Source organism: Ceratotherium simum, chromosome 11 (assembly GCF_057802395.1).
Source record: "Ceratotherium simum simum isolate JZ-2026a chromosome 11, ASM5780239v1, whole genome shotgun sequence".
Classification (NCBI taxonomy): domain Eukaryota; kingdom Metazoa; phylum Chordata; class Mammalia; order Perissodactyla; family Rhinocerotidae; genus Ceratotherium; species Ceratotherium simum.
Window position 1 is genome coordinate 43,828,665 of NC_141910.1, and position 144,179 is coordinate 43,972,843.

General features: G+C 38.6%; 2 protein-coding genes across 7 annotated transcripts; one reads left to right on the top strand and one right to left on the bottom strand.

Annotated features, from left to right (window-relative positions):
* Positions 1–10,655: 10,655 nt before the first annotated feature.
* ATL2 (atlastin GTPase 2) lies at positions 10,656–77,618 on the top strand. Of its 6 annotated transcripts, none has more exons than XM_004418129.3 (13): positions 10,656–10,788; positions 40,979–41,223; positions 59,594–59,728; positions 59,999–60,103; positions 64,568–64,618; positions 64,921–64,977; positions 66,473–66,565; positions 69,080–69,218; positions 70,018–70,145; positions 71,497–71,553; positions 72,498–72,569; positions 73,233–73,664; positions 75,792–77,618. In XM_004418129.3, the coding sequence occupies exons 1-13, from the start codon at positions 10,671–10,673 to the stop codon at positions 75,909–75,911; spliced, it is 1,752 nt and encodes a 583-aa protein (XP_004418186.1). In that variant the 5' UTR covers positions 10,656–10,670; the 3' UTR covers positions 75,912–77,618. The 6 variants fall into 6 exon arrangements, with proteins under 6 accessions (XP_004418186.1, XP_004418187.1, XP_087293002.1 ...); XM_004418130.3 differs by lacking the exon at positions 75,792–77,618 and adding an exon at positions 75,303–75,778; XM_087436877.1 differs by lacking the exons at positions 10,656–10,788; positions 75,792–77,618 and adding exons at positions 11,188–11,332; positions 75,303–75,778.
* Positions 77,619–116,448: 38,830 nt separating this feature from the next.
* On the bottom strand, positions 116,449–117,776 carry LOC101404591 (DNA fragmentation factor subunit alpha-like). Its single transcript, XM_014781052.2, has one exon. The coding sequence runs from the start codon at positions 117,766–117,768 to the stop codon at positions 116,797–116,799; it is 972 nt and encodes a 323-aa protein (XP_014636538.1). The 5' UTR covers positions 117,769–117,776; the 3' UTR covers positions 116,449–116,796.
* Positions 117,777–144,179: the final 26,403 nt, after the last annotated feature.

A 144,179-nucleotide genomic window follows, 5' to 3' on the forward strand; every position in this document is an offset into this window, starting at 1 on the left:
AACTTTACCAAAGAGTGATAACCACTATCCTGAATTCAGTGTTTATTACTGCTATCTGTTTACACGTTTATTCCATATATATGTTTACACGTTGGTATTACACTATGTGCATGTGTTCTGGTTATCTATTGCTGTATAACAAATTACTCCAAAACATAATGTCTTAAAACAACAATCATTTCATTATGTCTTATGATGTCTCACCTTTTTGGAGGGTGATCAGGACAAGCTTGAAAGATAAATATTTGCCAGGCAGATCAGGTGGCAGTGGCATTACCTGCTGATATCTCAGCTTGAGCAAAGAATTGTTATGGGAAATAGATAGAAGGAACTCACATTGTGAGCATTTATACTTGAAGACAGACTCCAAGAATATTGAGGGAGGGGAGAAATGCTGTGGGGCTAGGTGGAAGTGTTTGAGATGAGGTGCAGAGTAAACCATCAAGATATAATAATGGGGCCCGCCCCGTGGCTTAGCGGTTAAGTGCGCGCGCTCCACTGCTGGCGGCCCGGGTCCGGATCCCTAGAAGGATGTGCAGCTATGACATACAACTATCTACTGGGGCTTTGGGGGAAATAAATAAATAAATAAATAAATAAATAAATAAATAAATAAATAAATAAATAAATAAATAAAATTATTAAAAAGATATAATAATGAAACTACTCTAGTGGCTGTGAATCCAAGGATTAAATAGGTTACAAGGACAATTAATTCTAAGGGCATTGTCAAGGTGGAGTGTTTTGCCTGCCAACTAGCCTGCCAGTTTTTGAGAGTTTAGAGTTAAGCTTGGGTGTGAGATAGAAAGAAAGATTTGGCTGCTCTCCAGCTAGAATAAAATAGTTGATTGTAATAAGGCCAATGTAGATATTGTCTTTAATCTTAAAAGAAGCTAAGATATGCAGTTCCTTCTGTGAAGCACAGATTTCCCACCGACTTCAAAGGCATTCCTGAGGTCAGGGGAGTGATGGGGAGGACTTTAGGTGTGTCTGGATAAGCTGTCTGGGGTGGATGTCATTCATTGCCCTGTTCTCAAAGCAGTTGAAAGCACATGGCAGTATTAGCTTCAAGCTACAACCACATTTTCTGTATCCTGGTGGCTACAGTCGCTCCCTCATCATTATTTTTGAAAAAGTGTTACAGAATATGATATAGTTCCTAAAGTGTTCCCGCCAGTGTCCTTTTGTATGCTGATCTTAATTAAAAAACCAGTTTCTATCTAGTTTTCAAAATGTACTCAAGCAAGTCCAGTTTACAGATCTGGATTTCTGTTGCTCTCTCTAAAACTATTTTAGTGACTACAAGATACCTGTGAATTCCATAGAAGTTGATGGTTCAAGTAGATGCTCCCGTTGAATCTAGGAGAGTGCTTGTCATGCTGCTCCTAGGGGTCCTTGTCCTGGACTTTGAGTGGTGTTTACCTCCACTCCAGCTATCTGAAACAGTCTCCTGGACATCCAGAAGCTGTTTCTAGCTACTTCGCGGTCTGTATAAATGGTGCTTATGATTATACAGTTTTCAGTGACTAGTCTCAAGACCAGCATGTTATCTGGAGATACAGGGTGAAGAACATAGACTCTGGAGGCAGACAGAACTGCATTTAAATCTCAGCTCCTCAATTCACTAGTCATGTGGCCTTAAACAAATTATGTAACCTTTCAAAGCCCCAGTTTCTTTTTCTGTGAAAGGCTGATGATGCCAATAATCCTTGCCTCATAGAGGTATTTTTTAGATTAAATGAAATTATGAATAGGTATTATTATTATTAATTGTGCTCCTGCTCTTCAATCTCTTCTTAGACTTGACTGGAGCAATAATCATGATGGCTATCACTTATTGCCATGTGCCATCCACTGGTTTAAATACACTGTCTACATTATCTGTAATCATCATGACAAAAATGCTGGGAAGAGACCTTTACTTTACAGCAGGGTAACCTGAGGGTCAGAGAGGTTAGTTAACTTTCTCAAGGTCAAAACCAAGTGGCAGAGCTGGGGTCTGAACTCCAAAGTTGGCATTCCTTTTACTAAGCGACACTAATGCTCACGTATCCCATTTCAAGTCATTACCTCTGAGGATGAATATGGGTTGGAATGGTCATTATTTCCCTTTTGCATTCACAAGGGACAGCTGACCCTTGCTCTAGAGAAAAATGGACACAATATTAAGAAGCAAGCCCAGGGGGAAACCCATCTGTCCACAGTGTTCCTCATGGAGCAACTGCCTTTCAAGATGCCCACAGTTCTCAATATGAGACAAACGTGGTTGTGTCAGAGGGCCATGCACCTATGTCCAGGCTCCTACAAATATTAGCCTCAAGGAACCCTTGCTGTTCTTGATTTGATCTTCTTTAGAGGATATAACCCAATGACCCTAGCTTAACAGCTTTGGATATAAATAAAATTTCCCTGCCAATCAATAACCCAGAGTCCCTATTCTTGTCTACATCTATTCCGGCAGGAACTTTGGCTTCCCTGGAAAAATTTCCTCTCTGGCCCCTTCCTCAAAACGTTTAATTCCAGAGAAAGCCTCACATGTGGCAAATCAGTTTGTTAGCCATAAACACCATGCAACTTCTGGGATTAATCAGTGGCCACCACCCCTGAGGTCAATGAGAGGAGCCTGCAGAGTCTACCAAGAGATTCCAGTGACTGGGTCAAGCTCACTAGTGCTCCCAACGCTGCCAGACCCTGGGGCCAATTCTCCAGCCTTGTTCTTCTTTTTGTCAACTGGACCCCAAAGCAAATCTGCCTGTGCCCAAAACTCCACGTAGTCTTAGGGAAATGGCTCATTCATCTTTTGTCAACCATTCTTGCAACAGAAAGCACACATCTTCACATGAAGAATCAACATTTTGCAAACTTGGTGTAGCTTAAATTATATTTCTAGCAAATGCATCACTGAAAAGATAAGGGCTACAGAGATGCAGTTCCCCCTAACACAGACAAACTTTTTCACTCTAAGAGAGCAATTTATCTCATTTTAGCCACAGCAATATCCAATGTCTTTTTTATTGTGGTCACTACTTTATATATGTTTACTTGTTCCCTATCCTAACCCTGCTCCATCCATCTTAATTCCCCAAAACCAAGGGAACAGTTTCCACTAATGGATATCCAAATCCCTACCTCTTATGGGGAGGAACATTCCTTCTATCTTACACCATTTCCATGAAGGTTAAAAAGATTGTACGGTCAGTTCCAGTCAGTTCTCATACTCTTGGTACCCTGTGCTTTCCTTCCATAGCAGACTCAGAAAGAATGTCTCCCTGAGATAAGACGGTGGAAGATTTTCTTTAGGGATCACTGCCTTTTCTTTTCTTTTCAGTAAGGGTTTGACTCATCTTGATTCAGGTGTAGTAACCACAGATTGGGGAGGGAGGGAGGAAGCGTGGGGGCCAAGATGCTCAGAACACCAAAAAGAGAAAAAGTATATTGGAGGAAAGGAGAGGAAAACACATGGGGCAGTAGACTAGATTGACAGATAGAACTGGATTCCTTAAAATTGAAGGCAGAGTGAGGGAAACCATAAGGCTCTATTACCTACAACACGTTTTGAATCTTCCGAAAGAATGCCTGCACTAAACAGCGGAGGGTGAAATGACTTCTCAGGTGAACTTTACAGGTCTGTAAGGACTTAGGTAGCTTTTTTTGTTGACTATATCAACTTTAATTTAGCAAATGGTCTATGCCGTCCTGTTTGTAAACTGTTTATTTTTATGTGCCTTGGCAATTTTTTAGTGAATGACAGTGTATAAATCTTTGTGGAATAATCCTTTTAAAGCTTTTTTCTTTTTTTGTCGTCGTCTTCTTTGTTAAATGCTATATTCTTCAGGCCAATAATAAAACAGGAAATGTCCAGACAAAGTGAGCTTTCCAAACTGTATGTCACAAAGACATAAGGAAGATGTAATTAACAAGTTGATAAAGAGCCTGCCGTTAATATGAAGGAGTGGGGAAGGGTAATTGTTCCTGGGATTGTGGTGGTGGTTCAGGTTCCAGAACTAGAACCTTAGTTACCCAAAAAATATTGCCAAGAACACAGAAATGGTTATTCTCTTAGGTTTCTGCGACAACTGGAACAAACTCCTGATCCTGTTTAAATATATTCAGATTGAGTCTGTGGCTTTTCTGTAAATCAGCTTAATTCTTCCTTTCTGACTTTGCAGGGAAATCAAGCGATTTCCAGAGCTCCTGCAAGGAGAAAGGAAAAGGGAGGGAGTAATTATTAGAACGAGTAGGGGAAATGGGGAGGCAAGTTCTCCAATTCTCCTGTGGTAGAGAGAACTAAAGCATAGTGATGACATTTTCACAACCAAACATCTGAATGCATGATTTTATACACCATGGGAGATGTGTATGAAATCAGAATCACCTGGAAAATTTAGACTGTATGGTTGGAGAATATGCTGAGAGTTTTCCTTCTAACTTGTGCTAATATTTTCTAAGATTTCTTCCAGGAAGGAAGTCATAGATATTAGAATATGTAACTTAAATCCTTCCTCCTGAAATCTAGGCCTCTTTTATCACAGAAATTTGTTAAAAGTCCAAATGAATCACTTGCAAAAAGTAATTTTTAAAAATAATATAGGCAATGTAGCAGCAGTATAGAAAATTTGTAAAATAAAGAATAAATATAACCCCATATCATCCTACCACCTTCCTTTGACATATCTCCTTCCAGTTTTTTCCATGTCTGTGCATGTTTTTACATGGTTGTACTCTACTTTTTTCCTAATTGACATAATAAAAATTTTTTTCTATTGCTGACTGGTTATTTTTAATAACTGCATAGTAACACATGGAGTGGAAGTTTTGATTGCTCTTTGATCCAATCAAAGAGATATGAGGTTTTGTCCTTCAAAAAAACATTTGTTTTTAAAATTAAAAACAAACAAACAAACCCTCATTTTGGAAATAATTTCAAACTTACAACAAAGTTTCAAGAATAAGAATAAAACATGGACCACCTGTAGACTCTTTCTCCAGATTCACTACTGTTCACATTTTGCCCCATTTGCTTATCATTTGCGTTCTCTCTCTCTCTCTCCCCCTTCTTCTTCTTTCTCTATATAATATTTTCTAAACCATTTGAGAGGAAGTTGCGTACTTCCTGGTCCTTTACCCTAAAATACTCCAGTATGTATTTTATATAAATAAGAATATGCTCTTACATAACCATAGTACAATTATCAACTTCAGTTAATACTGATGAGCTACTTTTCTCTACCATCCATATTCCAATTTTCTCAATTGACTCAACAGTGTCCTTTATGGCATTTTCCCCTCCAGGACAGGATCCAGTCTAGGATCAGATATTGCAGTTAGTTGTCACGTCTCTTTAGCCTCCTTTAATCTAGAACATTTCCACAACCTTTCTTTGTCTTTTACAACATTGATGTTTTTGAAGACTATGTCTCCCGTTTTTTTATTAGAATATTTCTTGTTTTAGGTTTGTCTTATGTTCCCTCATGGTTACGTTGATTCCAGACTTAAATACTACATGAGTGATGTTGTGTCCTTCTCAGGGCATCACATCTAGAGGCACATGATATCCATCTGCTTACTCATTGGTGATATTAATTTTAATCACCTAGTTAAGGTGTTGTCTGATTTCTACATGGTATGGTTTCTATTTTTCCCTTGTAATTAGTAAGCAAATGTGGGGAGAAACTTTGAGACGCAAATATTCTGCTCTTCATCAAATATCCCCCCCTAGATTTAGCATCCATTGATGATTCTTGTTCTAATCAATATCTGTTATCATGGTTCCAAATTGATGAGTTTCCAACTCTAGTACTGCCTCCACATTTACCCTCAGCATTCTACTGTAAACAAGAGTCCTCCCTTCTGCCTATATCTATCTATCCATCTATCTATCTATCTATCTATCTATCTATCTAATCTATCATCTGTATATTTATCTATCTAATTTATCATTGGTATAGACTCATAGATTATTTTTCCACGAAGATCTATAATTTATTATTATTCTTAATTGTTTTGGCGCTCAAATTGTTCCAGATTTGGCCAGCGGGGGTCCCTCAAGCTGACTTCTGTATCTTTGTGAACTGCTTCATCATATTGAGTACCTCTTTAATTTCTGCCACAAAAATGATAATCATGGCCCACCCTGTGCCCACCCTGCCCCAGCTCTGGAACCAGCCATTTCTCCAAGGTCTCTGGCTTTCCTTCAGTAGGGAATGGTATTAGAGACCAAGACTGGGCACTAGGTATGATTATTGCTACCTGGCTGTCTTTGCTTATAGGCCTTTTCTTTGGACAGAGCTAGGAAATATATGCAAGCATATACTCATCTATACATCTGTACATATGCATACACACATACATGCACATTTACACTTGCGTACACACACATATACACACACATATTTTAGAAATCTTCTGTCCATATCAATCCCTCCAATTTAATCCATCCCATAGGGTTTGTCTTGCCTTCCCCCTTTCCTTATTTGTATGTTCCTTCTTCACCATTGAGAACTCTGGCTCTCAACAATATCAAGACATTTACTCATTTGTTCAACTCTATAATACATATAAAATAGACTCAGAATTGCTTTGCTCATATCTTTACTAAAACAAGCCTACTAAAAAGAGTTAGGCTTTGTTTGCTGTTCTCCTTCCACCCTAACCAAGACTGAGAAATATTTATAATCCCATGCTATGTTTGTAAATTACTTGGATTAGTTGGCTCTCTTTTGTTCCTTCTTCAGTGTGGTTATTTTATTCATTTAAACACTGTTATGATTATTTATTTGGTTTTCTTTCAGTTTTGGTACCCGCTTCCCATCCTTGTTGATTTAATTTTATTGTTTGATCGTGTAGACCAAAAGTCAACACTATACAAAAAGGTATACTCAGAAAAGTGTCACTGCATCCTGTATTCCTTCTACCTTCTTCCCCCAACTCCCACTCCTTGAAGAGCGCTAGATTTATTGTTTTCTGTTTAACCTTTCTGAGTTTCTTTTTGGACAGATAAGTAGGTATATGCATGTTTTCTTATTTTTCCCTCTCACACAAAAGGTAGCATACTACATATGCTCAGTTCATAGACATCTTCCTCCTCTTTTTTAACAGCTACAAAATGCTCCATCATGAGTACTTATCATAGTTTAACTGATCACCTATCCTTGGATATTTAGATAGTTTCCAATATTTTGCAACTAAAATAATACTGCAGTGAATAACCTTGTGAAAATGTATTTTTTTGATATTATTGGAGTTGTATCTTCAGGGTTAATGCCCAGAAGTGAGATTGACAGGTTGAAGTGTAAATGTGAATGAAGTTTGTTGGATATTTCCAAAATTCCTCTCCATAGGGGTTATATCATTTTGCATTCTCGGTAAGATTGCAATGTATGAGAGTACTTGTTTTCCCCCACATCCTTGCCAACAGAGTGTAATCGTAAGCTTTTGAAGTTTTGCCAACCTGATGGGTGAGAAATGGTGTCTCAGTGTTGCTTTAATTTACAGTTCTCTTATTATGAGTGAAACTGAACATTTTTTCATATATTTAACGTCTATATTTATGTGAATTTTCTGTGGATGAATTTTGCCTATTTATTAGTAAGATTTAAAAATTTTTTAAAGTTGTTTATTTGGCAGAAATAGCTTTTAATACAATTTGTGCCAACTAAAGGCACAATTCCAAAGTACTGCTGTAGATAACCTATAGATTCTGCCCTCCAGGAATTCACAGTATCTAAACTGAACACTATCACAGTGGCTATGAGCATATGGACCCAGACTGTCTGCCTTCAAATGCCAGTACTGCCACTGAGGCAAGTTTTTAACCTCTTGGTGCCTTAGTTTCTCCATCTGTAAGATGAGAATAGCAAGAGCATTTACCTCTTAGGATTGTTGTAAGGATTAAATGACTTAATATATGTAAAGCACTTTGAATAGTGCCTGAAACATGAAACAATCCATAAATGGCTATTTTACAGTCAAGAAAATGCTCTCAGTACATTATTTGATTTGATCCTACAAGAATCCTGTTGTATAGTTAGTTATAAAAAATGAGGACCTGGAAGTCTGGAAACATTAGGTTAATCAGTGGTAGCATAAGAACTGCAACCCATTCATTCATGTGTGTGTGAGGAAGATCAGCCCTGAGCTAACATCCATGCCAATCCTCCTCTTTATTTTTTGCTCAGGAAGACCGGCCCTGAGCTAACGTCTATTGCCAATCCTCCTCCCTTTTTTCCCTTTTTCTCCCCAAAGCCCCAGTGGATAGTTGTATGTCATAGTTGCATATCCTTCTAGCTGCTGTATGTGGGATGCGGCCTCAGCATGGCCACACAAGTGGTGCGTTGGTGCGCACCCGGGATCTGAACCCGGGCCGCCAGTAGTGGAGCGCGCGCACTTAACCGATAAGCCACGGGCTGGCCCCTCATTCATGTATTTATTCACTCATTTATTCTACAGATGTTTTTTGAGGCCCTGTTCTGCACTAGCACTGGTGCAGGTGCTTGAGATATACCCTGAAGAAGACAGATCTTTGTTTCCTGTTGTGGAGGAGTCTGTGTGGGGTGTGGAAAGAGACAAAAACCAAGGAAACCAATTTTGTCTGCCTTGTCCATTACTTGTCTGTTCAGCACACACGACAGTGTCAAAATTCATTTGTTTAATGAAAGAATGAAGGAATAAATGATACAGTAGTGAAAAATGAGGCTCGATACATAGGTAAGGCCCAAATTGTGAAAGGCCTTGCCAATCATTCTGAAGAGTTGGGACTTTATCCTGAGCAGAGAAATTACATGAACAGATTTGCATCTAAGAAAACTCAAGCCAGAGGCTGTGTGGAGGACCCATAAGAGAAGGGCGAAGAGCAGGGAGGTTGTTACAGTAAGTCTAGTGGGAGTTGATGGGGCCTGAATCAAAAGAGAGGCTGAGGGGACGGACAGGAGGTGAGCTGGAGAGAGATTTATAAGTCAGAATTAAGTCCACACTGGACTTGGCTGTGTGTAGAGGGAAGGGGAGGGACAAGTCTGCAGTAACACTGAGGTTTCACTGTGTTAAGAAATTGAAGACGGATAGCTGACTGGGGAAAATACAGGAAAGGCCTTTTACACATATGGATTTGAGGTGACCGTGGGACCATGCTCAATCTCTTGACTGTACTTGCGTTGCTTCTCTACACTCCTTGGAGTCAGGAGCTGTGGACTTGTCCAGGGCACTATAGTAGTAGCCTATGAGATAAACAGTGTCTAATAGTGGAAAGGATACCAGTTAGGAAGGCAATTGGCCAGCAGTGCTGCCTTAACTTTCTGGGGGTCCCTGCTCGGTACACTCAGTGCTAAATTAACTACTAATTCTAACTGGAAGTTTACTCTTTGACAGCCAAAATACTTATCTTTGCATCTTTTCTCATACCCAAGATACCTTGCATAAAGCAGACTGTGGGCAATATTAAACAGATGAGGCATAGGGAGATTAGGAAAGGAAATTCATCATCAAGCAAGGCTTATGGCTTCTGGTTTAGGCTGCCCAGGGGCACTGAACCAGGATGCAGGGAGTTAGGAAGTCCAGGAGTAGCTCCAAATCCCTTTCGATAAAGACAGAAAACAGATGAATAAACAAACAGCCCAACACAACCCCCTCTAGAATGGCACCCTGAAAGCTTCGATGACACCAGTGCTTTTCTAGAGATCATGCAGGATGAAAGGCTTGAATTTTAGACTCGTGACAAGACCTGGAAAAGACAGCGATTTGGACACCTGGAAACCTGTCTTTACTAGAGAAAAGGAATTTCTAATACAGGCTGGTGATATGGTAAAGCTCGAAAAGAACAGGGATCATATTTCACTGAAGACTCCACGGGCTGATATTTACTTTAAAAAGTGACCTGAACTTTCTACGAGATGTCACCGAATCCCCCCAAGAAGGTTCATGACTATTAGGAAAGTTCATTTTCCGATTAGAGTGCTTTTTGGCTCGCCCCTGCAAGGTGCTAAGAGCAGGAGGTCAAGGGTGTGCATAGTTAAGAAGATAGGCGGAGGGTCTCATAAGTAGATGGGAGCTATTGCAAACAAACCATAGGATAGTCTCCGGAGGGGAAGCAACATTAGGGACTTGCGCGAGGAAAGACGGAGAGGGAAAGCAGGGCACAAGCAATAGCTTGGGAGGTGGGTAGGGAGGGAGGAGGAGAATAACTGTGGAGGAGGAGGTGGGGTTAAAGAGGCGAGAAGGAAGGAGTGCGAAAGCAACCTCACGTGCAGGGCACAAGTCAACGATTACGGAGAAGAGCTGTCAAGAGAACTGGATTATAGAATTGGGAAGGAAGGACTTGGTTCTCTGGAGCTCCCTTATGCGTTTACGCAGATCAGCCCAGCGCTAAGGGGGTGTGGTACTTAGCTCAGGGCGGCGGGGGTGTCAGACGGTAGCGGTGGGGGCGCCGCCCAATTCCTCCCAGAAGTGGAAGGCCAGAACAACCCAGCGGCAGGCAGGCAGGCAGGCAGGCAGGCAGGCAGGGCGGAGGCGGAGCGAGGGCGCCAATGGGCGGGACGGAGGAAGGCGCCGGGAGGACGAGGAGGCGCCGGCCGGGAGGCGGCGCTAGGACCCACCGGCGCCCCGCCGGCTCCCGGGAGGTTGATAAAGCGGCGGCGGCGTTTGACGTCAGTGGGGAGTTAATTTTAAATCGGTACAAGATGGCGGAGGGGGACGAGGCAGCGCCGAGGCAGCAGCCGCGCCAGGGGTTGCGGCGCCGGCGGCGGACCAGCGACCCAAGCACCGGGGTTAACCACGTCTCGTCCACGACCTTCCTAGGTACGGGCCGGCGGGGCGGAGGCCGCAGGGCCCGGGAGGGGACAGGGCGCGGGCCGCTCGGGCTGGCGGGCACCGGCCGCAGGCGGCGGGGTCGTCGTCCGCGGCTGGCTCTGCTCTCCTCCCGCCGCCGCGACTGGCCGCCGGGCCTAGCCCCCGCCGCGCCCCGTGCTCCCGCGGCGCGCGGCCTGAAAGGGCGGTGCTGAGGCCGCGGCTCCCGCAGCTGTCGGGTGAACAGGCGGCGCGCGCCTCTGCGCCCGGCCCGGCCCCCTGCCCGCTCGCCCGCCGCGTGGCTGCCGCCGCGTCCGCCCCGACCTGAGGGGGCGGCCTTGAGCAGGGGCCGCAGACCCGGGGCGCGGGGAGGTCGGCAGCGGCGCGGCTCGGTCCCGGAGAACTCCGGACGCGGCAGGGCGACCTGTCACCAGGCGGGCCCTCGCTGTCCTCTGTGCCCCGCGCGGAAAAGGAGAAAGGGGTAGCCTGCGCGTGATGGGCCCCGCGGAGGAGGAGGACGCGGAGCGCGCGGGCGGAGCGGACACCTCGCTGCCAGGTCGGAAAGCTCTCCAGACACCCTTCCAGGAGGGAGCCGCAGTCCGCAGGTCGGGGCTGTGCACGGGGGCTCGCGTGGCGGGGCCCCTCTGCCTTCTAACCCATGCGCACGGGTTGCGCGTGGCTGGGTTGCAAGTCCAGGTTTAGTTGTCAAACTGAGGAGCCGTTTACTAGCCACTCAGACGATAGTAAGGCCCGATCAGCCTGCAAGAGTCTGTGGTGTGAAGTCACCTGACCCTTCGCTCCCCGGTTTTGCTGAATGTAGGCTCCTACTGTACTTGTACAAGAAGCACTCCTGCCCCCTCGAAGACGCGTTTGCGTTGGCAGTGGAGTGTTGTGTGTTCCTTTCACTCATGACACCCCTATTTTTAGGAGTTTAGCATTTGATCTTGCACTGTCGTGTGAATTGAACGCATGAAATCTTGATTGAAAATTTTGATGGTACTTAAAGGCGTAAAGTTTTTCAAAGGCTTACGAATTGTGAAAGCTTACAGTTAGGTAAGTACAGCCATCGCATAGATAACAGTTTACACTAAATACAAATTTGTGTTTTTCAGATTTCTCTCTTTCCACAATCTGATAAAGGTTTTGTGAGATGAAATGTAAAACATTTTGATAAAATATTAGTCATGAAGACTCACTTGAATAGAAAAGTTTATGCGAAATATACTTTATCTTTCATGGTAGCCCTTGGACATGTTGAACATATGTCAGAGGTGATGACAAACTGTAGAGTTTTGCTAAGGGAAGAAGAACAGCAAATAAAGTTTATTTTATTATTGCCTGCCAACCAAAGCACTTGACAGACCTGTTTACATAGAAAAACATATTACCAGAGAAGAGACGTTTTGCCTTAGGCAGACCTCTTCTGGTTGGAATTCTCAAGCAGTTAGTTGTTTTGGAATGCTGATGGATCCATTAATTTAGCTCTTTTGGGCTCTAGGGGTGTGTGCTTATTTATTTATTTATACATATATATGAATATATTTTAAGGTAATCGTTTTAGATTGTGTTTTATGTACTTGCCTTATTAGGAGAAGCATGACTTTATGACTTAGTCATGGTTATGAACATGATTTTTATGCTGTGGTACATTGAGAAGATATGCTGTTCTTAAAATTTGATAAATAGAGCTCACCACTTATTAAGTGCTCTATCTGCTGCTCACAGGTTTTTGTCTTTTTGTTTTTTCCTGAAGTTAGCCCTTCACTTGATAGCCATTTCCTATCTAATGCCTAAAACAGCCCCTCTCCCTGCTAATTTGCTCTGAGTCTCTCATTACTACATTAAAAACCAAACAAACTTAAGATATATGTTTAAAGTAAGAACAAACAGGCTGTGAGTTAGGAGGCACTCATCTGTTTTTGGTTGTGTAGAAACTAGCCTCCCTCTCCTTTCTGGATAAGTCAAGTTGAAGAGCTGAGTTGGGGTGTCAGGTGCCACTCTTAGTCTTAGGAACATGCGTTGTGTCACGTTGAAGAGAAATGCTTACTCTTTTTAGGAATGTAGGATCTTTATAAAGCACTTTTGCACTCTTATATTTTAATGGCTTTGTAGGATGATAAGAATCTGGGGATGTGATTAAATCTATTTAGTAAAGTATTTTCAGATCCTTTGAAATTCTTTGGGGAAGAAGGAGCTGCCTTACAGTAAAGAAGTATTTATTTTAGGGAAAATAAACGATGAGTTATAATGAGATTCTGGCCTTAAATCAAGTGCACGTATTTTGGGATTCATTTTTAGTTTGCTACTGTTTTTTAACTTTACGATAAAGTTTTTGCATAGTCACAAGTGAAAGTAACTTTCTTGAAATTGTTAGACCTTTTCCAAAATTGTGCTTTTTCCATCCGTCTGATTCTAAGCAGCTGCTAAGAGTGCCTGGAAGACTGTCACTAGTTTGATGTTGGAATTCAAGACGTATTTTTAAAATTGTGAGACTTAGTAGCAAGATGCATTTTACAAAATTGTTAATGCTCAATTGGAAGACCTATTTGACACACGCAATTGTAAGCTTCAATTGCAAAGCCGTTTGGCAGGCTCTCAAAGTTAAGAGCCAGAAGTGTAAGGGATGGGAATTGAAGTTCAACTTTTTTGTAATGGTGATTTACACCTTTACCGAAGGAGGTTTTCTTCGGAGTGGGTGCAGGGAAACAGCTTTCTTTTTTTTTCTTTTTTAAAAGTAGAATGGCATTCTGATTGTGTAGCCATTTTGGGGTTTCAGAGTCCAGGTATGTTATTTATTTTCTTGGGCATTATTTAACTTAAGAAAGATAGACGTGAATGTAGAATAACTGAACTTGATCCTCTGGTGAATTCATTACTCACGTTAGTTTCTTTCTGTCTCTTACTCTCCCTCACCACCCATAATACAGAAGAATGGTTGAGGGTTTCCTCTGTAGCTTTAAAAATGGATAGCCAGAAAAAACACCAACTTGAAAATATGATGGCAATAGGGTAATCCTTGACACTTTATAAAGCACTTTAAACATCTTGCTTTGATTTTATTTCTTAAAACCTTCCTGTGAGGGAATTAAGTTATTCCCCTTGGAGGGAGTGATTGTGACTTGTCTAGAGTTACAGAAACTACAGAGAGGCACTCTTACTGCTCATCACCAGACTTGGAGGAGGAGGAGGGTAGGGGCTTTTCTTCATTGAAAATTGTCACATGTAATTAGAGATGACTGGGTAAAACTTTGTTGAATGAATGAAGTCTGAAATCATACTAATGAAAAGATGGGCCAGTTAGAAAGTAAAGGTAGGGCAAGTCACTATGTGGAGTGGGAAATTTTAAAGTAGTAAGGGAGGAGGTAGATATAGTAGAAAGAAGTAGGAGAATTGATGAAGTAGAACAATTTTGCTTGTTATGGACATTGAGAAGCACAAAGTGTTCATAAGTTCAAAGCCAAGATAACTATTTTACAGATGATTTTTCACATTATTGGTAAACATATCTCTTTGTGTTTGGTTGTATATATATTTGCTAAACTTGGGTCGATTTTTATAAAAATGTGTGTGTTTGTGTCGCCACCCTCACTACCTACTCTGGGGCAAACAGCTATAAGGTAGTTGGTTTTATGGACAGATGATACCTATTAGAAACAACTGTTAAGCCGTGAAAGACTAATTTATGCATCCTCTGTTTTCCCGAGGAGATAGTAGGCACTTATCACTGACTGGGTTTAGTCTTCTGGCCAGTACAAGAGAATCTAGGGGATTCCTTTGCTAAGTACTAGCTTAATAAAAATTATTCATACAACTTATATTTCTATGATTGGCATCAAAATAACCAGTAACTCTAATAACTTATTGGTGAAATATATAACTGATGAAAGATGCTTATCTAGGCTCTCTAGTATATTTCATTATTTTTATTGTGGGGGCAATGTTTCTTTTATCTTAGAGAAGCAAGGTAGTATAGTGGAAAAAGAACGAAGAATCAAAAGCTAGGTGACTTCGCTTAAACTCTCTGAGCCTGAAGCCCCTCACATACGGTAGTGATAATAATCCCATAACAGGGCTGTTGTGGGAAACATGATAGGGTACAAACGTTTTGTAGATTGTAAAGCTGTCTGTGTGTAAGACACTGGAATATACATGTAAGAATATGCCAGTTTGATTACCTGTATTATTATATATATGTAATAGTATATATATATATATATGTATAATAGCAATCTGAAAGTCTCTTCTAATTTTTTTTTCCTGTAATGTGGACACATGTTTAGTTTGGGCAAGGGTGGTGGGTAAATTTTTAACTTTATCTGTAAAATGCTGGTAATGTGTTCGTGATTTAAGTTATTGTGAGTATTAAATGTGATAAAAGTCCTTAACTCAGTTGCAAATATTCTATTGATGGTGGTTATTACTATAATGTGTGGTTCTTTAAGATGAGACTGAACTAAAAATTAATTATGTAGCCACCCTCACTACCTACTCTGGGGCAAACAGCTTTGTTCAGTTTTTATAGGCTAAAAATACACCTTCATGCTTCTCAGGTATCTTCATTTTAATAAACTTGCATTTTAGAGAATCACTTAATCATGTGGCAGAATCATCTTTTGAAATTGTTTGTTTCAATTACAGGATTCAATATGAATTAATTTCTTAGTTAAGGTCATGGCAGTTTATAAGTAGAGTGCATTGGCTTTTCAAACAGTGAATGGGCAAAATCTCACTTGGGTCTGTTATGCGCAAGAATGCCTAAAAAAATGACTGACTGGAAACCACACTAATTGTGAATCCCATAAAAAGCTTTTTTCCTCCTTCATATAATCATTTTAGTAGAGCATGGGTAGTGATTAGAACATATTTTAACTAAAAATTTACTTTTGAGTTCTATAAACTTCCTTTGACCTTCAGAATGGATTTAGAGTGGAGGGTTGGATTTTTAATATTAGCTATGTAATAACATTTTTTCCTGCCTGGTGGTTAATATCTACCCTAGGTCTTTTTGTTTTTTGATTGTTAAATAGATAATAATCTATGAAGGCACTTGAGAAGCTTTAAAGCCTTCTGTAAAGAAACTCTTTAAAGGAGGTGAAATTGGCACACTAAATGAGCTGCTCTTTTCATATTGAATAAATGGGTTTATGAGCTATTAAAAGCTGGATTAAGTTCACTTTTATCAGAATACGGGGGGAGTTGATTTTTGAATGATAAGTTGGAGAGATTTTGAGAAGAAAATCGTCCTTGTTCTTAGATTTTTTTGAAGGCAGTTATTAATCAGATCTTCAGAAATCACTCTTGTTCTCATCAGCACTTTAATTTTTAAAAAAGTATGACAATATGAACTGGCTATATGGAGTTTTTATGGAGTTTTTGTTTCGAGTTGAGAGGCTTTTTACTGCAGGAAAATGGCAGTACACTTGGATATTGTTTATCAAAAATTTCGAAAGTAGGCTAGAAGTTCTCAGGATGGTTGAGCAATGTAGCTGATGCAAAATGATTTACAAATGGATATTAAGATAGAAATTTACTGCCTTTAAGTTACGGCTAAACTTGTGATGGAACAGGGCTTGAGATCACAGCTCTTAACCTAATACTTGGTCATAAAAGTTTTAATTTTTTTAAATTTCAAAAGCAATAAATCTTTGTAGACACTTTGGAAAAGACAAATGAAAAAGAAGAAAGTAAAAATCATACCAATAGCGATAACCACTGCCCACATGTTAATATACATCTTTTAGTAGATATCCTTTTTTTAAACGCATAATCCCTAAATTGGGATCTTACTGTAATTTTATAATTTCCTTTTTAATTTCATATTGTATTTCCCTATGTGATTAAATAATCTCTACGACATGATTTTTTTAAATACCATTGTAGTACTATTTAATTAACCCTCCTTTTGGATATGGGGTTATCTCTTTTGTGAATAATGCTGGCTAAATATCTTTTTAGATAAATTGTGACCTTCAGGATAAGATCTTAAAAGTAGATTTTTGGGTCAAATGGCCTGTACAGTTTCAAGATTGAAGACTGACGCCAGCAAATCTCTTGAAAAAGATTGTACTCATTTATTCTGTTTCCGTTAGGGTTAGGTTTGTGCTAGTTTGCAAATACCTTTGTTCACAAATAGGTGTTGTTATTTAAAAATAAATGCCAACACATAGGTAAAAATGGGGATCTTACTGTTTCATTTGCATTTCTTTGATTATAGTTGATGTTGAAATTTTGATGTGGTAACCGAACGTAAGTTGTTTTTATTAATGCATTTTTGTATTTGACCATCTCTCAGTATTTCTTATTGTTTTGTAAAAGCCATTTGGCATACAAGAAATTTTTTCACGTTTGCTTTTTCTTTTTTTTAGAGTAGTGTCTTTTAAAAAAACATTTAAAATGGTTCCCATGTGAGTGTTTTTCTTAAATAAATTGGCAACTTTTCAACTTAGTGCTAGTCTCTTCTGAATCTTTAGGTACACTACTGGAGTATTTTTTTTTTTTTTTAACTGTTCTCAGTTCTTCGTGAGACATTGATTATTCCTCTCTCTCTTTAATGCCATAGTATGAGCATCTCCTTCAGTGCACTGAAGCGCCAGGCTTAGGAGCTGGGTTCACATCACCACCACCAACAAGCTTCAGCTTCCTTAACTAAAAAAACCCTACTTTAGAAGTTTAAGATTAAAAGATAATGTCTTAAAAGCACTTGGCGTGTACTGAGTGTACAAAGAAAGTTATCATTTTCTTCAGGGTAAAGGAGAGCTTGAAGGGGCTGGGATTAGTTTTTTGGGACTAAAGAGGTGGGGTGGGGTAGGCAGAGAGAGGACCATACTTAGACAAAGAACTAGCTTTTTTCCCTTGATGTTATCCATTGTCATATCGAGCACCTACTTTATAAAAGGGCTTTTCAGTTGCTTGTAATGAATACTTACATAGAAAAGTGTAGAACAGATCCCTGTTCTAAGCTTTCATGTAGTGGGAGATGAGATAGACCCTATGCGTATTTGTGAGTAAAATTTATCATTAAGTTTATAATTTGAGAAGTAGAAATTACTGTGTACTGTTGTTGAGGAAGACTTCATGGAGGAGGGTGGGCTTTGTCAGGCCTTGAAGAATGGGTGGCTCTTAGAGAGCAGAGTGTAGGATATACCTCTTGTTTGAAGATAGAAAGATAGGCAGTATGTTGGTGAGCTTTTTACAAAGTAGTTTAAGCACTTGTCCTTGCTTTCTAAGAATTTTTCTAAAAGGGATGCTTAAAAAGCATTTAAAAGCAATTAGATAGAGGCAACTGAAAGGTCAAATGGTGTTAGAGCGTGTTTAATAAAAAAAGGAATACGGGCTGTTTTTCTTTAGCCAAGTAGAGCAAAGAATTGAGGGGCCGGCCCCGTGGCTTAGCGGTTAAGTGCGCACGCTCCACTGCTGGCGGCCCGGGTTCGGATCCCGGGCGTGCACCTATGCACCGCTTCTCTGGCCACGCTGAGGCCGCGTCCCACGTACAGCAACTAGAAGGATGTGCAACTGTGACATACAACTAATCTACTGGGGCTTTGGGGGAAAAATAAATAAATAAATAAAATTATAAAAAAAAAAAGAATTGATTTAAATAACTGAGTAATAACTGGAAAAACCACATGAATAGCCCCAAATGGGACTTAAAAACTATGGAGATGTGTCGCCCCCCACCCCCCGACCTTTTTTGAGCAGATGTATTTATCTAGCACAAGGAATCCTGATGTACTCTAAAATTGCCAAACTAGAGAAAGGACGAAAGGAGAGTATAGTGAGAACCTCCGACTTATTACCCTTTTGTTTTTTCAAATTAGTCACATTTTATCTAGCTGGAAGGATGTTTGTTTGTCTGGTTTTGGCACTATACCCTTCTTTTTACAGCTGGTCTCTTAGTAGGAATTTTGCCTGTATTGAGCCAAGTTTGGGATTTCAGTGTATACTTTCTCTTTTTTTAAACTGCTGCTATAACAAGCCAGATGAGGTAGAGAGTTGTGGCAAAATGGAACTTAGTGTCTTATTGCCAGAGTCTTGGCAGATTCCTATTTGAGATTTATCATGAAAACCCTATTCTAAATTTAAGCTTGAGTCCTTGTGTGTATTTTTTTTTTAACAATTCCTTTGCCAACTGGTTTTCCCAAATTCCAATAGCTCTTTGATAGGTTTAATATCTTTTAACTTTATACAGAGTTAATTTTTGGGCCAAAAAAGGAATGATTAAACTGTTTGCCTGAGTTAAGGAAACCTACTCTAGTTTTGATGAATTCCTGATCCCTATATTACAAAATCTTGGAGTCATGTACCAAAAATACCTTCAGACATTGAAATTTAGCGTATTGTTGCTTTATAAAGGCTTATAAGAAAAGAGAATATCCTTTATAAGAAATATGGGATAATTTAGTGTTATCTGTTGCCTAATCCAAAGAAAGGTGTTGAAGAACTAGCTAGCTATTGTGTGCATCTGCTTTTCATTTTTCCTGTCACCTCCTGACTTTAGGCTTCTCATTTTAGCCTCTTCCAGTTGCCTTATATCTGATTTCTCTGTTTTTAGGCTCTCATTACACTTTTTTTTTTTTTTTTAAAGATTTTTTTATTTATTCATTTTTTCCCCCCAAAGCCCCAGTAGATAGTTGCATGTCATAGATTCACATCCTTCTAGTTGCTGTACGTGGGACTCGGCCTCGGGTTGGACGGAGAAGTGGTGCCTCGGGGCGCGCCCGGGATCCGAACCCGGGCCGCCAGCATCAGAGCGCGCGCACTTAACCGCCAAGCCACGGAGCCGGCCACTCTCATTACACTTCTTACTCATCACTTTCAGTTTATCTCTGCAACACAGCTTTGATCCTGTCACCCCTTTGCTTCAAAATTTTCCATGGCTCTCCTCAGGGTATGCCCAGCATTCTTAGCCTAAACTTTTAAAGGTAAAACCTTGATGTGATTTTCAGGGCTTGGAGAGATGCAGCCTTCTCCAGATAGCTTCATTAATCCAATATAGTTTAATAATCCAATACAACACTTTCTTTATACTGTCCTTTTTTAAAATTGATGTTTTAATAGTTTATAACATTGTGAAATTTTCAGTTGTACATTTTTGTTTGTCCATCACCATGTATATGTCTCCCTTTCACCCCTTGTGCCCACCTCCCACCCCCATTGCCCCTGGTAACCACAATACAGTTTTCTCTGTCCGTGTGTTGGTTTATATTCCACATATGAGTGAGATCATACAGTGTTTGTCTTTCTCTTTCTGGCTTACTTCACTTAACATAATACCCTCCAGGCCCATCCATTTTGTTGCAAATGGGACGATTTTGTCTTTTTTTTATGGCTGAGTAGTATTCCATTGTATATATATACCACATCTTCTTGATCCAGTCGTCAGTCGAGGGACACTTAGGTTGCTTCCACTTCTTGGCTATAGTGAATAACGCTGCTATGAACATAGGGGTGCATAAGCCTCTTTGGATTGTTGATTTCAGGTTCATTGGATAGATTCCCAGTAGTGGGATAGCTGGATCATAGGGGATCTCTATTTTTAATTCTTTGAGGAATCTCCATACCGTTTTCCATAGAGGCTGCACCAGTTTGCATTCCCACCAGCTGTGTATGAGGGTTCCTGTTTCTCCACATCCTCTCCAACATTTGTTTTTTGTCTTGGTGATTATAGCCATTCTAACAGGCGTGAGGTGATATCTTAGTGTTGTTTTGATTTGCATTTCCCTGATGATTAGTGATGTTGAACATCTTTTCATGTGCCTATTGGCCATCTGTCTTTATACTGTCTTTTTATACTTTGTGTTAGAACCTTGAGAGTAAGGACTATTATTAGCAAATTGTACTTCTCTAGTATCTAGCATAGTATCTTGCTCTCTAATTACTAGCTTGAAGTAGGTAAGGTGGGGGACCTTCCTCAGTTATTCATGACACATTGTGTAGGTGTCATGAGCATTGTTGGAGTCAATGAATATGAAACAATAAGATGCACATTTATTTACATATAAATATATATGCATATCTTACCAAAGATGGACAAATATAATTTTATTGCATCTTATATTTTAAAAGTCTGTAACTTAAAACTTGCCCTTCTAGAAAGCTTATGAAGAAAAAAAAATTGTTTCCCAAATATTGGGGGACTGTGTAAATGATTTGCTGATTGTATAAATGATTAAATTTTGACAAGGAAATTTTTAGAAAAAGTAAAGGGAAAAATAGCTGTATGCCAAGATTTGTTATAAAGATGAGAAACCTGTCTCCTTTTTTAAAACAATTTGTATTTTTGGTAACTTTTTTTCAGCCTTCCAGAAGTCTTAAGCACATAAGAATTCAGCTCTGAGTTTATTCAACAAACATGCTCATTTGGCATAGTTGGAAGATGATGGGTTTGACAGTTACAAAGACCTAGGTGTGCATCCTGATTTGATTACTTTTGAAATGTATGTCCTTGCAAATTGCTTAATCTGAGCCTCCATGTCCTCCTTTATACAAAGAAGGAAGCTCACAGCTACCCCACAAAGTGATTTTTGAGGATTAGAGATGTTATATAGTTACTAGCACAGAGTAGGCATTCTGAATAAGTGTTTTTCCCTCTTCTGTAGTAAAAGGTACAACACCTAAAATTATTTCATACAGTAAATTATTTCGAGGAATAAGTTACCAATAATGTTTTCACCTTGTCTTCCAGATATCCACTACTTTCAATTCTCTGCTCAAATGTCTCATTAAAGAAGCCCTGCCTGACCATTCTTTTATAAAATAGTAACCCCTGCCTCGATTTCCCTTAAGCTGCTTTATTTTTCTCTATAGTGCTTAACTTAACACCTGCTGACTTCATGTATTTGTTTTCTATCCCCTCGCTTTTAGGATGTAATAAACTCCTAAAGGCGGGATTTTTCTGTTGTTTGTTTTGTTCGCTGCTGAATCTGCAGTTCTTAGAACCATGTTGTAGGCGTTCAGTGAATATTTATTGAAGGAATAAAGGCTTATGCACTGTCACTTCTAGTCCTTTCACGCCCTGCATCAGAATTACCTTGGTGGTGGTTAGTGGGATGCTTGTTACAAATGTAGATTCCTGGACCCCATACCCGATCAGCTGAATCATCTCTGGGAGTGAAGTCTAAGAATCTGTATTCCAAACAAGCCACTCAAGTGCTTCTTAAGCTTGAGTGGGCACTCACTGTTTTATGGTGTGGCTGTGGCTAATTAAATATTGACAATTTAACTCAATTGTAGACCCATGTATAATTAAATTACAGATGGATTGACCATTCTGTAGCGAAGAGTTTTTTTTCTGTTGATCTGTCAAGGAAGAGTTATGTGTATCTGTAATTTTGATTATTTTGGTTACTCTAGTTTTTGTCCAAAAATCTAGTTTAATGCAGAACTTTTAGGATCTAGAAATCTCAAATACTAGATATTTATCAATCTACCTCTCTCTCAAACAAAATCAAACCCTTTAAACCCACACATAATCTGTACTTGCTATTTTTTACTCATAAGAATAGATGAGCTGATATCAGGGATTTAAGTGATAAGCATCACTCAAATATATGGACTGATTTGAGTCTCCTTTCTATGGGTATACCACTGGGGAACAATGATTGATCTTTATAAGAATTATCCCATAACATTGAAAGGCAGTTTGGTATAGAGGATACAGCATGGGCTTAATATAAAGACCTAGATAGAAATCTTGATGCATATACTACTTTTTACCTGTAGAAGCGTGAAGAATTTTTTTTTTTTTTAAACTTCTTTAAATGTTCACATTTCCTCTCTTGGAAATGGGGATAATTGCTAAGTCACTGGTTTGTTGAAAGGATTCCTATCACAGTGCCTGGCATAAAGTCATAGAGTCATTCAATAAATATAAGTTCCTTTCCTTGTGGAAGTAACTTATGAAGCAACTTAAAATGCTTCCTTAAAAACAATTATAACATACTTACAACTTAGAAAAATGACAAAAATATAATAGATGCCCAAGTGCCCATTTAATAGCTCTGATACATAATATTTGCCATATTTGTTTTGAATCTTTTTTGTTTTTGTTTTTGGTGAGGAAGATTGACCCTGAGCTCACATCTGTTGCTAGTCTTCCTCTTTTTGCTGAGGAAGATTGGCCTGGAGCTAACATCTCTGCCCATCTTCCTCTATTTTGTATGTGGGATGCCGCCACAGCATGGCTTGAAGATTGGTGCGTAGAGCCGTGCCCAGGATCTGAACCTGCAAACCCTGGGCTGTTGATGCTGAGTGTGTGAAATTCTGTCTACACACCACCAGGCGGGCCCCTGAATCCTTTTTTTTAAGAGAGAGAAAATGTTACTGTCGAGTTGAAGGGGTCTCCCAACATCTTTCTCTTCTCCTCTTCCTCCCTCCATAGATATACACTTGTCTTGGAGTTGCTGTACATGTTTCCTGGTTTTTTAATCATCCTATAGCATATATATGTATTTTTTTCATAAACAGTATATAGTATTGTGCTGTATTTAAAAGTTTTTAGTAAGTGGCTCAAACTATGTATTTGTGGCTTGATTTGTTTTTTTTAATTTGACATTTGTTTTGAGGTTTGTCCATGTGTACACATTTATATCTTATTCATTAATTTCAATTCTCAGACTGTTTCATGGTTTATTTATCCATGGATATTTAGTTTGTTCCAAATTTTTTTTTGCAGTTATAAATAATACCTCAGTGAACAAGGAACCTTGTCTCTCTTCCTGTGTATATATGTAAGAATTCCTCTAGCATATAAACAAATTACGTTAAAATTAAATTTAAAAAGTTTCAGTATTTTGTACTCTAATTTTTTAAAATTTGGACCACAGACCAAAAGTATATCCCCTCCTCCCCCCAAAAAAAGTACTTAAGAGCAGATGCAAGAACCTTGGATGACTTAGGTGAGATTTTCTGCAAGACTTCCATTTGGAAGAAAATAGAGAAGAACCTTACTGAGGACTCTAAGTTGCAGAACCTAAGTAGAATTTTTCTGAATTTCTATCTTGTTGCTTAGAGTCCCCTGAGACATTATTTGTTCTTTTTTTTTTTTTTAAAGATTTTATTTATTTATTTATTTATTTTTTCCCCCAAAGCCCCAGCAGATAGTTGCACGTCACAGCTGCACATCCTTCCAGTTGCTGTATGTGGGACGCGGCCTCAGCATGGCCAGAGAAGTGGTGCATCGGTGCACGCCCGGGATCCGAACCTGGGCCGCCAGCAGCGGAGCGCGTGCACCTAACCGCTAAGCCACCGGGCCGGCCCCATTATTTGTTCTAGCATCTCTTAACTAGCCAACAAATTTGTTTTCATAAACTGCAACCTTATTTAAAATATCTAATTTAAATTAACTTCAATTGAAATTTTTTTTTTTTCTTATCTCAAAGTACACTTACAATCAAGTGTATGTTTTAAGGACTGGTTAATATTTGATGATAAGCTTTGGGAAAAATACTTTGAGTTTGTACGTATGTAATCTGTTTTACATTTTTCTTCATTTATTTAGATAAATGCATAAGAGCATTTCTATGCCTCTGTATTCTTTAAATAGGAACAGCAAAAATTCTGTGACATCAGTGCCTGTTACTATGGAAAGAGTAGATTTCAAGTGGAAAATAATATGTGAATCTTACAGGAAAACAACTGCCTGATTTGATAGTAATAAAGGAAGGAGATGAAGTACATTTTACACTCTTTAAAAGCATTTTTAAAGCTTGGTGATTTAGGATGGTCTTGTTGGCCAAAGGGGCAAAGCTAATGGGGGGAAGTATCTGATATCTGATATTGTTAATAGGTCCTCTACTGGTGTCTTTAAAGTTTTTTTTTTTGCAGTTTGCATTATAGTTCCAGTTTTATATGAGAGAAGTTTAATTTTATAAGTTCTTAATAACATTGTTTTATGGGAACAAATAGTTAAAACCTTTTCTTTTAGTATCTGATTGGCTAATAGCTCCTTCTCTCCTTCAAAAAAATATTTTATTGAAGTCCAAGTTTGTGTCTTTGTCAGTGTTTTTTTTTTTTTTTCCCTTTTTCTCCCCAAAGCCCCAGTAGATTGTTGTATGTCATAGTTGCACATCCTTCTAGTTGCTGTATGTGGGACGCCGCCACAGCATGGCCTGGCAAGCAGTGCGTCGGGGTGTGCCTCGGATCCGAACCCAGGCCTCTAGTAGCGGAGCGCGTGCACTTAACTGCTAGGTCACGGGGCCGGCCCCCTTTGTCAGTGTTCTTATTCTGGGCTCCGTCTTGTCTGGGGCCAGGAAAGGGAAGCACAGCATTGCTATAAAGCTCGCCCAGGTGACTGATGATGACTCCGGACCAATAATTTTCAACCCTAGCTATGTATGATGTCAACGTATTAAAACATTTTCTATGTTTATATTTTTAAAATAGGGATGTCTATGTACACTTTTATACTTTTATAAAGTATAAAAATATATACTTTATAAAGTATAAATTTTCTCTTGATACAGAATCCTCAGTAGCTGGGCTGGACTGGTTAGCTGTATCCGAGTATTAGCAGTCTCCCGGGAAGAATGGAGGATTATGGTTTAGCTTGAAAACTTTTTTCCTTCTGTGAAAACTTTAACATCAAGAGAAACTACATGAAATAAAATAAAATGAATAATATCTACATACTAAACACCTGTAAAATCGCATGATCCTTGGTACTCCATTATGTTCTGAGGGCCAAAGTGTTGATGTCACAATTGAAGTTAGTTAGAAATGTGCAGTTTCAGGCTCCACCCCAGGTTTACTGAGTCAGAATATGCATTTTAACAAGATCCCCAGGTGATTCATATGCATATTAAAAGTTGAGAAGCATTTCTGTAGAGGATATAACACTAAATTAGTAAGAGGACCTGGCCCAGTTCTCCCTACAAACAGTGGTCTAGTCACGTGTTTTTCTTATCTTTAAAATGAGTGAATTTGGGCCGGCTCTGTGGCTTAGCGGTTAAGTGCGTGCGCTCTGATGCTGGCGGCCTGGGTTCGGATCCTGGGAGCGCCCGGAGGCACCACTTCTCTGTCCAACGCGAGGCCGAGTCCCGCGTACAGCAACTAGAAGGATGTGAACCTATGACATACAACTATCTACTGGGGCTTTGGGGCGAAAAAGCTGAATAAATAAAATCTTTGAAAAAAAAAAAAAATAAAATGAGTGAATTTGACTGCATAATCTCTGAAGCCCCTGTGAGTGATATGTTAGATTTAATTGTAAGTATTGAGGCTAACTTTTAAGCATATGTACTAGAACTTGAATGTCCTCATATGTCTTGACATATGTGTTCATGGGAACGTATGTGTATTCAATTGATGCTTAAAACACTTGTAGGAGTAAAAAAATGTCTTTCTTCCCCAATATAAAAAGCTGTCTTTTGAGTTCTATAAGAAAATAAGTTTTAGTAACTTCATAATACCTTTTTATTTTTTAAGCAAAATATCTTGGCATGATGAGGTATGGATTCATAGGAATTCATTCACAAAGGAGTAAATTTGTCACCATTGGAGAGACTCAAAGTTATGTTTTTCAGGTCCTGAATTCAGGTCAAGAGAAAATATTTTAAATTAAATTTGAGCAGTGTCAGAATTGATGGACAGCCCCAGTTTTTCAGCACATTGGACTATAACCTTCATGGACAATTACCCTTAAAGGGGACAATACTAATTTTCTTTTTATTTTGGAGAATGATTAACAAATTGGTTGTATTGCTTTATCATCTCATTTAATAAATGCAAGTGCTAAGGGGAATGGGCTGGATTTGATTTTTTCAAATCTGCCTTACTGAAATAATTTACATAAAATTCACTGATTTTTGGGTAGTTTGATGAGTTTTGACAACTGAATGGTTTTGTAACCACCACTACCACAATCATGATACAGAACATTTCTGTCATCTCAGTAAGTTCCTGTGTACCCCTTTGTAGTTGTCTTAGCTTGGGCTGCTGTAACAGATTACCACAGACTGGGGGGCTTGAGCAACAGGCATTTATTTGCCTGTTATGGAGACTGGGAAGTCCAAGGTAAAGATGCCAGCAGATTTGATGTCTGGTGAGAGCTGTCTTGCTGGTTTGTGGATGGCTGTCTTCTTGCTATATCCTCACATGGTGGAGAGAGAGTGTTTTTCACAAGTCTCTTACTAATCCCATACTTGAGAGCTCCACCCTCATGACCTAGTTATCCTCCAAAGGCCCCACCTCCAAATACCATCACACTGGGGATTAGGGCTTCAACACACAAATTTGGGGGACACATTCAGTCCATAGCAGTAGTTAATTTTCTTCCTTTATCTTCAGCTCCTGGCAACCACTGATCTGCTTTGTGTTACTGTAGTTTTGCTTTTTCTAGAATTTCATATAAATGGAATCATGCAGTTTAATATCTTGTGTGTGGTGTCTTTCACTTAAGATAATGCTTTTTAGATGTATCTGTGTTGTGTATTTCAGCAATTCATTTCTTTTCATTGCCAAGTAGTAGTCCATTGTATGGATTTAACACAATTTATTCATTCTCCAGTAAATGGGCATTTGGGTTGTTTCCAGCTTATAGCTGTTATGAATAAGCTATGAGCATTCTTATTCAAGTCTTTCTTTGTCATATGTTTTAATTTCTCTTTTAACTACCTCGGAGTGTGATTGCTGGTTATATGGTAAGTGTATGTTTAACTTTATACAGATGGGTATTGCCAAGAAGTTTTTCAAAGTGGTTTTATCGTTTTACACTCTCACCGGAAATATGTGTGAGTGCCAGTTGCTCCCTACCAGTTCTTTTGTCAGTCTTGTAAATTTTAGCTCTTCTGGTGAGTGTGTAGTGGTATCTCATTGTGGTATTAATTTATGTTTCCCTAACGTCTAATGGTGTTGAGTACATTTTCATATGCTTATTGACCATTCATATATCTTCTTTGAAGTGTTTGTTAAAATCTTTTGCCCATTTTAAAATGGAACTGTTCTTATTGACTTGTAAGAGTTCTTTATATATTCTGAATACTGGATTTTGATTAAGGATGTTTATGTCTGTTCATGAGGGATATTGGTAGTTTTGTTTTCTGGTTTTGGTATTTTGTCTGATTTTGGTATTAGGATAATAATACTGGCTTCATAAAATTAACTGGGAAATGTTGCCTTCTTTTTTTTTCTGTAAGAGTCTTAGAATTGGTATAATTTTGTCCTTAAATGTTTGGTAGAATTAACCAGCAAAGCTCTCTGCGCCTATAGTTTTCTTTGTAGAGTGTTTAGTGGGTTTGATTTTAAACCTGATTCTATTGAGTTTTCCCTACTAAAAAGTGAGTACCTTCTTTTAGTTAGCCAACTGATAATGGGTTTCTTAGGGTAGGGTTCTTGCTTCCAGATCTTAGGAGGCAAGAATTGATGTGTGTTTAGAACTGTATTTCTTCAGAAGTGGGTTGAGGAGAATAGTGGGGTAGGCACAGAATTTTGCAATCACTTGCCATTGTTTTGTATATTTTGAAACATTTTTTTTGGTTCTTCCCTGGAGCCCTTCTGCCCCTCTGAAGCACTAAAATGCTGTGGAAGTAGAAGAAAGGTTGAGAAGCAGTGTTCTAGAATATTTGGGAGACTTTCTCTTGCTTCTAATAGCACTAGCCCGTATCTCTATCTTTCGTACTTAGATCTGTTTCGTCTCCTAATAACACCTTTATTAGCCTCACTACTTTAAAAAAACTTTCTATTATAGACATTTTCAAATATGTACAAAAATGAAGAGAACAACATAAGAAACCCAAGTATACACATCTAGATTCAACGATTATCAGAATTAATGGCCACTTGGTTTTATGTATTCTCCCTTAGCCAGCCTCCCCACCAGATTATTTTGAAGCAAATAAGCATATTGTATGAATGTTTGTGTCTTTAAGAGATTAAAGATTTTTAAAAACATAGCTATGGTACTATTATCACACTAGAAAAATAATTCCTTGATATCAAATATCCAGAGTTCATATTTCTCTGATTATGTCAAATTTTTTATAGTTGATTTGCTTAAACAAGGCCCACACACTGCATTTGGTTGATATGCCTCTTAAGTCTGTTTTCTGTAGGTTCCCCCTTTTTCTCCTTTGCTTTTGCAATTTATTTGTCCAAGTTTGTCCAGTGGAATTTCTCATTTTCTGGAGTTTTCTGACTCCCGTCTCTGGTGGTGTTGAACGTGCCTCCTATATTTCTTTCCCCAAAGTTACACCTAGAGGCTTGATCAGATTCATGTTTTAAAAAATTTCTCCCCAGAAGTACGTCATTGATGGTGTCGTGTGTTTCATGATGCATCACATCAGGGGCCACAAAATATCTGATCATCTCTTTGTAATGTTAAGATTGATTCACGGGGTTAGGGGTTGATCTATCCATTGTAATCTACCCCATCAGCTTTTCACTCATTAGTTTTGGTAGTTGACTGTGCATTGCTGCCTTTTTGAAGTCCCCATTTCTAGGGAGTGAAGACTATGTGGATTCTATTTATGCAGCACCATAGACCTTACTGCTTAATTGGTTCCTGGGTAAATAATCCTAAATCAGATCATTAGTTCCTGTAAGTGTGTGTTATTCCTAATTGGGATTCTGTTTTAGGAAATGTATTTTCATTCTATATCATACTTGATCTTAACCTGGTAGAATTTGCTTTTAGCAAGCATAAGAGGTCTACATTATTCCAAAGACCTTATAATTATATCCAAAGTTATCATCATTTGGTCTGTGTTTTCCCTGTTGATGCTCTAAAACCTTGAATAGCAAATGCTAGAGGAGAAGCGTTTTTCTTCAATGATTCCTTGCTTTTCCACTTTGAAAGTGCTTTGTTGCAGAACTGCTTTGAGTGAGATTCTAACAATTGGGTCAAGTTTGCTTGAAACTATGCATCGCTCTTTTTTTCTTGGCTTTACTAATGCATTCATTTTCCGAAAAATTCTGTTTTGTTGATAGTGATCTCAAATGGTAATTCCTTCTTAACTTCCAGGTAACATTACTAGAAAATTCTTCTGTGCATCTGTAATAGCACTTAATTCTTCCCACTGAATTTCAGTGCCAATCAGTTCTCTTCCTAAACCTCTCAAACTATCTTTTGAGCTAAAAACTTATTCCTTTGATAGCTCACCTATCCAAAATTTTTAAACATTTTGAAGACCGTAGATAGTGCCTCTAAGAAAGTGGTTTCTTTGGTTCAGAGTTTTTTGGATTTGCTGATGTATACATTCTGTCAAGTTTTTCCACCTCAATCAGCCTGTCACAGTTAACGAAAATTAACTGGTAATTGTACTGACCTAGAGATCTATGATTTCTTCAGTTATATTTCTTTGTCCTTCATAACTGTGCTTTGTTGAAGATGATAGTTTGAACCTGGAAGATAACTTGTACTCTTTTATTCCTCACTTCTGTAGATTTAAGATGCCATGCTTTATTTCTAGACTGACGATGTTTTTTACTTTTTAAAAATTTGACATTTGGTGATTTACTTGTTTTTTTTTTTGAGATGGTAGTTAAAGCAAAAAAGTTCAGAGGTGGATTTGAGATTTGTTCTCCTGTTTTCCTCACTTTGCTGCCTTGTGATTAAACCCTATCTCTGCTGCAAAACCCCCCCCCCCCAAAAAAACAAGTTCAAAATTTGAAGAAAAGTTACAAAAAGTAGAGAGTAGAGTACATATTTGTGCTCAATACAAACTCTAGATTTTTAGCTGGATTATTAACCTCAACTGATTAGCCAGTGATCCTTAGTTTTGAGTTGGTTATAGTGTTTATAGTTATAAATTCGATTTTTGATCCTTATTGTGGGAATCTTAACTGTAGTAAAGGTCACGAAAACAGGGTAGGGTTGTTGAAAGTAAAGCCATTTCAATCTGAGGCTTTGCCTCTTGGTGCTTATAGAGAGGTGGCAGTAGGCCTTACCAGTTTTGCTGTCTGTAATCTGTATTTATAGCCAGTTCCAGCTTTTTACCCCCATTCAATTGAGAGAACCACATTGTTCTTATGGGAAAAACACAGTTTGCTTCATAATGTTAGATTGCAAGTTGCATTCTTCACCAAGGGTTCTGTAAGAAGTAAATGATAGAGATACAGTATTATATAAGCAAATATATAGCAACTATAAACCTTTTTAATTTTCAGCATTAAATTATGTAGTGTATACAAGGTTCTCCAGAGTACTCTTAAATATGCAAGCAGCACATAAATTTTTTCTTTTAAACATGGTTTTTTTTTTTTGAGGAAGATTGGCCATGTGCTACCATCTGTTGCCAGTCTTCCTCTTTTTTTTTTTTTTTCCTTCCCAAAGCCCCAGTACATAGTTGTGTATCATAGTTGTAGAGTTGTAGCTCTTCTGTATGGGACGCCACCTCAGCATGGCTTGATGAGTGGTGAGTGGGTCCGTGCCTAGGATCCGAACTAGCGAACCCCAGGTCCCTGAAGCGGAACGTTTAAACTTAACCACTATGCCACTGGGCCGGCCCAAATTTTTTTGAATTTAAAAAACTATCTGCAAAATACTGTTTAAGCATTTAATAATTTGCTACTGTAGAATTAAAAAGACTTCTGGGTTGTAATTTACACTGTTTTGTTTTCTTAAAGCTGTCTAGATTATTAATAGACGTTTCATACAAGAGAAAACAAATATACATAGAAAAATGGTCAGCCTCAGTCAAGGATATGCATATTAAAGCAATGTGGATAGTGTGACTAAAGAACTGAATGTAAAATTTTATTTTAGTTAATTTATATTTGAAAAACTGAAGTAGTTTTGTCAGTATGGATGTAAATATGAGTGGAGAATGACCTTTTTGTATTTGATTCAGTTATTGGAAAATTTGAGGTATGTTTGGAACAGCTTGTAAATGTGAATCTGCTTTTTCAGTTGTAAATTTTATGAAATCTAAGTGATCATGTATTTTTGATAAACAGTGTCTGAAGTGAAATGTACTGTAAGTATAAAATAGCGGATTTCAAAGACTGTGAAAGGAAAATGTAAATATCTTAATTTTTAAACATTGATTATGCGTCGAAATGACAATATGTTGGATATATTGAGTTAATAAAATAATATTAAATTTATTTCTTTTTACTTTTTAATGTGAGTATAGGAAAAATTACACATGTGGCTCATGTATCTTGTGGATAGGGATACAGGGACAGGGCAGAATCTATTCTATATTTTTATTGGTAATTTTTTGTCTCATTATTATATCAATTAGAGAGGGTTGTTAAAATCTCCAAGTATGATTATGCATTTGTCTGTTTTTCTCTTTAGTTCTCTGAATATTTGCTTCATGTATTTTTAATCTCCTATTGAGAATTGTTGTATTTTTCTGATGATTACCCATTTTTTTATCTGGTAATACTTCTAGTCTTGATGTCTGCTTTGATATTCATATAGCTGCATCAGCTTTGCTATGATTATTTGCATGCTATATCTTTTTTCCTACCTTTTACTTTCTTTTTTTTTGGTGAAGAAGGTTGGCTCTGAGCTAACACCTGTTGCCAGTCTTCCTCTTTCTGCTTGAGGAAGAGTGACTCTGAGCTAACATCTGTGCCCATTTTCCTCTATTTTGTATGTGGGTCGCTGCCACAGCACGGCTTGATGAGTGGTATTGGTCCGTGCCTGGGATCCAAACCCGTGAACCCCAGGCCACCGAAGTGGAGCACACCAAACTTAACAACTGTGTCACCAGGCTGGCCTCCCCTACATTTTACTTTCACCCTGTTTTTGTATTAAAAGGGCAGCTACTATATATACTTTCTACTCTATACTATATACTATAGTTTTTGCTTTTATTATCCAGTCTGACAACCTCTGTCTTTTTACTAGAGTGTTTAGTGTATTTATATTTAATGTAATTATTGATTTAGTTGGGTTTAAGTTTACCATCTTGCTCTTTGTTTTCCATTTGTTCCTTTTGTCTTCTTGTTTTTTCTTTTGGGTTAATTGAATATTTTTTAGTATTTTATTTTGGTTCCTTATTGGCTTTTTTAGCTATACTTCTTAATTTTCTTAGTCATTGCTCAGGGGTTAACAATATATATGTCTAATGTATCAAAGTCCATTTAGAACCACTGTTTTACTGCTTTCCACTTCAAAATCACAATAACCTTAGAGTATAATTTCATTTACTTGTCCCCACAACGTTTGTCTGTTTTTTACTCTTTTACTTCTACATGTATTATAAACCCCATATTACAATTTATGATTTTTGTTCTAAATAATCAATTATCTTTTAAGGAAATTACTTGGGGGAAACAACTAGTCTTTCATTTTTGTATCCACTTATTTACTACTTTGGATTCAGATCTATAGGAAGGAATGAGAGGCTTTCCAACTGGTGTTATTTCTTTTCAGCCTGAAGAACATCGTTTAGTATCTCATGTAGTGTACATCTGCTGGTGACAAATTCTCTTAGCTTTTGCTCACTGTCTTTATTTTGCTTTTATTTTTGAATGATAGTTTCACTGAATATAGAAGTCTGAGTTGACATTCTTTTTTTCTTTAAGCACTCTAAAAGTATCATTTCATTATCCTCTGGTTTCCATTGCTTCTGATAAGAAGGAGTCATTTGCATTATCCCCCCCACTCCCCCCCCCGCTTCTTTAAAGATTTTCCCTTCATCTTTGATTTTTAGCAGTCTGACTGATGTGATTTTCTTTGTATTTATCCCTGGTTGAGGTTTTGGGCTTCTTGGATCTGTTAGTCTCTGTCATCAAATTTGCTGACATTTTGACTGTTATATCTTCAAATATTTTTTCAACTCCGTGCTCACCTTGTTCTCCTTCTGAGACTCTTAACTACATATTGGATGTTGCTCCACAGGTCCCTGAGTCTCTGTTAGTTTTTCTTCATTCTTTTTTCTCTTTGTTCTTCTGATTAGAGAATTTTGGTCTGTCTTCAGGTTCAATGACCCTTTGTTCTGCTATGTCCAGTCTGTTGTTCAGTCCATCCAATGAATATTTCATTTTAGTTATTGTACTTTTCAGTTCTAGAATTTTCATTTGTTTTTTAGTAGTCTATTTCTTGGCAGAGACTCCCTATCTATTTACTTATTAAGACCTTATTTTTAAGTCCTTGAACATATTTACAGTATCTTCTTAAGAGCTTTTATCTGCTAAGTTGAACATTTGGGCCATTGCAGGATTGATTTCTGTTAACTGCTTTGTTTCTTGACTCTCGGCCACAGTTTCCTCTTTCTTTGCGTGTCTAATAATTTCTTTTTTTCTTTTTTTTGTGAGGAAGATCAGCCCTGAGCTAACATCCATGCTAATTCTCCTCTTTTTGCTGAGGAAGACTGGCTCTGAGCTAACATCTATTGCCAATCCTCCTCCTTTTTTCTCCAAAGCCCCAGTAGATAGTTGTATGTCATAGTTGTACATCCTTCTAGTTGCTGTATGTGGGATGCTACCTCAGCATGGCCGGATAAGCGGTGCGTCAGTGCACGCCCAGGCCGCCAGTAGCGGAGCGCGTGCGCTTAACCTCTAAGCCACTGGCCGGCCCTAATAATTTCTGATCATATACTTTATATTGTATGTTTTGCATTGTAGAGATTCTGTATTCTGTTATCTAGTTTTTCTTCTGGCGAGAAGTTCAATTCCTAGTTGATCTTGACCTTTTGTAGGCTTGGCTTTATACTTTTTTAGTGTGGATCTCTGAAAAGCTTAGAGGAAACCCTCCTAACTTGGTGGGACTAAATATCCAAACTGTCTCCCTTGTAGATCTTTTCAGGTTTTAGTATTAGGCTTTGTTTGGGTGGGTCTTCAGTAGGTCTTACTCTAGAATGTGATCCTTAATTCTAAGATGTGGCCTTTGTGGTGTCTTAGTTTGATGCCCGAGGTATTCATAAGATCTCTGTACCATGGCTGGGCCAGAATGCTAAAGTGTCCCGGTAATGTTTACTTCTTTTGTGTTTCTGTCCCTCATTCAACCCTGTAGTAGCTGTTTTCTGGTAAGCCTGTATAGTGTTGTGTTCCCTTGCACCTGTGTCGCTTTTGGCCGAGGACTTCTGGGCTCCACCTCTGCACAGCTCCTTTTTCTCTGTGTCCTGCCTCACAGATTCCATCTGCTTTAGCAGTCTTGAACTCAGATCTTTGCTTGTGCTTTTGTTCTCCACACTGTGTTTAGGAAATCGTTCCTAGGCGGAGAGTGGGGGTGGGTGGGAGGTCGAGGGGGATGAACATGGGACTCACCTCGTGAGTTTTCTTCTCTCAAGGATTACTCTCTTCTGCCTGTTGTCCAGTGCTTGAAAAAAGATGCCTCATATATTTTGTCTAGTTTTATACTTTGTGGCGGAGGGCCAGTCTGGTACCAGATACTCTAATGACTGGAAGAGGAAGTCCCATATGTTCTTTTGTTTTTGTTTTTCCTAAGTGTACCTATGTTTTAAAAAACAAAGCAAAAAAGTATTGGGAATGATATGTACTACTTTGTGATCTGCCTTTTTCCCACATATAAGAAAACTGACATATTTTAGTATCCTTAATTTCTTAAATGTGTGTGTGTGTTGTTAAGCTGCCTAATATGTCAACATGTGGTTAAAATGACTATTAGGCTACTTTCCAGTTTTGAGACACTCAACATTAATTTTTTTTTTTTTGAGGAAGATCGGCCCTGAGCTAACATCTGCCAATCTTCCTCTTTTTTTTTTTCTGCTGAGGAAGACTGGCCATGGGCTAACATCCATGCCCATCTTCCTCCACTTTATATGGGACGCCGCCACAGCATGGCTTGCCAAGCAGTGCGTTGGTGCACGCCCGGGATCCGAACCTGCAAACCCCGGGCTGCCGCAGTGGAACGCGCGCACTTCACCGCTTGCGCCACCGGGCTGGCCCCTCAACATTAATTTTTACTACCACAAATAACACTAGTAAACAAACTTGTACGTCTTTGTTTATTTTCTTATAATAAATTCCTAGAAATAGATTTACCATGGTATAACCTCTTTAAGGCTTTTAGAAGTATGTGCTAGAACAAACTTTTGAATACTTAGATACTGTTTTCATTTGGTTATAGAATATGAATATTGAGGTTCAAGTACCAGACTCCAAAACATTATGTTGCTCTTGTAGAATAGCTAATTTTTGTAAATAGACTGAGTGGACTGAATCCAGGCTACTTTCCATAAAAATTTATTTTAAGTTTTTATTTGGAATATGATTAATAAAATTACTTGAATTGCTTTGGAAAAGTGAATTACTGTTATACTTGGTTCTCTTTCTACAAGTTTAGTTTGGGCTTGATGTAATCTAATGTTAGTAACATTTTATTGTAATGCAGATTTGTAGCACCTATTTATTGTCTTAGTTTATAATTAAGCTTGAGATTTGCAGGTGGATCTAGGTCAGTCCTGAAGTGTAAATTTTGCTGTTGGATTACATGCTGAATGTATGAATTAGGCAGATTAAGATAAAGTATGATTACACAGCAGTCAAAAAGACAGGTCTTTTTAAATTTTTAGTAGACTTTTATTTTTTAGAGCAGTTTTAGGTTCACAGCAAAATTGAGCAGAAAGTACAGTCATTCCTCCATATCCAAGGGGAATTGATTCCAGGACCCCCAAGGATACTGAAACCCGCAGATGCTCAAGTCTGTTATATAAAATGGCGTAGTATTTGCATATAACCTAGGCACATCCTCTCATATACTTTAAATCATCTCTAGATTACTTATAATACCTAATACAATATAAATGCTATGTAAATAGTTGTAATACTGTATTATTTAGGGAATAATGACCAGAAAAAGAAGCCTGTACATGTTCTGTACAGATTAGCCATCATAAGCCTTTCGATTGCCAGTTGATATGGAGGGCCAGCTGTACAGAGTTCCCATATAACCCCTATCCCCACACACCTATAGCCTCCCCCCCAGTCAACATTCCACACCAGTGTGGCACATTTGTTACAATCCATGAACATTCATTGACGCATCATCACCCAAAATTCGTAGTTTACATTAGGGTGTACTTTGGGGGGTTGTATATTCTATGAGTTTTGACAAATGCATAATGACGTATATCTACCATTATAGTATCATAGGGAGTAGTTTCACTAAATATCCTTAAATATCATTTGTACTCCACCTAGTCATCTCTCTTTTGGTCCTTAACCCCTGGCAACTACTGATCTTTTTTACTAAGACAGGTGTCTTTTTGTAGGCCTTGTGGCAAATACCTTAAGTATACTTAGTGTTAAGGTATGGAGAAATATTTGAGGAACAGTTGATCATCTGTAGTTGTCTTTCAGCTTTGACCTTGAAAGGTCCATTTGGAGGCTGGAGTGGGGGAGAACTAACTTGGAACAGTGAATGAGAAAAATCTTTTGGGAGAGCTGAAATCTACTTTCCCAGTAATTTCTTGGCATTGAAGAATGGAAATAAAATCACTATTCTCTACGTAGGGTTTAACTTCAGTTTAAAATCTTAGGGTAATGCTAAATTTAAAAAGACCTCCAATTGTAGGTAGTTGCTGAATGTTAAATTTGCAGGTATTCTAATGAAATTTACATATAAATCTCTTTTATTCAATTGAATATACCAGTATTTGGTGAATGAAGTACTTTTTCTGTAGTTAGTCCAAATTTGGTAGAGAAATCATGATAGGGAGAATAAACTTAGGTGAATCCTGTCGTTGTGCTCCATTATACCTTTGAAACATATTTGCTACACTTTGCTTTAGAAGTCTGTAGACTAGTAATGGTGATAAATATATAGACACAGGCTGCTTGTATATCTGAGGTGCAATCTTTATCCATGCTAATAAGAGAAAACTGGCCACATGGTAGCTATGGTCAACTAATCGAGGTAGAATTTCAAGTTAATAAAGATTTCCTGCTAAGTCGTTTGTTTGTTTTTGTTATTCACCAACTAATGCTTTCTTTACGACAAGAAACAAGACTGTTTGTTGGTTATAACAAAATCAGCGGTGTCCAAATTTGGTCATTGTGATATTTTACCACTTATTAATTTTGAGTTCTTTCTAATTAAAGTGTATTACTTGGTGGGGCTTCATACTTTTAATTGTAATTTTGTGATAAATATACTACTCTTGAGTTGCTAGAAATATTTCCCCAAACTAATAATGTGATTGTCAAATTTGCTCATAAAATAGGTAGGGGCAGGTGTAAAACTCCTGAGTAAAATGTGTAAATTTCATTCATTCAAAAAATATTTATTAAGCACCTGCTAGGTGCCAAGCACTGTTCTAGGTGCTGGGAGATAGAGTGGTCAACAGGATGATTGAGATCCTTATTTTTGTGGTGGATACATTCTGTGGAGGGGGAGATATAGGGTACTCATGCAAACAAATGAAAAGAGGTTATTTTAGATACTGAAAAGGGCTATGGGAAAAAAACCTGTTTTGTTAAAGTGAGTGGTCAAGGAAGTGAGTGGTCAAGGAAGGCCACAATGAGGAGATAACATTTGAGCTGAGACCTAGATGATGGAGAAATAAACCATGTGAATTTCTAGGGACAGCACAGGGGAGAACACAGGACAAAGATTCTAAGGTGGGAAACAGGTTTGGCCTGTTCAGGAAACAGCAAGAGGGCCAGATTGCAGGAGCCAGATCACACAGGAATGCAGAGGCCCTGGTAAGGAATTTAGAGTTTTCTTTTTTTTTCCCTCTATGTTTTTGGTTACAGTGGGAAACTGATTGAGGGTTTTAAGCAGAGGATTGGCAATGTAGGAGGGGAGACATATAATAAATACTTACATAAATATTCAAATGGTGAGTGGATTAAGATTAGGGGAGTATAGGAGGACTAAATTTGGTTAGGAGCCTCAGGGAAGATATACCAGAGGAAATGACGTTTAAACTGAGACTTAAGGAATAAGTATGAATTGATTAGGGGAACTGATTAGGGGAACAATATGGGAAAGAATAGTCCGGGCAGAGGAATACCGTGAGTCAAATATGAGTCTAAAAAGAGTTTAATAGCGTAAGAATCTAAAGAAGGCTAGCTTGTCTGTTTTAGTTTACAGAGAGAAGAGGAGCACCAAATGGAACAGGAGAGATTTGATTTGTAAAGCATTGTGTGGGATTTTATTTGTTAATCCTCTGTAACAATGGTTTTTAGAAGGAGAGTAACTTAATCACATTTACACTACATTACTTAGTTGCTACTCTGTGGAGGTTGGATTGAATTGGAGGAGGGGGCAAGAAGGGGGAGACCCGTTAGGTGCCACTCTAAGTGGGATAAGATGGTGGTGATGGGAACAGGGATGGTATCAATCGAGATTTTGAATGAAGACAGATTTAAAAACTTGGTTATTGATTAGATTTAGGGGTAAGGAAAAGGAGAGATGAATCGAGGATAGCCCCCAGATTCGTGCCTGAACAAATGGGTGGATAGTGATGTCATTACACAGCTACACTGGTTGATTGAACTTCACCGTAGAGTTTTAACATTTCAAGATGTAAGTAAAAGATTCTCCTGTGGGATTGAGTTTTTGAAAATTACTGTTACCTTAATAACAAGCACCTATAGTGCTTACTATGTACCATGCGTGTTTCAGCTCATTTAATCTTGGTGACGACTCTGAGGTAGGTACTGTTATTATCCACATGTTACAGATGAGAAAACAGGCACAGAGAAGTTGTGACACACATCTAGGCAGTTTTGCTCGTAGTTCGTGGTCTTAACTACTGATTAAGCTTGGAAGCTTTTAATCACACAATTTGCATACTGTTTTGTCATTTATCTGCACTCATCTAAGGATACATTAAATTGGAATTTAATGTGTTGTACCTTTCCTGGCAAGTTTACTTTTTGTGCGTTCAGATAGCATATCTGGCTGTATCTGTATACTATTGAAGTAGGCAGTGATAATATCTTCTTTAATTAAATATTGATTGCTTTTACTTTCCAAGATTCTCCTTTGATGTTGTTCGCTCTTTGTACTGTATTGTCACTGTTTGCTGCACATTTTGAAATAGTGTTGTTGATTTTGCTGTGTACAGTTAAAGATGCCTTGTGATGTGGAGGTAAAGGCTCTAATAGTCTTTGCAAATCAAATAAGCTAGATGTTTCTCTCTGTAAAGACATTAAAATCCATTAATATAGGTGTATGATCTTTGCTCTGAGAATAGTGGTTATGTGGATAAGGTATGGTTGTAGTGTTGGCTGGTCATATGCTGCTCCTCAGTGGACTGGCTGTCTCCTGGGAAAGGAGGGACTGTCATTGCATTGAATACAGTAGATACTGTATTTCTCCTTAGATTGGAAACTGACACTTAGTACACAGGCTCAAGGGCTGAGTTTCCTAAAAATGTTGATGTGGGAGAGGATAAGGTCCCCAGGAGTAACTTGTTGCTACATGATCAAGCTAAACAAGGTACATAGCATCTGAAACTAGCTATTATGTGTTTTGTTTTTTTTTTTAAGAACAGAAACCTAAACTTTAGAAATCTGTCTCTGCTGTTACATGTTCTATGGGTATTTCTTCATCACTGTGAAGTAAGCTGCTTCTGCAAAGGTTGCCTTCTTTTGGTGTGCTGGGTGACCAAAGGAAGAGTTTATAAAACTGTTTTTAAGAGCTATGTAATTTTCAAGTGTTGGCTGTGGTTGGTGAACATGAGCCCCAGAGGCAGATGAAACTCTAGGATATAACTCTGCACCTCACTGACGGTTCTTCTTGTGTCTTACACTAAAACATTAATTCTGTGTTTTGCTTTAATAAGGGAGGCTTGTACTGTTAGGTTACTCTTAGTAAATTGTTAGCTTTATCATAAATGTCATTTTTGGAAACCTCTTACGATCTTAGCCCTTTAAGTTTCGGAATGAAAAATAATGTTTATAATTCATATATATGTTTTAATCTTTGTAACTTGGAGTAATGTCCAAGGTTATACCTACAGGGAAAATTGAAATTTGAATTATTAGGTGAAATGGATTCCCCTCCCCCAAGTCTAGTTTCTGTGTGCATATGTAGCAAAAGTTGTTTATAAAATAATGCAGTGTTCAAGAACAGGTACTGCTTCTCTTATGACTTAATTGAGATAGAGGCCATACTTAGTATTGCTGCTTCTCTGTATATGTAGTGAGAAATGTTACCAGTATTCTTGGTCCTATTATAGAGGGAGTGAGAAATCCAATATGTACCTGAACATCACTTTTTGTAACGCTTTTCAAATGATGTATAATGAGGGGAAGTTATTTGAAATTTTGCTTTAGTTGTGACCCTTTAGGAAAAGTTCGTAATGTAGGAATTAACCTGTTTTTCTTTTTTTAATTTTAGGTGAGAATTATGAAGATGATGACCTAGTAAACTCTGATGAGGTTATGAAGAAACCATGTCCAGTACAGATTGTTCTTGCTCATGAAGATGACCATAACTTTGAGCTTGATGAAGAAGCTTTGGAGCAGATATTGCTACAGGAGCACATACGAGATCTTAACATAGTAGTGGTATCCGTGGCAGGAGCTTTTCGTAAAGGGAAATCATTTCTACTGGACTTCATGCTTAGATATATGTATAACAAGGTGAATAGTGTCTTTTAAATTGAACCCAGTTAAAAACAAAAACTATCAATCAATCAACCTTGTTTAGAAATAAAGCAGTAAGAGCTGTATCTTTAATTTTACAAAAATACAGTTCTTGATAAGACTTCTCAGTTAAGATGGTAATGTAAGTTAGTTTGAGCTCTTGATTCTTCTTCATCTCCATAATTCCTTTTTGTGTATAGTGCATATTGATGCATGTGATTTAGCATCTATGTTCCAGGCATTGTAGCTCTAACCCAGCGTGTCTGAGTATGCTCTCAAGTCTCTGAAGTATTGTTCATCTCTCTCGTTGCTCTTTTCTACACCTTTCCCTTCTTGATCACCTTTACAACGATGGGTGAAGTAGGCTTAAGAGACTTTTGTGAAAGTACACCTGTGCTCCTCAAATAAGTCACCTTCAGTGACTATTACTTTTTGAGGTCAAGTGCAGTTCCTTAGAGTGGCTTCCATGGCCTTCCATGATCTCTGAGCCTCATCTCTTGCCTCTGTATGTCAGGTATACTATAGTTTTTGCAGTTCCTCAAGTGTGTCGTGTTATTTCTCACATGTTGCTGTACCTTGGCTAATCTTTTTATAGGAGGCCTTCCCTGATTTCTAAGACTATGTTTTATCCTCCTCCCAGCTCTCGTGGCACAGGTCATATGTTTCATTGATACTATTTTAGTTACTTATTTTTCCTGGCTAGTTTAACCTGTGTCAGGAGTGGGCCTTATCTTGATTACCATATCTCCCAAGCCTAGCACAATAACTGGCCCATAGTAAGCACTTATTTTCTATTTTGACTGATGAATCTCCCTCTCTCTACACATTTTCACTTTTTGATGGTACTAGACAATTGTTATTTCCCTCTTCCTCCCTGACTTTGACTTTCTCCTCTGAAAAAAAGCAAAAAAAAATTTCACTTGAATCAGAATGTTTTTCTAACAGTTGAAAATTCTGCTGAGGGAATGGGAGTTTGATAGGGACCAAGAAGAAGGATTGGAAATTTGGAGTGGAGCACTTAGGGGCAAGGGCTTTACCAGGGGGCTTTTGACATTCAGAAGCCACGTGAAGACGCTAGAAGTAACACTTTTATAGAATTACGTAATTGTCTAAACACCAGTCAGGGTGCTTACCTTTACGAGTCCTATATAAATCTGTAACTGGGTGTGCATCTTGGCATAAATAATAAGGTAAACATTCCCAGTTGATTTTTCTAGGAGGCTTTTCAGTAAATTCTTTTCATAGGGATCTCTTCAGGCATGTTCAAGTATGCCTGAGTATCAAGAATGCAGTTCATGTTAAAGAAGAATGCAGTTCATGTTAAAGAACAGTATTTTACAGGGTACTACAGAGAAAGATACAGTATTTTAAAGTTTTTCCATTTAGACTTGATTATTTCCCAGAGTTTTACATCTGAAATAGAGAAATGTATAAGTAGTGACATATTCTTGTAAGAAAAGACTGTGCATTTAAAGATGATAAAAGAATTCCTGTATTTTGAGATTCTAACTCCTTCGATTAGCTTGTGTATATTGTATCTATGTGTGTCTGAGCTGTTCACTGCAAATGTATTTGATTCCAAGTAGGTCATAGACAGTAGAATGTTAGAAGGGAAAGGAAGCTTAGATCACTTGTCTAGCAGTGACAGAAAAGTTTCACCTCAGGTGCCATTTCTGATTCCATCTCTGATCAATTAGTAGTGGCTGTTCAGAGGGGGAGGAGCAGCCCACACATGTCATGTATTTGCAATCTCTGAACTAATAGAATTCCCTCTTTCCTGGTGGAGACACTGAAGCCACAGAAAGGTTGTAAGGCCTGAGTGAGTACACAGCTAGTTATTGGCTTCTAAGCTGAAATGTCTTTTTTAATATTCATCCGTAAGGTTTTCATGTAGAATTCCTGATATAAATAATCTTATTCTGTTAATTGCCAATTGCATTAAACAGTGTCTAATTTTAGGGATAACATACCTCTGCTTACACTGATTTAGTGGTGGGTCATGCTTTTTCTAGGAGATGAAAGTAAAGGAGACATAACAATGGGATAGTTTTGGATTTATTTCATCAACCTATATGCCTGCAAAGGCGAGATGCTAGCTGAAGAAGGTAGGAGATGAGCAGTGGCTTATACTGACTTTGTATATCTTCTGTATTGACCTGAGTCAGTTTATGTAAGGGTGTTGTTCACTAAAGGAGCTAAAGGTAAATATTTTACTTTATGATTTAGAAATAGATGAATGTTATCATTTTGAGTAGTTAGTAAAGGAATCATAACACAAGGCTGAATGTAAGCTCTTTTATATTGGATAAAAACAAAAACTTCGATAGCTAAGTTCTTAAAACTAAGAATATTCTGAGGTTTTTACCAAACTTTCTAAATTATAAGGGAAGTTTTGCCTTTTAGGTCTCATTTTCATGTGAAGTAAATAGCTTCTTGTACAGTTTGTTTTTTGAGCTACTACTTGTATTATGAAAAGAAGCTGTTTTTACTTGAAATATAGGACGAAAGAAATTAGTCTTTTGTAAACTTGAGATGTGAACTAAAAGTTTTTCTAGAATAAATTTCCTCATGTCAGAGCTAGTCAATTATTATAGTTAAGCTTTTACCATGAAGTATAAAATATGAGAGTATCATATAATTGCTGATTTATTGAATTCATAATGCAGGAAACATTTTGAACTTATAAGGATATCACGTATAACATTCACTGTGAATGCCATATATGAGGAATACCACAGAAATTTAAATATTGTTGATGTACCTAATAATTTGTAAGTAGAATATTTATTATAAAAGTCATTCTCAAAGTTACGAAATGAAATAATTTTAAAAATTTACATGGAACTATTAGGTCTATTACGTCAGTGTTTTTAAAGAAATCACCATATTATTTCATGTGTAAACGTAGGGAGTTACACAAGAGGAGATTAAAATCTGTAATGAGAGACAGATTTGGTGGTGGTGGTGGTGGGAGGGAGGTTGACTTTTTGAAATATATGTGTATACTCCTGAGTATTCTATGCCTTTCCCTTTCAAATGCTGATTTGGCTGTTTAGGACTGTAGTTCGGGTAAATGTATTTTATCTTTTTTTAAATTTTTCTTTTTTTTTGAAGTATAATTTACATAAAGAAAAGTGCACAAATCTTAAGTGTATAGCTTGATGAAATTTTACATGTGTATAAATCCATATTACCACTACCCAGGTGAAGATATAGAACCCCCTGCTTTGTTATATCCTTCCCAGTTAATATCTACCCCCCGAAAGGTAACCACTATTCTGAACTCTCTTAGCACAGACTAGTTTTGCCTGATTTTGACCTTCACATGAATGAAATCATACCATAGGGGTTTGTGTTTGACTTATTTCATTAGCATATCTGTGAAATGTACCCATGTTTTTGCATGTAGCGGTAGTCCATTATTTTTGTTACTTTAGTATTCCACTATATGATTATACCACATTTTATTTATCCATTTAACTGTCAATGGATATTTGCTTTGATCTTTTTAAGTTTTAGTAAGCTGATTTTTGTGAATCACATGCTTCCAAAGTGAAGTAGATTACTCTAGTGTCAACAGGAATTGTTAGAAAAATGCTGATCTAATTGTCATGTAAAAGTAATTTCAATTCCGAGAATCAGTTTAAGAAGGTCAAAACTTCATTTTAATAGAATTAAATTATATAATGTATGTAAAACTTAATACTTGGGATGTATTGAACACTAAGTAATGGTGCTAGCTCCTATTGAACCCATCTAGATAAGGATTCTTAATTCTGTACAGAGTTGCTTCCATTTTTCTATCATTCTCTATGTTTTTTCTCATTTCATCTGTACCCCAACTCATTTCACACTTTATGTATTGTTTTGAAGTGTATCGATAACATTTCATTTGTAAATATTTCAGTATGTATCTCTTTAAAGATAAGGGCTTTTTTGGACATTACAGTAATATTAGACATAAAAATCAGTAATTCCTTAAGTTATGTAATATCTTATAAATGATCAATTTTCCAATTGCCTCAGATGCTTTAAGTTTTTTTTAAGTTTGTTTGAATCAAGATCCAATCAAATGGGGTCCACATTGTGATTGGTTGTCTTTAAAGTGTTTTTAACTCTTTTTGGTTTCCCTCCATCTTTTTTCTTGGTAATTTATCTGTTCTTGAAGAAACTGACGGTTAGTCTTATAGTTTCCCAGTCTCGGTTTGCTGATTTTATCCCACTATTGTGGTTTTAGGTGTTCCTTTGTCCTGTGAATTTCCTGAAATTTGTTAGTTGAATCCAGAGACTTGGTCAGACTCAGGTTCGACTTTTGGCAAGAGCACTTCATAGATGATGTATTCTTCTGTGAAGAGGCCCATATTATCTTTTAAGATAACAGTTTTTGAATCTTTACTGAGTTCTAGGTACTTGGATTACTAAGCATTTAATAGATTATCTCACTCAGTATTCACAATAACCCTATGCAGAAATATTAGTATTTCAACTTGGTAGTTGAAGAAATGAGTCTCATTGAGGCTCTAAGTGGCAAGGATGAGATTCTGGACCAGGCAATTTGATGCCAAAACCTTTATTCTAAAAATTACTATGTAAAATGATATTTGGTCCTTTTGCGTAACTGCACTGAATTGTTCTTTGGTAAATGTTCCATTTCTCAGTGTTTGCTTCAGAAGTTGAAATAGACTGACAGGAGTGCATGCATGGTAACTTTTCCTTGCTGCCCACTGGTATCTATGCTTAATGGGTAAAGAGTTTTGACTCCATTTATGACATAATTACTAACACATTTTAAGGGAAATTATATGTAGTTTTTATTCTTTACTATTTAAAAAGCTGCTCCCTGGGGCTGGCCCCATCGCGTAGCGGTTAAGTGCACGCACTCCGCTGCTGGCGTCCCGGGTTTGGGTGCCGGGCGCGCACCAACACACCGCTTGTCAGGCCATGCTGTGGTGGTGTCCCATATAAAGTGGAGGAAGATGGGCATGGATGTTAGTTAGCTCAGGGCCAGTCTTCCTCAGCAAAAAGAGGAGGATTGGCATGGATGTTAGCTCAGGGCTGATCTTCCTCTCTCTCTCTCTCTCTCCCTCTCTCTCTCTCTCTCTCTCTCTCTCTCTCTCTCTCTCTCTCTCTCTCTCACACACACACACACACACAAAGTAAATAAATAAATATTAAAAAAAAGAAAATAAAAAGCTGCTCCCAGAACTGCTTTCAGACATCAGGAGTAAGAACTGTCTTTAAGGATCATATGTACTTATATATATACATATAATTTGCCAGAAGCATGAATATCTCAGAATCGGCTGTATGAGATGTTGAACTTGATTTCACCTTTTTCTCTAAGGCTAACAATATCTGAGATATAAGACTTGTGGGAAATTTGTGAATCCATGAAGAAAAACTTCGTTTGTTTCAGGTTCTTTTCCAAGCAAAATTGTATTTAGAGGAAGAACAATATTTTTGCAAGTTTCTTCCTAGGGTCATTTTATTACTTATTGTTTTTGTGGTGTAATTTACATACAGTAACGTGCATAAATCTTAGTATAGCCAGTGAATTTTTATGTACCTATACTTTTGTAACCACTGCCACTCAGATCAAGAAAGAGAACTCTTCCAGTGCTCTAGAAGGCTCTCTCATTCTCCCTCCCAGTTATTAGTATCTCCACCTCTCAGGGTCCACCACTGTTCTGACTTTTATCACTTTTATAGATTAGTTTTGCCTACTTTTGAACTTCACGTAAATGTAATCATAAAGTATGTACTCTTGTGTCTTTTTTCACTAAACATTAAGTCTAAGATATTTATCCATGTTGTTATCATGTTGTATCAATAATTGTTATTTTTTATTGCTGAGTGGTATTTCATTGGATGAAGATATCACTGTTTACTCCTTCTGTTGAGACATATAGGTTGTTTGTAATTTTTGTCTATTATGAATAAAGAAAGCATGAACATTCTTGTACAAGTCTTGGTGACGTAAGCACTTATTTCTGTTGAGTTTATACCCAGGAGTAGAAATGCTGGGTCATAGGGTAAATGCCTGTTTAACTTTAGTAAGGCACTGCCAAATTTTTTTTCCAAAGTGGTTTTACTAATTTGCACCTCTACTAGCAATGTAAGAGGCTTATAGTTCTTATACATGTTATAAACAGTACTGTCAGTCTTTTTAATTTTAGCCATTCTGATAGGTGTGCATTTTGTTACTTTTAAGTCATCATACGCTATACAGGTTTATATGCTCATAAAACTGTTTGCCAGATTTAATGTAGAAGTTTAGCTTATTCATTTAATTATTACTTTAACTGAATTTGCTTTTGAATATTTCACTAATTACAAGTGAAACACTATATGTAACAAGCTGCTGAAATTTTAAATTTTATATTACTATTTTTGCCTATGCAAGAAGCAGGCAGAATTTGATTAGAATTTTAAGAGTCAATAAGGAAAATAAAAATTGGTGGACTTATTTTTTCCCCTGAATATAGAGGTTATGTGGACTGTGGACTACTTTCTTTCCATTGGCATGTTGAATTTTTTTCCCTGCTAGATTTTGGTTTCTGGATTGAAACTAATTTTCTGTTCTTTCATATGCAGGTTTAAAATTAGTGTGAGTAATTTCAATTAGAAAAACTTCACCAAATTTTGCTAAAGCTAGAGGAATCAGAAATAGATGAAATGGAAGAGTCTACAATATATTGTCCAGAGTGCTTATTGCAGTGTTTTATGAGAGACTTTCTTGGTTAACGTTTGTGTATCTATTCCCTGAAAACGTTCTGTCATTTGTAGCTTTTGAAATACCTTTCCAGCTTTAAGGCCCAAATGTATATACTGCCTGTTTTGTAATATCATTAAAATTATGCTGCCTATCATCACATATTTCGATTTTGGACTTGAGAGAATATAAATTATTTGTTCCAGAAGATCTTTTCCTATTCTGAAGTCTTTGTTTCTGTAAGTTAAAATTACTATTTCTAAAGTAATTGATTTCATTTAAGTCATTTATTGAAGAATGTCTTAAGTAATGTACTGTTACACATAAGCACTGACTGCTCAACCACTAGCTTTAAACATTTAGGGAGTTAAACAGTCTTGTATAATTTAAGTTCCTTTTATATTAACATTAACTGTTTTGGGAGGAGAAATATTTTTTTTAAAGTCATTAACCTCCTGCCTCTTTCCCCCACTCTCCTAGGACAATTTTGCTATTCAACTTCTGAGTTTTAGTTCAAGATTTCTTTGTTCTCACTCTTTGAAACATTTTTTTTTTTTTATAACTAATAGGATGCATTTTCTATAGATGCTTTGGAGAATGTTCATTGTAATTCTTTCATCAAGAAACAAGTTTAAGCCATAGGATTTATGCCACATTGCGGTAGTATGTGGACATTTAACAGAATCTCCAGTGAACCATTCTTTTTTCTCCTAGACTTCTGTAGTGTTATGGGGTGGATTTTGTATGACTGGGAGTCTTTGTTAAGCTTGTATACTAAGTGTATTTGATTTTTTGTTTTTATTTTAACAGCTCTATTGAGATAGAATTCGCATACCATATAATTCATCCACTTAAAGTGCATAGTTCTGTGGCTCAGAGTTGTGCAACCATCATCACAATCAATTTTAGAACATTTTTATCACCTCAAACTGAAAAAAATGAAACCCTATACCCTTTAGCTATCATCTCCCTATCCCCCCAATGCCTGCCCGCAAACGCCTCACCCTAAGGAACCACTAATCTGTTTTCTGTCTCTATAGATTTGCCTATTCTGTACATATATATAAATGAAATCATCTAATATGTGGTCTTTTGTGACTGTCTTCTTTTACTTAAGGTAATGTTTTAAGGGATCATTTATGTTGTAGCATTATCGGTACTTCATTCTTTTTTAAGACTGAATAATATTCTGTTGTATAGATATACCACATTTTATTTATCCATTCATCAGTTAATGGACATTTGGTTTCTACCTTTTGGCTTATGAATAATGCTATACATATTGAATATATATTAATATATAATATTCCCTAACTATATGTAATAATACATTAATATGTATTATAATAATGAATAGTAATGGTATGAGGTAAGGGTTCAATTTCATTCTTTTGTATGTGCCTATCCAGTTGTCCCAGCACCATTTGGTGGAAAGACAATTTTTTCCCTGTTGAATGATCTCGGCACCCTTGGTGAAAATTAGTTGATTATAGACATATGAATTTATTTCTGGACTTTCAGTTCTGTTTCATTGATCTATATGTCTAATGCCAATACCAGACTGTCTTGATTACTGTTGCTTTATAGTAAGTTTTCAAATCAGGAAATGACAGTCTTCTTATTTTGTTCTTCTTTTTCACGATTATTTGTCTATTCTAGGTCCCTTGCAGTTCTATATGAATTTTAGACTTAGCTTGTCAGTTTCTGTGGGAGGTTAGCTGGGATTCTGTTGCCGATTGGGTTGAATCTGAAAGATCAGTTTGGGGAGTATTGCCATCTTAATATGAAGTGTTCCAATCCATGAACATGGGATGTTTTTCCACTTATTTAAATCTTTTTAAATTTCTTTTAAAGATGTTTTGTAGTTTGTAGAGTTATGTTTTATACTTCTTTTGTTAAATATATTCCTTTTTTTGATGCTATTATAAATGGAATTGTTTTCTTAATTTCATTTTCAGATTGTTCATTGCAAGTTTATAGAAATACAATTGATTTTTGTATATTGATATTGTATCCTGCAACCTTGCTCAGCTCATTTATTAGTTCCAATAGTTTTTTAGTGGATTCTTTAGAGTTTTCTATATGCAAGATCATGTCATCTGTAAATACAGGCATACCTCATTCTATTGCACTTCGCAGATGCTGCGTTTTTTTATAAATTGGAGATTTATGGCAACCCTGCATTGAGCAAGTCTGTCGGCACCATTTTTCCAACAGCATTTACTCACTTCATGTCTCTGTCACATTTTGGTAATTCTCACAATATTTCGAACTTTTTCATTGTTATATTTGTTATGGTGATCTGTGATTAGTGATCTTTGATGTTACTATTGTAATTGTTTTGGGTCGCCACAAACCGCGTCCATATAAGACAATGAACTTAATAGATAAGTGTTGTGTGTGTATTCTGACTGCTTCACTGACCCGTCATTCCCAATCTCTCTCCCTCCTCTTGGGCCTCCCTATTCCCTGAGACACAACAATATTGAAATGAGGCCACTTAACCCTACAGTGGCCTCTTAGTGTTCAAGTGAAAGGAAGAGTTGCAGTCTCACTTTAAGCCAAAGGTAGAAATGATTAGGCTTAGTGAGGAGGGCATGACAAAAGCCAAGATAAGCTGAGAGCTAGGCCTCTTGTGTGAAAAGTTAGCCAAGTTGTGAATGCAAAAGAAAAGTTCTTGAAGGAAATTAGAAGTGATACTTCAGTGAATATGCTAATGATAAGAAAGCGAAACATCCTTATTGCTGGTATGGAGGAAGTTTTAATGGTCTGGATAGAAGATCAAACCAGCTACAACAGTCCCTTAAGCCAAAGTCTAATCCAGAGCGAGGCCCTAACTCTCGGTAATTCCATGAAGGCCGAGAGAGGTGAGGAAGCTGCAGAAGAAAAGTTTGAAGATAGCAGAGGTTGGTTCATGGTTTAAGGAAAGAAGCTGTCTCCATAACATAAAAGTGCAAGGTGAAGCAGCAAGTTATCTAGAAGATCTAGCTAAGGTAATGAATGAAAGTAGTTACATTAAACAACAGGTTTTCAGTGTAGATGAAACAGCCTCATATTGGAAGAAGACGCCATCTAGGACTTTCATAGCTAGAGAGGAGAAGTCTATGCCTGGCTTCAAAGCTTCAAAGAACAGGCTGACCTCTTGTAAGGGGCTAATGCAGCTGGTGACTTTTAAGTTGAAGCCAGTGCTCATTTACCATTCTGAAAATGCTAAGGCTCTTAAGAATTGTGCCAAATCTACTCTGCCTGTGCTCTATAAATGGAACAACAAAGCCTAGATGAGGGTACATCTGTTTGCAACAGGGTTTACTGAATATTTTAAGCCCACTGTCAATACCTACTGTTCTGAAAAAAAGATTCCTTTCAAAATATTATTGCTCATTGACAATGTACACCTGGTCCCCCAAGAGCTCTGATGGAGATGTACAATGAAATGAATATTGTTTTCATGCCTACTAACTCAACATCCATTCTGTAGCCCGTGGATCAAGGAGTAATTTCGACTTTCAAGTCTTATTATTTAAGAGATACATTTCGTAAGGCCATAGCTGCCATAGATAGTGATTCCTCTGATGGATCTGGGCAAAGTCAATTGAAAACCTTCTGAAAGGATTCATCATTCTAGATGCCATTAAGAACATTTGTGATTTGTGGGAAGAGGTCAAAATATCAACATTAACAGGAATTTGGAAGAAATTGATTCCAACTCTTATGAATGACTTTGAGGGGTTCAAGACTTCAGTGGAGGAATTAACTGCAGATGTAGTGGAAATAGCAAGAGAACTAGAATTAAAAGTGGAGCCTGAAGATGTGACTGAATTGCTGTAATCTTAGGGTAGTTGCTTCTTATGGATGAGCAAAGAAAGTGGTTTCTTGAGATGGAATCTGCTCCTGGTGAAGATGCTGTGAAGATTGTTGAAATAATAACAAAGGATTTAGAATATTACATAAACTTAGTTTGATAAAGAAGTGGCAGGGTTTTGAGAGGATTGACACCAATTTTGAGAGAAGTTCTACTGTGGGTAAAATGCTATCAATCAGCGTCGGCATGCTACAGAGAAGTCATTCCTGAAAGGAAGAGTCAATTGATGTGGCAAACTTCATTATTGTCTTCTTTTTAAAAGATTGATTGATTGATTGATTGATGAAGATCAGCCCTGAGCTAACATCCATGCCAATCCTCCTCTTTTTGCCGAGGAAGACCGGCCCTGAGCTAACGTCTTATTGCCAGTCCTCCTTTTTTTTTTTTTTTCCTTTTTCTCCCCAAAGCCCCAGTAGATAGTTGTATGTCATAGTTGCACATCCTTCTAGTTGCTGTATGTGGGACACCGCCTCAGCATGGCCGGACAAGCAGTGTGTCAGTGCGCGCCCGGAATCCGAACCCGGGCCGCCAGTAGCGGAGCGCGCGCACTTAACTGCTAAGCCACGGGGCCAGCCCCCGTTGTTGTCTTATTTTAAAAACTTGCTACAGCCACTCCAACCCTTAGCAATCAGCACCCTGACCAGTCAGCAGCCATCAACATCGAGGCAAGACCCTTCACCAGCAAAAAGATTACAACTTGCTGAAGGCTTAGATGATGGTTAGCAAGTTTTAGCAATAAAGTATTTTTTAATTAAGGTATGTACATTGTTTTTTTAGACATAATGCTGTTGCACACTTAATAGACTACATTATAGTATAAACATAGTTTTATATGCACTGGGAAGACAAAAAACTTGTGTGACTTGCTTTATTGCGATATTTGCTTTATTGCAATATTTGCTTTATTGTGGTGGTCTGGAACTGAATCCGCAATATCTGCGAGGTATGCCTGTAGAAATAGTTCTACTTGTTTTCCAATCTGACTACCTTTTATCTCTCTTTCTTGGCTAGTTGTCCTGACTAGAACCTCCAGTACAATGTTAAGTGCAAGTGATAAAAGTGGACATCCTTATCTTTTTCCTAATAGATGCTTTGGGGAGAATGCATCTAGGTTCTCACCACTATGTGTGATGTTAGCTATAGGAGTTTTTGTAGATTTTTTTTATCAAGTTCAGGAAATTCCACTCTATTCCTAGTCTGCTGGGAGTTTTTTTTTTTTAAATCATGGATGGACGTTAGACTTTGTCAAATGCTTTTTCTGCATCTATTGGTATGATCATGTGACTTGTTTATCCTGTTGATGTGATGGATTACGTTATTAAATTTTTTTTTTTTTTTTTTTGCTGAGGAAGATTTGCCCTGAGCTAACCTCTGTTACCAGTCTTCCTCTTTTTTTCCTTGAGGAAGGTTAGCCTTGAGCTAACATCTGTGCCAGTCTTGCTCTATTTTGTATCTGGGTCACTGCCATAGCATGGCTGATGGGTGGTGTAAGTCTGTGCCTGGGATTTGAACCTGCGAACCCAGGCCACTGAAGCAGAACGCGCCAAACTTAACCACTATGCCACAGGGCCGTCCCCCAGTGTTATTAATTTTTTGAATATTGAGTCTACCTTGCATCCTTGGAATAAATCCCACTTAGTAGTAGTGTATAATTCTTTTTATACATTGTTGGATTCAATTTGCTAATATTTTGTTGAGTATTTTTGCATCTATGTTCATGAGATATATTGGTTTCTAGTGTTTCTTTCTTGTAGTGTCTTTATCTGCTTTTGCTATTAGGATAATGCTGGCCTCATAGAATCAGTTTGGAAGTGTTCTTTCTGCTGTTTTTTTGAAAGAACTTATAAAGAACTGGTATCATTTCTTAAATGTTTGGTAAAATTCACCAGTGAAAGTGTTTGGGCTTGGTTCATTCTTTTTTAGAAGGTTATTAATTATCAATTAGTAGATATAGGCTTATTCAGATAATCTGTTTTCTTTCTTGTGTGAGTTTGGTAGTTTGTGCCTTTCAAATAGTTGGTCCATTCCAACTAGCAAAATTGTGAGCATTGAGTTGTTCTTAATGTTCCTTTATTATCTTTTTATTGTCTGCAGAATTAGTAGTTTTGACTCCTCTTTGATTTCTATATTATTAGTCTTTTCTCTCTCTCAAATTTTATTGCTATTTTCAAAGGACCAACTTTTTGTTTCACTGATTTTTTTTTTTTCTGTTGATTTCTTATTTTCATTTTTGTTGGTTTCTGCTCTAATTTTATTCTGCTTGCTTTAGGTTGTATTACTTTTCTAGTTTCCTAAGGTAGATGTTTAGATGATTCATTTTAGATCTTTCTTCTTTCCTAATTTATGCACCCAGTGCTATAAATTCTCCTCTAAGCACTGCTTTTGCTGCATTTCATGTATTTTCACAAATTGTATTTTTTTTTTTTTTGGTGTGGAAGATTGGCCCTGAGCTAACATCTGCCAATCCTCCTCTTTTTTGCTGAGGAAGACTGGCCCTGGGCTAACATCCATGCCCATCTTCCTCCACTTTACATGGGACGCTGCCACAGCATGACTTGCCAAGCAGTGCATCGGTGTGCTCCTGGGATCCGAACCGGCGAACCCTGGGCCCCCGCAGTGGAGCGCGTGCACTTAACCGCTTGCGCCACCGGGCTGGCCCCCATAAGTTGTATTTTTGTTTTCTTTTAGTTCAAAATATTTTAAAATTTCTATTGAGGCGTCTTTGACCCATGTGTTATTTAGAAGTGTGTTGTTTAAACGCCACTATTTTGGGATTTTCCAACTATCTTACTATTATTGCTTTATAGTTTAATTCCATTGTGTTCTGAGAGCCTAATTTGTATGATCTACTCCTTTAAATTTCTTTTAAGGCCCAGAATGTGTTCTGTGTTTTGTTTTGGTAAATGTTCTGTGTGAGTTTGAGAGGAAAGTTCATTCTGCCGTTATTAGATATAGTATTCTATAATGTCAATTAGAACCATTTGATTGTTGTTGCTATTCACTTCATCTATATTGTTACTGATTTTCTGTCTTCTGGATCTGTCAATTACTGATAGAGGGGTATTGAAGTCTCCAAGAATAATAGTGGATTTGTCTGTTTCTCCTCACAGTTTGGTTTTTGCCTCACATATTTTGATACTTTGTTGTTAGGCGCATACACATTAAAGATTAAGTTTTCTTGGGGAATTGACTCCTTTATCATTATGTAATACCACTCTTTATTCTGATAATTTTTTTGTTCTGAAGTCAGCTCTGTCTGAAATTAATATAGCGATTCTAGCTTTTGTTTGATAAGTGTTAGCATGGCATATCTTCCTCCATTCCTTTTTAACGTATCTGTGTCTTTATATTTAAACTGGGTTTTTTGTAGGCAAAAAGTAGTTGGGACTTTTTTTAATCTGCTGTTACAGTTTGTCTTTTAATTGGTTTGTTTAGATCATGCACATCTAAAGTGATTATTGATATAGTTGGATTAGTATCTCTCATGTTTGTAACTTTTCTACTTGTTGTACTTGTTCTTTGTTTCTTTTTTAAAAATTACTCTCTTTTTCTGCCTTCTCTAGCTTTAATTGAGCATTTTATATAATTGCATTTTCTATTCTCTTTTAGTATATTCATTATACTTAAAAAAATTTTTTTTAGTGGTTGCCCGGAGTTTGCAATATACATTTGTGACTAATCTAAGTCCACTTTAGAATAATATTATATGTTCATGGGTAGTGCAGGTACCTTATGACAGAGTATTTCCAGTGCCTCCCTCCTGTTCCTTATAACATTGCTGTTTCATTTCCCCTATCTATATATCATAACCACCCAATATATTGTTGCTATTAGTACTTTGAACACACAGATGTCTATTAGATCAATTAAGAATAAGAAGAATAAAAGATTTTATTTTACCTTCTAGTCTTTCTCTGACATTCTTTCTTTCTGTATATATGTCTGAGCTATATTATTTTCTTTCTCTCTGAAGAACTTTTAACATTTCTTGCAAGGCAGGTGTACTGGTGACAGTGTCCCTCAGTTTTTTTTTTTCAGGAAGTTTTTATTTCCCTTTACTTTTTTTAATTTTTTTTTTTTGTGAGGAAGATCAGCCCTGAGCTAACATCCATGCCAATCCTCCTCTTTTTTTGCTGAGGAAGACTGGCCCTGGGTTAACATCTGTGACCATCTTCCTCCACTTTATATGGGACGGCGCCACAGCATGGCCTGACGAGCGGTGCATCGGTGCGTACCCGGGATCCGAACCTGGGCCGCCAGCAGTGGAGCGTGCCCACTTAACCGCTATGCCACGGGGCCAGCCCCTATTCCCCTTTACTTTTGTAGGATAACTTCACTGGATACAGAATTCTAGGTTGGTGGCTTTTTCTTTCAGTACTTCAAATATTTCACTCCACTCTCTTCCTGTTTGTGTGGTTTCTGATGACAAGTCCAAAGTAATTGTTATCCTTGTTCCTGTGTAGGTAAAGTGTTTTTTGTCTCTGGCTTCTTTCAGGATTTCCTGTTTGTCTTTGTTACTTTGCAGCTAGAATGTGATATGCCTGGTGTAGATCTTTTGGTATTTAGCCTGTTTGGTGTTCTCTGACCTTCTTGGATCTTTTGTTTGATATTTGTCATTAATTTTAGAAAATTCTCAGCCATTATTGATTCTGATGTTTCTTTTTCTCCTTTTCCTCTTCTCTCTCTGGTATTTCCATTACACCTGTATTATGTCTTTTGTAATTGTCCCACAGTTCTTGAATGGTCTGTTCTGTTAGTCTTATTTTTTTTCTCCATGCATTTCAGTTTGGGAAGTTTCTATTGACGTATCTTTAAGTTTGCTGATTCTTTCCTTGGCTGTGTCCAGTCTGTGGACAAGTGCATCAAAGGCATTCTTTATTTCTCTCACAGTGTTTTTGATATCTAGCATTTTCTTTTGATTCTTTCTTAGAATTTCCATTTCTCTGCTTATATTACCTGTTTTTGCATGTTGTCTGCTTTTTATGTTAAAGCCCTTAACATATTAATCCTAGTTATTTTAAATATTATCTTATATTACAAAATCTGCATCATATCTGAGTCTGGTTCTGATGCTTGATGTTTGTCTTGCTAGTCTGTTTTTTCTTTTCTTTTGGCATGGCTTGTAACTTGGTTGAAAGCCAGACATAAACTATCAAGTCATAGGAAAAGAAGATTTAGGCTTTTAGTCTGAGGTTTTATGTTAATCTAGCTAGGAGATGAGCTGTGTTTAATGTTTTCTGTACCTGTAGGTCCAAGAGCCTTCGGTTTCCTCTCTGTCTTCTGTTGTCTTTGGGTTTCCCTAAGAACTCCTTCTTAAATAGAATTTGTCTTGCAGTTGTCTCAGTTGTAATCCACTGTCATCATATTGGAGCCCTGTTGATGTGGTGGTAAGGTGTGGGGGAGGGGAAGCATTATGTCATTTTATAGATAAATCTCGGTTTTTAATTGGCCTGAGTGTCTGGGATGACTTTCACAAGTGTTTCTTAGCCTTTGTTTTTTCTCCCCTTACTTGAGACAGGAAGACTAGGGGGGCTAGAGTTGGCAAATTGCCCTTTCCCATGGTCAGCTAAAGCTCTGGTAAGGTAGTTTGCCTTGGAGGGCAGGCCTTTGTTGTGGGGATTGCTCTGGGTGTGTATAATTCAGAGTAGTTACTTTCCCCTGGGTGTATTTAAAAATGGTTACTGTTCCCCTCCACCTGCCAGAGTCCTGAGGGAAGTTTTCTCATATCTTTTTTTTTAAATTATTTTATTGAGATCATTAGCATGTAACATTGTGTACATTTCAGGTGTACATTATTATATTTCAGTTTCTGTATTTCATGTGGAAGATAAACACACAGATAAGGAAAACAGATTGGTGGTTAGCAGAGGGGAAGAGGGTAGAAGGAAGGCAAAAGGGGTAAAGGGGCACATGTGTATGGTGATGGATAAAAACTAGTTTTCTCATATCTTCACCTTAAAAACCTCAGGGAACTCCTCAAGGTAAAACTGAGGAAAGTGGAGGCCTGCTAAGACTGAGCCTGCAGGAGTTCTTAACTCTCAGCTTCCAACTATTTGTCCAAATTACCATTTAAGTGTTCCTACCAGTTGCTCCAACAGCTTCTGCTTCTGGTAAACTGACCTCCCTTCGTGATTGTTTGTATTCACTGTCTGTCCAGGCTTCAGGCTGATGGTTTGCCCTGTGACCTCAATTCTCTGATTTAAGAAAGAAAAGTCTGTTGATTTTCAGTTCGTTCAGCTTTTTTCTTGTTGTGAGGATGGTTGTGATGACTTCTTAGCTTTTTACATGGGATGGCTGAAACTGAAAGTCCAGTGGAAGACGATAAAGTCAAATCTCCATGTCAAACCTTAATTTAATAACTAGAGGTGTTTCCCCCTTTCTGTTCTGGTAGCAGTCAAGTACACTCTTTGAAAAAAATTGTGGTTAAAAAATGCATAATGAAATTTACCATCTTAGCCATTTTTAAGTGTGCAGCTTAGTGGCATTAAGTATGTTCATATTGTTGTGCAACCATCACCACCCTAATCCATCTCCAGAACTTTTTCATCTTCCCAAACTGAAACTCTGTACACATTAAACTCCCTATTCCCCCCTTCCCCTTAGCACCTGGTAACCACCATTCTACTTTCTGTCTCTGTGAGTTTGACTACTTTAGGTACCTCATATAAGTAGAATCATACAGTATCTGTTATTTTGTGTCTGGCATATTTCACTTAGCATAATCTCTTCAAGGTCAAGGACAACTTTTAACTAGAACACTTTTTTTTTTTTTTGTGAGGAGATCAGCCCTGTGCTAACATCTGCCAGTCCTCCTCTTTTTTTGCTGAGGAAGACTGGCCCTGGGCTAACATCCGTGCCCATCTTCCTCCACTTTATATGGGACGCCGCCACAGCATGGCTTGCCAAGCAGTGCGTCAGTGCGCACCCGGCATCCAAAGTTGTGAACCCTGGGCCACCGCAGCGGAGTGCGCGCACTTAACCGCTTGTGCCACTGGGCCGGCCCTAAAGTTGATATATTTTTTTGTGTGTGAGGAAGATCAGCCCTGAGCTAACACCCATGCCAATCCTCCTCTTTTTGCTGAGGAAGACCGGCCCTGAGCTAACATCTATTGCCAATCCTCCTCCTTTTTTTTTTCCCCAAAGCCCCAGTAGATAGTTGTATGTTATAGTTGCACATCCTTCTAGTTGCTGTATGTGGGACGTGGCCTCAGCATGGCCCGACAAGCAGTGCGTCAGTGCGCGCCTGAGATCCGAACCCAGGCCGCCAGTAGCAGAGCGCACGCGCTTAACCGCTAAGCCATGGGGCTGGCCCCCAAGTTGATATTTTTTAAAGAGAAAATTAAGGCAGTATGAAAACATTTTAGTATAAGCTATTCTAAGAAAGCAGTGCTGTTTTGACAGCCATTCTGTCTCAAGCTTAGTTTTGCTTGTCTGTACAATGAGATGTCAAAATAGCTGGTATCTATATTTTATGATTTTTAAACATTTTAGGAAATCTTTCCAGAATGGGGCAAAAGCGGGTGTGACCTCACTTGCGTCTAGAAGCCTAGAGAGTGAAAATGTGAGCAGATTTGAGAAGGTTCAGGTTTGGAGGAGACCACCTCTCTCTCAGACAAAGTCCCCAGAATGGATTTGCGACGGCTTTTGTAACTACTTGTGTAATGTTACAGTGGATTTTATCTTGCTGGACTTACCTTCCTCATCTGTAAAATAAGGAGTGGGTGATTTCTTACATTCCTTTTTAGTTCTTAATTTTTTGTGTTTTATTTTATCTTTGTGCTTGACTTTAACAGGATTCTCAAAGTTGGATTGGTGGAAACAATGAACCATTGACTGGCTTTACATGGCGAGGGGGTTGCGAAAGAGAAACAACAGGCATACAAGTCTGGAATGAAGTATTTGTGATTGACAGACCTAATGGAACAAAAGTAAAATTCCATTTATACGTTTTCACTATTTTTTTCTCCTGTTTTCTTTCTTGAGCTATTTTCTGATATAAAAGATCAAAACGACACAGAACTATTAAGTCTGATAACTTTAACATATATGGATTATTATGTCAAAATATGTGAGATATTTAACTTAGAATAATTTTCTTGATTTAATTACTGATTTTGGCACTTATCATTTTATATTTGATTTTCATAGTTACTACTGGTGAATATTTTACTTAGTATTTTAAACTTTTAAATTTCTAGGTGGCTGTGCTGCTAATGGATACCCAGGGTGCCTTTGATAGCCAGTCAACTATCAAAGACTGTGCAACAGTGTTTGCTCTGAGCACTATGACTAGCTCTGTGCAGGTGAGACACAAGATGCTGTGCTATGATCAGTTCAGATGATGCTAATACCTTTCGTCTTCCTCAAAATGCCTTTTGATTGAAGAAAAAAGGATTAAAATTAGAGCTATTTACATTTCTTATTGGTAATTTACATTTCCATGCTTGCTATTCTGGCTCACAATGTGAAATTTCATACTTTGAGTGGTTACCAGTGCAGCAGTAAACCAATATCCATTCCCTTTGGTTTTTCATCATAGCATCTATGCTTTTTCTTTTTAAGGAAAAGATATTATTGCATGTTATCCTTGATTGAATTCAGGCATATGGCTGCCAAATAAAGTAAGATATAGAATATGTCTTTATTTTTTGGCTAAATCAACCAATTAAACAAAAAATCCAAGTAATTAAACTTAATTTTCTACTCGATATGTAATGACAACTAGTACTCAATTATTTGAACTAATGGAGGCAGAGACATAAGAATTAATTCATATTTAGCTTAGGAAACTGAAGTGATATTTATATAATAAACTAAGGACTTTTAGCACTTGTTTCATTTAGAAAGGGGTAAAATTCCTTCTGTTTTTCACTAATCCTATACCCAAATTGTGTTTGGTGTTCTCTCAAGTTCTGGTCTCTTCAATCTAGGCCATCTCTTTTCTGTATAATTTAGACTGATTGGACTAAAATTAACCACCACATGTCATTTTGTATTTCTTGACTTTTTCTTTTCTGAGATCATCTGTGGTTGATACTTTTCTGGCTGAAAGATGGATTATTGAAGTATGGTGTTTAGGCCCAGCTGGTGATGATGTATCAAGAAGTATATTTGCAGGGCCGGCTTGGGGGCATGGTGGTTAAGTTTGCACGCTCTGCTTCAGTGGCCCTGGGGTTCACAAGTTTGGATCCCAGGTGCGGACCTACACACTGCTCATCAGGCCATGCTGTGGTGGCTTCCGACATACAAAATAGAAGAAGATTGGCACAAATGTTAGCTCAGGGCCAGTCTTCCTCACACAAAAAAAGGATATTTGCAAATATTAAAAAAAGTATGTATTTCTCCTGGGATAAGAAATGTTTCTTGTTGATGGTGATAGGTGATAGTGCACAGTGTCTTGGAGTTTTTGTAATGCTTGCTGATAATATCTGGAACATATGACCAGTCTCTATAAGTTCCCATTTCTTTACTTACTTAATTTGAAGTATCCAACTGTCAGAGTAGAAAGAAGGTTTGGATATTATTATGAGGAGTATTTTTTAGCCTGGCTTCTGCTTGTTACAGGGCTGGGGATATCTCACTACCAACTAAATGATGCTATTGGGGATCCTCAAAGTCTCTTTTTTACATTGTATTCTCCCTCTTTTTCTCTGATCTTGCAAGGTGGCACAACTGCCATTCCCTTGAGGCAAGCAGAAGCCACATTTTAGTATTTATATTATCACATTATAGCCCTTCAGATTAGCTGGCTCTATGGCTTACCTTAAATTATAATGAGGGAGTTCTCTGTCCTGGAACTTGTACCTTGGTGTTCTCTTGTTGATTTGTTCAACCTTATGATAGTAGGAGGCCTGGTTTTGGACAACCACTTAAAAGCCACTCAGCCTTTTCTTATCTGTAAAATGAGGATTTTACCCCTCTTGCCTATCTCATATATTGTTGTATGCAGTCAGAAATGAGATCTAAATGAGATAATACGTAAGAAACTGTTTTGTAAACTATAAATCAAGAAGATTAAAATTATTTTTTGTTATTGCTTTCTTCCTGATCTTTGAAGCTGGACTTCTCTTCTTCCCTACATAAGCTGCCTGGCTGATAGATCAATGACAAATTGATCCTCTTGTCATTTATTCTCTCAACAAATAATTGTTGAGCATCTGCTAAGTACAGTGCAGTATACTAAGTACTAATGATCTAAGATAAACAAATCCTCTCCTGTCTTTGCTATTTGCAACCTGGCCCTGACAATGAAAGGATCTGGACCTATTTTCTAAAAGCAGAGGCTCACGTGGATATGAATAGGTTGGTCATGCTTTTAGGTTTTAAGTTCAAATCTAGAGTTTAATCACCTCAGTTGTTAATTACTTTTTAAGCACCCTGTTTGGATTTAGCTGAGAATATAATTTTAGGTTTGCTGGCCTATATTGGCTGTTTATATTTTTGACCTCAGAGTGATTCAGCTAGATTATCACTTATTTACTGTTAGAACAAATTGTTCTATCTTTGGAGTAACCCTATTTTATTTTTTGTTTTTAAATTATTTTATTGAGGTCCTCTTGGCTTGTAACATTGTGTAAATTTCAGGTGTACATTATTATATATCAGTTTCTGTATAGACTGCATTGTGTTCACCACCAATCGTCTAGTTTTTATCTGTCACCATACATATGTGCCCCTTTACCCCTTTCGCCCTGCCCCCCACCCCCTTCTGCTCTGGTAACCACTAATCTGTTCTTATCCATGTGTTTGTTTATCTTCCATGTATGAGTCAAATCATATGGTATTTGTCTTTCTCTGTCTGGCTTAGCGTAATACCCTCAAGGTCCAGCCATGTTGTTGCAAATGGCATGATTTTGTCTTTTTTTATGGCTGAGTAGTATTCTGTTGTATATATCTACCACATCTTCTATATCCATTCATCCATTGATGGGCACTTGGGTTGCTTCCACATCTTGGCTATTGTGAATAATGCTGTGATGAACATAGGGGTGCATAAATCTCTTTGAATTGTTGATCTCATGTTCTTTGGAAAAATACCCAGTAATGGGATAGCTGAATTGTACAGTATTTCTATTTTTAATTTTTTGAGAAATCTTTGTACTGTTTTACATAGTGGCTGCACCAGTTTGCATTCCCACCGGCAGTGTATGAGGGTTCCTTTTCTCCACGTCCTCTCCAACATTTGTTATTTCTTGTTGTGTTCATTATAGCCATTCTGACGGGTATAAGGTGAAATCTCATTAGAGTTTTGATTTGCATTTCTCTAATAATTAGTGATGTTGAACCTCTTTCCATGTGCCTGTTGGCCATCTGTATATCTTCTTTGGAAAAAATGTCTATTCATATCCTCTGCCCGTTTTTTGATTGGATTGTTTGTTTTCTTGTTGAATTGTGTGAGTTCTTTATATATTTTGGAAATTAACCCCTTATCGGATATATGATTTGCAAATATTTTCTCCCAGTTGGTGGGTTATCTTTTCATTTTGTTCGTAGTTTCCTTTGCCTTGCAGAAGCTTTTTAGTCTGATGTAGTCCTATTTGTTTATTTTTTCTTTTGTTTCCCTTTCCTGAGTAGACATGATATTTGAAAAGGTACTGCTAAGACTGATACCAAAGAGAGTACTGCCTAGATTTTCTTTTAGGAGTTTTATGGTTTCAGGTCTTACATTCAAGTCTTTAATCCATTTTGAGTTAATTTTTTTGTGTGGTGTAAGATACTGGCCTACTTTCGTCGTTTTGCACGTGGCTGTCCAGTTTTCCCAACATCATTTATTGAAGAGACTTTCCTTTCTTCACTATATGTTCTTGGCTCCTTTGTCGAAGATTAGCTGTCCATACATGTGTGGTTTTATTTGTGGGCTTTCAATTCTGTTCTGTTGATCTGTGTGTCTGTTTTTCTGCCAGTACCGTGCTGTTTTGATTACTATAGCTTTGTAGTGTATTGGAGTAACTCTATTTTCGTAGACAAAAGTTATTTCTTAACAGAGGTGACATATGTGGACACCCACTTTTCTCCTGTGGTGGCCTAGGTCACCTTTTAAAGATCTGATTCAGAAGGACTGGACCTAGTGAGTCTTTTCTCCAATTTCCCTTCCTTGAGAGTACTTAGACCTTCTATTATCAGCTCTGGTCTAAATGCGATGGGGGAAGCCTCCTAAAAAATTCTTGGCAGGGCACCAGGGCCACCTACTGTTATTTTTTTCAGCTACTACAGGCTAGTAAAATTTTCATGTTAATAGTTATTTAGACTGATGAGTTTACTTAAGTAAAAAGAGAACTGTATTAGAGTCAATGGTATTCGAGGCACCCATCAAATAATTATGAACTGTATGTTACGATTGTACCAGGGAGGAATTTATCTTTGTAGAACTATGCCCCTCACATTCATTGACTTAGAAAAATAATTGTAGAAACAATCTTTACTTTTTTTAAAAAAAGACATCATGTCATAACATTAAAGACACTTTGAGAAGGAAAAAAAGAAACTTACTACATAATACACTTTTTTTTTGTCTGCCGCTTTCTAGGCCCCATACATGTGTATTCATGATTTTTGCGTAGTTTACCACCACTGCTTCCCCCCTTAATGTTTTATCCTGACTGTTGTTAGGAAAAAAGAGAAAATTCTTTTCATATGCCACTAGTTAAGATAGTGGCTAAGTGATTCATTTGTACTGAGGTATAAAATACCTTCATTTCCACCAGTAAAGTTATATACAGCTGAGTATTCAAAATAAAACACTAATAAAAACAAGTTTTTTTTAACAGGTGTATAATTTGTCTCAGAATATTCAAGAAGATGATCTTCAACACTTGCAAGTATGTATGTCTCAATGTATTCCAAAGTATTGAAAATTAAATTCCCACTTTATTGTGACTTTATACCTAGAAGCCTATAATATTGTAAGAAGATTGAATATTATATGACTTTAAACTGTTGTACAACTTCTTAACTGGAAGAAATTTTAATATACACCCAGACTGTTAGGCAATTAAATGCTTGGCTTTCAAATGATTTTAAAGGCTCTGACATCTAGTGGTCTGATATAGATAGAACAGCTTTACAGATGTCTTCTTTCAATCTCTTTGGGAGCATTATTTTAAATAACTTGATTTAATAGTTATTTACAGAGTATGGCAGACTTGCAATGGAAGAAATCTACCAGAAACCATTTCAGGTAAATAAGTATTTTATTATTTTTAAAAATTTACCTATGAAAAGCTATCAAGCCACCTCATCTTATAGCTCTGAAAACATGAGTATATTACAATAAACTCATTTTTAGCAACAGATTCAGCAGAGTTTAAATTAATTTATGGTTGTCACCAACGTATCAGTAGTAGGCTAATGGGATAGGAAATAGAACAAATGAATATAGATTGATTAATACTTTTACTTAGATTAAGAGGTTAATACCGTTTCTCTTAATTAGATGTTATTTAATTCCATAACTTTAGACAGTCATGTAAATTTCTTTTATATGTGATAAACTACTACAAAATATTATAGGTTTCTTTTTTGTGGTATGTTACAGGTTAAGGTTAGTCTTGTTATTCTTTATTTTGGTTTCATATAGAAAAGTTCCAGAATTTAGTATCTCTCCCCCTTCTCTACTCCCTCTATCCCCATGTGTTTTTTATTCCTTTTAAATCCCAGGTACAGAATATTAAGTCAGAAATTAACCCAGGTAGAGTTATTTGAGAAACATATGTTCTGCTTGCTTCTGTGGAATCCTATCATGACAGAGATTTAAAAAAAAAAAGCTAATTTCAGATAGTTTCTTTTTGGAAGTAAGTGTAATTTATAAGTTGACATTAGTATGATTTGGTCAGTTGTGTTATGGTAAGGGAGAATGACTCCACCCTGTTTGCTTGTCAGTCTGTGAAATCCTTCCTGTGTGACAGCATTGCTGGTTATTCTTAGCGTTAGTGGGTTTACATTGATTCTGCCTCAGTCTTGTCTGGCTCAAGTGATCACTTTCATGAAATATTTTGGGCAGGTTATAGCTTCATTTTGTGTATATGGATGAAATGTACTCTACTTGGCCTCTATCAGTTTTTCTGAATTGGGATAATTTTTCCACCTAGGGGACATTTGCCAATGTGTGGAGACATTTTTGGTTGTCACAGTTTTGGGAGGGGAGATTAATGCTACTGGCATCTAGTGCATAGAGGCCAGAAATGCTGTCCGACATACTACAATGCACATGACAGCCACTCACAGCTAAGAATTTCCTGGCCCAAAATGTCAACAGTGCTGAGGTTTAAGAAAACTAAGCATATACAAATAAAAAATTGTGTGAAAAGAGTTAGTTGGTCTAGAAGTAGGTTAGTTGATCTTCTCTTTATATGATCTTGACTTAAAATTATGATCTATATGCCCTGATATACCTTTTGTTCATTTTTTAAAATCCTGTATTACTGCTTGTGGTGACTCTTTATACACAGTGAGGTTCTCAACTGGAGGCAATTAATTGCTTGGTATAGGGGCTGGGAATGTTGTTAGTTTAGGTAGGCTCTTGATATAACTGAGCAGTATTAACCATTTGGTTACTATACCTTTTGATAAAGGTTGTTTAGGGGAGTAAGGGAGGCTTCAGTTGTTAAAGTAGTGATTTTTTTTGGTAAAATTTTGTAAGAAATGATTTCTAACTTTTTTTTTTCTGTTTATAGACATTAATGTTTTTAATTCGAGATTGGAGTTATCCTTATGAACATTCATATGGTTTGGAAGGTGGAAAACAGTTCCTTGAAAAGAGATTGCAGGTAAGCCCGTATTTGTTAGAGAGGAAAGCATAAGCACCAAGCCAGGTGAAGGCGTGGGCTGCCTGCACTGCTGCTTAGACTATAATCTCTAAATGTCATTGGAGTAAATTGAGTATCCCAAGTTACCCAGATGACTCCATCCATTATGGGTGAAAAGTAAATTGGTAGCACTCCTGCCAAAGAGGATAATGCCCTCAAATAGAAATTAAGGAACAAATATTTCTCTCCAGAATCAGCTGTCCCCTCAGTAAATCAATAGTCAAAGGACAAAAGTTTGAAGGAGACTAACTTGTTGATCTACTTAAATTGCATACATGTCTCTTTCTGGCCCAGCCAGCTTCTGAACATTTGGGGCAGGCTGGATAATATGTGTATAGATTGAACACAGATGATGTGAGACCCTTTCTCCAAGGAATACTCTCTTATAATTGTTGTTAGTACCATTGAGTCAATTCCAACTCCTACTGAGCCTGTCCACAGAGTGGAACCCTGCCCTGTCTTTTCGCACCATCCTCTCACCTTCCGGTGCTGTATCAGACAATGCTCCGCTGCTATTCCTAGAGTTTTCATGGCAAATTTTTTGGAGAGGGATGGCCAAGTCTTTCTTCCTAGTCTGTCTTAGTGTGGAAGCTCCACTGAAATATGCCCACCATGGGTGACCCTGTTGGTATTTGAAATATTGGTGGCATGGCTTTCAGCATCACAGCAACACACAGCCACCACAGTATGATAGCTGACAGATAGGTGGTGTGGTTCCCTGACCAGGAAATGAACCTGGGCGGTGGTGGTGAGAGCACCAAATCTTAACCACTAGACCACCAGGGCTGGTTACTATTCTCACAGAGTGACAGCATATAGAGCTAGAAGAGGGATCTTAAACATCATCTAGTTCAGTCTTCTTTATATATATATATATATATATGATGAAATTAGAACCCAGAAAAGTCACTTGCCTTTGGTTACTTAACTAATTATTAACTGGAACTAGGACCCAAACATCCAGATTCCTGGTCCATGCAATATGCCACACCAAGGTTTCCTGGAAAAGAACTTCACCAGTATGATCCTTTATTCCTAAAGGGACCCTCGCACGGAAGTACTTGGGAAACCCTCAGGTCAGATACTACCCATCTAGTCACATACACAAAAGATACATAGAAGTCCCTTTATTCATAAGTAGGAGGGTTCTCTCTTTTGGTCAGTAAAATTTTGTTTGCCTGTGGGATGATGCATTTAGTTTTTCAATGATGGTCAAAGACTTGGAGTACAATATAATTTTCTTATTCCTAAAATGAGATTAAAATCAATTCCTCATTCTTAGATTGTTTGAAAGGCATTTCCAGACACTACTGTCAGAGATAATTTCAGTCATCAGAGTTTTCTCTGGTTTGTTCAGAAGAAATTAACACACAGCACATCAGGCATACTAACTAAACTCAGTTATGGACTTCAAAGAAAAGGTTTTTTTAATGTCTTATTGAAGTGATATAGAAAAGCGCTCAAATCATAAGTGTGCCGCTTGATGAGTCTGTACAAACTGAACAGAGAGCCATGTAACCAACACCCAGAAGCACCCACCTCCATCCACTAACTCCCCAAACCCTCCACTGTATCCTGACCTCTAATAGGCTTTGTTTGTTTTTGGACTTTTTATGAAAGAAATCACATACAAGATGTATTCTTTTGTGTCTGGCTTCTTTTGCTCAATATTATGTTTCTGAGATTAATCCATATTGTTGCATGTAGTTTAGTTCATTCGCATTCTTATGCAGTATTCCATTGTATAAATAGATAACGATTTTTCCGTTCTACTCTTGCTGGAGATTTAGGTATTTTCCAGGTTTTGCTGATTACGAATGGTGCATGTTTTTTCAAATGGTTTTTGAGAAGAGTCTTTTGGGGGAGAATATGTGAGTTATATTGGGATAAGTAGTTATTAAAAATCTAAGTTTAGGAGTTTTGTCCAGAAAATACATACTAATGTCTCTTCCCAAAACACTGATAAGTAGCATAAATCATCAGTAATCATTTGGAGTGAGTACTGAAATCCTAACAAATTTCTGAGGTTCTTTGTACTGCACTGGAGCTTTTCACCTTAGCTGTTATTTTGCTCAGGGCCTGGCCTTTTTATTTGTAGACAGATTAGTACTTTGTTTTTTTCTTTGCCATTATAAGTACTTTAAAGGCAAATTCTTAATTTATTTACTGGTTTGTAAATCACAACCACAACTTGGTATTCTGGTGTTCAATATTATGATTAATTATTATTTGTATTTTTTCATATCCTTGGCAGGTAACATGGGAAAAAAACATCTATTCTGGTTTAAGGCAAAGTGGGGTTTTGCCAAAGTGGTCAGAAATGGGTCTTTAGTAAAAAATTTTATGTTGTCAAAAAACACCCATGTGGAGTAGCATCTGAATTAAGTGTGCATGCATGTGATTATGTGTGTGTTTTCTTTAAAAACTTTTTTTTTCTCCTGTTTGCACCTTCATCCTGTCTCCTTCTGCCTTCAGGTAAAACAAAATCAACATGAAGAGCTACAGAATGTAAGGAAGCACATTCATAATTGTTTCTCAAATCTTGGTTGCTTCCTTTTGCCACATCCTGGTCTTAAAGTTGCAACTAATCCTAGTTTTGATGGGAGATTGAAAGGTGGGAATTCTCATTCTTGCTAAAATCAGAACTTATTTTTTAGAGGCTGAAAGTTTTTAAAAAATACATGGTTCCTTAAATTTTCTGTCTTATCCTGGAGGACATTTTGATGCATTGTTAATGATGTGATTGTAATGCTCTGTGTAGTCTTTCTAGCTTTTCATTGGTTTGTTGCAAACACTAGCATATGGATTAACATATTTTATAATGTGGTCTGTTGCTCAGCACTGATGTCCTAAAAATTCTGAAGCTGAGAACATTTCAGTTTTTCCTCTGATTGCAATCTGCTAAAAAGCTTTACCAATATATTGTGTTGATATAATCAAATTTAAGTCTCTTTGTTTCAGGGGTGATAGTATAATTTTTTGCGTATGTTGTAGAATTATTTTGAGCATGATGGCAAAAGACTTGAGGATTGATAAAACTTTTATAGTATGGCTGGAAAAACAAAATCTAGTAGTAAAATTTAATATAATTTCATGAATTGTTTGCCTTTTGAAAAGGATAGTTAATACTTAATGTGGAATTTGCTTTGGTAGTTCACAATTTGTTTTATTTATTATTTGAACTGAAAGAGTCATTGGGGGATGAGGGAAATGGGGTAGTAGAGTAGGGGGGATTATATTTTTTCCTAGGAGATATGACGTATTTGGATGCGTTTTTTAAAATGAATCTCTTTAAGTAATGGATACTGTGTACTCTTATTTCATGAAACAGAATTTTATGAACTCTTACAATGGGGACTGCTTTACCTTTTTTTTTTTTGGACTCATATGTTGCCTAATTTTATGTCCACTAGATATTGATGAAGATTTTAAACGAGAGCTTCGAAATCTGGTTCCATTACTGCTTGCCCCTGAAAATTTGGTAGAAAAAGAGATAAGTGGATCTAAAGTCACTTGTAGAGATCTTGTAGAATACTTTAAGGTAGGAAAACTCTTACATTAAATGATTTTGTCTAAGTTAGAACTATAGCTGACTTAAAACTCATCTTTATGTACAAGAAATTTCTTACCTTTATTTTAAAGTAAAATTTATTTTTCTGGCTTGAATTGGGTGTATCCATATTTAAGGGTATTTAAGATTGTAGCAGACAACTTGTATCTTCTAGACAGTAATTTTATTTATATACAGAATTATCCTACTTTTTCTCCAGCTCTGATATAGAGAGAAGAATCATTCATGATATTATTGTAATACCATCATTTGTGAATGATAATATTGGGAGCATAATTCTGCATCTTGAATTCTCACAAAAGCCTTCTTTCAGATTTCTGAGGACTTGATAAGTGCTGAAAATATCAAAACTCGTTTCTGAGCTCAAGTAAATTATTCATAGATTTTTTTTCTCTGCTCTTCTCTAGTTTTTATAGCTTGCTTGCCAGAGCAAGACCATTGTAGAGGGGTGTATTTATTCGTATATTTATAGAGATGTGGAAGGGAAAATACATTTAACTAAGAGTGTATTTTCGGTCATTTAATGGCCACTTGATCACTTTATTACTGTCTTTGTTTAGTTATGAATTAGAGTCAGTAGAAAGTTGACATGAAAGATTCCTATATGGACTTAACTGAAAACTCCCATCTTTCCTTCTTACTCTTAACCCACAAATTAGGTAGTTTTTTTTCTTGAACTGAATTTAAGCTAGTCAAAGTAAAACACTGAGTTAAAATGTTTGCTAACTTATTTATTTGAAACATTAGCAGTAGGGAAGAATTATGGATTTCTTTTCATAAAGTGGATGGCATTTTATATATAACTTTTTTTTTTTTTTTTTGTGAGGAGATCAGCCCTGTGCTAACATCTGCCAATCCTCCTCCTTTTTGCTGAGGAAGACTGGCCCTGGGCTAACATCCATGCCCATCTTCCTCCACTTTATATGGGACGCCACCACAGCATGGCTTGCCAAGCAGTGCATCGGTGCGCGCCTGGGATCCGAACTGGCGAACCCCGGGCCGCCGCAGTGGAGCATGCGCACTTAACCACTTGCGCCACTGGGCCGGCCCCTTATATATAACTTTTAAATATGAGATACAACTTTTATGCAAGACGGAATTATGTTTAGAAACATTTCTCTAGGATATTATTTAGCAACATATGCATTTAATAATGTTGAAAATAAAGTTAACTTTGTTGGAATGAGAGTGTATGATTTTTAAAGCCTAGACTTTCCTTTTAATAATGTGAGTCATTTTATATTTAATGATTTTTCTTTCTTTGGGGATATAGAGCCAAATTGCATAACCTACCAGTATAATGAGTCTTCTGTATTTTTAGGCTTACATTAAAATTTATCAAGGAGAAGAACTTCCACATCCAAAGTCCATGCTTCAGGTAGTGTGTGCGTTGTACATATATTTGTTTATGAAGGAGAAAAAATCTTTGCTTTAGAGATAAATCCTGGAAATGGGGTAGTGCTTCTTTGCATGCAAATAAATTTTAGATATTTAAGGTAACACATGTCATGGGTCCTGAAGTTTTTCTGTTTATGTGATGTTTTTTGTAACTACAGAGTGCTGACCTTGCACACATATAAGCTGCCAGAAATGAGTCCTTGGTACCTTCTTTTCAGTTGCTTGAAAAGTGTAGGAAAATTTCTGTTGCAGAAGATAGCTTAATATGGGCCTCTCTGAACCAAGCTTCTTCTGTTCTCTGAGTCTTTGACAATGAATGTTGTTTGAAATAAGGCTTATTTTCTCTTGGTATTAATGGTTTAGAGCTGCTTCTAGTGAATATAGGTTTTTCTTTTTTCTTTTCTTTTTTTAAATGTGTTCTTTTGGGACAGTGTTATTTAACCTAGTTCATATTGTGTAAGATTTGCTACTTCGGGCAATTTCTCAGTCTTATAGTGGATTAAACAGTGTTTTCTCATGAAACTCACACAGTAAGCAGTTTTGTGGATTTAAAAATGTCTCTTGTCTAATACCGATTATGAGAGAGAGAACCATATGAATAATTCTTGATTCTTTATATCTGGAGACTTGACATATTTTAGGGTGTATCTTTTTAATTCTCTGTAATTTCCTGAGCATATGGTATTTTCTACAAACCCATTTTAACAGACCTAAGCAAAGCAGCATCAGGCAGGCAGTCCTATTAGAAGCAATTATATCCTTTATTCTGGTGTTCCCTTCCATTGGAAAGGAAAACTGGAAGTTGACGATATTTTCTGTGGTTCATTTTCAGACTTGTTCATTGTATGTAGTTCATTGTGTTAATGAGAATTTATAGAGTCATCAGGTATTTTTTGCATAAAAATGGTACATTTTATTTTTTAGGCAACAGCTGAAGCTAATAATCTTGCTGCAGTAGCAGGAGCAAGAGAGATCTATTGCAAAAGTATGGAACAGGTTTGTAACTGAAATTTAAATTTGACATAGAGTGAGGTAGAAGATTTTTATATTTAAAATAATTGCACTAATTTTTGCTCCTTATGTATTGTTATGTTACATCATTCCCTAATTCCCTTTTATCATCTCTGCTGGAAATAAACTAAGAAAATAATTTGCATGGTTAGAGTACAAGATACAGGTGGTAAGTTATTACATAAACTGTACTGAAATATTTTCTGACATATGATTCAGAGTGCTGCTATTAGTAGCTTCTGATGTAAGTAACGTTAGCTTAAGGCCAATAGCAATTTCTATGCTAAGCTTGCTAACTTGAACATTAAAGTACCTTTTTTATGTGTTATCTTTTACCCACTGTCTTGCCAGCAGTCTTTTGTACTCTTACGGTGTATTCGTGGGTCAAGTGAGGTCAGGGACAGATTACAGTGTAATTTTTTTTTTTTTGTCTTTACTGGTATTAGTCATGTTTGGAAAATTTATTTGCCTGAGTCAGTTAAACATATAAGAAATAAATAGATTATATATGAGATGTTATGAGCAAGTTTCAAACTGAACTGTGTAGGTGGTTTGACTTTTTGAGAGTGAAAGCTGTGAGCAAGGAACTTCTTTCAAGTGTAAATTATTTCTAGCATGTAATCTCTCCTACTGTAATCCTCTCTACAGGTATGTGGTGGGGACAAGCCTTACATCGCACCCTCAGATCTGGAGCGAAAACACCTGGATCTCAAGGAAGTGGCGATTAAACAGTTCCGTTCAGTAAAAAAAATGGGTGGAGATGAATTCTGCCGTCGTTATCAGGACCAGCTTGAGGCTGAAATTGAAGAAACCTATGCAAACTTTATAAAGCACAATGATGGCAAAAATATCTTCTATGCTGCTCGCACCCCTGCCACACTGTTTGCGGTCATGTTTGCTATGTATATAATCTCAGGACTGACTGGCTTCATTGGCCTAAACTCTATAGCCGTCTTGTGTAACCTTGTCATGGGGTTAGCACTGACATCTCTTTGTACTTGGGCATATGTTAAATACTCTGGGGAGTTCAGAGAAATTGGAACAATGATTGATCAGATTGCTGAAACACTATGGGAACAGGTTGGTATCTATCTTTCTATTTTTTGCTTTTTCCATGACTAATCTCCTCCCTGTGATCCCCCCACCCCCCGCATTATTTGCACACCTACTTTTCCTTTATATGAGGAATGTCAAAAGGATGTTTTATGTTTTGTTTGGATGTATAATCTTTATATAAAGTATGAATTGAAGAGTTCTTCTTTTCTTTAAAGTCATAATTATAGTGTGCTTTAGTTGGCTTAAATTTGTAATATCCTTTGGATAGATTCTTAGTCATAGGTTTGATTATACTAGACAATGGGCAGGGCCAGACTCTCTAAGGATTTTTTTCTTGGAGAAAAGAAAATACAGTCAATGAAAGTTATGAAGGTAAGGAAAAGAAGTTTGGAAGTGCAATGCTTTAGGAAAGCAAAAGAAGTTTCTTAATAATAATGGCAAGAAGCAATGCATACTTATACTCCAGGAAAAATATTGAATGGTATTCAGTTCTTCATTGCCTTCTATGAAGATAGTGGTTATTTACTGATGTACTGCAAGGAACAATCCTATAGGGATTTCTTACACCAAAGAAACTTTGACCTCTGTGCTATGGAAATACTAATGAACAAAGCAAAGCTCCACAGAAAACCAACTTCTCTTAATCGTAATTGTTTACCTCAACCAGAATTCAAATCATAATCTATTACCTCAAACCAGAATTCAAAGTCGGACCTGACAAGTATCTACTAAGGAAAGCCATGTTTTGTGTTGGCCAACTGTGTGCTAGAATTGCTTGTGTTCAGAAAATACCATTTAAGGATGTTGTCATTAAAATGATCTTTGGGAAATACTTGAGCATCATGTCAAGGACCAGAATGAAAGCTACAGTAGTTACTGATGGACAGTATAATAGCCATTTTCAGATACCATTTCTGGGCTGATGAAGTATTGGGCTTATTTGAAGATCTAGGATACGTAGGTCCATGTTGGTTTTGGCTTTAAATTCAAAGGCTGAAGAAGTAAACCGTTTTTTGAAGAAAGTTGATTAGATGTTGACTTTTCTTGTAATAATGTCATTATTATTTTATAAAGTGACCCACTATATTAATTTGGATTTTGTATTTATTTTTTAAAGAAATGCTCTATTCAGATCTGATTTGGAACCTTGTATTTGGATATTTGTTAAATTTAAACTTTTATCTCAAAAAAACCTCGCTGTTTGTATGCCTTTGATATCTTCTAGTAGAAGATGGATTAAAAGCTTTTACAACCTCACTTTTTAAGAAAATAGTCCCTACTTTAAAATTTTGGACCATTACTAATTTTCTGCAACATGAATTTCAATAATTGTACAATGTCTTCTTTTGAAAACCAGTCATCTCCTATACAGCATTGATTCTAGGATTTTAGAGGTGCCATTATTACAAAACAATTAAATGGAAGAATCTAAAGTGTAAAATTATTTTCAGTATAGTTGAGGCAAGGTGAGCGATAGTCAGAGAAGATCTGTGCTGTGTCAACAAACCTTTTCTAAATTTTTTTGCATTTCTCTTTTTTTTTGCTTCAGAGGAGTCCCAGGAAGGTGAGAAACCTACAAAGTCTCAAATTCTTGTAGTCTTAAACTCTTTAACTTCAAGGCACTCTGAGTCATTCTCCTAACCAATCAACTCCATGTTTTAGGTGTTTTCCAAACTGTTTGAAGTTACTAGACGTCGAATGGTTCATCGTGCTCTTTCATCAGCACAGCGACAGAGACTGTCATCCAACAATAACAAGAAGAAAAATTAGACAGTATTTTTAACTTTTTTCTCTATCTGAAGTGTTCACACTTATACATGTAGGACAGTAAGCAGGACCGTCTGGGCCGGTCTGCATAAATGCTGTATACATACCAGATTTGATGCTGCATATAGGGTATGGAATTGCACATCCATCTCATAGGAATTGTAAATGGTTTGAATAGGAGGGAAGTAATTTTTGTTGCGTTATAAAATGTCTAACTGCATTATTTGTAGCCTCATAACTTTTTTTGGGAGAAGCATCTTTTTATTTCCCACATTCCTGGTTATTTTCTTCATTGCTTTGAATTGAATTTTTATATCTATTTTTATATGTAACTCTTTTTTTACCTCATGTTTTTATTTGTTTTGCACATTTCTCATACCACAGGTATTGAAGCCCTTGGGTGATAATTTGATGGAGGAAAACATAAGGCAGTCTGTAACAAACTCTATCAAAGCAGGCCTGACTGACCAGGTGTCTCATCATGCCAGATTAAAGACAGACTGACAGTTCATCTCCTCATGGACTCCACTCTCCCTTTTTTCATGCTTGCTGTACAATGAGAACTCAAATAAAATAAACCAAAGTTTACAATCAACTGTAGAAGTAGTTTAGTATAACTGGCTTCACAGATGGCTGCCACAGAGTGTGAAAATTGTTTGTTGGTTTTAAGCATTCTGTTCATGGCTCCTAAGACATGGAGATTGGCTGAGGAGCGTTACTTTATCATGCACATTTGTGCCATGTTTAATTCTTTTTTTTTTCCTTTTTACTTAATCTAATGTCAGTGAAATTTGTCTTATGTAAAAGGATATTTCAGGGAAATATTTTAAGAAATCTATTTAGAGTCTCTTTAACACAGTGTCCCATTGAAATTTTAATTTTTAGAGAAGTTATGAATCACTGTATCAAGAATCAGATTGGAATGACAATAAAGCCTTTATTGAGCCACTACATTAAAAGTATATATTGCTTTACTGCCTTCAATACCAGTATTACATAAATGCATGTATCAGAAACTTCACAGAAATTACATGACAACTGTCGTAGCTAAGAAAGTGATTCTGAGATGTACATTTGTCTTGCCTTTTTCAATTTATAAATCTGCCCTAAAAGGAGATGCATATCTGGGAAACTGAACTGTTTTTATGCAGTTTAGCCTTCATGTACATAAAATATGCCATTAATTTTATTGGGGGAGAAATTCCATCCAAAAATGTTGCCTACAGCTATGAGTTAAGAGTGTCTGTACATTGTGTAGCTTTTATTTTCTAAAATCACAGATAGGGCATGTATATGAATTATAAATATATAAATACAATTTTGTATTAAAAGTTTTGTAGTTTATGGCAAAATCTGGTTCTGTGGTAGGCTAATAAGTACAGTCCCTGTGAAGAAATGTTTGTGGCTCATGTCAGTGTGTGAATGCATAGACAATTTGAAGATTTTGATATATTTGTGATATTTATCTCCTTGAGCACTGCAGTCTCACCCCCCAAGGGAATTCAATGGGAATGTTTATCGTGACTTTGTCTTCTGTTGCATTTTAAAGTTATTTCCTGTAATTTATTTTCAGTACATAATTAAAAATTTGTATATATAAAATGAAACTTGTGATTTTTTTTTAAGGAATTCAAGTATGTATTCCATTGCATAAACCGTATTTGTTTATACTGAAAAGAGCATGAGCAGGAAACACCCAAGTGTGGGCTCTAAGGTATTGTACCTCGAAGCTAAGCCTGTGAAAAGTTATTTTTCTGTGTCTGTCTCTGTTAGGAAAAAATTTGTTGTGATCAGCCTAGGTGTAGCTGGGGATTTATTAATTTCTTTTCTCTCTCTCTCTGTGTTTTTTTTTTTTTTTTTTATGGTATATGTAAAGCTAACATTTTTTGAAATACTTTTGTAGCTTTCTTTATGAACACCTATTAAAGCACCTAGTTTGGTTTTTAAGTGAAGAAAATTCAGATGTTGAGTTGCATGCCTGAAAGCTCTAAATTTACTTTAGTTGATATAGTCCCCCTTCCCCCTTTCAAATCTTGTTTTTATATGCATTGTGTTTGTTTACATCTGTGTTAAATTGCTACCAACTCATCTGTTCTTAAACATAAAGAATCCACCTGAAAAGTGTGTCTCTTTGTTTCTTCTACCACCTTGTTTTATGAATGCTGTGGACTGTTTTTATGAATGAAAAAATAAAAAGTTTGTTGTATAATAGTAGTTCTTCTGAAATTAAAGACACATAGCTTAATTTTTTTTTTTTTTTTTTTTTTTTTTTTTTAATGAAAGACTTGTGAAATCTAGACCATTGGATTTCTTAGAATTTCTTGTTGGGAAGTGTGAGTTTTCCCCAAAGAAGATATTCTATGAAGGATTCCAGGAAAGCACTTTGGTTTCATCAGGAAGACTCTGAACATTGTTAAGCAAGAAGTAATAAAAGGGATTAAAGACAAACTCAAAACTGTTGACTAAAATAACTTTGGTGTTACTGTATTTTCTGTGGTATAGTTTTTTTAGTAATCTGTAGTACAAGATAGGTTTTTTTTTAAAGAAATACTTAATGATAAATGATTTACTAATTAAGACAATTAACTTTTGTGTAGGGGGCAATCATTTGTGACCCTTCTATTGAGTATGCTTTATGTATTTCTCATGAAGATAACCTCATCATCCTTGCTTCACCGAACATATTGTATTTGTAGAATTGAATAGCAGTATTTAACTCTTGAGTGTTATTTTTTCAGAGAACTCTGAGCTGGGCTTGCTGTAGTCATTTTACTTCCAGAATTGGGCAGCCTTGGCATTTCACCCTTGCTGTAGGTAGGAGTGCTGTTGGTATTAGTTAAATTGTTTCATTATGCGACTAAAATAAAAATTCTGGTCATAACTTGGTTAAGAACCTATTAAAAATATACCATAAATTTTCAGAAAACACTGATGTTGCTGTTAGTGGTCTATATAAGTATTCAAAACGGCCTTTCAGAAAGTCTTTTTAAGCAGTTGCTTAGCCTTTTAACTTGAGAATTGGCTTTTTGATTAGCTGCTTATCTGCTGGGGTGGGTTGCTTGGGTGTGTTGTACATACTTTTAGGCATCAGCAGTCTTAATCATGACCTGAACTTCCCATACTTTGACCAGAATTAATCTGTGCACCTAAGTGATTTTCCATTTGTGTCCTGGTTGTGGAGTGATGATGAAAATCAGCTTGGAGAGCTGGCTGCCATCTTCTCACTTGGCCAGAGTTTACTAATCTCACTGGGTTTAGTAATCAAATGACTGTATTACTTAGATTCGGTCTGGAGCCTGTGTCATAGAACTTAACTTTGGGGAATCTTCCAGTTGGCTGCTGGGCAAACAAAGCTAAATTAGGGTTTTCCCAAGCAGGACAGAGAATTACCACCTTCTCTACCTAAGTCTTATGTCAGATCCTAGGAATTTCTCCTCTCCTTCAGAATTGCAGTTTGCTGGAGTTTAGGCTGAGGAATTGATCTACCGTTGACATACTTCAGTGCAGTACAACTCCTATTATGTTCTTTTAGGTTTGTGACTTTTGAGGCTCTTCAGAGCCAAAGCTAGCAGTTGACCAGGTCAAAGGTACCTATAGATATGTATAAGATGGCTTAGGAGAGGGGATCACAGCCTTTGTATAGCTCAGTGAAGCACTTGGACGTGTATTAGCACTTTTCACGCTCACAACAGTCCTGTGAGATAGGTAGGAAACCACTTGATGAAAAAAGATGTCTCAAGTATCTCAGGCTTGCAAACCCAGGACACTACTACACACCTCCAGAGGTCTGAATCGGTATGAAGTTTGAGAGACAGATGAGTAATGTCGCTAACTCAAGATGAAACCTCTGTGTCGGCTGCGTTCTGAAAAGCACTAAAAGGTGGAGAAAAGATTTTGTTAATACTGAAACAAGGTGAAAATCACCCATAATATTACATTTAAAAAAAATCATGAAACAAGAAGTGAAAATTTTCCTGTCCTTTTGATTGTGTACCTTAGAGGTAAACATTATTTGGTGTGTGTGCTATTGAAATCTTTCCTGTGCTTATTGACACGTCTATATGCTTGAAACATACTCTTGATTTTTATTTTATACAAAAATAGAATTCCCCTGTATGTGATTTTTTTTTCACAGAACATGGGCATTTTCCTAGGCTGTTAAGTAATTCTTTAATGTTCACATGGTTGCTTTGATTATTCTGAGGGTAGATGAGGTTTTGAGGAGAGAACACTAGACTTTGGATTGCTGCTAACAGTTTTCTTAATGTTACGACAGTTTTCCCCCTACTATAGGATCGGTGAGAAAATCAAATAATAACATGTGAAGAATGCTTGGGAAGCAGGTACAGGAATAGAAAATTTGTGCTGTCACTTTTGCTTGTCTTAAGGCTCCATCTATTTAGCCAATAGTCCGATGACTACTTTCTGAAGCTTGTCCATAACTATTTTTTTGAAGGGGGTCATTTGGACTGTTATTTAAGAATTTTTTTTTAACTTTCTGAGAAATAAGTTTATATGGTAAACAACGAAGTCATTCTGGAGGTAAATGGATCTATAGCCACTGACAGAGTAAGAAAAAAGAGGTCGTGTAAAATAGCATAGTTTGGACTTGCCAGTCACAAAACATGAATACTATCTAAAAACTTGTGTAACCCAGAACTGGAAGAATACTTAAATTTCAGTTTCAGGAAAAGGAGATGGACCTTGGAGTTAAAATGGAGCTTTGATTCCAGCGTCACCACTTCCAACCTTTGTGAACTTGGATAAGCGCTTATGTTAATAGCTGAGCCTCAGCTTCTGCATCTGTAAAATGGAGATAATATTTGCCTCTTGGAGTTGTCAGGAGGATGAGATGACAATGTATATCAAAATCCTGGTTGACATTCTTTTGAATTCCTTTTATGGGGATGATATTTGTGGAAAATACATTTATCTTCCAAATCATACGTACTTTTAATTTTACACTCTCTGCTTCCTGAAGAGAATAAACATGATGAATCTTGGAGAGTGGTGGTCATCGCTATTTTGTCTATGGAGAAAAGCAATATCAGTAAGTTCTTTTCCTTGACTGGATTAGACTCCTTGGAAAGAAACCATACTTTATGCGTTTTTTAATCTTTCACATTATCTGGTATTTTTGTGCGTGGTAAATGCTCCGAGTTTTTAACATGGGCAGGACTAGTAAGCTTTATCCCCTTCACTCACCTTTCTTACTCATATATATAAACCATCTACTATGGGTGAGCTAGGTAGTTACTTGGCAATTGTGGGCTCCTAAATTATCAGTGGTTGCATTTTCTCCCTCTGGCCTCAAAATGCTAAGGAACATGATCATTAAAAAATATCTGGTAAAATAACTTTGGAGTAGGGCGAGGGTAGGCTACCCTATGGATTTGGATTATCTTGAGAATTGGAGTATACCCATTTGATCTGATACAGCTTCTTAATTAGTTCTTTTGCTCATAAGTTCTTCCAGAATTGGGTTTACAGGACTCTGTAGTGAGGAGATAAGAGTTCTTACAGCCATCACGTATCTCTTAAGAATGTTAACGTTACTTAGATCAGAGAGGAGAAAGCAGTTTAATCCACCCTTCCTGGTTGGATTAAAGGTTTTACAGGAGGCAAAAACCCCAAACTAACACATTTAGCATCTAAACTACTGCCAATGCTGGTGCAATAACCTTGGGGTGAGTATTTTTACTTCCATTTCGATAGAGGAGTCGTCTGAAGCTCAGGCGTCCTTCATGTTTACCAAAGGGAGTGCACTCCAGGATTGGAAGCCAGGTCTACTGGCTTTAGAGTCCAGATAATAGCCGTGTACTGCCCACCCTGTTGCTGTGAAGACTAAATAGTCCTACACAGGCAAAGGCAAAAAGAGGGAAAGAGAGGTCAACATCAAGGAGGAAGGCAGCAGTGGTCCAGTTTGAGCTCCAGTGTAGGGTGGTTGAAGGGCAGAAATGGATGTAGTGTTGGGAGATGAAGTTGTGAAGACAGCTGGGTCTGATTGTGTGGTGCCTTACAGACCATGTAGAGGGACTTGGCGTTCAGATGTTAAGGATACATGAATGATTCTTAGAAAAAGAAAAATGGAAGAGAACGGTTAAGTAGCAGTTTTAATAGTCTAAGGATAGTTTCTCAAAGTACAGCTTTGTTTACTTTTTCATCAGAATCACCTGGAGTGCTTGTAAATGCACATTCCTGGGCCCCACCCACACTGTATAATGAATTTAAATCTATGTTTCTAATAGGCCTCTCAGATAATTCTGATGCATGCCGAAGCTTAAGATCCAGTATTAGAGAAGAAGAGTAGGATTATGGATTTCTCCTGCTGTTTTTATATCTTTCTGACTACGGAAGCTTTCTGCACAGAGCTGAAATTATGTTCTTGTATTATGTTGTTTTCCTGGGAGGGAAGGAGGTAGATCCTATGTTGGGAAGGACAGATGTTGACAATAGATTGAAAGTATACTCTTCCATATTAAAGTGAATATTGTCTTTCCCAAATTACAGACCCATCCTTTTTTTTTTAAATTGAGGTAACTTTGGTTATAACAGAAATTTCAGGTGTGCATCATTATATTTCAACTTATGTATACACTACATTGTGTTCACCACCAAAAGTCTAGTTTCTATCCTTCACCGTTCAAATATCCCTCTTTACTCCTTTCGCCCTTCCCCCATCCCCCTTCGCCTCTGGTCACCACCAATCTGTTCCTGTACCTAGGTGTGTGTGTGTATTATCTTCCACGTATGAGTGAAATAAGTTATTTTTCTTTCTCCATACAGATGCATTCTTAACCTTAGACATTCTTTCAAAACTGCTGCTCTGCTTCACAAGCTTTGGACTGGTTCTCTCCTTTAAAATACTTTCCTTGAGGAACAAACTAGTTTTAGGCACAGCTGATCATTGCAATCATTTCATTAGGGAAATGTTTAGGAATGATATGAGACTTTTCATAGTGTTCCTTGTTCTTTCATCCACCTTTGAATGCAGAGAGAAGAACTTCAGGGCTAAATTGTAGAATGTCTCTTTAAATCAGCAGAGCTTATACCTCCTATCAAAGTATAATCTTCAAAAAATCAAACATGACTGTTATACAAATCAAATTTATTCATCTCCTTAATGAGGAAACCACTAACGTGGCAAAGCTAGTTCAAAGCAGCATTGGAGGAGCAGGAGTTATGTAGTCCACCAGGAAGGGAGTTTTGAAATGAGTGATCTGAGTCCTCCATAGTAAACAGCCAAGTCAAACATATCTAGATCAGTGAGCGTCAGACTTTTGGTCTCAGGTGCCTTTTATACTCTTAAAAACTGAGGACCCCAAATGGTCTATCAATATTTACCTTATTAGAAATTAAAACATTTATTAATTTTTAAAAAGCCCATTATATGTTAATATTTTTTATGAAAAGTAATTTCAGATGTAAATATTTTGAGGAAAGGCATTGTTTTACACTTTTGCAAATGGAACACTTAATTGACTTATCAGAAAACAGCTGGATTCTCATTATCAGCTTCTGCCTTCATATATTGCAATATGTTGTTTTGGTTGAAATATATGAAGAAAATCTGGCGTCCCTGGAAATGGAGGATCTTACAGGATTCCAAAAGTGTCTTGGGAACCCCCAGTGGTCCTTGGATTACACTTTGAGAACCACTGCCCTACATTAAGAAATGTCCCTGGCAGGCATGTTAAGCAATGTCCTGGTATGACTTTGAAAGGATATGTTGTACTGTCTTTTGCTTCATTTCCAAGTTTTGGATAATTTTTCTTAGTACTGTACTTCAAAGCCCCTGTCATGCTCCTGTCACCAGAAGCAGATTAGGTCAGACAAACCCATTTCCACTAGTAAACAGTGGGAATTGGGACTGTTTTATAAACCCCTTTCTTTAAAATAAGCAATCCCCCAAACAAACAAAAAAGTCTTTTCTTCCCTCAATATAGAATGTGTGCAAGAAATTTGAAAAGTATAAAAACAATCACCTTTGATACTTGGAACTTGTCAAAGATAAACGCTACCTTTTTTTTTTTTCTTCTAGTCTGTTATCTGTTAGTGTGTAAAAAAGTAATATTTGAGTTTGATACCATGCTGTACATAATGTTTTTTTATCCTGCCTTTTTCATGACAGTACATCATATTCTAAGTTGTTTAATGGTTGCATTTTATTTTGTTATAATTTATCTAGTTTCATAATGCATATTTGACATTTCCACTTTTGGTGTGTTAATAATACAGCAACAGACAACCTTGCACCTACATCAGCGTGCACATCTCTGGTAATAACCAGGAGACAGGATAAACTAGAAGGAGAATCGTGGTCCTCTAGAAGTCTTGTACCAATTTACAGCTTCTACAGCAGTGCTTGAGAGTACTGTCCCACCACCAATGCTTCCAGGACCAACCCATCAGGCCTCACAACTCCTTTCGCCCATTCAGCATCAGAAAACTAAGCCATTTATCCCCATCCTGTTTCAGATATCACTTAATCTGGTGGTTCTCAACTCTGCCTGTGTATCATTTCAGCACCCTGGCCCGACCCTGGAGATTCTGGTTCAGGGGGTCTGGCCCAAGTCTCAGTGTTCTAAGAGTTCCCCAGGTGATTCTATTGCGCAGCTAGGACTGAGAACCACTACCTCCTCTAACCCCATCTTCAACCCTTGGCTGCCCTCCCACACCTCCCTCTGTGCTCTCTATAATCCGTTGTTATTAGCAAACTTGCTTAAAAGCTTTATCTCGATCTTTTTTCTCTTCATTTCTCACCTTGACTGAAACCTGGTTTTCTCTTCCACTCCCCAGGTAGAATGTCCCCCCTGCAGTCCCTACAAGGCTGGTTTTCTTCCACACCCTGTGTTCTTCAGATCCTACAGGAAGGTTAGATGTCTTCATGTTCCATTGCTGATTTAAAACCTTTTTTCTATTAAACAACAAATAAACAAAACAGCTTCTTTAGAGTCATCAGCACCCCCAGCTTACTGTGGGCAATCTACTGATCTCCCTGCCACTCCCCCCACCTCCTCCATTGATAACCATAGCACCTGGCTTACAGTCTTCTTGCTCCTTCTCTAGTCATTCTTGGCAACCTTAACTGACACAAATGACCCTCCCATACCTTGATATTTTTCAGCTCCAATGATATCTTCTTCCAGTCCCTCTCTACCCATCCTAAGTCATACCCCCGTAACATATACCTATACTGCCTCCGTAATCTAGACTTTTGACGGCTATCACTCCTATCCTTTCAGCTCATTTACTCCAGTATTCCCTTTCAAACAACTCTCTAATCTCACTAAAACCTCATCCTTTGTCCCTGCTGGCTTTTCATCCGTGTCCTGTCATCTCACTTCTTACTCAGCTTAGATGTAGTGGTCCAGTGCTACAACCACTCTTTATACATATCCTCGGCCCCTTTGTGGTACCCACTGGCAAAACTTCAACTCTGTTTATAAACCTAACTCTCTGATTACCTGCACCTATACTCTAGCACTCAATATTGTTGGAGGAAATAACAGAATCTGGCTGACTGAAGGATCTTAAATTGCATTACCACAAATGTGAAATAGATAGTCAGCCCTGCCAAACAACTGTACCACACTTCTCTGGTTAATGGAGGGGCTATTTCACACCTTCTTGCTCATCAGATTATTAAAATCCTTTGCCTGCTCTAATTCTGCCCTGATGACTTCACCTTATATCTCATAGAAAACATGCATGCGATAAGACAAAAATTATTTTATCGTGCCACTGTTGTTTTACCAGTGCAACTCCAAATGTGCCCACGTGATTCTGCATTCTTCTCAGTTGCAATGGATAGTGTCCCTGTTCATATTCAAGGTCTACTCCTCCATGTGTGCTCTGGAATCATCTTCTTGAGGACTTTGCTCCTGCAAATACCCTTTTTCTCTGCATCCCTCTGCATCATTCAATTCCCTTCTACTGGATCATTTCTTTTGGCTTACAGACCTTCCTTAATATCACCTTCAAACAAACAAAAACCTTCCCATCGCCTGTCCATTTCATTCCCTTCCAGCTACAGTTCTATTTCTTTGCTTCCTTTCACAAAATTTCACAAAAATTTCTGCAAGTTTTATATGTACACACACTGCCTCTATTTTCTCACCTGAACCCACTCCAATCTGGCTTCTCTCCACCACTTTATAGAAACAGTCCTTAGTAGTGTCACAAGAGACCTCTAGCTTCAAAATTAAAGGTCAGTCTAGTATCTCCCTCAGTCTCTCACAGCATTTGATATAGTTGACCACACCCTCACTGAAACACTTAGGATTTATTCTCTTACCTCACTGGTCTTTCTCTCCTACTCAGTGTCCTTTGTTGGATCCCATAAACACCATCTTTACGCTGATGACTGTTAAATGTATGTCTCCCACCCAGACTTGTGTGTCTATGTGATATCTCCATTTGTATGTCCGTTTCAAACTTATGCCAGAACAGAGCTACCGATTCTCACCCAGTCCCAATTCGGTACACTCACAAGCTTTCTCTGTCTCAGTCAGAAATCTCAGAAAGAAATCGATTCTACTCTTTCTGTCATACCTACATTCAACCTACCACTAAGCCCATTGGTTCTATTTCAGAACATAGCCCGAATCTGACTCCTCACTAGCTCCCCTGCTACAACTCTGGTCATACACTATCATCTCTCATCAGACCAAACTGGTCGGCTTACCCTCCTACAGTCTGTTCTCCCCAAAGTGGCCAGAATGCTCTTACTCTAAAGAGTAAAGCAGATAATATGTCTTTGCTGCTTCAAATTCTCCAATGATTTTCCCTTGCTACCAGAATAAAACTCAGACTCCTCACCACGGCCCTTGCATATCTTTATGATCTCATCTTCCATTTCTCTCATTCACTGTGCTCGAGCCACACTGACCCTGCCCTTAAACACACTGAGCCCATATCAGGACTTCCATGCTCATTGTTTATGCTGCTAGGAACATTCTTTCACCAGATCTTTCTTTTCATCATTCAGATCTCAAATGTTACCTCCACACAGAGACCTCTCCTAACCACCCTCATTAAAGCAGCTCTCACTGTTACTGAGTGGCTCTGTTGCATTACCCTATTTAGCATTTTCTTATCAGAAGTGTTATTTATTTGCTTACATATTATTATATATTTTCTTATATGTTGATTTCTAAAGAGCAGGGATTCTCTTTGTTTACTGTCATGTTTCTAGCTCTTAGAACAGTGCCTGGTAGAGGCAGAACATGATACTACTAACTACCTGCATTGTCAGAACTGTAACACTCCTTTTAAACATATATTTCAGCTGTTTGATAGAGCTATTGGATGAAACAATAGGATATCTCTCTGCCACAGAACATAGATATGTAAACATTCATGTCACAAACTTGGAGGGGCCTCGAGAAGTAAATGAATAATTAATATTGAAAAGAACAGTCTTACATCAACTATACTTAACTAAAAATATTTGGCAGATATCCTCCAATGTTTAAAAAGATAATATCCATACATTAAGTGAAATTTTCCCAAATCTTTTAAGGACAATATAGGTAGAGTAGTGGAGAAGAGTGGGTGAAGCAGAAGCTTGAGGGAGGAGAAAGAAATTTAGGAAGCAGAACTCAGGTAAGCTTCCATTGGTTTGCCTCCAGTGGTATTTCCTATGGAAGTTGACTCTTGGGTGTCTGCAAACAGCCGTAATGTTGAGTAAATGTCAGAATCTCATCTCTGGGCTGTTTGTAGTGTTATTGTGTGTATACCGTGGACTGTGTTTTTCCTGATTGAGGATGTGTGGTGTCAAGTATAGATCAAATGAAGACTTAATGATAAGGTCCTTAATGGGATGTTTAAAGACATGATTATGAAGATTTTCAAATGTAAAAGTAGAATAGTATAATGAACTGCCATGTACTCATCACCAAGCTTAAATAATTATCAGCACATAGCCAATCTTATTTTATCTATACACTCCCATTCCTCTTCCGCCCCCCAACTTGATTATTTTAAAGGAAATCTCAGATATTATTTCTTTTTCTTTCTTTTTTGTGAGGAAGATCAGCCCTGAGCTAACATCCGATGCCAATCCTCCTCTTTTTGCTGAGGAAGATTGGCCCTGGGCTAACATCTGTGCCCATCTTTCTCTACTTTATGTGGGACGCCGCCACAGCATGGCTTGACAAGCAGTGTGTTGGTGCGTGCCCAGGATCCAAACCTGCGAACCCCAGGCCGCCAGAGCGGAGTGCGTGCACTTAACCGCTTGCGCCACCCGGCCGGCCCCTCAGATATTATTTCAGTCATAAATACCTCAGTATGTATCCCTAAAACATCAGGATTCTTATTTTTAGTAACCACAATACTCTTATCACACCTAAAAGAATAAAATATTACTCAATATCAAATAGCCACTCAGCATTCAAATTTCCCCCGTTGTCTCATAAATATCTTCATATAGCCGAAGTCCCTGACCATTCACTACAAGAAGTTGAACTTATTTTTCATGGGCGTTCCCCCTGTTGTGTGGCACAACTCTAGACATCACTGATTTCCTCAAAAATGAAGGGTGATCTATTTACTTTACCTCTTAATCCTTGAAGAATTGCAAATCTAAAATGAGTCACTCTAGGTTTTATCATTCAGGGCATTTTTAGTATCAACAAGTGAAAGAACCCTTGTTATACCTTCCCTTCTCACCCCGAAAACAAAATTGCATTTCAGAATTAATAATTTTTTATTCTTCATATAGTTGTAATTATAAATGTAAGAACCCAAGGAAACATGATGCTGTTGGCTCAGTAACATCCTGCTTTGATCTCACTTCCTGCCCAGGCAGAATTTTACGAGATGAATCCAGAAAGTGAACTTGGAAGGGCCGAGAAAGAAGGCTGTAGTAGTCGTCATAGTAGTAGAAGTGCAGTTGAAGAAGCAATATTCATCCATGCATCTGATAATTTAATTTGTTCATCCCACAAATATGTATTGGGTACCATATATCAGATCCAGGTATAGGCATGAGGGAAATGCCAATGAACAAAAGAGACAAAAACGTCAGCCTTTACAGGGAAGTCGGACAATAATAAATGTAATGAAGTAAATTATATGGTTTGTTAGAGTGCGATAAGAGCCATAGAAAAGAAATGGATCAGGATGAGGAGTGTTGGGGGTGGGGAGGTTTACTATTTTAAGCGGGAGGGTGAGGGTAGGCTTCATTGAGAAGGTGCCATTTGAGCAAAGACTTGGAGGAGATGAGGGAAGGAGCTATGCAGATATTTTGGGGAAGAATATTACAGAGAAAAGGAACAGGTTGTGCTAAGGCCTGAGGAATGCGTTGAGTATCACATGATAGGGATAGTAAGAAGGCAAGTATGCCTGAGGTCAGTGACGTGGTTAGCGGCCAGGTCACGTAGGTCTCGTAGGCTGTTGAAAGGAATTTTTAGTAGAAGGAAAACTGGGAACTATTAGGGCATTTTGAGCAGAAGGGTGATAGGAACTGAGTTACGTTTTGACTGGGTCATTTTAGTTATTGTGATGAGAATAGATTTTAGCGGGGTGGGCAGGGTAGAAAAAAGATAAATTAGGAGGTGATTAGAAATAATCCAGGTGAGAGGTGATGATGACCCTGAGTCAGATGGTAAGAAATAGATTTGGGATATATTTTGATGAAATAATAAGCCATGATGCAAGTACTTGCTAGATATAAGGCACTTTGCATTATTTCTAGTCTTTACAACAGTGCTTGAAAGTTTTCAAGGATGAAAATCCTGAGGCAAAGCAAGTTGCCCATAGGCACATAGCTACTAAATTTTTCTATACTAATCAGACTTCTAAGTTCTAACAACAGAATCCTCTCTAGCAAATTTAAGTAGGGAGGGATTCACAAAGGCTATTAGAAATTTGCAGAATTTTTGGAGAAGCTAGGCTGAGCTTCTGGGAACAACTCCTAGAACCACACCTCAGACGTGACCATGTACTGGAGCTGCAGCCATAACATATAGACTAGCTGTGGGTGGTGCAGACAGTCACCGTCACCACTGACTTCATAACCAGGCTGCCTTTGCTGCCCTGGCCCCGCAAAATAGCTGGCCTGGACCTTGTCTGTTTTCTCAGAAAATTCACTTCCAAAATAAAGTCCAGCATGTACACGTCTGATTAGTAGAATCCAATACACCTGTTGTATTAATTTCAAAATTTCAATGTACTTAAAAAAAAGTTCATTATTCTATATGTGGGAGGTAGGGTTTATACTTGAGGAATCATCAAAGTGAGGAAAGGGTGTTTGAAAGATTGGAATAGGGACAAATGTTCACTGCAGTTCACCTTCTGGCTACTAAACAGCAACATACATCCTTCTTTCATCCTTAAATATCCAACCTGCCTAACACAATGCAACTATCCCTTGTACAAAATGTGCTACTCTCTCCTCAAAAGGGGAAGCTTCAAATCTCAATTTGTTACATTCAGCTCTAAATTCAGGATTTTGCTTTGATGTTCATTCTTCTAATTTAAACACAATCTTATCTTCATACCCTGTAAACTATGGATAAAGTGTAGGACGAATCAACAGAGACTATATAGAACAGTTGGGGAGAGGAGAGGGGGGAGAAAAAGAGAATTAGCATACATACTTATATACATAACTCACCAAGGAAAGAGAAAAATAAGGCTATCATTTATGTTTACCCATTCCATGTTCCCTTTCCCCTCAGCCACAACTTTGTCTGGCTTTACCTGGTGGAGTGACCCAAACCTTTATTCCTGAGGGATTTGAGAACCCCCTACTTCTCTAGGGTTGCTCTAGTCCTCTGTTAACTTTCACCATTAAATAGGGAAGTACAAGGAGGATCCTTTAGTTTCCGAACATTCCTGCCTGCCTGTCTCACGTAGCACCAATCCTATCTTCTTAATACCCAGGATCAATTCCCTCAGCTGAAATGGTAAACACTCCCCCCACTCCCGCTTTATTTGCTTGCTTAATGGTATGGTATAAGGACCCTGAAATGGCCAAGGGGCAGTCTCAACCGGTAGAAACATTCCCTTGATGGAAACATTTCTCTTTTGGACATTTTCTATATGACATCCTTTGACACTTAATTATATTCCCTTTAGAATTGTTCTGTATGTACTTATATTTTGACTCCTCAGTGAAGTCTAAGTTTCTCCAGGGTAGGTACATAGGTATCTCAAATGTTGAAATCTTAGCCCTAACGTGACTTCTTTCGTATTCAATAAATCCACCCCCAACTACAGATGACACCTATCTTTCCCATCCTTGCCTTCACTAATCCTTGAGAGATATACAGATAATTGGGGGTAAGGTGGGGCGGAGCTGGTAACAGCAGGAGCTCTGGAGAAAGATAACACACAAAACTTGATGATCTCTCAACTAGTTCTGCCATCTTGGAGACAATCGTATGGTTTTTTTAACCTCATGGCTTTTAGATCCTCAGCTCTCAAAGATTTATTTCTTGGCAGTAACATTTAGAGAATCTACCTTTATCCTTAAGTCTGAAAATTCCAGTTTTATTATTTTGTTTAGCCCAGTGGAATTATTAGGGGATATCAGGCATGCTCAATTGCCACCAATTTATTTCAAACACCCATGAACAGAGAATTGCAAAACATTTCTCCTGTTTTTTTCTTCCGCCTATACACTGTTGGTATTATGCCTGCGCAAACAGAGTATGTAAACACATTTTACTTACTTGTACGTTCACTCATTCGGCACATATGTATCGAGTGCCTGCTATATTCCAACTATGCGACATGCTGGGGACACAGTGGTGAACCACAGGTGCAGTCCCTTTTGTCGTAGCCTTCATGTTCTAGCAGGGGATGCTAGTACACGCCAAATTTGGCTCTATCTCCTGCTGCCAAATTAGGAAGTCCTGTCATTTACCTAGAATTCAGCAGGGGGCAGATGAAGTCCATCTTTCAAAGTAGTTTATGGGAGTCTAGCATTCCAGCTGTAGTGGATTAAAATTCTTACTTCAGCTTTTGAAGGAAACTGGAATTTGGTTTTGCATCTTGGTCATTGCCTATCTGACTTCAGGTCCTTCTGGTATCAAATCTGGGAAAAAAACAAATCACAGATACATTTTATTTTTCAGAGGAAATATTTTTCTGGAATAGTTGTGAGGGAAGCTTGCTAAGTTAAGGAATTCTACTCTGAATGCTTTCAAAAATAAGGACTAATCGATGGAGTTAATATTATTTTTATTGAATGTTTTCTATAAATCTGAATTTTCATTTAAGTATTTGTTTAAATCGAACTGTAGCTGCATTTTTATTGTTGCCGAGAGGATGAGTGAAGAGACTATCATTCTCATTAGCCAATCTTGTTCCTATTTCAGCACAGGAGCCCCTCCTGCATCCTCAGCCTTTGAGAATGAATAAGCTGCAATTTTAGAAATGCAGAGAAAGCAAATGCATGTGTGTGAATATGTATGTGTGTGCATGTGTGTGTTTCACATATTATGGTCACAAGAATGGTATCAGAGGGGCAGGAGACAGGAAAGGACCAGGGATGTGGGGTGTTGCATTTTGGGCAAAGAGAACATTCTAATTTGGGACTTTTTAATGCTATGTTAGATTTGCTGGGTGCTTTAAAGCAATCAGTATTCACTTGATAGATGAAGTTAGATATTGGAATTTCCTTTGAAAAGGAAGATCTGAGTTAGAGAGAGCAGTCACCTGAGCAGACACCTTTTGCAGCCAGGACCTTACTGGATCTTTTGTTAATCTAAGGTCTCCCTGGCCCTCCTGTTCTATTCTCTATGGGACAAACACAGGAAAATTGTACCAGCTCTCTCCGGCTAAGGCTCCCTAGAGAGCTAGTTGGTGAGTAGACATGGAAGGCGAGGGGGATAAGTCAATTTCTGGTGAAGCTGAGAGCCAATCACAGCTTCTTATTCTGTTGAATTATTGATGTTCCATACTAGATAGCAGGTTCTGTGGGACAGGGTCATGTTCAGCTTGCTCACCATTGACTTTCCTGTGCCCATGACATTTTTCATATACCAATGGTTTAGGAGCACAAATAACAGTCTTCCCATTGACCTCATTAAAAAAAGACTAAAGAGATTAAGAAACGTGGATAATCCCAGGCATGAGTTGTTTGGAAATTGTGTGTGTGTGTGTGTGTGGTTTTTCCATCATCATCTCCTCTTCCACCTGTCAATATGAGGAAGGGCAGAGGTGATAAGCAGGAATAGCAGGAACTCTGAAATGCCTTCAAACTTACCATCCAATGTTGTAAATTCTTTGAATTAGAAGGGTCTACCCTGCCCCATCCATCCAACTGAGGAATTCCATAATGTTCCTAAAGGGAAGTCATCCATATTTCGTAATACTTGCCAAATCTTGAGGCAGCTATTCCATTACTAGACCACTCTTGCCTCTTGTTCTTTCTTTCTTTTCTTTTTGTGGGGGGCAGATGTTTAAAATATATAGAAAAAGACAGGAAATAATGTAACGACAATCATACGCTCACTACCTGAGGATTAACGCGTGCTAATGTTTTGTCCTGTTTGCCTTAGCTATCTGTTGTTGGGAAATAATTCTCCATGGCTCTCTCACGTTTTTGTACCTTTGTGAGTTAACTACTGACCGCTCCTTGTTCTGGACTCTCTTTTCAAGGATGTTTGTATAGTAAACAACGGGGGGAGGATAGCGATAATGGTTCCCTTCAGAGTAAAGCGTGGGTTTCTTATAACATTGGAGATAGTGTGTCTCGCTCTTAAGCAAAGAGCAGACATGCTTAATGCCAGTTATAAAATGATCACATTCCTTAAACTTAGGTTTCCTCTCCTGTAATCCAATCACTGCATGTGCAGGTGCCATCTGGTCCCCTTCACATTGCCCTATGGGAACTGGGGCTTAGGAAATGGGCACAAAGATGCTTATTTCTCACTACTGCTATTGCTGTGAGTAATAAATTGTCTTTTGTCTCTGATCCAGGGGTTTTGTGCCAGCATCCATTAAACTGTGGCAGGTTATTATTTAAATATCTTAGGCCATAGAAAAAGGTGGAAAAAGCTTCCAAGTTATATTAATATTATTAATATTATTATTATATTATATTAATTTAATATATTAATAATTAATTATATATTAATTATATATATTAATAATATATAATAATTAATTATATTATATAATATATTATATTATATTAATATTATTAATATTAATATTAAAACTTGATAAAGATAAATAAAGTAGACAATTTCACTTATGAATTAGAAGCTAAAATACTAAACAAAAATTAGTAAGCAAAATTCAGGAGAAAGTGATGAAAAGGATGAAAGGAAATTAAGTCAAGTTTATTTCAGGTATGTAAAGGTAGTTTAAAATTTGGAAATTATCAAAAAAATTTACTCTGTTAGATTTAAAGAGAAAAAACTGTATTATTACAGCAGTAGATGGTTAAAGGTATTTGATAAAATCTAGCAACAATTACTAATAAAAACTACATATAAAATAGGGGTAGAATAAAACTTTTTAAACATAATAATAATTATATAAAATTATGAAATACTGAAGCCATTTTAAAATCGGGAACAAATAGCATTGACTGCTATTACCATTTTTTAGTACTGTTTCAGAAGTTTTAAATAACGCAACAGAACAATAAAATCTGTAAAATGTTGGAGAAAAACCAAACAACTTATCACTTTTTTTTTTTGCAGAAATATAAATATATGTTAGAATTAAGTGACTTTAAGAACCTACTAGAATGAAGAGGAGAATTTGGGAAGAAGGCTGAATACAATAAACATAAAAAAGTCAATAGCTTTTCTCTAAATGGGCGTATCCAATTAGAAATAAAAATAAAAATAAATCCTATTCTTGATAGAAACAAAAAATACAGAATACTTAGGAATGAATCTAATGAGATGGATAAAAGACATACATAAAAAAAACAATAAAATTGTGTTAAAGGGCGTAGGGCAAGATCGAATAAACCGAGAAACATATCATGTTTCTGCAACGTCATATTTAATTTTACCATGTCAATCCTCATTAACAGTCCATAGTAACAAACAAATTTAATAAAATTTAATTGGAATAAAAATGATAATTTTGGGTGAGGGAAGTAGACAAAAAGATGTTAATGTTCCTATGGAAGAATAAATATCTGAGAAGAGTTAGGAAGGATGACTTGCTTTACCAGGTAGTAAAACTTAAAACAAGGCTACAAGATTTAGGTGGTAGGGAAATGGCGCTGGAATAGATCCAGGGAGAGAAGAGTCAGGAGTAAGTAGACGCAATGAAGACGGAGACATAACGAATGACGAAGATGACATTTTCAATTCAATGGGAAAAGGGTTCTTTAAAAAATAAATTGTACTGGCATACATAGGTATCCATTAGGACAAAAATAAAGCTAGACCTCCAATTCACACCTTATTTGAAAATAAATTCCAGATGGATTAAAGATATGAATCTAAAAACGACATATTGGAAAAAACGATAATATTAACATAAGTTTGGGGTTTACATGTTTTCCCTCACTCCTGCTCCAAGACTTTCACATAAAACTAGAAGGTCAGAAGAGGAGACTCAACAACCAGCCAAAGTGTTTTTCTTTTCGTCCTAACGCCCTGGGGAAGCCAGCCACAGAGAGGCAGTATGTGCCACAGAAAGATCAGTAACTTGAGACACACAGACCTGCATCAGAATCTCAGTTTGGCTCCATATTAGCTGTGGGACTATTTAATTTCTTTAAACTTCAGTTTTCTCTTCAGTAAAGTGGGCATAATAATAACTTTCAGAGGTCCTGCAAGGATTAAATTCACTGCTGTCTTGCAAAAGGGCCTGGCTCCGTGCCTGACACGTGTCTGGTATTCAAGAAATGCTCATTTCCTTCCATCATTTTCAAATTCCTAGAATTTGAAAAAGAATAAGGTGTTGGATGTTTGTGAGGGCTGTCATTGTAGCACTCTCTGTGATAAAGAATAAAACCGATATAGAGATGCCTGTTTCAATTCTTCTGGTTCAGCCTTCTTCCAGAAGTCTGAGAACTTTTAATACTGGCAAACCAAATGGATGATTCTGCCTCTTACAGAAGAAAATCAATAAATATTAGCTCCTCTGAGACAGAACAATTACAGGAACCACAAGTTCCACAGTGTTTCATAATCTTATGACAAATACCAGCTGAGTAACTTACAGTTTCTTGATGAGGCATCTTTTCTTACCAGGATTCCACTGGCCAGGCCCAAGATTAGCTATGTCTCCTTTTCCTGGATTTGTCTCTTTGCTCATATGAATTTTTTGCACTTTTGCCTGTTGTGAACTTGGCCATCTCCTGGTTTGGTGGGTTCGTAGCCCTTCAGAGCCAGCCAGTCTCCGCAGAGGGTCCTGGGAGGCCTCCTGGTCTGGCCGCTCACTGTCGCCCCTCAGCTCCAACAATAACATGCCAGGCTGAAGCTTTATTTCTTTGGAACTTCTTTTGTGGCTTATGGCTCAGCCTCCTCTCGTCAACTGAGAGAAGTATCTTCGAGTCTCCACAGGGAGGTACCACCCCCATCATCAACTTTGGGTTTTAGGGTCCGTCCTGGGCCACAAGAGAGCCCTCTGAACTATCCCTGTCTCAGGTAAGTGCGTGCCTCAGCCCTTATGCGTGTCCTTTTCCTTCTCCCCATAGGTAAGTTCGTACCTCTTGATGAGACTGTCTTGTTTGTCCAGTGTCTAAATAAAAGACTATTTGGGTCTAAGGAACAAATATTTCACGCCATGCCCCCCCCCAATCCCCAAGCTTAAGCAAAGAGGAATTTATTATACAATGTCAAGGGAAAATCTCTAGGACATCCAAGCACAAGACAGGAAGTGCAGCCAGACTGGAAATGCAATTGAAATGTTGGGACCTGAGATTGCCCTCTCCAACTCTAAGGCCCAGATGATCTCTCTCATCTCTATTTCTCCATCTCATCCCTTTCTGGTGGCTTCTGGTCCCTATAATGGACCAATATGGCTGCCCCAGTCATGGCTCTGCATAACATTTCAGTTCAATCACCTACCTTCATCTCATGATTTCTCATCTCTGTCCAGTTCAAAGACTGGAGGAGTCTGATTGGCAGCTTGTAAGCCAATAGTTTGACAGATTTAAGTCAGGTGTCAAACTCTGGTTCAATCAGCTTTAACCAGAAGGCAGGGTCAAGTAGTAGGCATTGGCTGTGGGCCAGAACAGGTTCTCTGAGAGGAGGGCTGGGTTAGTTCAGACCAGCTACCCAGAAACTAGCCAGGTACTATCCCTAGCTCTTCATGTGTAGATAAAGCCTAATAGTTTACAAAGTGCTTTTACATACACTATATTATTTCCTTGCTTACTTGATTCAAGAAACATTTATTGACATGCCCTGTACCAAGTACTAGAATGAGTATGACAGTACTAAACCCCAGGTTCCAATACAAGTATGTTGTCCTCAGGCGATTCTATTAGGAGTAGGGGTCAGGTTTCACACAGAAGCAGGGAATGTGATGTAAGTGCACTGCTGGAGAAAGGTGGGCTGCCATGGACATATAGAGAAGGATATAATTTGGGCTTAGGAGTGAAGGGAACAAGTCAGGAAGCTGATTCGGTGGCTTGATCATCTTTATACATCACAGAAATCAGGAAGTTGGCAAGGCAGGTAAAAATGTCATTGGATTTCATAGCTGAAATAACTCAGGCTCAGAGGAGTTAGGTGATTTGCCTGAAACCACACAGCACTGGAATCAAGACCGAATCCAGATCACTGACTTCTGGTCCTGTGCTTACTCCTTTTACCCAAAGTTCCCCCACTCCAGGTTTGCTCTTGTGATACATTGGGTAGACTCATCACATTAGTGGGGTGTTTGGAGACTTGGCTTGGTCTCCACCTCAACACTTGGTGAGGTCAGATTCTACAGATCCCAAAGCCTTCAAGGCTGGGGTGATGGGGTGGAATGGGAGAGGGAAGGAGGATCAGGCGGAGGAGGAGGTGGGGAACCTGTCATCACTTCACCTGGGGTGAGGAGGTTGGGGCTCAGAATTCTCGCTCATGCTCAGGGGCCGTATGAGTCACAGACAGCAGGGGTAGGGGAGTAGAGGAGAAATCAGGCAGACCCTCACATGCCTCTAGCAGGTCTGTATGTTAAGGAGGATACAAAAGATGTGGAAGATCCTCTCTCTTCTCGCAGGTTTTCTTCTGAGGTGGAAATGGCAGTGCTGGGAATCCCTGCCCAGAGTAGGCCCAGCTGGGCAGACCCTACTGGATGGCTGTGTCCAGGTAGGTGACAGGGCCATGCCTGGGTAGTGACATGAAGCTGGCCTGGGGAAAGGTCTTGGGAGGATGTCAGGGCAGGGGGAGGATTCCCCACCCTTTCTCTTCACCCATCTACTTCCTTAAGAGTTCGCTTCCCTCTTGACCCAAATCCCTCCTTTCTGTTCCCAAATAAGCAGTGAGGAGTGTGTCATGTGACAACAGTGACAGAGAATCTCATGCAGTTTCAGAGTGTGCATTCACGCCCTTTCCTGTTATTAGATGAAATGCTTGCAATTCCACTCACCACATTTCTGGCTCTTGTTTTCTCTTGAAGCGTGGGCCATCTGGGTCCATTTCTGTTGTGATAAAAATACGATAGAAATATAGAAAACATCTCTTTACTGTAAGAAAATCAACACTGGACATGATGATCAATGGCAGCTGAGGCCAGGAGGCCGTAGGACCAGAGGAGGCATCCCGTGGAGGGCCCCCGCTCCTCAGTGCCCACCCCAGACTGCAGGAAGCCTGCAGCCACCAGCTCTTTCTGTTGCTTAAGAGAAGCTGCAAATCAGAATAGAAAATCTTCAGCACAAAATTTCTTAAAAATACAGATAGAACAAACAAAACGTGATTTGGTTTGAAGGCAGGTCAGATTGTAACGTCTGAGCTACCAGTTCTTTAAAAAAATCCCTCCCAGGCACTTCACCTCCGAGTACTCTTCCTCAAAAGCCATAACCTTAGTCTGTTCTGGGACAACATTAGATAACTCAAACTGAGGGACATTCTACAAAATATCAGATCAGTACTCTTCAAAATTGTCGAGTTCGTGATAAACAACAAGAGACTAAAAAACTGTCGTAAATCAGAGGAGATTAGGGAGACGTGATGACTAAATGCAACGTGGGATCCTGGAACGTTAGTGGAAAACTTGCTGAAATCTGAATGATGTCTATAGTTTAGTTGATGATATTGTACTTATGTTAATTTCTTAACTTGGACAAATGCAGCATGGTAATGAAAGACGTTAACATTGGTAGAAACTGGGTGAAGGGCATGTGGGAAATCTCTGTGCTGTATTTGCAACTTTTCTGTAAATATATATTATTCCAAAATAAAAAGTTTGTTGAAAAGAAAAAGTCCCTTCTAAGCCTGAGATAATCTTTGGTTGTTATGATTCTGAAAATGAAGCCAGGTTTCCAATGTCAAAACAAATGCTGTGCCATTGGTGTTCTTTCTTCCAACCTGTGAAGCATGCTTAGCATGTGTAGAGCTCTGTTGTCATCTTCTTCTAGATCAAATGGTACCAAAGACCTTAAAATGGGCCTGCAGGTGAGCCCAGAGGCATGCAGGTGGTCATGCAACTTTACTGTACAAATGGTTTCTCTCTTCCTTTTAGTGAGAGAAGGTCTATTTAATGGCCACACACTGCTGCCCTCCTATTCTACCTGTCTCACAGTGGCTGGAGTCAGAATTTGAAATTCATAGGTAGAGTTTTAGGTGCACTCTGGGAACTGCCCTTTTGCATAAGGATATGGTGGTTTGATCTGCGAGCCAGGCTGTGCGGCTGGATCATTTTCTAAATGGCTTCTGGCTTTGTGTAGTAGGATCCAAGAAGACCCTCCCTCCTTTCTAAGAAAACATTCCCAGTGTCAGGAAATTTTTCGGAGAGACAGAGAGGGCTGAAGTGAGCTGTCAGAGTGAGGAAGGGGCCAGCATGGGAGTGAGAAACCTTTACAAATATTTTCATCTCTCTGGAGGAGTTAAGTTTCTCCAAATTTGTGGTCCCTCCGACTCCACAGGAATTGTATCACTCTGCAGTGTTCCCAGGCAATTATTCCTCCTTGCAAAGCTAAGCCTCCTCTTTCAGGACCCAATCAAGTGACCACAAATCAAAGATAGCTTGGACTCATTCCACTAATAGCATGGAAAGCCATTAGCTGAAGTTGTTTGAAAAGGGAAGTGGCTCAGATATCTCTGGTCTCGCAAGAAAAGCTTCTGTAATGTCAGATTATGGTTACCAAATGGCTTAGTGGACTGAGGCATCACATTTCTCATAATGAGAGGTTATTTATTGCACCACTGAACCAACACACTCTCCCTTGCTCACTTGCACAAGATAAGATGAAGAGTCCTTTCACGTTGAATTAAGTTTAAAAGGAAAAGCAACACACATGCTCCCAGCTAATGCTTTGGTTTAGCTCTGGTTGTATAGGGAGGGAGTGTAGATGGCTCCTTCTGTGGGTGGTCTGAGGGGCTCTGCAAGGCCCTCCTTGCCCCACCCAATCTCTAATGCTTGAAGTTGAACCCACTGGGATCATTCCCGTGGAATGGCACTGTTTCCAAGAGAGTCTTTGTCAAAATGTTAAGAATCTGTGCTGTTCACAATCTTTAACTTAACAGGAGCCTCTCTTTCTTTGGAGAACTACTTCTCCCAGTTCCCCTTCCTTGTGGTTCTGAGGGGCTGCCAATCCCAGAACTCTATGCTCTTGGTCGTGGGGTGGGCATGTGTCCATCCCTTGGGCTACAGTGATTGGTTCAGGGATGGGCACATGAGAAAATCTGGGTCAATCAGAGAGCTTTCCTAGGATTGTTCTAAGAAGAGCTAGTGGTGAAGGCATCTTAACTCAGAGAGGTTGGAGGCATGGATGGGAACCTAGTGTTCCAGAGGCTAAGTTTTCAATCGCACAGGGAAAACCCATGTCTACCGGAGAGAATAAAGCCAAGCAGCGGTAAGCAGAGAGGAGAGACAGAGAGAGAGGGGTCCTCATGTCATTGAGGCCCAATTCTAGGCACTGAGAGCCCAGATACGTGTGTGGATGCTCCAGTATCTTTCCAATAAAGCGCTACTTCAATTAAGCTGGTTTGTATTGGGTTTCTACTGCTTGCAAAAAAGACTATTCTGACTAATGCATTCAACAACGTGCCTGTCTTCTACGACTTTCCATAAACACCATTCCTGGACAGGCAGGAGAAGGCCACCTGCTGGTCTGGCTTTGTTTGCATTAGAGTCCCTGAGGGCACAACACAGCTGGGCTCTGAGATGTCCAGTGCCTCTGCTGGTCAGGAATGGAAGGGAGCTAAGGGGGAGAGTAAAAGCATAAGTGGGGGCTGTTCTTGCTGGGTTTTTATCAGTTTTGCTCATTGGGTTTTCTGGTAAGGTTCTTTTGAAGAAAAGGCTCTGCAGCTGAAATTGTTTTACATTCACTAGCTTAGAAGATCATCACCTGCCTCTCCAGGTCTGATGTTCTTTATTAGTCTGCTCTCTAAGTCACCTGCCCTTGGCATGTGCCACGTTAGAGGCCTAAGCTTGCTGTGTTCCCAGGAGGGGCAGGCTCAGGCCAAGAGTGTGGAGGAGGGAGGGAGGTGCTCCCGTGGGTGGAAACAGGACTAAGCCCCCACCAACGTCCTCACAGCAGCCTCCATTCCTTCCCCCAACTTCTGTAGGCCCCTGCTGAGATAAGCCTGGAGCAAGGCAGTCATGTAGAGTTTCCGCCTCAGCTGGCCATTCTCCTTCTTTGATGCTCCAGCCCAGTCAGAAGGGTATGTGTGGGCGTGCAGGGTGGTCTGTGATCCTTGACTCCAGGAATGAACCCCCGGGAAGGTGGCCGTTCGCCAAGCCCAGGTGCTCTGAGGCCTGAGAGCCTGACATCCTGCTGTGGAGGGGGCGGCAAGAGGAGAGAGGGGAAGCACGTGGGGGTCGAGAATAATAAACTCCTTCACAGCTCTAAAGGCTCTCGGAGTCTGATTTTCAATTATAAATAATCCTGGGATTTGTTCAAAGACCAACAACAGCCCCCAGTGCCCTACAGCTGGGCAGAGCGGCCCACGTGGCTTTTTAGATCTCATGAATGTGACAAGCTCCCTTATGGCCTCTGTAGTGATGGAAGAGGGGTTCTGAGAACACAATTAGAAGACATTTGTCCAACTGAAATCCTAGTTACTGCCACACATATTTACTGAGTTTTCGTGCAGGCAGGTTAACAAAGAATGCTGGGCTGGCGGTGGAGAACTTTGAATTGATCCCGCCAACCTTTATTGAACATCTAAGGTGTGCCTATGTACCAGCACCGCACTTGGCATTGGGTGGAAGAAGAGGCGTAGAAAAAGAAGTCATTGTTCCTGCGTTCCAGTTCAGTGGGGGAAGCAAACAGTAAGAGAATGTGCTGGAATACAGGCCTTGCTCAAATGCTCAGGCTGCGCCTCAGAGCAATGCTCTGAGTTGCATTTGAACTGGTTCTTGTAAGAGCAGGAGGAGAACTGGGCAGGAGGCGAATTCTGAGTCCTGGCAAGAAAGCTTGGGAAGCAAATGAAAATCTGAAAGTCCAGCACACAGGAGCCAGTGGAAAGAAAAAAATCTGACCAGAGCAAAGGGTGGGATCCATGCAGGGCCAGAGGGTCAGGAGGTGGAGCCTGAAGCTGCCCCTACAGCACGGAAGCCAGGGGCTGTGGTCGTTTTTTGTAAAACCTGTGGCTGGTGGTGGCTGGAAAGGACGTTCCTGGAGAAAGCTCCAGCAGTCTGAAAGCTGGGGGAGAGTGTGGTGGTCCCTGGGGGTGAGGCCCTCATCCCCTACTGCGCAACCGCAGTCCTGATCCACATCACAACTCCACGGCTAGCTATAGCCTGTGCCAGAATGTTTTGATTAGAAGGAAATACTTTTCAGGCAACATGAAGTCCCAGAAAACATATCATTCAAAGAAAATATCCTTCTAGGGTTTTAATGTACGTGGAGGGAAGGCAGGGTGGAGTTCAAAATCATATTTCCACCCAGAGGAATGAAATGGTACATGGTGTCCTTTCAAACACTGCTTTGCTGTGTTTTGGGAATTCCTTGGGCTGTAAGGGGAGGGTAAAGTTATCTTACTGTAATTTGAGAAAAAGTGTCCATTTTCTTCTTATTCTCTGAAGAAGTGAAAATAAAGTGTGTGTGTGTGGTGCTGGCTGGAATATCAGACGACACAAAATCTGATAAAAGACTCTTGTTATATGTGTTATTCAATCAGTTGCCTTGAAAAAAAATTGTTAAATTTTTCAAAATCAACATTTCCAAGCTTCATGGCAAGGATTTTACCAGAGCAGTAGGAAAAGACATCACATCTCCCCAACTCAGTTCCCCAGCTCTCTCTTTTTTCCCCTTCCACAATGCCTTCACAGGAAGGAAGAAATCTGTCCAAGGGGGGAAGATTCAGGACACTACATCAGGACTCCCGGGCTTCCCTGAAACCCCACCTCTAACAATTCATCTCCCAACCAACGTTCCCAAGTATAGATCACATGTCCGTTGAGAGTCCCCAGGCACCCAGGGCTGGCGGGATGCAGTTGGTGGTGTAGGATTTTGTCTGGCTATTGAATATGTTGGAGTGATGCCTGGCGGGGGAATCCAGGGTGGTGGGAATGGGGCCAAAATATGCAGCAGCTGCAAAGAATGCTGGGGGCTTCCCTCCACTGCCCTTGCACCCTGGCTCTGGGAACCCCGGGGTCATCATGAGAGAAGGTGGGTGCTAGAGAACATGGACAGCGACAGGTTGGAGAGGTGTGTGTCCCTGTGGATTTAGCGTGTTTCTCTGAAAGCTCAGTTCACCACTCAAGGTCTGAAGATGAAGGAAGGGCCTCTCATCCTACCCTTTCCTTTTAACTGCCTCAGTGAGATGTCACTTGACCTCTCCGGGCCTCATCTTCATCGTCCTATGAAGAGATTGAGCTGGACAATCTCTAAGGTCTTTTCAGCACTAACCTCCTGTGTAGGGCTGGCTGCCTAATTTGTCAGGCCCAGTGCAACATGAAAATGCAAAGCCCTTGTTCAAAAATCAGGGAAAAAGTGCTATTAAAGGTCCTAAAACATGAAGCTTTTTCCTTTCTCCTGTGTTCTCTCTTGACTTGTCATAATGTTTTTTATGTGCTCTTTAATGTTGTTCTAAGTAAAGAAAAATTAAAATTTAATATTATTAGCATGACTTTTACTATTCATCTTTATATTGCACAACATCAGCTTTAAATTATTGAATATAAGAGCATTTAAATTATTTGCACAATCATTGACATTACACAATTCATATTTCATAGCTTGCACATGTATATGTATTTTGTTTTTATCAGAACAGTGGAAACACTGCACAAAACTAACTCAAATGTTTTCACTTCACGTCTCAATGTGTGCACATGCTACCCACACTCTCTACCTTTGACTTAGTGATGAGGAAGGAGGACTGAAAGGAAAAGGAACCATGGCATGCCCTATCTTTCCTTTTCTTTCCATGTCATCCTTTTCAGCATAAGTGGGTGACTAATACAGGGAAGGAACATAAGTAAGAAAGCAAAAAGCTGGAAAAACAAGAAAATATCACCGGTTTCTATAAAAAGTAATAAAAAATGAACCATCACAGGATCTTGTAATGTACAAGGATGTTACAAGAAGAAAGAAGGAAAGGAATAGGAAAAACAAATATCAAATCAAGCACAAGCTCCAGAAGAATGTTGCAGTCTAGCTGATAAAAGTTATGACATTAAAACAATGAGCTACTGCTACACACCTGTTAGAATGGCCCAAATCCAAAACACTGATAACATCAAATGCTGCTGAGGATGTGGAGCAACATGAACTCTCATTCATTGCTGGTGGGAATGCAAAATGATACAGTCACTTTGGAAGACAGTTTGGCAGATTCTTATAAAACTAAACATACTCTTAACATAGCAATCATGCTCCTTGGTATTCGCCCAAAGGAGTTGAAAATTTATGTCCACACTAAAACCTGCACACAGATGTTTATAGAAGCTTTATTCATAATGGCCAAAACTTGGAAGCAATCAAGACGTCCTTCAGTTGGTGAATGGGTAAGTAAACTGTGGTACATCCATACAATGGAATATTATTCAGTGCTAAAAACAAATGGATTACTAAGCTACGAGAAGGCATGGAGGAATCTTAAATGCATATTATTACTAAGTAAAAGAAGCCAATCTGAAAAGACTACATACTGTATGATTCCAAGTATATGACATTCTGGAAAAGGCAAAACTATGGGGATGGTAAAAAGATCAGTGGTTGCCAGGGGTTAAAGGGAGGGATGGATAAATAGGCAGCACACAGCGGATTTTTCTGGCAGTGAAAATACTCTGTATGATACTATAATAGCAGATACAGGTCATCATACATTTGTTAAAATGTGCAACACCAAGAGTGAACCCTGATATAAACTATGGACTTTGGGTGATAGTGATGCATCAATATAGTTTCATCAATTGTAATAAATGTACCACTCTGGTGTGACATGTTGATAGTGGGGGAGACTATGCATATGTAGGGGCAGGGGAAATATGGGAACTCTCCGTACTTTCTGCTTGATTTTGCTATGGACCTAAAACTTCTCTAAAAAATAAAGTCTATTTAAAAAATTGTGACAAAACATATTGGAATTAATTTAAAAAAGAATCAAACCAAGAGCCTAAAGCAGAGATACAATAGATCAGGGGAGATATGTTGGAATAACAAAAGTTGCTGAAATGTAAACAGGTATAATACAAATTACCAAATAAGATTCAAGGGAAGATAGGATATCTATATAGATCAATTATATCAAAAGAAATAGAGAAAGCTGCCAAACATATATCATCTCTAAGAAACACAGAGCCCAGAATTAAAAAAAACCAAAAAACCCTATGATTGAAATTACAGCTATAGTGGAAGAAACATGAAGGAAAACAGACTGCTGAATATAGACTAGAGGATATAAATGAAAAATCTGAGCAAATGAAAAGGAAATAAGGGCTTAAAAAGTTAAGAGGCGCTACCAGTCTGTGTAACCTAGAACAGACTCTTTCCTCTCGCCTTCTGTAGAATGAGTTTTGTTCTTCTATGAATTGATGTATGGATTTTAAAAACTAGTCTCATTATCTATAGTATCATCTTAAGCATAAACTACATAAAGTAAAGGCATGTTGTTTTTGAAAAATGCCAAACTTTTAAAAAGTAAAATTAAATAATTTTAAAACAAAAAATAAGGTAATATATATTATTTTAAGTTTAAAAATTAAAAAAAAAAAACAGAGAAAACGATGGAATTGGAAGACAGGGAAAGGAGATCCAACATATGTATAATTGAAGGACCAAGAGACAAATCATCAAATTAATGGGACAGAACAGAAGTTTATTGACATAATTCAATAAAACTTTCCTTAAATAAATGACTTGAATATACTTGATAAACAAGTAAGCTAGGTCCCAGAGAAAATTAACTGAAATGGTCCACATGGAGACAGATATTAATATATATTCTGTACTTCAAATATACATGTAAAGAATTTTTTGAATATTGTTGGAATTTAATAATCATAACTTCTGATTTCTTTCTGTTTGGCATTTTGCCATTCTTTTTTATTTAACTTTCCTAAATATTTTTAAATTTTAGTTATATTCCTATATATGTTATAGAATAGGGTTTTTTATTTTTATTTATTTTTATTTTTATTTTGTTTGTGAGGAAGATTAGCCCTGAGCTAACGTCGGTTGCCAATCCCCCTCTTTTTGCTGAGGAAGATTGGCCCCGGGCTAACATCTGTGCCCGTCTTCCTCTACTTTATATGGGATGCCACCACAGCATAGCCTGACAAGTGGTGTGTCGGTCTGCACCTGGGATCCGAACCTGCAAACCCTGGGCCGCTGAAGTGGAGTGTGAGAACTTAACCACTATGCCACCAGGCCAGCTCCTAGAATGGGGTTTTGTTTTGTTTTGTTTAGTCTAAAAGTCTTTTTTTCTGATTGATATAAGAAATGTCTGTTATTTTATTATTTTTTAAGTTGCTTTTGTAAATATCTTACTATACAGAGTCTTTGTTGTGTTTGATCATCTAGGCAATAAGATCAAGTCACTCATAAGGAATAAATCAGGCTGACCTTAGGTCAGCAACATTCAGGGCTAGAAAACAGTGGAACAACACTCCAAAATCCTCCTAAGAAGAAAATGTGATCTACGGATTTTATATCCAGCCAACCTTTCCTTCTGTTATAAGGGCAATTTACTATTTTCAACATGTAAGAACTCAGGGAATATAGTTCCCATGAGCCCTTCTTGAGGAATCTACTGGATAAAAAGTACATCCAACTACATGAGGACTGGAAAAACTGATAAAAATATCAGTGGTGTGCATTGAACGAATCTATTGAACCATAGAACCTAGACTTAAGCAAATACGGAAATTAGAATGACATAACTGAGTGTAAATATTATTTTCCCTGATGATATAAATCTTATATAATTAACAAAAGTTGGGAAGTAAAGGGAGAAAGAAGGTGAGAAGTTACGTAAGTGCTTATTTCTTCCTAATTGATGGGTTAAAATAGGGATTGTCTAATTATGGTTGACAGGCAAAATCCAGCCACCACCTGTTTCTATAAATAAAGTTTTGCTGGAACACAGCTGTGTCTATTCATGAACAGATTGTTTATGGCTGCTTTCATGCTGCAGTGGCAGTTAGGTAGTTGTGACAGAGACCATCTGAACTGTGAGGTCTAAAATATTGATTGTCTGATCCTGTACAAAATAAGCTTGCTGACTCAGGTTAAAGGATACCATTTAAAGCTAGCAAATCAAGTAATAAAGGTAAAACTTCATGTGACAATTCTAAAGTAAACACTGAAAAAGTGATGGGGAGTAGAGAGGGATAAAATAGAATAATTATTGTTATTGATCACAGTAGGGAATTGATAGATAGGATCTATAGATATAGAGTCATCAAGTGCTATATAAAGTTGGAAGTATAAAAGTAACCTCTAGAACAAAAATACACATGTTCTTAATTATCAGAAGAAACACACAAACACAGCAAAGAGTCTACATAGTAGAATATTTACAAAAGCAATAAAAAACCCATAAAATAACATGACATTTATGTCTTATATCATTTAAAGAAAAAGACTTTTAGATATATCATAAGGCAAAACCTGATTTTATGCCATATGTAAGAACGTAACTAAAATTTAAAAATTCAGGAGGGATGAATATAAAAGAAGGGCAAAATGCCAAACAGAAAGAAATCAGAGGTAATGATTATTAACTTCAGGCAAGGCTGAATTCAGGCCAAAAAGGAGTAAATGAGATAAAAAGGAACACATTATAATGTCAAAGAGTGAAATTCACTATATGTAAATTTTGGATATTCTAAGCACCAAATAGCATTGCATTAACATTTTCAAGCAAAAAATATAGAACATGTCAGGAGAAATAGGAAAAAGCAGATAGGCTATTTTAATTTACGTGTGCAGGTCTATGAAAGATCAAGGGATCAAAATTAAGGATATGGAAGAGTTAAACAACCTAATTAATAAAGTTGATCTAAATGATATAGATAATGAGATCATACTAAACATATTGTTTCTGCAATCTTTTCTTCACTTTATGTGTCTTAGAGATCTTTCCATACTATTACATACAGTTTCATCTCAAAAGTGAATTGCTCTTTAAAAAAGTTCAGTGTAAAGTATTTTTTGAAACGTTACAGCTGATATTTACAGAGTTTCTAAACAAATTAGTGGCTTTATGTTCCCTTTGACAAGTCACTGCCTACTCAGGGTTTGTTGTTGTTGTTTTCTAAACCATGTTGTGTTTCCTTTTGGGGGTTATATTTCGTGGCATTAATTGAGGCAATTGCTGTCATCTCAGCAATGCATAATACCTCGTCTGATTCACAGGGAAAGATGGGACTGGGTGAACTCTCAGCACGGGGGCAGGAGGGTGATTCTGACAGTTGGGCCTGTCTGGAGTGGCAGATTGAATGCCGTGTGTCGGCAGCAGGGTTGAGAACATGGCTGGGGAGCAAAACGTCAAGACAGAGACACCTTGCAGCTATTCCCCTATTCATGACTCCAGGCCTTACCTCCTCCTTCCTGAGGACGTGGAGATACGCATGTTTAGCTTAGAAGACTCATTTGAGTCTTTGACATGATAGAATTTCAGTTAAACAAGGCTATTTTTAGAGTTACCAGTTAACTGGAGAGTTAATTCTTTGTGAGGATCTTGCATGGCAAGATTCTTCTGCTTTCCTTTGACTTCCCATCTATAAATACTTCCTGTACCTAGGCCACCTATATCTGTCGGTTAAACAGTACGGCAGAGCAAACAGCCCATGCCATCACCCTAAAGGACTCCCAGAGGTGGCAACTTGTGTCCACACTGTCTTTCTGCCCTCTTCTCTCATCAGAATTCAACACTTGACCTTCCCAGCCCCAACTACCCTTACAATCCCTGTCACACTCCTAGCTCTCCCTTAGGCTATGAAAAAAAGAGCTTTTAGGAGCAAGGTCCCTTGTTACTTGTGCTCACTATCAATGCTGCTAAAATCTACACGGTGGTTGTCTTCTCCACTCAGTGCTGTGGGGCTCCATGCAGATAGGGTTTACTGAGGAGGCCCAAAGGTGGGAATGCTCCGATGTCCAGCCTCTTTCCCTGCGTCAGTTCAATGATGCAAAGAATCCTTTCCTTGGGAGGGTCAGATGCTCTGGCCCAACACCCTGTCTGATCTGAAGCCAGCAGTAAGCCAAGCAATCTGTCTAAACACATCCCCTGTGACAGCTTTGTGATGCACACGCCATGCTGAGGCACTGCAGGTGCAGTGGGATCTGCCCTAGGAAGTGAGTTAAGAAAGCCTGGCACTGGAGTCACTCTAGTGAGTGGTACTCAATAGGAGCGCTACTGCCCTCTAGGGGACGATTTGAGAAATTTAGGAGTATTTTTACTTTCCCAATGATTGGGGGTGCTCCTGGCATTTATTGGGTAGGATCAGGGATGCTGGTCCCACCACAAATTCATGTAGTTAAAAAAGCCCATTTGTGGGGCTGGCTAGGTGGCGTAGTGGTTAAGTTCATGCACTCATCTGCGGCCTGGGGTTCACAGGTTCAGATCCTGGGTGCAGACCTACGCACTGCTCATCAAGCCATGCTGTGGCAGGTGTCCCACATATAAAGTAGAGAAAGATAGGCGTGGATGTTAGCCCAGGGCCAATCTTTCTCACCAAAAAAAAAAAACAAAAAAAAACCCATTTGTACTTTCCTGAACCTGGATGTTAACCCCATTTTACATAGGAATACAAATAAATTTTTAGGCAGTGATAAAATACACTGAGTTTTCCAGGAACCCAAGTACCTTGTAAATCAATGGACTGTTTTTTCAAGTAATAGTATCCTCACTTTTTGCTTATTTGATTTAGGTGCAATTTGAGAACTACAAACTTTTGCTTTTCATTTAGATTTTTTCTCCCTCAGCACAGATCCATGAGGAATAAGTCTATGTAGTAGAAATATTTAATACACAACACATGCTGAATAAAATCTTGAACATATATTTATAATGCAGAATTTATGAAAGACCAATGATTAGTTTGAGACCACATGCCTCAACATGTTGGCTGCTTACACCTGAATTTCTCAAATAGGAGAGCTACAGATTGATCCCAAATTCTCTAGAAAATGCTTAAAATTTGTGTTTCTGTTATGATGACACTAAAAGAAATTAAGCAAACGTGTTCTGGATTACCCAGATGACCACCTTCTGATGATTATTGCCACTAATTTCATGCCTGTGTTTGTAGTTTTGTTTATGATCATCTTGGGAACAATCGCACTAATTTAATTTTTGTTGGCCAACAATAAAATAACAGAAAAGAACTTAAGCTCCAGCTGTAGGGCAAAAGTATTTATGAGAAATACTCATTTCTTTAAAAAAACACAGAGATGAGATCTTACTCGGTCTACATTTAATTGCGTGTTGTGTTTCGACATGGACAAAGTAAGATGGTGGATGTTACTTGGGTACAATTGGTTTAGATTTTGCCCTCCTTAGAGTAACTCTATTCCAGAATAACTGGGAACTGCACTTTATTGAAGCCCAAGGGCAAATAGTTCCTTGGTGGAGTTGTCTCTGACACGCACGTCCCTCATCTCTCCATGTATTTCCTCTTCCTTTTCTATAGGCTTGAAGACAAAGCTCTCTCAAGAAAGCCGATACAGCTCTCTGCTATGAGGTCCAAGCAAACATGTTTTCCTGACCTGAAGCTCTAGCTAACATAATTAGAAACTCAGTTTGTAGAAAGGCTCACCATTAATACATTAATGCTCTGTAAGACAGATAAACTGTGCCACTAGGTCACTGTGTGGACACAGATGTTTCAAATTTAAAAAAGGCTGCTTATCGCCTGTGAACTATTTTCCAAATATTTGCTGTGGAGTCAAGTCCCTATAAGGGTGCATCCTGTATTAATTGGGGGGCAGACAGCAAAAATTTGTGATTCTGGAGTTTGCACAAGAACCCAAAGTACCATGACTTAAACGAGATAAAGTTTATTCCTTCCTCATGTGTCTAGAGATGAGTGTCCAGGTGTGGAGAGAAGCTTTGCCATCCTCCACTTATGGATTCTGTATCTGGGTCCAAGGCACTGCTCTAGCTGTCACCATTTCCATCCAGGAGAAAGGGGAAAATGGGAAGTCCCAGGTAGGGGCTCCATCTTTAAGACAGTGCTTTAGTAGCACATCACTTCAGCTCACGCATGATTGGCTCCAACCTAGTCACATGACCACACTTAGCTGCAAGAGAGGCTGGCAACTGTAGTCTCTAGCTGGGATAAAATTGGAGTCTTCTTACCAAAAGGAAGAAGGGCAAATGAATACTAGGGGACAATTAGCAGTCCTTATTTTTAGCCCATGTCTCTCTTCTCTTTTCCTACATTCCAGCCACACAAAATATACTACCCACATATGTATTTTGTTTCCTGGCTCTGGGCCTTTGTGCCCCCATCTCCTTTTGTCTGGGAAGCTTTTTCCTCCTCCATTTGTAAAAAAAGAGCCAGATGGAGAGAGAGAGAAACGAGAGATGGGGAAGACTTTATAGAGGAAGTGGTATGTTACCTGTGCCTTGAGGAATGAGTATTTTGACAAGGGGAGGAGGAAAAATGTGTCCCAGACAAAGGGAGGGGTGAGCACAAAGACCCTGCACCAGGAAACAAAGCACATGTTGGGATAATCAATGGTATCATCCATGGTATACCTTTTATTACTTTATTCGTAAATTTGTGAATTTTATTTATTTTTCCTGTGAATATATCTTATTTGTGAATATGTTTTATTTTTCATGAATAGTTTGGAAGCTTCTTGGAGCAAGGCTCAAGACTTTTGCTATTTTGAGTTTGAATCCCAGCTCTGCCACTTAGAAGCTATGTGACCTTGGCCACGCTACTAAGACATGCTAAATGTGGCGTTTTTTCTTTGGTAGAAATGGATGAATAACATTACCTGCCTGAAGATTAAGTGAGATACTTCATCTGAAGGCCTTAACACCATGCCTGCTGCACAGTTTGTGTTCAATAAATGTGAACTAGTGCTATTACTGTCTTGTGTTGCCATCATTTTCTAGTGTTATCAGAATCTCTCATATTCTGTCTGCAGGTCAGCACTAAATAGAGAATTGTTGTCTTGAAATAAGGTATTTATGGCATATTTATTATTAGACTTGGGGAAACACGATAATACCCAACATTTGCCCAGCTCTTGGCAGGGCCACCTGAGCCTCACCACAGCCTTGTGCGGTGGGTATGACTGTTCCCATTTCCACATGGGATGGAGTGTAGGGAGGACAGCGACTTGGTCAAGGTCACGCAGGTGGTCTCAGGAAGGTCTGACTGGAGCACAGCTCTTCGGAATCCGTGTTTGATGCTCTTTCCACTTTCCGCCCTGATGTCTGGTACTTTTGAAGAATAAAAGACTGCAAAGGCTATGTTATTTTTGTGAATTGTAAGGGGAGTTTTTTCTGCAGAATTGCGAATGAAACCGATTAAAGCAGTTTAGAAGGTGTTGGCTGTTTTGTATTCTTCAAAAGATGAAGGAGCCAAGCCTGGGTGGGGGCAGGCCAAGGGCCTGGATGAGCTTCCTTGCGAGCCTCCTTCAGCCTCAGGAACCCTGCCTCTTCCTGCTCGCCGTTTGTGCTGCTAGGTCCACCAAGGGCCGCTTCCTCTTGCACCTAACAGGTGTTCTGTAAATGTTTGGATGACAGTTCCTGTGAAATCAGGTCTTAAAGGTGGATTATTGGGATCTGTGATATGAAGAACGAGGTGCAGAAGGTGAAGCCCAAATGTGCTGGAAATTGTAAATTGAATTTAACAAAACACAAATATATGCAAAACCTATAAATCAGGCCTTATACACCCAAGTAAAGCTGGCTTCAAAGCCAGAGAGTGCGTGCATCACGAAGGCCCAGTAGAGGGAGTGTAAACTAGAAAGTGGCGTCGGACTGCAGAGCGAGGACGTTAGCCACGCCGAGAACTGTGGCAGAAGCTGATGCTCCTCGGAGCAGGCGCCCAGCGAGCTCAGGTGAGAATAGAGCATCTCCTGTCGTCTGTCCACAGCCCCTTCTGTCTCTAGTAAGTAAGGCAGCCTGGGTCAAGGACAGCGACCAGCCCAGGTGGCCGCACCTTCTCTTGGCATTACTTATAGTTGGGGAGCCAGGCCCAGGCTTTCACTACAATGAACAGCACCCTCTCTACCAACCTTTAGGGAAGACCTGTACAAACCAGAAATTACAAATAAACACCTAGTCTTAACACAACCTGCAGGAAGGCGGTGCTTCTTCACAGGAAGAGAAGTGGTTTGTCTCTGGTAAACAAATGGTGGTGATCCTGGCTAAAGTCATCATTTAGAACTCCCAGCAGCCAGCAGGCATCCCAGTGCAGAAGCAGCCCATTATCTTGCTTAATTATATTGTGGGCTCGAACAACCCAAAATAGAACATACTCAGAAATATAGTTATTGAGCAATGTATGGGATTTAGTACAGAAAACAAGAAACTTTATTGAGGGATATAAAAGATTTGAGTAAAGGGGAGAGATATTATGTTTTTAGATGTGAAGACTTGAAATTCTGGGTCTGTTGACACAGTGCACTCCACAAAGTGTTGAGGTGAAATCAGAGATCTTGGCTAGTGTTAACTGCAGCCAGGAAACCTGGGGACACTGAGAAACCTTGAGCCCTGGTGTCACTCAGGGGAGGCTAGTTCCACAGCTTGGCTTTAAGAGACTTTGCCGAGTGTTCTTCCAGACAGGAGCTGGAGAAGGAGGCTGGCTGCAAATTCCCCACAAACACAGACCTGGCTCAGCATCCTGGTGACAGGGAAGGTCTGGAAAAACCAAGGGAGGAAGAATAATGATACCTAACAGGACTTTCACATACAGAATTAGGGACTGGGGAAACCTGAGGTTCAGGGAAGCCATCAGTGAAATAAGATGGAAACCACTTGCCTTGCCAGGAACTTACTAACACGACATGGGATCAGCCAGCCTGTTACGCAGATATAATGAAAGAGAAAGTGTTTCCGCTGTTATTCCACAGCCAAACCACAGATCCTGGCAACTTCTCGCCTCTGAGGCAACAAAGACACACTCATAGGGTTTGGCTCCTTTCTGCTGAATCCGACACCTTAAGCTAAGAAGTCAGTCACGCAAGGCTGGCCTGCTGGGACCAGCTGGAAAATACATCCACGGCTACTGCAGAGCTCTCTACTCTCCCTCCCCCTCAGTCTCTCCTCCCCTGTGCCCGCACATACGAGTCCTGGGAATGCCTGTCAATGACGTGACTGATGGTTTCTTCTGTTTTGCTTCCAGGAAACTTTTTTTTGGTTTGAAGCTATTGAACCAGGAGAGAGAAGTACTTTTTACCACTTTGGAGACACTTTGTGGACAATTCATTGAGAATTCTCTAATATCCAGTTAACAAAGATATCTTTGGACCAACAAATTGCTAAGCCTTGTGCCAGGTCGCAGAGACGCAAAGATAAAGAAGGTTGGAGTTTTCTTTTCTGTTCATTATCCACCAGACTGAAGAGAACAGCCTGGGGACTTTGTTCAAGAGAAGAAGTGTCAAAGGACCTGGATTTGGCTCCCGGCTCTGCCAGGTGATCACAGAACAGTCGCCCGTGCTCTCTGAGCCTCAGTGTCCTCATCTGTAAGATGGATCTAGATGACCTCACTGCCCCACCCAGCCCTAACATTGGATGTTGGCAAGTCTGTGAGCACAGGCAGAATCATGAGTAATGGGAAGAATCTTGTTTCTGTGTTCTCAGAAAGCCTGGCCATCTGATTTTTGCTTCTATTATTATTATGTAACAGTTGATAGGTGCAAAAGAATGTGAGTACCACACAGGTAGGTGTAAAGCATAATGACAACAGGAGGACCCGTGAACCTTACTTAGAGGAGAACATGACCACTACCATTGCCTCAGCTGGTGGGCTCCTCTCCTATGCCAGGCCCTACAGACCCCTAGAAAAACCAGCATTCTGAATCCTATTTCTACAAAGCCCTGGTCTTAAAGAATAAACAAGTTAGCAGATATGCATACAACATCAAATCATCTATTATTTAGTTTTGCTTGCTTCATAAAAATGGTATTAGACTACACACAGTATTTTTTCCACTTGTTTTTTTCGTTCAGTTTTATGTTCCTAAGATTCGTCCACATGGCATGTAGTTCATTATTTTCGCTCCTGTATATAACATTTTATTGTGGCATGAATAAATAGTTATTTATTCATTCTCTGGCCACTTTGGTCACTGGTTGTTATTGTTTCCGGTTGTTTGTTATTATTTTCGGTTGTTATTACAATGTCGCTATGAATATTCCTATCCATAAATGCTGTGTAAGAGCTTCTCTGGGGTTTATACTTATAATCACATGAATCTTGGGCACATGTGCAAGAGTTTCTCTAGGGTAGAATTGATAGGCTATAAAGTATGTGAGCATTCAACTTATTTTTTTCAAAGTGGCTGTACCAATTTAGACTCCTACAAACAGTGTATAAAAATTCCAGTTGACTCACACCCTCCCCAAGACTTTGACAGTGTCAGATTTCCTAATTTTTGCCAATCCAGTGGGTGAAAAGTGGTATCTCACTGGTGTCTTAATTAATGTCTCTTCAATTACTAATGAGGTTGAGAGAGCTTTCATGTATTTATGGGCTACTCATGTTTCCTACTCTGTGAACTGTCTGATCCTATCTTTTGCCCATTTTTCTACTGGGCTCGTTGGCTTTGTATTTATTCATTTATTTATTGGACTTTGAAGATTAAAAAACAACAAATCCTCTTTATGTGTGTTTTATTGGTTACACATATTGCAAATATCTTCTTCTGGTTTGTGGCTTTTCTGATCACTTCCATCATGGGATCTATTGTTAAACAGAAGTTCTTAATTTGAACATAGCCAAATTTATTATTTTTTTCTTTCATAGTTTGTACTTTTTAGAAGAATCATCACCACCCTGTTGTCCTAAAGATATTCTCCTACATTGTCTTCAAAAGTTTTAGAGTTTTCTTTTTACACCTAAGTCTTAAATCCACCAGGATTTGATTTTTCTGTATAGTGCAAAGTAGGATCTAATTACAGTTTTTTTTCCCCTATGTAGATAACCAATTGGCCCTGCACCATTTACTGAAGAGTTTGTTGTTTCCTTAGTGATCTGCAATGCCTTCTCTTTCATATCTCCAAGACCCACACCCTTCTCCTTTTCTCTCTGCCTCTGTTTCTGGGTTCTCTAGTCTATTCCACTGGACAATTTGTTTGTATCTGTGCCAGTACCACACTGTCTTCACTACTGCAGCTTTGTAATAAGTCTTTTTTTTTATTTTTTATTTTATTTATTTTTTATTTTTTTATAATTTTATTTATTTATTTTTCCCCCAAAGCCCCGGTATATAGTTGTATGTCACAGTTGCACATCCTTCTAGTTGCTGTATGTGGGACGCGGCCTCAGCATGGCCAGAGAAGCGGTGTGTCGGTGCGCGCCTGGGATCTGAACCCCAGGCCGCCAGCAGCGGAGCGCGCGCACTTAACCGATAAGCCACGGGGCCGGCCCAACACAACCACTTTTAAACAGAGAACATAAGAACATGTAATTAGAAGAGGTGGGATATTGTCAGTACAGCTATATCTTCAAAGTCGGTGGAAGGGCGGATGCTGAAATCTGGAGTAGCTTTTCTGGAGGGGCATGAGGCTAGTCTTCTAGTCTGTTCCAGGAGAACATGCTCCAAGGCAGGGAGTGGAGTGTGTAAGTAGCTGAAGTAACTAGGCTGAAGGCATTTACTGATAACTAAAAACAAGGTCACAGGGTTTTCTCTGGCATATTTCCAGCTATACTATGTGGAGTCTTGTTTGGCTCATTTAGGATTCTGCAGTTCTCCAGGCAGCGAATTCTTCCTGGCTGAAATATTCCTGAGAGAATGCAAGCTCTGTATCTGCTGGAGGCGCAGGCTTAGTTCCTGATTACAGGCCTGTTGAACAGTTTCCGTCTTCTTTATGTCCCAGTTCAAAGCAACAGCCAATGCTTTGGGGTCTTCCTTGGTAACCAGCTCCAAATCCTGACTAGACAAACTCAGCTCCGGAGCAGGCTTCTCCTTCAGTGCAGTGAGAATCTGGCTCCTAAGTGTAATTTCAGGGGAGCTCTCTCTGCTAATTCCCGTGTCAACTGCATCCCTCTCGTCACTGAAGCCAGCTTTGGAATCTTGCTGCTTTGACAAGATGCTGCCCTCCTTCTCCAAAGCCTGGAGGTAAAGCTCCAAGAGCTGCTTGGACTGACGGGCTTTCTCCCTCTGGTCAAGCACCTGCTGGAGGGTGTTCTGGAGCCCCTGGACCGTGACACAGCTTTGGCACAGTTCCTGAGCCAGGTCTGAACACGGAACATCAATGAGCACCTGGAGATCATGCTCTGACAGGAGGATGATGCTGGATAGATCTTCTTTTAGCTGCCTGGCGACATTCTTCCACTGCAACTCTGACCCGCTGTCTGGTTCATCTACCTCAACGGACTCTTGGGAAATCCAGGCTGTACCTCCATCTGAATTGCAGTATGCCCACTTCTCATTACCGGCCAATGCCACGAACTTAGTATTGGAAGGTAGACACAGGAAGTAATCGTCATCATCCACTATGGTGCCATCCTCTGCCAGGACCAGGGTGACTGCCAGGGACTTATCAATGGCCAGAATGTCATAGGCCTTGCTCCTCAGCTCCTCGAGGCTGGAGGCCGCCACGCCGTGCTGTTCGCGGCTGTGGTTGCGGCGCAGCAGACACGGCTTTAGAGGCCGGGTCTCGCCGGGTTCTGCAGCACCCACGTCCCCGGCCACCTCCATCCTCTTCAGGGCGGGACCTCTGTAATAAGTCTTGATATTCCTTTTCAGGAGTGCCTTGTTTATTCTTAGGTCTTTGCTCCTCTACATAAATTTGAGAATTATTGGTGAAGTTCCTCAACAATTATACTTGGCTTTTTAATGGAATTGGATCCAATCTTTAGATCAGTTTGGGGAGAAGTGAAATTTGTATGATATTTCCAAAAAATTATATTATTGTCCCTGAATAGCTAATGTCTAGTGGGGAAGACAGACAGAGACGCATCATTATAATACCATGTGGTAAATACTACATAAACATGAAGCTCTGAGGAGGAGTTAGGGAAAGTGTTATAGAGAATGGAACATGTGTGAAGATTCCCAGTGAACAGAGACTCTGTACTCTTGCCTCGGGTGTAAAAAGTCTGTCTATCCCATTTTGTCAGATCTTCTCAGGAGACAACTACCAAGGCTACCCTTACTGAAACCCAAGGGGTTGGGTTAGAATTGCTGTGTTGGTTGGACAGCTGTATGAGTCTGCCCTGGACCTAAATCCAAACCACTGTGACCCATCCGTTCTCTTCTCTGTGTCCAGACTTGGACATCAGCACATGTCATCTCTTCCAGTGTTATGTTCACCCCACACCCTAAGTGTTTTGGTTACCTCAGTAGGTCTGACTTGTCTTTCCCAGACACACCTACTTAGGGTCTCTTCACAGTCTTTTTATGAAGCCAATTTGTACCAATTTTGCAAATTTAACTTTTGGTAGCTTTGCCTCCAAGGTTTTATTCAATTCTGAACCAAATTTTCCTGGTCATACTTCAACCATCAATCAGTACAGACCACCCAGTGCCTGTTATAGTGCTAGACACTTTTAGGGGATATAGAGTCAAAAGGTTTGGAGTCAGGTAGACCTGGGTTCGAGTCTTGGATCTGCCTTATTAGCTGGGTGACACTGGGCCAACCATTTAACCTTTCTGATTAGGTGGTTCTTCATGTATAACATGGTATGGTAATTCTAAGTTACAGATCATATATATAAAGGGTTTTGTACATAAAATCTTTTAAGCAAAGGAGGAACAAAATAAAAATGTTAGTTTCAAAAACTAGAACATAGATGGGGCTGGCCTGCTGGCATAGTGGTTGCGTTTGCATGCTCCGCTTCAGCGGCTTGGGGTTTGCAGGCTCGGATCCTGGGCGCGAAGCTACACACTGCTCATCAAGCTCATCAGGCCATGCTGTGGAGGCATTCCACATGCAGAGTGGAGGAAGATTGGCACGATGTTAACTCAGGGTCAATCTTCCTCACCAAAAAAAAAAAAAAGATAAAAAAAAACCTAGAACATTGACAATAACAATACAAGAAGATAACTTGCTTCTGAGATAATTTTTTCCTCAGAGGAGCATATCTTAGTGGGAGCTAAGCCACTCAGAGAGGACATCTGCTAAGAGAAAAGTGCATGCTAATAGAGTCCAAGAATCACATTGACACTCCACTTTGATCCAGAAAGGATTTAAGTTATCGTGTAAAAATAGGTAAATTAGAAGCAACAAAAAAGCAGAGTAAATTCAAGGGGGGAGATGTACAGTGAAAGTGGGCAGGAGAAAGTACAGAAAATACACCCCAGGGAGTCCATTCCACACACTTCCTTTAAAGAGGCCACAAATTTGATACTAAGCTTTCCAGTGGCCACCATCAATATTCACAACGACAACTCTAGATAACTACAGGGAATGCCAAATACAGGAGAAGGATGAGCATGGAGAGGGTAGGGGAGGCTCCTTGAAAATGATGAGGTTTAAGCCAAGTTTTGAAGGATGTTAGAGCTCTGTATTCCAGAGGGAGACACCCAAGCAAAAGATATAGGAGGAGAATAAAGAGGTTGTCCTGGGGTACAGGGATCCATTTGGATAGTCTCAAGGTAGGGCAAATGACTGAGGTCTTTAATATCAGTCCTTAGATTTCACAAAGGGAGTTCTGACTCTCCCTGAGGAGAAAATGACCTGATGAGAGTGGTATTTGGAGGAGATTGTCCTGGCACCACACAGCTGAAATTTTCCCCTTTGCAAATTATAATTCATCATGAGCAGTTAGGAAAACGCTGTCACACACGTCTCTCCTGATGTGGCTCACATCTGGCTCTGCCATTGGCAATACAGAATATTTAGAAAATCTGTGCAGCATTAGTGTCTAATAACCTTTGCTTTAAACACAGTGAAGCAAACCACAAACTTAGACATGGCACATATCCCTCTGGAGTAATCTAGTCCAGATTCCTTGTTCCTTGTGTAGGAAATCCCTCGTTGTAGCTGTATCTAGTAGACTGGACGATGGCAGGAGTGTTGAAAACTAGGGAGGTTGAAATTAATCTTAGAAATAAGAGTAAACTTAGTGACTTTCACTTTCAGCTTGCTTTCCTTGCCTGTATAAAGTTTTGAGAGTTTAAAATCACTCTAGACTGAAAAGCATTATGCATAAAATACTTATAGTTCAATCAACATAGTTTTTTGTTAAAAGAATGTTATAATTTTGTAGCATGTGGGCATCATGATCAGTTCAAATATTTGGATTTCATATTTAGGCTTGAATTTTGGCTGAACAGGTTTTTGCTTTGTTGTATTTTGAGGAGCTGACGAGCTCCTTCAGCCTCTAGAAGAAATGAGGCTAATAGCTCCCTAGTTGTTCAAGGACAGAAGCCTGCAGAAGGTAAGGACACCAAGTACAGCAGAGGCTAAGCATTCGAGAGCAGGGAAATATTGGAGAAAACATGCACTTTCTCAGCCCTGGAAGCGCTCCTTTTTTACAAGACCGTAGGCAAGCTCTTCTCGACCCGGGTTAGTTGTAATCCTTGTGTAATCCATCCTCTGGGCCAGCTGTTATTAGGTTATGTGGGGAAAGTATGTCCTTGCTAAACTTTTGAAGGAAAAGACGAAAGAGCAAGGCTTTATTGCTTTGACAGTCACGCACTCACTTAATATAATCCAAGTGGCTGTTTTCTTTGCAGACCATTCCCAACTGACTCTTTGTGAAGCAAGCTGAATTTATTGAAAGGGGGGTGATAAAATGAGCCACAGACCCATCTTCCTTGATTTGTCCCTAACTCTCAGCTGGGAAGAGAAGTTCATTTGCAAGTGGCAGAACCCCTGGGAGAGAGAGACCCCTGGTGAGAAGATCTAGATTTTGAATTTTTCCATGCCTCCGTGGACTGTTCAAATTGGGATGCTCACTGTAGGGAAACGAAAGTAAAATCCAGAGGAGATACAGAAAATGTAGAGTTCTGTGATAAGTCAATTTTTCTTAATGAAATTCATTCATTCACTTACTTAACGAATATTTATTGAGAGCCTTCTATGTGCTAGCTGTGCACTTGGTGCTGGAGAGACTAGGGGATATATTGACAAACAAGATAAATCATGGCCCGGGGATCATTGATGTGACATATGGTGGAGTAACAGTTCTCAAAGTGTGTACCACATGATGACACCAATTCCATGAAATGCTCTTGACTCCGTCAAAACAAACAAAGTAGAGAGGGGGATTCTTTTCTCAAAAAAATTTAGGAAACACTGTATACTCTTGTTTTGGAGACACACATTGTATCACAGAATAAAAAAGGCTTTGATATGTTCTGCTATAAATAATTGTGCTATTCTTTGTGCAATCTAGCATTTATCGAAAGCACTTAACCATGGAAATCCACATATAAATAGCTTGGGGACTAGTTTTCTGTGCAACACTCTTTGGAAAACACTGGAGGAGGCAACTTGGTAGAAATTAACAAGCATCAGAAACTCTCAGGGTCACAAAGCTGGCTGTGGTTAGTGGTGGTCAAGTGTTGTTGCCACTGAATGAAATCCACAGTGGAAGCCACTGGGCCTGTCCTCTGGGGCAACCAAAGCCACTTCTGCACAGGGCACAGAATTCTCTTACTGTGCGCTTTCCCTGCAAGAAATGACCTGTCCCAGGCACCTGCCTACCCTGCTCTAGTTCATATGCCTTCACAATCCTGGCTCCAAACTCACCTTCGCCTAGGAGCATTCTCTGAAGTGGCATCTTTAGAATAAAAGAAAAATTACTCTTACTATTTTATTTTCTTATTACAACAGCAAAGCATGCTTGTTATAGAAATACTATAAAATGACTTGTTGTTAGTGCCCTCGAGTCGATTCCAACTCCTAGAGACCCTGTGTACAGCAGAGTGGATCTCTGCCCAGTGACCTTGCTGGCATTTGAAGTGTCGGTGGCATAGCTTTCAGCATCACAGCAGCACGTAGCCGCCATAGTATGACAACCGCTAGGAAAGGTGGTGTGACGGGTGGGGTGGTTCCCTGACTGGGAAGCAAACTTGGGCCTCAAATCTTAACCACTAGACCACCAGGGCTAGAAATGACATGAACCATTAAAAGGAAATAAAAGCCCATCCAGAAATAACTACTGTTAATATCTTAGTGACCATCTTCTCAGAGTTCTCCACGTGGCCCGTAAATACATACATATCAAAAATGAGATCATTTGACCTTCTTTGCTTAGTACTATATTGTGACAGTTCTGTCTTGTTTTCATGATACTTGCAGTGCCTCACGGAGGCACTGTAAGTGCCTGTAAGTGCTCAATAAATATTTGATGAATGAATGACCAATTCTAAGGTCTCTTCTAGCTCTAAACCTATTTGATCTTTATCATTCTTTTACTCTGGGAATCTTCCATGTGGCTTCAATTTAACATGTATTCGTTTTTTAAAAATTAATAAACTTTATTTTTTAGAACAGTTTTAGATTTACAGGAAAATTGAGCTAATACGACAGAGGCTTCCCATATATGATCCCTCCCCACCAAGAGTTTTCCTATTATTAACATCTTGCATTACTGTGGAACATTTGGTACTGTCAGTTTTTTGTTCGTTTGTTTTGTTTTTTAACCATTCTAACAGGTGTGTAGTAGTATCTCACTGCTGTTTTAATTTGCAATTCCCTAATAACATATGATGTCATCTTTTCATATGCTTTTGTAAAGTCTGTATATCTTATTTAGTGAGCTATCCAGATCTTCTGTCTATTTTTTAATTGGGTGGTTCATTTCTTATTGTTGAGTTTTAAGAGTTCTTTTTGTAATATCCAGCGATAATTTCACTGGATACAGAATTCCAGGTTGCTGATTTTTCCTTCAACACTTTAATATTTCACTCCACTCTCTCCTTGCTTACATGGTTTCTGAAGAGAAATCCAATGTAATTCTTATCTTTGTCTCTCTACAAGTTAGGTGTTCTTTTTTCTTCTTTCAAAATTTTCTTCCTCTTTTGTTTTCTGTAGTTTGATATGTCTAGGTATAGATTTTTGGGTACTTATCCTGCTTGGTGTTCTCTGAGTTTCTCTATCTGTGGTTTGGTGTCTGTCATTAATTTTGGGAATTTCTCAGCCATTATTACTTCAAATATATCTTCTGTTCCTTTCTCTCTCTGTTCTCCTTCCAGTATTTCCATTTCTCATTTGTCCCACCTTTTGTAATTGTTCCACAGTTCTTTGATATTCTGTTCCATTTTTAAAAATCATTCTTTCTCTTTGCATTTCTTTTTGGGAGGTTTCTATTGACATCTTCAAGCTCAGATTTTTTTAGAGTTTCCATTCTCTATTTACATTACCAATCTGTTCTTGCATGTTGTCTAATTTTCTTTTAGGGCCCTTAACATATTGATGATGGTTATTTTAAACTCCCTAGCTGATAATTCCAAAAACTGTCATGCCTAAGTCTGGTTCTTATGCTTTCTTTGTCTCTTCAGGCTATGTTTTTTCAGCATGTATTTTAATTTTTTGTTGAAAGCTGGCCATGATGTATCAGGTAAAGAAACCGAGGTAATTAGGCTTTTAGCATGAGGTTTTATGTTAATCTGGCTAGGAGCTGTGCTATGTTTAATGTCTTCTGTAGCTATTGGTGCCAGAGGCTTCATTTTTCTCTAGTTTCCTTATTTTTTCCCTCTCCTGTGGTCTTTATGACTCCCTAAACACTTCTTAAATAGAATCTGTGTCTTGTAACTCTCTTGGTCATATGCCACTGTTATACTGGAGCCTTGTGTATGTGGTGGTTGTGTGTGGGGGAGGGGGAGGTGTTCTATAATCTTATGATTAAATCTCAGTTTTTTAGTGGGCCTGAATCCCTGGGCTGTGACCTTCAGAAACATTCCTTAGGTTTTTTCCTCCCCTTATGTGAGACAAGAAGACTAGAGGGGATTAGAGTTGGCTAGTTTCCCTTCTAGGTCAGATAAGGCTCTGGTAAAGTGATTTCCCTTAGAGTACAGGCCTTTGTTATGGAGAATGTTCTGGGCATATTTCAAATGGTTATTTTCCCCATAGTCTATTTCAAAATAGTTACTTTTCCCCTGGTGTTTTTAAAAATGGTTCCTTTCCTCCTCCCTCTGCTGGAAACAGGAGGGGATTTTCCTCCAATCTTCACTTTGAGAACCTGATAGGAATCCTTGAGGTAAAAACCATGAAAATGTGGGCACCCTTCTGCTCCCAAAAAACCTGGGCCCCCAGGGGTTTTTAGATCTCAAGTAGTCCACACTCAGCCTCCATCAGTTCTTCAAAATTACCATTAAAGTGTTCCTACTAGTTACCGGCTCTAGTGGCTTCTGCTTCAGGTAAACTGATCTCAGCTTTCATTTTCCATATGCACCCGTCTCTCCGGATTTCAGGATGGCGCTTTGCCCTGTGATATCAGTTCTCTGATGTTTCCAAGAAAAACTTGATTTTCAATTTGTTTAGCTTTTTTTCTTATTGTAAAGACAGGAGTGATAACTTCCAAGCTCTTTAAATATCAGAGCTTAAATCAGAAGTCCTCTCTTGATTTTTACTTGATTCATTTAATGAGCTCTGCCTGTTGCAGAGACATTATACTAGATCTGATAGGGGACACATGCGTAGCCAATCCAAGCCTCTATCCTTAGGGACCATCTGAGGTCATTTTCATGGTGTATGCTTTGTCTCTCAAACCGGGCCAAGGTTCCCTGCTCCTAGTCTGTGTGTTTATATTCTGGCTTCCTTAGGCACGCTTTTCTCAAACTAGTCCATAGATCCACATTCTCATGAGTTCAAGAGTTCTCTAAGAAAAAATTTAAATTTTATGTTTGCATTTTAATTATAACATAAAATTTAGGACAATTTAAGGATATTCTAGATAGGAGTTGGCAAATTATGGCCCATGGACTAAATCTGGCCCATCACCTGTTTATTTGTAAAACAAGTTGTGTTGAAACACAGCTATGCTCCTGTGTCTACGTAATGTTTACGGCTGCTTTCATGCTGCAGTGATGGGATTGAAAATGGTGGAGAAAGAGTATGGCCCACAAAGTCTAAAATATTTACTACCTGGCACTTTACAGAAAAGTTTACTACCTTTGCTCTAGAAGATCTTCAGATGAGTATAATCACATGATTTCAGTGTCAGCGTTTATTTTTATGATCATGAGGTCAAAAAAAGATTTCAAATGTAGAGTTCTTGGGAGTTTGAAAGTGGAAAAGTAGAGAATGAACTGAATAATCACATGGGAAATTTGAGAACAAATCATGCAACATGCAAAAGAACCTGCCCTGAAGCAGACAGAACAAGATTCACGTTGGGGTCCCACACAGTCGGGGTATACCGTCTGTGTATGTACTGACTTGCTGCAGCTCGGTAACAACGACTGTAGCGGGCATGGCAATAAAAAGTTTTTCTAGTTCTAATTTCTGTCCCAGAAATAATGAAGTTAGATACCCATTTCATGCTGCTTCCAATAATATCACAGTGCGAATCTATTTTCAACTGAAGATAATCATCTTTACATAATTAGCAAGTGACACCTTATTAAAATCAGCATTGGAGAATTGCCTGCTGGCAGAGTTTTAGTTAAGTATGAGATCTGAATATTCTAAACCAGCAAACAAAGCTGTGCCTTAGTCATACCATTTTGTACATTATACTTATGTGGGCCTCAGGCAGAAGTTCCAGATTGCTCCTCTTGGGAGTCCCTCCACTTTATAGGCCCATGAATTTCTGGATGTTATGCTTGCTCCTGTCTTGGGCCATGAGGGACATCTGGATGGGCTCTACTAGCCCACCACCTCAACCAAGAGTCTGCCCTTGAGCCAGTCTCTGTTCTAGACTCTCCCTTTCATCCTGTTAAGATTCTTCTTGGTGTCCTTTCTTGCCTGAGAACCTCTGTTAAATCTTGTTGTATTACACAAAATCTACTAACATTGATCTTCTTGAGGGAAAAGGTGAAGGTCTCAGTCAATCTCTTCCTTAGGAGCATCTTGAGCCCCATTAACATTTCCCATCTCCTTCTCCCGGAGTTCTGTACCAAGCAGTGGGTGCTGGGTACAGCAATCTTTGTTAAGTCACAAACATATCCTGTTACATTCTTCACCCAGGACAATAGACATTCCCAGGAGTCCACTGGGACTGATGGATGGACCCTGGGCAGGAACCTGGGTATTGGCTGAAGTCAGAGGTAGTGCAAATGTTCTCCTCACCCCTTTTATATATACAGAAACCAGGAGAAGCCAGTCATGCATGTCTGGTCCTTCTGTGGGATATAAGGATACCTAATGTACAATTTAGTTAGATGCAATTTGAAGCCATTTTTTAAAAGAGAATAAAGTGTTCTAAGGCAATGTTCCTTTCTGGGATTTTTTTGGTTACAGCTTTATTTTTTAATTTTTTTTTTTTTTGTGAGGAGATCAGCCCTGTGCTAACATCCGCCAATCCTCCTCTTTTTTTTTTTTTTTTGCTGAGGAAGACGGCCCTGGGCTAACATCTGTGCCCATCTTCTTCCACTTTATATGGGACGCCGCCACAGCATGGCTTGCCAAGCAGTGCGTCGGTGCGCGCCCGGGATCCGAACCAGCGAACCCCAGGCCGCTGCAGCGGAGCGCGCGCACTTAACCGCTTGCGCCACCCGGCCGGCCCCTGGTTACAGCTTTATTGAGATATAATTCACATACCATACAATTCATACATTTAAAGTGTACAATTCAATAGTTTTAGCATATTCAAAGAGTTGTGCAATCATCACCACGATCAATTTTAGAACATTTCATCAACTCAAAAAGAAATCCCATACCCACTAGCTATCACCCTCCAATCTTCCCATTCCCCTCAGCCCTAAGCTAATCTACTTTCGTCTCTACATATTTGCCTATTCTGGACAGTTCGTAGAAACGGAAGCATATATCATGTGTTTTTTTTTGTGACTAGTCTCTTTCACTTAGCATATTGTTTTCAAGATTCATCCATGTTGTAGTATGTATCAGTACTTCATTCCTTTTTATGGCCAAATAAAATTCCCTTGTATGGATATACCATATTTTGTTTATCCATTCATCAGTTGATGGACATTGGGTTGTTTCTACCTTTTGGCTATTATGAATAATACTGCTATGAATATTTGTGTACAAGTTTTTGTATAGACATGTTTTCATTTCCCTTGGACATATACCTCAGAGCAGAATTTCTGGGTCAAATGGAAAGTCGATATTTAAATTTTTGAGGAACTGCTAGACTGTTTTCCAAAGTGGCTGCACCATTTTATAGTCCCACCAGCAGTGTAAGAGGGTTCAGTTTTTTGCCACATCCTCATCAACACTTTTCATTAGGTGACTTTTTTATTATTAATTTATTTGTTTTTTTATTTTTCCAGTAGTTTTATTGAAATCATAATAGTTTATAACATTGTGTAATTTCAGGTGTACATTATTATTTCTCAATTTCTGAATAGAATTCATCGTGCTCACCACCAGTAGTCTAATTTTTGTCTGTCACCGTACATATGTGCTCCTTTACCCCCTTCACCCACCCCCCAACTCCCAACCTCCTTCCCCTCTGGTAACCACTCATCTGTTCTCTTTATCCATGTATTTGTTATCTTCCACATGTGTGAAATCATGCAGTATTTGTCTTTCTCTGTCTGGCTTATTTTGCTTCACATCATACCCTCAAGATCCATCCATGTGTTGCAAATGGGCCGATTTTGTCTTTTTTTATGGTTGAGTAGTATTCCATTGTGTATATATATATACCACATCTTCTTCTTCTTCTTCTTTTTTTTTGTGAGGAAGATTAGGCCTGAGCTAACATCCATTGCCAATCCTCCTCTTTTTGTTGAGGAAGATTGGCCCTGGGCTAATATCCATGCCCATCTTCTTCTACTATATATGGGATGCTGCTATAGCATGGCTTGACAAGTGGTGCATCAGTCTGCCCCTGGGATCTGAACCCCCGAACCCTGGGCCACCAAAGAGGAGCGTGCAAACTTAACCGCTGCTCCACCAGGCTGGCTCCCACATCTTCTTTTTCCATTCATCCATAGATGGGCACTTGAGTTGCTTCCACGGCTTGGCTATTGTGGATAATGCTGCAATGAACGTAGGGGTGCATAAATCTCTTTGGATCACTGATTTCAAGTTCTTTGGCTAAATACCCAGTAGTGGGATAGCTGGACTGTATGGTATTTCTATTTTTAATTTTTTGAGACATCTCCATACTGTTTTCCATAGTGGCTGCACAAGTTTGCATTCCCATCAGCAGTGCATGAGGGTTCCATTTTCTTTACATCCTTTCCAACATTTGTTGTTTTTTGTAATTATAGACATTCTGACCAGTGTAAGGTGATATCTCATTGTAGTTTTGATTTCCATTTTCCTAATAATTAGTGATGTTGAACATCATTTCTTATGTCTGTTGGCCATCTGTATATCTTCTTTGGAAAAATGTCTGTTCAGAGTAAAAAGCTTCTGCTAAGCAAAGGAAACCACGAACAAAACAAAAAGACAACCCACCAACTGGGAGAAAATACTTGCAAATCATTTATCTGACAAGAGGTTGATCTCCAAAATATATAAAGAACTCATACAACTCAACAATAAGAAAACAAACAACCTGATCAAAAAATGGGCAGAGGATATTATTTGACTTTTTGATTACAGCCCTCCTAATGAGTGCAAGTGATATATCACTGTGGGTTTTTCTAATGACTAATGATGTTGAGCATCTTTTCATGTGCTTATTGGCCACTTGTATATGATACCTCTTTGGAGAAATATCAATTCAATTTTTTTGCTCATTTTGAAACGGGTTATTTGTCTTTTTTATTATTGAGTTGTAAGAAATCTTTATATATTCTGGATACAAGTCCTTTACAGATATATGATGTGCAAATATTTTCTCCCATTCTGTGGGCCATCTTTTCACTTTCTTGATGGTGTTCTTTGAAGCACAAAAGCTTTCAATTTTGTTGAAGACCAACTTATCTATTTTTTTCTTTCATTGCTGCTGCTGCTGCTGTTGGTGTCATATCTACGAACATGTTGCTGAATACATGAAGACTTACCTTCATGTTTTCTTCTAAGAGTTTTATAGGCCTTCAATCCATTTTGAGTTAATTTTTGTATATGGTGTGAAGTAGGAGTCCAATTTCATTCTTTTGCATCCCAGCACCGTTTGTTAAAAAGACTATTATTTCCCCACTGAATGGTCTTGGTACCCTTGTTGAAAATCAATTGACCATAGATACATGGGTTTAATTCTGGACTTCCAATTCCATTTTCATTGATCAATGTGTCTATCCTTCTGCTAGTAACACACTGTGCTGATTACAGTTGGTTGTGAGTTTTAAAATCAGTATGTGTGAGTTCGCCAAATTTGTTCTTCTCTTTGAAGATTGTTTTGGCTATTCTAGGTCCCTTGAGTTTTATGAATTTTAGTATTCAGCTTGTCAATTTGTACAAAGAAGCCAGCTGGGATTCCGCGAGAGATTGCATTCAATCTGTACATCATTTTGGGGAATACTGCCATCTTAACAATATTAAGTCTTGGGGCTGGCCCCGTGGCCCAGTGGTGAAGTGCTCACACTCTGCTGCTGGCAGCCTGAGTTCACATTCTGGGCACGCACCGATGCATCACTTGTTAGGCCGTGCTGTGGCGGCGTCCCACATAAAGTGGAGGAAGATCGGCACGGATGTTAGCTCAGGGCCAGTCTTCCTCAGCAAAAAAAAAAGAGGTGGATTAGCATGGATGTTAGCTCAGGGCTGATCTTCCTCACACACACACAAAAATAAAATAAAATAAAAAACAATATTAAGTCTTCCAGTCCATAAACACGGATGTTTTCTCATTGATTTAGATCTTCTTTAAATTCTTTCAACAGTGTTTTGTAGTTTTCAGAATTTAAGTTCCCCTGCCGAGCAGGCAACATGCACAGTTGTAATTCCTCAACCACATGGCCCTTCCCCCCACATAGCCTAGAGAACAAAGACCATAACTTAATCCCAATTTTCTTCTCTACCTTGCACAGAGGAGGGGCTCAAAATGGATTTGTTGAATGAATAAACTAAGGAGCAAATGTATTCCTCACTTTGCTTCCTGTGTCCTCAAAATAAGAGCAGTAGCAGAATCCTTTTCAGTTCATCAACAATCTTATTGTACGAAGCAGATGCTGGTTCATAATAGATGTGCTGCCAATACAATGTGCTGCTTCTGGAGTCCTTCATTTTGACAGAAAAATGAGTCCTCATTTACGTCCACGGTCTTTCCCTGGAAGGAGCCACCTCTACAAGAGTCCCCTCCTAGACAGGGAGGGGAGGTTGCCCCGGAACCCCAGGCTTTTACAGTCCCACATGATTCTTCACCAATGGTCCTGCCTTCTGAGCAGGGCTGGGAGAGCATAGAGAAGGTCCCGGGAGGCCGTGGCCGCAGACCCGCAGATGTATAATCAGCTCAGACTGCGAAGCCTCTCAGGAAATGTGTGTGGAGTTTGCAAGGTCAGCCAGAGGCACAAATAGAGCTATTGTCTTCAGTCTCCCGCCAAACCTCGTTCCTCCAGCCCGTCCACGCCCATCTCTGGTTCCCCAGGCACCCGCCCCTGACGCCAGACCTCAGCCCCCTAGGCCATTCTCACCCTACCTGAACTCTCCTTCCTGAGAAAGGCCCGCAGAGAGGATTTGCTCTGTCTCCTTCTAAACATTCAAAACCAATTAAACTAATGGAACAGACTTTAATAAATTATTAAGTGTTTTTATAATAAAGGATAAGGGAAAAACATGTCTTCTTCTTCCAGCCAGCCGAGAACTTGGTTCCTGGCTCCTCATCGCTGCACATGCAGCAGCTGAGGTGAGCCCTGTGGATTATTGGGAACTAGATCTTAAGAAGACAGGGTGAAGCTCTGGCGATGGGGCAGGAGGCACCTAGTCTGGAGGCCAACCCCAGTCTGGTGCCGCCTGTGAGACTGCAGGCAAGTTAAGGTGAATTAATAAAGTTAATTAGCCTCCTGAGCTGACGTGGTCGAAGAAACCTTGTTTATGACTTGTTTTACAGTTTCTAATTCTTTCAGTCTCACATTACTCAATCGCCTCTGGCTAGGAGCGAAGGAATTTACCTCAGGAGGTAATCAATGACTTTACTCTCCTGCCTACATATCCTTGAGGCAAATTTTACCTTGGAGTGCAAGGACACATCTTATTCATCTGCCCCCATGCCCTAATCTTTGAGGCTAACCGGACCCCCTAATACTGTCTCCTGTGACTTTTCTATAAAATACTAAAAATAGCTAAACTGGTATACAACGGCCCTGCACAGGCACTTCCAGGCAGCAACTCTTCACTGCCCATGGGTCCTGTCCCCAGGCTGAACACAAAATAAAGATGCACGAACGAATGAGCGGCTCGTGTCTGAAAATTCTTTTTTGACCCGCGACTCAGCAGCCCCACATCAGAGCCACCGGTTCCTCATCAACAGGGAAATACCTACCTCGCCCAGCCTGCCATGAGGATCAAATGAACTAACATCTGGACACTACTAGCACATGGTCGACACTCAGTAATTATTGGTTTCCTTTCCTTTCATGGACGTGTTGAGGATGGCACAGAGACGGTAACTCAGTTTCAGGCACAGGCAGAAGTAAGGACGATATTTACCGAGTTCCCAGCAAGTGGAGGAGCCCACGGTCTGGCGGAGGATGCAGACAAGCATGGCGGTTAGGGCCAGGGTGACAGGGACTGTAAGAAGAGGTCAGGCACTGGTGAGCTCACAGGAGAGGCACCTACTCTTGGGGCAACAGGGAAGGAAGTTTCCTGGAGGCAGTTCTCTATAAGCCTAGGTCAGAGGATTAATAGGAATTACCTGGGAAAAGTGTATGGGACAGTATTCTAGACAGAGGAGACAGTGTCAAGACCTGGAAGCAAGAAATCCTTATGCATTAATGGACAGTTGGTAATAAAAATAACAATAATAGCAACATTGCTTGTGGACCTATTATGTCCTAAGCACTCTGTGAAATGCTGTATATACTGGTTTCATTAATTCTCATAACTCTTTGAACGACATATTATTAGTTTTACAGCTAAGGAAGCAGACTCAGAGTGATAAAGGAGTCTGTGTAAGATCACAGAGCTGGTGGGTGGGGGGAGAGGCTTTGATCAAGACTGGTTGGGTACCAGAGCCAGCGCTCACTCCTAACCACTGCACAGAGCTGCCCTTAGTAATTGGGTGTGGCTGAGAAAGAGCCTTCTGTGGATGTTGGGCGGCCGTTGCTCTAGGCAAGCCTGTTAAATCAACGTTTAGATGAAGAGAACAGATCCATCTGGCCACTCTCGCTCTGCCCTTCCCCCCACTTGGCCACTTTGCAGATGCCCCTTAGGTCAGTGCAAATCACTCCCATGATTGACTAAACAACAATTCTCAAGGACACTTCCCATTAAAGGTGTGTTGGGCAGGGGTGGGGGGGTGGGGGCGGGGGTGGTGGTGTTGGCTGAGCACAGCACAGCCCCAGGGAGCTCCAGGCACACAGATAACAGTGTGAATGGCACCCTCCAGGGCTCTGCAGAGCGGCAGCCTTGTGCAATTCAGATGATCTGATATGCTAGGATTTATTGAGAAAGTGAATTATTGGCTTGGAGCTCATCTGTTTTTCAGAGAGGTTTGTAGAAATATCTTTCTTGCAACAGAGTTTGGCCCAATTCAAGGCATAGTAACGGAGTTAGGTGAATATGGGATGTGGGAATGCTGGTAGAGCTGATAGTTGTCATAATTTAAGTAAAAATATTTTCAAGTCTTCAAATAAGAAGTACACTTGACAGACATAGAAAACAATTGATGCTTGCAGAGTTCCGTCTATCCTGACATCTTTCACTGTTAAATTTCCTGCCATTATCTGAAAAAAATAAGGACCCCTTATGAGCTCATGAAAAGATGCTCAACATCCCTAGCCGCCAGGAAAATGCAAATCAAAATCACAACGAGATACTACTTTGTACCCACTAGAGTGGCTATAATCAAAAAGACAAATAATAACAAGTGTTGGCAAGGATGTGGAAAGATCAGAACCCTCATACACTGCTGGTGAGAATGTGAAATAGTGCAACCATTTTGGAAAATAGTCTAGCAATTCCTCAAAAGGTTAAACATAGAGTTACTATGGAACCCAGCAGTTCTACTCCTAGGTATATATCTAGGAGAAATAAAAATACATGTCCGCAAAAAACAAAAACAAACTTACATATGTTTTTAATGTTCAGTAATGTTCATAGCAACATTAATCATAATAGTCAAAATATGGAAACAATCCAAATATTCTTCAGCTGATGAATGGATAAATGAAATGTGGTATATCTACGCAATGGAATATTGTTCTGCAATAAAAAGAAATGAAGTCGTGATGAACCTTGCAAACATATTAAATGGAAAAAGCTAGTCGCAAAAGGTCATGTATTATATGATTCCATTTATATGAAATGTCCAGAATAGGCAAATCTATGCAGACGGAAAGTAGATTGGTGGTTGCCTAAGGCTGCATTCAGGGTGGGGAGAAAGGAGCGACTGCTAATGAGTATGGGCTCTTTTGTAGGGGTGATGAAAATGTTCTAATATTGACTGTGGTGATGGTTGTAAACTTTGTGAATATACTAAAACCACTGACTTGTACACTTTCAACAGGTGAATTATATGGTATGTGAATTATATCGCAATAAAGTTATTTTAACAAGCAACCATTATGAGCAGTAACCCCTACACCTCAGTGGTGGGGTGCCATGGGTTTATCAGCACATTTTCCTTTCTATTCCGCATTGATTACAGCCCCATTGGGCAGGTAGAAGAAGGGAGTCATGTTTACTAGATGAGAAAGCCAGACACAGTGAGACCATGGAGCTCCCCCAAGCTCACAGAGCTTTGCAGGAGGTCCATTAGACACCCAAGTCTTCTGGCAACCAGTTTCAGATACATTTGACAGACCTGTGATTTTCAAGCTATGTTCTACAGAGCCTCTTCTGGGGACACCTGTGGGTGGGGGCAGTGGGGTTGGGGTGGACCTGAGATGTAGAGTTGCTAATCAGGCCAGCTCCTGTCTCCTACTTGGTTTGAATCAAAGCACTTCTGGGTTTAAATCAACATATTGGGCACTCACATAGCCTTTCTCTTCAAAAAAGGATTTCTTTGCCAAAATCCACTGCACTCAGACCCATGGCTCTCAGATTGCAAAGACAGTGAACAGAACACTTCCCTCCACCTCAGCACTCAAAGTGCTGATGTCTTTTTAGAAAAAATGTCTACCTTTCAAACAAAAAGTGATAGCTCAGGCTGCCGAGAAGATCTTGTTGCTTTGGTGTTGATTCTTTGCTGAGGAATGCACCCATAAGTTATCTGTTTACAACACCAATTGCCAGTGAACAAGTGAGAAATATTGCCCTTGGCCAAAATATATTCTGTTGCTAGAAAACAATACAGCTCAAGTGTTTATGAAATTATCAGAAAACACTGTCACTTAATACTAATATTGTACAAGATGTCCTTGTCCCAGAGATGCTCCCTTTCTCAACCAAGACTGTCTTTAGAAGCAAAAGTTATTTCCCAACAAAATCTAGGTTTGTTCTTAATTTGTCTTAACAAAGAATGACATACGTTTACCAGACAAAGCCGTTCCATTTTTCTTTTGCTGTCTTTAATCTACATGGACAGAAAGCTGTAAATATCATAAGTGGTTGTAGCCAGCTGGCCTTGGAGAGGCCGGGTTTGTTAAGGACCATGGTTGGCTGGTTTCTTGTCTTCCAAGAGCCAAGATCCTGTTTGCCCATCATCACTATGAGGCCTGGTGAACAAAAGCCGGGGGCCCAGGGGCCTGTGTTGAAGGATGATGTGACCTTCGACCTCCACTGTGAGGTCTGGAGGGAAAGAAACAAAGTCAGGCTCCAGTAACGTTTAATGACAGATCTTGTTAGGGTTAAAAAAACAGCTCTGGCGTCCAGCTGGGACTTTATCTGGGGAGCTGCTCAGAGGGCCTTCAGTGACAGCCACTGGGCTCCACGCGCAGCTGTACCAGATGCCGGCTAAGCTGTCTTTCTGAGCGTGGTCCTGCTGAGGACCCCTACCCCGCGTCAGTCTGAGTCAGTCGGAAGAGTCATTCATTTTTTTCCCTATTGCCACCACCGTGTCTCACCCCTCTTGATGTTATGGTGAGGTTCTGACAGCGGCAAGCCTTTGATCCTGGTTTTTCTTTTATAAACATAATCATCAAGAAAGCAACACGAGATTAGTGACCTTATAAAAGAGACCCCAGAGTGTTTTCTAGCCCCTTCCACTATGTGAAGTTGCAGCAAGGAGACGGCTCTTTATAACCCAGCATGTGGGCTCTCCCCAGAACCCAACCATGCCAGCACCGTGATCTTGGACTTCCAGTCTCCAGAACTATGAGGCATAAATTTCTGTTGTTTATAAGCCACCCAGTCTACGGTAGTTTTTGCTACAGCAGCATGAGCTGACTAGCACTTAGCTGGGTGTGTGATTGGTGTTTAACTTACAGGTTGAACGGAGTGAGAGGAAGATCTAGGATGTAGCTCTACACTGAAATAGTCAAACGAACTTCAGATTGAGCAAATCATGCCATAAACAGAAGGGCTGCATTACCTTCACTCTGAATAACCCCTAGCTGGCATCACATATGTCTTTGTCACATCTAAATAGATACCAATGAACCATTTTATTCACGCAAAAAAAAAAAAAAGTGACAAGGCATGCTCTTGGCATCACTAGATTTAAAACTTAGTGATGTTTTTAAAATCAGTTCTCACTAAGCTTTGCAGTAATTTGGCGTTTTACTGAGGTGCAGATTTGAGTGGCCCAGGACCTGGCATCTGCTACCCCCGAAACAGCACCATGGCTCTTGAATTGTCCTCGGGTGCAGGGACTCTGGGGAGACAAGGATGGCACTGTGGAATGAAGATAGATGGAGGGGTAAAATTCCAGTAAAAGTTGAAAATGTGGTACGTCAACTGAGGTTGTGTCTGGGGAACCTGTGATTCTAGAAGTGTGATGTGGGAGAAAGCCTGTATGAACATGTCCATTTTCTGGTGTTTGGGGATTCCTGAAGATTTGGACATATTATTCTCAAATATCAAGAGTCTGTTATAAAAAAGAGTGTGACACTTTTTATTTTGATACAATTACAGATTCATGTGCACTTATAAGATATAAGACTAAGAGATCCCTTGTGCCCTTTACCCAGTTTCTCCCAAAGGTGACATCTTGAAAACTATAATGCAACCCTATAACCAGGATATTGACATTGATACAGTTGAGATACAGAACATTTTCATCACAAGGATCCCTCATGTTGCCCTTTTATAGCCACACCCACTTCCTTCTCACCCTCACCCCCTCCTTAATTGCTGGCAACCACTAATTTGTTCTCTATTTCTATAATTTTATCATTTCAAGAGTGGTATATAAATGGAATCGTACAGTATGTAACCTTTTGGGATTGGTTTTTTCCACTCAGCATAATTCTCTGGAGGTCCATCCGGGTTGCTGTGTGTATCACTAGTTCATTCTTTTTTATTGCTGAGTAGTATTCCATCATATGGATGTACCACAGTTTTTTTTTTTTTTTTTTTTTAAGCAGTCATCCATTGAAGGACATCTGAGTTGTTTCCAGTTTTTGGCTATCATGAATGAAGCTGTTATACACATTTGTATACAGGTTTTTGTTTGAACGTAAGTCTTCATTTCTCTGGGATAAATGCCCAAGAGTGCAATTCCTGAGTTTTATGATAGTTTAGTTTTCTAAGAAAACTAAATGGTCAGTTTTATAAGAAAACTAAATGTTTACTTTTTAAGAAACTGTCAAATTGTTTTCCAAAGTGGCTGTACCATTTTACATTCCCACCAGCAGTGTCTGAGGATCCAGTGTCTCCACATGCTCGCCAGCATTTGGCATCATTGTTATTTTTTATTTTAGCCATTCTGATAGTTGTGTAGTGACATCTCATATGTGGTTTACTTTCAACTTGCCTATATAATGTTTGAAGTGAGTTTCTTGCAGACAGAATATAGTTGGGTCCTGTTTTTTAATCTACTCTGCCAATCTCTGTCTCTTGATTGGTGTATTTAAACCATTTACATTTCATGTAATTATTGATATATTAGAGCTTAAGTCTGCCATTTTATTTTTTGTTCTCTGTTTGTTCTCTCTGTTTTCCATTTCTTTGTTTCTATTTTCCTGCCTTATTGTGAGTTACTTGAACATTTAAAAAAATTCCATATCGATTTATCTATAGTGTTTTTAAGTGTATCTCTTTGTATAACTTTTTAAGAAGTGGTTGTTTTAGGAATTACATTATATATACATAACTCATCACAGTTTACAGATGTCATCTTACCAGTTTGAGTGAAGTATTGAAACTTTACCTCCATTTATATTCCTTTATCTGTTTATAATATAATTGCCAAATATTTTCTCTATGTTCATTTAGAACCTTATCAGATCCTGTTATAATTTTTCTTCAAATACCAAACATAATTTAGAATACTCAAAAGGAGAAGGAAAGCCTACTGTAGTTAATCACATTTTTGCTCGCTGAGTTCTTTCTGTCTTCCTGATGTTCCAAGTTTCCTTCTTTTTCATTTTCCCTTCTGGAAACTTCCTTTATCCATTCATTAGGGTAGATCTTCTGGCAAAAAATTCTCTTAATTTTCCTCCACTGAGAATATCTTAATTTTCCCTTCATTCCTGAAAGACATTTTCACTGGGTATAGGATTCCGAGTTGACTCGTCTTTTCTTTCAGCACCTGAAAAATATTGTGATACTTCCTTCTGGCCGTGGTTTCTGAAGAGAAATGTGCTGTCATTCTAATTGTTTTCCCCATATAAAGTGCCATTTTTCTCTGGCTGCTTTCAAGATTTTTTTGGTCTTTATTTCTCAGAAGTAGGTTTATGTCTTTTGTTAAATGATATGCATTTCACCCTGTGGGCTGCCAATCAATGGCACCATTGGAAAAGAAATTTCAGATAAAACTGTCCAGTTGGCCTTCTGTGGACAGTTGTCTAGGACTCCTCCTCCTCTCTCCTTCCAGCAATGGGTTTTATTGGAGAGGCTTCTTAATCTGAGAAACAGGAATATTCCCCAGGCATTATTTCTGTAAGATAGTTAGGACTGCTTTCCAACTTCTCAAAAAACTGAGAAAACCAATGTTTCTTTCTGGGCTGCATGCCTGGAAGTCTCTTCCTAATGGGGACACTGGCCAACCTGTAGCCTCCACCCCCATGTCTAGAGTACAAATGAATACTTGGGAACTAGAGAGGTTGACCATATTCTTGGTGTCATGCTAGAAAGCTAGAGGATCCTCTTGTGGCCTTTTGGACACTGATTGCTCATCATTGGTTCACTCTTTTTGTTTCATATGGTCCACCATACTTTGTAGCCTGGCTTCTACCCCCTCCCCTGATTAATCTGTTAAAATGGCCCCATTTCAAGTTTTAACTACTGAATCTAGCATCTTTTTCTCACACTTCTCATCCTCTTGGAGCTCTCTATATCACTGGATGCTAGCCACTGTTCAGATGAATTAACATAATGAAGTGGGTCCATTTGCAGATGAGGAAATGGAGGATCTGAACCCAGAAACTCTTCTCCAAAGCTTATGCTCTTAACCACTGTGCTGCCTTTGCCATTGCTGATTGCCCCTCTTCTCTCTTTGAAGCATTCTTCTGCCTTGGCTTATGTGCATGCATTTTTGACCCTTTCCTATCTCTTTGTTTTGTTCTCTATTTTCCTTCCAACACCTGTGGGTAAACATTCCCCAAGATTCTTCCTTTAGCTTTCTCCCTCCTTAATGATAAAGTCATTATCTATGACTATGATAATGAACAACACACATATATTTATCTCATGTAACATCCTATCACCTACTAACATAGATCCATATTTCCTGCTTGTTGACCATCTGCATTTCCACAAGAATCATCATTTCTAATTCTGACTGCATCATCTAACCCCAAAACTTGCTTTTTCAGGGATGCATTTTTTATTAATGTATAACAGAAATGCAGAAAAATGCACAAAATAATAAGCATACAGTTCAAGGAATTTTCACAATGAGAACATACTCTTGTAACCAGCACCAAGATCAAGATACAGAACATTACCAGCACTGCAGATATACCCCTTCTGCCCTCTTCTAGTCATTACCCACCTCACCCCAAGAATAACCACTATCCTGATTTTTAGCACAATGTATTAGTTTTTCCTGTTTTTGGAATTCATATAAACAGAATCATATTTTTATGTTTTTTCATCCAACATTGTGTTTATAATATCATTCCAAGTTGTTGCATATAGAGACAGTTTATTCATTCTCATTACTGCATAATATTCCATTATGTGAATGTACCACAATTGTTAAAATTCATTCTGCTATTGACAGACATTTGGGTGGTTTCCAGCCTCAGTCTGTTATAAATAATGCTGCTTTGAACATTCTTTTAAGTTTTTTGGTGTACATATGCATTTCTCTTGGGTTCATGCCTAGAATGGAATTGCTAGGTCTCACGATACGCACATGTTCAGTTTCAGTAGATATTGCCGAACAGTTTTCCCAAGTAACTATACCAATTTACATTTTTACCAGCAATGTATGAAAATTCAAATTTGTCCATATTTTTGCAAGTATTTGATACAGCCAGTTTTTAAAAATATTATTTTAATTTCACTTTTCCTGTGGGTGTGCAATGTTATCTCATTATGGTTTTAATTTTCATTTCCCTGATGACTAAGGAAGTTGAGCAACTTTTCATATGTTTATTGCCCATTTGCATATTATCCTGTGAAGTGCCTGATCGAGTCTTTTTTTGTCCATTTTTTTTTATTGGTTTGTCTGTTTTTTTCATATTGATTTATACCAGTTTTTTAATATATTCTGGAAATGTATCCTTTGTTAGATATTTTCTGCCACTCTGTGGTTTGCTTTTCATTCTCTTAACAGTGTTTTTTTGATGAAGAGAAGTGTTAATTTTAATGTAATCCAAATATTCAAGTTTTTCCTTTATTGTTAGTACTCCTTGTATCCTGCTCAAATGTTCTTCTATTCTTGACTTCTGTCTTCTAATAATATTCTTCCCATCTTTCTAGTCAAACAGGTTTGCCACTTCAAACAGAAAGAAGTCAAGTCCCTTTGACTTCTTTATCTTCTCTAGTCCACTTTAATTAGTCACTATGTTCAATTTGATGCTATCTTAAAACGAATTCTCACTCATCATTCTTACAGCCACCACCTCTGTTCAGGCTCCACTTAGCTCATCACAAAAGCTTCTAAGTAGCTCTTCCCACCTTTCGTCTCTCCTTTGGCCATATCCCTGCAATAGTAATCGTGCCAAAACACAACACGTTCTCACTCCTTAGCTCAAAAACCTCCAAGGGTACCCCAACGTATTCAGAATGGAGCCCAAACTCCTTGCCTACTATTCAAGGCCTTCCAGGATCTGCCCTCATTGCTCACATATGCTTTCACACAACCTGTGTTCCACTAATACTGTACTATTTGCTCTTATTCCCAATGCTTCTGCTTTCTTTCTTCGTGCTATTATGTCTAGAATTTCTTTATCCTCCAACAGCTTTCCTGGTGAGATGACACCATCCTTCCAGGCCCAGCTTAAGCACTATTGTCGCTGTGAGATTTTCCATGATCCTCTCTCATAGCACCATATTTACCTGTTTTTAGTGCTATCTTGTGTTTCAGTTATCTGCATATATGTTTTGTTTCCAATTCTAGGTTGTAAGATTCTGGAGGATAGGGACTCTGTCTTATTCGTCTTTGTATCTCTCCACAGGGCCCTATGCTGGGCCTTTCACATAATTGGGTCTCATCATATATTTATTTATTTATTATTAATAAGAAATTAGTAAGAAAGTAATGATAATAACTACAATTCCTTGAGTACTGTGGTTAGTGCTAAACATGCATTATCTCATATATCATGGAGTTGTGAGGATTAAATGAGATATTGCAAGTGTAGACCTTGACACATAGTAAACACTCAGTAAGGGGTAGCAATTATTATTATTATTATTATTATTATTCCTATTTAACAAGTTAGAAAACTAAAGCAGGTCGAGATCAAGCCACTCGTTCAATGTTGCATAGCCAGACGGAGTTGGGACTTGAGCCCAGGTGTCTGCCTGTTTTTGCCTGGTTTCTTTAGTTTAGCACAATGATTTTGAGATTCAGCCGTGTTGTTGGGTATATCGATAGTTCGTCTCTTTAATTGATGAATAGTATTCCATTGTATGGATATATCTCAATTTATGAATCCATTCACTTTTAGGTGGACATTTGGATTGTTTCCAATTTTTGACTATTACGAGTAAAGCTGCTAAGAACATTTATGTACAATCTTTGTGTGGAACATAAGTTTTTATTTCTTTTGGTTAAATACCTGGGAGTGAATGGCTTGGTTGCATGGTAGGTGTATATTTAATTTTTAAGAAACTGCCAAATTGTTTTGGCAGTGGTTGTACTGTTTTATAGCATTATCATCAGTGTATAAAAGTTCCAGTTTCTCCACATAATTGCAAATACTACGTATGTTCAGTCTTTAATCTTAACCAATCTAATGGGTATGTAGTGGTATCTCATTGTGGTTTTAATTTGCATTGTTATGCAAATGTTACAATGATGACTAGTGATGTTGAATATCCTTTCATGTATTTACTGGCCATTCATGTTTCTTCTTGGGTGAGCAGTCTGTTCATATCATTTTGAATCCTAAGAGTTCTCTATATATTTTGGATGCAAGTGCTGTATTCGATAAACGTGATGTGAATATTTTCTACAAGTATTTCATCTTTCTTACTGGTGCCTTTCAAAGAGCATAAGCTTTAAATTTTGATAAAGTTTATTTATTAATACTTTTTCTGTTATGAATAGTGCTTTTGGTGTCATATTTAAGAAATCTTCACTTGCCCTAAGGTATCAGATATTTTTCCTGTGTTTTTTTCTAGACTTTTCATAGTTTCAAGTTTTGCATTAAGCTATAGGCTACATTTTGAGTTGATATTTGTGTATGATAGTCAGTAAGGACTGATGTTTATTTTTTTTAACATGGATACTTGGTTGATTGAACATTTATTGAAAAGACTTTCCTTTCCCAATTGAATTGCCTTGGCATCTTTGTCAAAAATCAATTGGTCTATTTCTTGACATATTTTATTCCATTGATCTATATGTCTATCCCTAAACAATACTAAAAAGTCTGAATTACTATAGCTTAGATAGCAAGTGTTGAGATCAAATAGAGTAAGTCCTCCAACTATGTTCCTTGTTAAAATTGCTTTGGCTATTCTAGATTCTTTGAATTTCCATGTAAATCTTAGAATCAGCTTGTCAATTTCTACAAAAATTCGTGTAGGAATTTTGGTTGGGACTGTGTTGAATCTTGGGGAGAATTTGGGCAGCATTGACAATTTAATAGTTTACGGTTTTCTAATCTATGAACATGCTATATCTCTCCATTTATTTAGGTCAGAGAAGTTGGGGTAGGAGATAAAGTATTTTGACATTAATGTTAAACCATTGTGAACAGCTCTTACTTTTATTTAGAAGATGTATAGTAGACAGTAGACCCTTGGCATGTGTGGATTTAATGTTTGAGACTTTGATTCTTCACATGTGATTCTGAAGACACACAACATACAGTAATTTGCCAGGAGTGTGAGTCTTGAGTCCTATGAAGTTGTGGGAGAGCCCAGCTGACTATCTAGAATTTGCCTCTTAAATCTGCCTTAGAGTTTTCTACTCATTAGTGTGCATTTAGTAACTCTTGTGAAGTAATGAAAATTCTATTTTTTGATGGAAAATGGCCTAGAAAAGAAAACGAACTTCTAATGTTGATGGATGTGAAATGAAAGGAAAAAAGTCTAAGAAAATTGTGGTTCTTATTTAGAAAATAGGAATTCAATATAAATTAAAGTATGGGATGTCTAATTTTGTGATAATACCATACTAGGTGAACAAGTCTACCATATATTCCATAGAGAAACGAGAAAAATTGATTCACTAAACTGGTTCATTGGTTGTTTAAATAAGAATTTATTTCTTTTATGAAATAAAATATTGATAAATTTTATAAATCAGTTTAGTTCTAATACATACAGAACATATATAAATCTTGGCCACATCCATACTCACAGGGACTCACTTTTCTTAAATAGGTTTATCAAGTCCATTTCCCTGAAGAGGTGGATCTCTCCCTAAAATGTATTTTAGAATTAGCTGGTTTAGATTTTCTCTACCTTGTGAATCTTGAATTCTCTGCACCTGGCACATTGGAGAATGATTTTAGACCGCTCCATGGATATGCAATGATTAAGGGAGACTGCAATTTTCTAGATACTTTAGGTCAAAAATCCTACTCTTGAGGTCAAAAGAGACTAAGGTGTTTCAAAAAACTTTATTTTTTAATCTACCAGATCAACTTCTCTTCAATAATCTCTTAATTTATCTCTTCACTTTGGCCTTACAAGTGCAAAATATAAGCATATATTAGTTACAACAGGAAAAAAAATTTAGTTGAATGGAATATATTTTCTTCAGAAATTTTACTATGGAGTTCTTTGTTTTTCTCTCCTTTTTAGAATTCTGGTTGACTAGATCAACAACTATATTCTTCATGTTTCTTAATCAGGTTGGTATATTTTAATATTTTAAAAAGTGGTGCAGTATCCAGCCTCCAAGATGGCTCCCAAAGATTCTTGCCTCCTAGTAGTCACACCCATAGGTAATCCCCCTCCCACATCAAATAAGGCCGACCTGTGTAACCATTAGGATATTGTGGGTGTGATGGTGTATGACTTCTGAGTTTAAGTCATAAAAGAAGTTGTGGCTTCTATCTTTTTTTCTCTTAGATTATTGCTCTGGGGGAAGCCAGCTGCCACATTGTAAAGACACTCAAGCAGTTCTACAGAGAGGCTGACATGACAAAGAACTGAGTCCTCTTGAATACAATTAGCATTAATGTGCCAGGCATGTGAGTGACCCACCTTCGAAGCAAATTCTCCAGCCCCAGACAAGCCTTCACATGATATTACAGCTCGGGTCAACATCTTGGCTGCAACCTTATGAGGTTGCCCACAGAGACTAGGT

Excerpts from the sequence above, each read along its gene's own strand:
- LOC101404591 (XM_014781052.2), bottom strand. The coding sequence starts at position 117,768 with ATGGAGGTGGCCGGGGACGTGGGTGCTGCAGAACCCGGCGAGACCCGG.
- ATL2 (XM_004418129.3), top strand. The coding sequence starts at position 10,671 with ATGGCGGAGGGGGACGAGGCAGCGCCGAGGCAGCAGCCGCGCCAGGGG. Across the intron at positions 64,619-64,920 it reads ATGATCTTCAACACTTGCAA|TTATTTACAGAGTATGGCAG; the intron begins GTATGTATGTCT and ends TTGATTTAATAG. Across the intron at positions 69,219-70,017 it reads TTTTGATGGGAGATTGAAAG|ATATTGATGAAGATTTTAAA; the intron begins GTGGGAATTCTC and ends TATGTCCACTAG.